The sequence below is a fragment of the Columba livia genome, chromosome 15 (genome assembly GCF_036013475.1).
Source record: "Columba livia isolate bColLiv1 breed racing homer chromosome 15, bColLiv1.pat.W.v2, whole genome shotgun sequence".
Taxonomy (NCBI): Eukaryota; Metazoa; Chordata; class Aves; order Columbiformes; family Columbidae; genus Columba; species Columba livia.
Genome location: NC_088616.1, coordinates 14,764,179 through 14,883,056, shown reverse-complemented (window position 1 = coordinate 14,883,056; position 118,878 = coordinate 14,764,179). Strand labels below are relative to the sequence as shown.

The 118,878-nt window shown below is 43.2% G+C and overlaps 4 protein-coding genes and 1 long non-coding RNA gene across 10 annotated transcripts; 2 read left to right on the top strand and 3 right to left on the bottom strand.

Moving 5' to 3' along the window:
* Positions 1-1,662: 1,662 nt before the first annotated feature.
* IQCE (IQ motif containing E) lies at positions 1,663-27,897 on the bottom strand. Of its 3 annotated transcripts, none has more exons than XM_065031458.1 (22): positions 27,660-27,887; positions 26,247-26,294; positions 25,552-25,594; positions 25,255-25,395; positions 24,834-24,965; positions 23,785-23,855; positions 22,971-23,084; positions 22,258-22,308; positions 21,655-21,725; positions 21,356-21,428; positions 20,894-20,943; positions 18,097-18,254; positions 17,540-17,595; positions 17,027-17,235; positions 16,223-16,327; positions 15,349-15,457; positions 13,027-13,122; positions 12,319-12,342; positions 11,134-11,229; positions 9,998-10,128; positions 9,179-9,297; positions 1,663-5,092 (listed from the first exon to the last, which is right to left on the bottom strand). In XM_065031458.1, exons 1-22 carry the CDS (start codon positions 27,699-27,701, stop codon positions 4,965-4,967), a joined length of 2,067 nt encoding a protein of 688 aa, XP_064887530.1. In that variant the 5' UTR covers positions 27,702-27,887; the 3' UTR covers positions 1,663-4,964. The 3 variants fall into 3 exon arrangements, with proteins under 3 accessions (XP_064887530.1, XP_064887532.1, XP_064887531.1); XM_065031460.1 differs by having other exon boundaries at positions 9,179-9,312; positions 27,660-27,816; XM_065031459.1 differs by lacking the exon at positions 16,223-16,327 and having other exon boundaries at positions 9,179-9,312; positions 27,660-27,897.
* Positions 27,898-28,102: 205 nt separating this feature from the next.
* BRAT1 (BRCA1 associated ATM activator 1) lies at positions 28,103-37,455 on the top strand. Its single transcript, XM_021290455.2, has 13 exons — positions 28,103-28,334; positions 29,068-29,222; positions 29,634-29,781; positions 30,692-31,064; positions 31,159-31,278; positions 32,415-32,506; positions 32,764-32,882; positions 33,378-33,564; positions 33,950-34,023; positions 34,586-34,688; positions 34,947-35,045; positions 36,096-36,274; positions 36,492-37,455. Exons 1-13 carry the CDS (start codon positions 28,157-28,159, stop codon positions 37,221-37,223), a joined length of 2,559 nt encoding a protein of 852 aa, XP_021146130.2. The 5' UTR covers positions 28,103-28,156; the 3' UTR covers positions 37,224-37,455.
* A 1,147-nt stretch (positions 37,456-38,602) lies between these two features.
* LOC110360222 (uncharacterized) lies at positions 38,603-40,456 on the bottom strand. Its single transcript, XR_010466398.1, has 3 exons — positions 40,377-40,456; positions 40,211-40,300; positions 38,603-38,718 (listed from the first exon to the last, which is right to left on the bottom strand). It is a non-coding gene; the product is annotated as an uncharacterized LOC110360222 (long non-coding RNA).
* Positions 40,457-49,352: 8,896 nt separating this feature from the next.
* AMZ1 (archaelysin family metallopeptidase 1) lies at positions 49,353-64,909 on the top strand. Of its 3 annotated transcripts, XM_065031454.1 has the most exons (8): positions 49,353-49,551; positions 53,542-54,497; positions 56,559-56,892; positions 57,521-57,688; positions 58,537-58,665; positions 59,008-59,171; positions 60,416-60,592; positions 64,181-64,909. In XM_065031454.1, exons 3-8 carry the CDS (start codon positions 56,589-56,591, stop codon positions 64,748-64,750), a joined length of 1,512 nt encoding a protein of 503 aa, XP_064887526.1. In that variant the 5' UTR covers positions 49,353-49,551; positions 53,542-54,497; positions 56,559-56,588; the 3' UTR covers positions 64,751-64,909. The 3 variants fall into 3 exon arrangements, with proteins under 3 accessions (XP_064887526.1, XP_064887527.1, XP_064887525.1); XM_065031455.1 differs by lacking the exons at positions 53,542-54,497; positions 64,181-64,909 and adding an exon at positions 61,671-62,293; XM_065031453.1 differs by lacking the exon at positions 53,542-54,497 and having other exon boundaries at positions 49,354-49,551.
* A 5,441-nt stretch (positions 64,910-70,350) lies between these two features.
* GNA12 (G protein subunit alpha 12) lies at positions 70,351-112,936 on the bottom strand. Of its 2 annotated transcripts, XM_005504510.4 has the most exons (4): positions 112,046-112,895; positions 100,087-100,302; positions 78,522-78,572; positions 70,351-77,575 (listed from the first exon to the last, which is right to left on the bottom strand). In XM_005504510.4, exons 1-4 carry the CDS (start codon positions 112,364-112,366, stop codon positions 77,006-77,008), a joined length of 1,158 nt encoding a protein of 385 aa, XP_005504567.3. In that variant the 5' UTR covers positions 112,367-112,895; the 3' UTR covers positions 70,351-77,005. The 2 variants fall into 2 exon arrangements, with proteins under 2 accessions (XP_005504567.3, XP_064887528.1); XM_065031456.1 differs by lacking the exon at positions 100,087-100,302 and having other exon boundaries at positions 112,046-112,936.
* Between the last annotated feature and the right edge of the window lie 5,942 nt (positions 112,937-118,878).

The window sequence follows — 118,878 nt, the reverse complement described above, 5'->3', positions numbered from 1 at the left end:
CAAGAGGAGCAGAGTACAACTTAATCAGTAGACTACAATTAGGTATAGTTAATAAGAACATAGCAACACTCGCTGGTCAAGGCTGTTCCTTTGAGCACAGCGAGGACAGAATCAGTGCTAAAGGCCACGTATAAGCAGGAGCTGATCTGCCTTACACACATCTGAAAACAGGGCAAACATTCAGAAACTGATGTCAGTGCTGTCTCTACCAGGCGAAGAACCACATCAGCAGATGTTTGAAGGAAATGCCACAGGAACTGATGCAGCACCAGCCTGCCCGCCACGCCTGAAAATCCTCCCTCAATAACCTAGAGTCCAACACAGATATTTTGCTCTTTGCAGGTCTTAATGATGCCCATAGAATGAATAAAACTTCTTTTTCCCTTAGAAGTTCAAGTGGGGAAGGCAATTAGTTAGCTGACAAACATGCCGTAAACAGATGCTGCAAATCTTGCGAGAGTCAAGGGCACTCTGACTTCAGATGAAGCCAAAGTATGGCTTAATACAACTAGTGTGAATGCTTAATTGCTTTCAACTGAATTCAAGACCAGTCTGCTCCAAGAAATCACATAAAACTTTTCCGTTCGAGCTGCATGGCTTACCTCCAGTGGAAGATTTCAAACTGAAGTTTCTGCAGAGAAATTCAGAGCAGATGTTAACGGAGCAGAGAAGAACAAAAAAGTGAAATTTAGATAATATATTCACCAAACACAGATTGTTTCACCTTGTACTCCTATAGTTGTTTTAGTCCTACAACAAGGACTCTGCTTGATAGAAAGATGGCTACGCGATTCCAACGTCTTCACAGCAGTTTGCGGGATCTTCTGTGTACATAAAGCAGCACAAGGCTTGTTCTTCCTGGGAGTCCCTAAGGGCTTTTTCAGTGGACCTGGAAAGCAATGCATACATACATCCCAGTTCCTTCCATCAGAGCCTCATCAACAGCGACAATAACCCAGGTAAGAGGTTACACTTTAACTGTAAGCAAACTGTAGACTCCCATTCTCCGCACAGGTGACAGCAGAGCAGTGTCACCCCATCCTTTACACATCTACAGCACCACCAAACCCCAGACAGGGAGAGCTCTGTGGCCTTAGCGAGTTCAAACACGGGTTATCTGTTCTGCAGCCCTCCTGCAACACGTTTCTGAGAAGCATCCATCGATCACATATTTAGGCAATGACTTCTTTTGAATCTTTTCTCTGAATTTCACTGGTTTGGTGACGGATCAGCACGACTGTTGCCACCAGCAAGCAAGAAGCACAACAATAGATGAAAAGGCATAAATGAAACTTGCTGTACTCAGCACAAAGCCAGACATGTCTGAGGCAGTGGCATGGCTTTTAGTTACAGAACCACTTGACAGGATTTCTCTTTTGAATACAATGAAGAAACGAAGACTGAAAGCTAAAGCCCATCACCTCTGTCAGTTCCACTAGGCTTGGCTCAAGAACACCGCAATCCTGATAGGACAATCTGGAATGTGTGCAGAAGAAGAAATTTCACACCCTACATTTTTAAGAGTTGTCTCCTCACTCTTGGCTCTGCAAAAGAGCCAGAGGCAAAAGGTCAATCTTGGTGCAAAGTAAAAACAAGAGAACACGCGGCAGAGGCCAGACGAGCAATGCGGATACAACAACAGCAGCAGAGATGCACAAACAATTAATTTACAACCTTGAACTTTATTTGAAAGTTCAACAATTAAGAGAAAACACATTGCAATTGTTTTAGCTTTTAGAAGACCCCAAAATAAATTACATAAAAGACATGCACAGTTCTAAATACTAAAAAGTTCATAGAAATTAATGGCTCTCTTATATGCCAAGATTAATGCTTTTCCATTTAGACTATATTTAAAGGGATTATTTTTACAGCTATGCAGAAGAAAATACAGTATTCAGGTCCTGATGCCTCAGTGAAGGTGTACAGGCATAGGCACTTACGGGCAAAAAGAGATCAAGAGAGATAACACCCCATGAAAGTCAGATCCCTGTGGTCACACACGATCTCTAACACTACTATAAATTGCAAAAGGTTTTAAGTAGGCAACATTATCCCATATCAGTAGAATGGAAAGTGTGCTGCTAGATTACACAGGTTACACTGGAGTTTAATTTTCATTCAAGACCTTGACGCCCCCACAAGGTTATCAGTGCTTTCTACAGAAGACGTGTTTCTCAGAAACTGACTATGTTTGTATTGGGCCACACCAATTTTTACCATCCTCAGATCCCTGTTAAGAAAAACACCATTTATTGGAAAAATTAACTTTTTCTTCCTTCATTGTTCCCCACTTCTTCCCTAATTTACAGGTGCTGGCATTCAGACAGATAACCACAGTATGAAACCTAATGTCAATTACTACTCCTTTCCACACATTCCATTACAGTATATAACAAAACAACATTAAAGGCTACTAATACAGTGGAGGTTTCTCTTTCTACTCTACCACGTCAAACTTTTGATGTGCAGTGACCACATAGTTATCTGCCAAACTAAGACAGGAGTTTGAAGGCCGACTCTAGTTCTCAGATTTTTCATGGCTATGAGATAGCAGACTCAAATTTAGGAAGCTCTAGACACATTTTCATTCATCCCAGAAAACATCTGCTCTTTTTCACCCTGATTTCTGTCTGTGCCTTTGGGTCACACCAAGATACCATCTCTGCTCTATCCCAGAACTTGTCTGCTGACAGCACTACTGCTCAGTTTATATGCAAGTCTTTCTACTCTGTATCTACTTCTTAATAATTTAATATTGGTTATTATAGCACAGTAAAGTAAAAGAATGTAATCTTCATTATATTTGCTACCCACATATTTCCCTATAGGGTAACAGCTAGGTAGGTATTTTCTATCAGCTCCAGTTACTCTCTGGAGGTATCGGTGACAGAGGCAAAGTTACAGACCTGAAACGTTATACATAAGCAACTCAATACAGTCCCACTCCTATTTAGCAAAATGACTCTTTTTCATAACATGACTTCCAGAAAAAGAGGGCAACAGGTCGCAGCTTCTGCCAAGAGGATTCTATCCTTTTTATTCATTTATATATATATATTTAAATATTTTCTGCAGATGACAGGCATGTGACTGAAGTAGAAGCAGGAAAAATTTGCCCACCAGGAGCATGCCATTCTTCAGACTGCTTTGGGTATGGAGAGCTCCCAAAACCGCCTTTGGAAATAGCACAGGCAGCATTTCTACTGATGGGATTAAGTGAAATCAGCTGCATTGTGCTGCACCCATCCAGTTTCCTCTTTGGCTGCAAGTACTGGCATGAACTGTGATAAGCCTCAGATAGTGTTTCATTGAAATCAAAGAACTGAGACAGCTCTGACTTATTAGTATTCTGCAAAACAGCGGTGACTGATTTTTAATTTAAAAAAGAAGAGGGAAAAGGAGATAAAAATCTTAACATTTAAAAGTGTGCTTTCTGTTTACAGGAGGCTTTATTACTCCTTGATGACAAAGACACCATTCGGGTCTCCACAAAAATTCCACTGTATGTTGTAAAATTAAATTCTCCTCCTAGTAAATCTCATATAATTTATCTAGTTCACCTTAAAAAAAACCAACAACCTACATGCACATTTTAATGCCTATGAAAGATACTGGCATGATAGTAGGAACTATAAGGTCCTGCTTCCAGTCAAGAAGTACAGTCTGCATAAAGGATCTGGAAAGTCCTATCTGACCATGTCCTCTGCAGCCCATAATGTCTTTGGTCCTTCCATGGACAATGATATTGTCAAACAGTGTTATTTCTAGACGCAGTCTAGAATCATAATCCAACTGACCACTTCTGTTCCTAAACCAAACTGCATGGGTTTGCATATTATGCTCATCCTGATGCGCACCCCTCAGAACAGAGTGTTTTCAGCAGCCAGCCTCGCAGCTTTACCCGATGGCAGAAGGTGATCCTTCTCCCAGCCTGTGACTGGACTCACTGAGCACTTGCAGTACAAACATATATATGTGTATATATATATATTTTCATAATGCACACATGCAAAGTAGTACCGAGAAGACAGATCAACAACAGCAAAGCAACATTGGACTCAAAACCCCTCAGTGCTCAGAGTATGAGCAATCTAGTTAGGTGAAAGTGTCAGTCAGTCAAGTGACATAAGCGAAAAACAGGACATAAAGCAACTCATCTCCTGCGTCAAATGTTTTCACGATTAGAGATGTCCTTGCATAATCCACTCAGTTGTGATAGGGAAGCAGAAAAAGGAGTCACAAGGGCATCCTTCACAGAACGCTCCTGCTATTACACACCTTCGCTGACAAATACAAAAATTTATGATATGATTGGACATTTCCAATACAAAATGGTACTACACAGACCATAGCAAGCACACTTGGAAAAAGCAATAAATAAGAAAACCCTGCTGATATAGTAGCCCTAGAATAGCCCTATGACAAGGAAATGGCTTTCTAAAAGCCTTTACAAGGTCTGCGCAGACTGTAAGTGTTCAGTATAAAAATAAACAAAGATATTAAAATATGATACAGTAAAATTTTTAAATAGAGAGGACCTGGTAAGAAACACAAGCTGTTCTCCTTCACGTAGACAGGCTGAAAATTGAAGCCATGTCATTAACAACTTTCCAATTAAATGAATTATTTTAGTCAACCTGAACCAAAACTTTGTTTGACAGGAAATAGCTTAAGGCTTTATTGCTTTCATTTAAATTTGGCAGTTGAATTTATAATCCTCATTGTGAGACCAAACACTCAAGTGTTCTGTTTTAGTTTTTAAATCCAAACTCTCTGCATACCAGGTTAACAGTCAGGCAGCGGCTTTTAGCCATGAAGTCCGATATATAGCTGAAATAATGACAACTGTCATTAAAAAGGGGCTGATATTCCCCCTTTGTTCATCTTTGATATGCTTTATCTTGCTACAAATAATTTTGTGAATCAAATAACTCAAGATCACCAGAGTCTGTTACCAAAACTTAAAAGTGGGCGTAGTTTTTCTTCATCTGCAACAACGGCGAGACAATAACAATATCATCTGAATCGTCTGAGTGAGCTTCGTCCGCAGACAGAGGAGGGGGCTGCGACCGCTGCTCAGAGGACCTGGCTGAAATAATTCCAAAGGAAACAAGGTCATCAATAAACAACATTGACAAAACAACAAGCCCTTGTGGGAAGTGTAATATTCTCTGAGCCATTAAGTTTCTAGAATTACCTACAGTTATGAATAACTCTGCTCTATCTTTTTCTGCATATGACTATTCCCATCCCTCTTTAATGAAAAAGCACACGTGGCAAGCATTAAGTTGACATACTGACCACGCATGATTTGGCTTATTGTCTTTAAATCTTTGCCAGTGGTTACACACCACAACGTAAAGCGATTCGATACTGAAGCCATCTCAGGTCATAAAAAGAAATATTTATTAGATGGCCAGAAAAGGAAAAATTGACTCAAGCAAGCTTAAGCTAAGCAGAAAGGTCATAATGAGAACTTCAGTCAGATATAAACAGAGAAAACGAAAATCAGTGAGGAAAGAAAAGGATAGACGCTCTCAGTGATTGTATTTCATCCTCTTATCTGTAAAATACTGAAAATATTATTCACATGCTGGACTACCTTATTTTATGACAAGAAAAATGATTCAGGTTTGTTGCAGTTGTTGTGCGGGGTTTTTTTGTGTCATGTTTTGTTTGTTTGTTGGGTTTTTTCTTTTGTTTTGTTTTCTTTTGCTTCTTGCCTGTTTTTCTGGATGCATCATTCGATGCAGCTCATTGATTCCACCATTTGAAGAAATGTTCAGGACACGAATGTATAGAACCCTAACAATTTCAGTAAATACTGGAAAATCAGAAAGCTAAAACCACTACATACAAGGCCCCTAACACCTGATGAGCAGAAGCACCCCCTCCTCTGCAAGAGATCTATGAACGAAATGATGACAGCTATTAATACCTCCTAGCCCAACATCCTCCCGCCAGCTCCACTTATTTTTCAGTTTAAACTATCAATTCCCTGAAAACACTGTCTGCCAGAGAAGAAAACAAATCAAGAAGACCCAGGGCCAAAAGAGGAAACAGACAAGTAAGAAGTCGTACACTGAGATTGACACTGCAATGGAAAGGAAAACAGACAGCACAATGAGAACATTACCTGGGGAGAAGAACATCCATGCCACAGGTCTCATAGGGAAATAAGAGGTTCCCGACTCAGAAAAAAACCTTGTGGTATGGAAGAGGAGGCACAGACAGCAGCTGGAATGTGGAATAAAGAAAGGGGGCCGCAGCCAGCCCAGAAATAGAAAAAGATTGACAGACAGACAGCCTGTGAATGGTAAAGAGGAATGCCGGGAAGCCATGACATTGACCTCGATCTACAGAGGCAAAGAAACATGACTTTCTAGTTAAGTGAAATTCTTCTCTGCATCAGTCACCAAATAACATAAAGAGTTTTTCAGGAAGATTTATGAGCCAGTAATAGTGGTGATAAGGATGAGCAAAGAGAACTTCCAGAGGCAGGCATGACAACCAGAAGATGCAACTCCAACTATAAATAGATACTGTATATGAAATAGCTTAATGTTGTCTAAGTCACTCTTGATTATATCCTGCTCTTGATGTTGGAGATTTTCTTGTCCTCATTTTCAGTTTAATATACTTCAATTTGTTCTTGTGAAGGGGCAAGTACTGATTAGAGGAATGGGTTGTATGTAAATTCATTATGATTTCAAAAAAGCCTCAAATGAAGTTAAGAGTTGTATCCAGAATGGCTAGTGATATGCAGGGAGAAATGCTGCCCTTATTCAATATTGCTTTGCATGTACAGAACATATTCTTCCTTCCTGCCACTCACCCGGCACAAAGAAACAAAATCCCAAGTTCCACAGACTGAATTGTTGTTATCTGTTCAATTTCATGGGAAGCAGCAGGAATGGCTTTACAAATCTCCGAGTACTGTCCACATTCTGAAGACAAGCAAAGCAGCATTGAATGCTGCACCACTTTAAAAAAACCCACAAACCACCACCACAACAAATAATAACAACAAAAACCAACCAAACAACCAACCCAAAACAAAACAACAACGAGACATCTAACCTGATGCAAAGAATGAATTAAAAGGCCACAATGCTAGACCAGCATGACATAAATTTACTCTGGCAGATATATAAGGTTCTTTGAGAAACAATTTAATCTTTCCCATTACTCTCAAAATAATGCTGAAAGGCTAGGGAAATCAAATGACTTATTGCAATATATACTTTCAGTGAAAGTTTAAGATCACTGCAAGATGGAAAGGTCATGAAATGCAAGTTTGGACTTGGGAGAAATGAAGCAAGAGCCTGTTCAACAGCTGGATGATTTAAAGCTAAAGGAATTTGATTGCTTTAAATCACTCAGCTGTTAAACAAGCTCCTTGTCTTGCCTTTCCTACTCAGTACTTGTCTCATGTACTTCCCAAGCTGCAGGATGACCAGTGAAATACATTACATCAAAAACCAATTTTGGTAGTGGATTTTTACATCAGCAAATCCAGTTTGTCTCTTCACAAGCTACTGAGATACATTCTACCCTCATCCCAGATTTTGAAGACGTCTCCCATAATCTTAAAATCAGCAGCAAATATAACCTGGTTGTAACCTCTGTTTTGATATTCACCAGAAGAGGACTGCAAGGAAGAAAGTTTGAATACTTATCGTGTCCTCTCTATCCTTTCCAATATAAATTCTTCCCAGAACTTCTTCACTCATCACTTTGTCATCATAATCTGCAACAAAATTTAGCTTTGGAGATTTCATAGCTAGACAGTGACTGTGCTCTATTAGTATTCATACTATTGTGTTTACCAGACCAGATTCATATTACATCCTTCTTTGGGTCTTAGAAGCACTTCAGAAGCACAAAGCATTCTCTTTTGAAGTGATTCTTTCTCTTTGGGTGGAATTTCACAATAGATTTTCTCTGGGTTTAGACTGACCATACCAACAATGACCACTGCAGTTGAGGCCAGGCAAAACAGGATGCTGCAGCACTTATTTTCCCCTGGATACTGTCACTAGACATAACTAAAAATCACTCAAAACAGTAACATCTTCAGAAGTGAGTGTCACCTACTTGTTCACAAAGTAGAATACACTCCTGAATATGGAATACGGCAAAGTTTCTTAAACACATTTTCCTTCTCTGAAGGGTAATTCTGTATTCACAACCCTTGCAAATCTGGCTTATTCCCCATCTTGTATCTTAGCGGAACAGCCTCAGCTGCTTACAGCGTGCTGTTTCTGAGCGACTCTGCAGAGACTGTCAGCTTTTCACTGACAAAAAAACAGTCAATGTTTCTCAGGTCACCCTCAAAGTTGCTCTTTTTTTTCTCCAGCTGGTCCGTCCATAAGAGCTTAAAAATCCCACTCCGGTTAGAATCAACCTTTTCCAGTTTGTTTTTTAACTCCTTTTAGGCTGCATGTCTAAGGCTGTCTCATCTGCATCATTGCTTTGCCTTTCCTACTCGGTACTTCTAACATCCTCTTAAAAGCCTCTTAGGCTTTCACTCCTCACAAGCAGCGATGAAGAATTCAAGGAGGAAACCAAACAGCCTAAGAGCCATAAAAAAAGAAAGACATTTTCCCAGTTTGTATTATAGTAGCACTAGTTGGCAAGGTTGTCTGGGACTTCATTTTTCCTCTTACTGCAGCAACTGAAGACTTCAGTAAAAAGGGGACTAAATGCATGTGGCTGACTAGGATGGTTCTTTTTATCAGATGTCTGTCCCTCTCAGGAACTGAGTCAGGATGGTGAAAACGCTCTTGGCTTGTCTATGGCTTTGGGCCCAAAACGTAGTGGAAAGTACCGTACTACAGCTACAGGGCCGGGGGATTGAAAAAGAGTAGAGAGGCAATACAGGAGAACACCGTGTCCCTTAAATAATTACCACTCGCACCAGAGAGAGACCTTCCAATACCACAGTTGTGACAGACAGGCAAAGCACTGTGGGGAGGCTGGTACTCATACTGTCAAAGATGTTACTTTATATTTAAGGGACTGCATTTGCCAGCATAAGCAACACAACATCAAATTAAAAGAACACACACAGAGTACTAGTATACATTTGCATGTGTGTGTGCATGTGCAGATGTTCTCTATAAAACTGTATGTGTACCCACACAAAACTGAACACAGAGGGAAATGAGATTACCAGGAAGAGATGACGTGAAGACTGAAGGAGGTCTCTGGAGTGCTGCTGAGACCGGTTTCTTCTCGGTAATGTAAACTGCACAATCTGCTTTCTCACTTGGTGCACTGGACACAGAAGGCCTGCAAAAAGACACACTGCAGAGCGTGAGGCACAGAACAGGAACTGCAGTCTGTCTTCAGAGGGCATGCAGAAAAGTTTCTTGTGTTGCTAGCCTCCACGAGGTAGAAGCTTATCACTGCAGAAGTGAACTGGAACGCTAAAGTGAGGTGACAGCTATGTAGGTCTCCTTGTAACTATGCCAGCCAATATTACAGACTTTGGAGCAGTAAACCCTGGAGAGAAAGGAAGTATTTTTCAAGACACAGCCACCAAAATCACTGCATTCCTCCTGAGCTAAGTCACTAGACTGTATACAGGACAGTATTCTACCCTTTCTCCGTTCTTCCTCCACGTGACCCTTCTCTTTTCCATGTCAGGGCTTCAGATTCACTAATATTAAGTGAGTGTACTAGCAATCAGTCCGATAGCAACATATTTTTTGGCAAATACTAACTATTTAACTTTACTTTTGCCTCATTGCTACAGAAGAGAACATGCAACAGGATATGGGAAGACTACTGCTGCAACAAGAAACCCTTTCAGTTGTGTACCCTTTGCATTTTCTCAAAAGCAAGCTCTCCCTTGTCTTTGCTGGAACAATGGCCTTGTTCTCCTTCCCTGCCAAGGAACCCACACTAAAATTCTATAAAATATTACCCCTCTCCTGAATAAAAACAAATTTGCTACTGCCTATTGTAGAAATATCTGTTCTTCACTTACCTCCCCTCAAGCAGCACTGTTCGTGCTAAGTGAGCCCTGAAAATGGACTGGATGAATGTCACAATCTCATCTTTCTCTTCACAATCAGAAGACAAGCTCAAGGAGCTCGCCACAGGAGACATGGAGGAGATCTGCAAAGCAATCAGATTAAAAAAAACATGACCTTTTAGAGATTGTACAGAAGCTTTCACAACTTTGTTCCTGATCGCAAAAGTGGTAGTAGAGCAAATATTCCCATCTTTTGGTCTGCCATCTTTAAGGTTCTATAAGACTAAATCAGCAGGAAATGCAAATCTGATCACCATACAAGCTCTGAAGCATCTGTACTCAATTCATGAAAGAGCAGACACCTGCAAGGGAAGTTCATTTATTTTCCAGGAAGGAAACCTTTTGAAGTCGAAGGAGGTAAGGCAGCCTTCATGATGGATGTATCTTCTGCTTGTATCAAGCAGAAGTATTCAGTCCTACTACAGTGGGCCAATTTACTGAAAGAGAAGTGCATGTAAAGGACAACCTGGGTGGAGAATTACAAATTAACTCCAGCTTGCTAAAGGTCCAAAGGATGTTCATATAAGTTGGCAAATGATTTACAGAAACTAAATGTATGTTTGGTAAGGGATTTTTTTCATATTCAGAACGGAGTAATCTGGAGTGAGTTTGACATGACAGGACACTAAGTCTTTGGTTGAGCATGTCACACACAAGACTCCTTCACTTTTCAATCCAATCGAAGCTGCCTTCCAAATGTTTATTTCTGAACTTCAGTGACAAAGGTTTGTCTATTACTACAGTGATTCAGTGAACACTTGAGAGCAAGTGATTTTCAATAGCATTCTGAATTAAAGAGTTAAAGGCTACATTATTAGCTGATGAGAGAACCAGAAAAAAAGAGGAGACCTAGTTACAGTCCATAATGTAGAGAAGTTACAGCTTTACTTCTGAGAAAAACTGTAAGCTAAAGATGGAAAGGGAGACCAGAGCACTAGTTCAGTATCTTTCTGCAATTACAGTGGTGCTGCCAACCAGTGCATTAAAACAACATCACTGGGTGATTTAGAGAATTAAACCTGGAATTACAGTACTTTACACAGTAAGCATCATGGCATTCCTGGATACCCATTTGCCCCAACAATTACCTTGTTGTGAGATTTTGAATCATGCATCCTGTTATTCAGTAGCAGTTTCTGTCGAGCTAAATGTCCTCTGAAAGCTGCCTGAAGCGTAACAACTGCCTAGCAGGGAAAGAAAGATGTTAGCTCCTTTGAAAGATGGCCGTTCTAAATTAAAACAGGACTCTAGAGGGAAGAGCCACATGGGGAAAAAGAACTTTTCCCTGTGCAATGGAAACCCTTTAACGTCTTGCCATTTTGTTATGTTTAAAGGATACACACACATCCCTGTTACTTCACCGGAACTGTGCTGCAATCCAGAGAATGCCCAGTCCACAACAACCAATAGACATACGCCTCTCCATGGTTTAAATTCAATTTGGGAGGTGTTCACAATGGATCCTATCAAATGCAGTTAAGTTCTAGCTGCCAACACTAGCCTGTATTTCACAAATAGAGCAACATGGTCCCATTCCCATACTAGATTCTGGCTACCCAGCAGACTCTGTGATGCTCTGGTACAATCAGAAATCAAGCCAAGTCCGGCAGACCATTGTGATTACACTGAACATAAGTCTTTCCTCTCTACTTGGAGATTTTCCTGGATCCTTCTCAACAAAAAGCACCTAGATGTAAAACACCATGTTTGCATTATAGAGTTTGAATTTGTTCTAATTTCTGAAAGTAGGATTGTTGATGTTCTGGAAGAAACAAATGTAAGATGCTACATTATGCTATTTGAAAAACAGTTTAATAATCTTTTGTGCAAAACATTTATTGAAAAGTGATAAGTTTGTCAATTTCTTGACAATACTCAGAGATGTTTTTCCCTAGCAAAGGCTTTGAATTCCTACTTCGAATCTTTCTGAACCCTCACCATAGTGAAAATGGAAGCATTATCAGAATCATCCAATATAGAAAAACCTTCCTGTCTGTAACAAATTTTATTCAAAATTTTCAAAAGGATTCATCTTGCAGAAGGTACCAAGTACAGAAAATCTGAGACCGAAAGAGGAACACTTGGACAAGATACATCCAACAAAATCAGGATGTCAGAAGGAAGATCATGAGGCAGCCTGGAGAACAAAGACGATCTTGGTACAACAGCTCATATTACAATAAAACCTCTTGAAAAAGACAAAGTTATTTGTTTGTGCTTTCATACAAAGTAAACGTTTTACTGTTTTATTGGGTGTCATAAAACATGCTCACCTCATCCAGAGCAATTTCTTCTTTCTGAAATGAAAAATGCCTAAGTTAATGCCACAAATATATACAAGTTTTATCTAATAAAGATTTTCCAAATTTTTCGCACCAATTAAAACACACAGAAAATACCTGTCCCACCTCCCCCTGAAAACTCAAACAACAAACTTAAGGAAAAAAAAGCTTTTCATCTTTGAAAGATGTGTGGATAGTTCTTTTTGTCTTTAGTTTTCCAAGAAGCAATTCCAAGGCCCACCTCACACTATATGTCCTATACATGGAAAAATGAGCTTTATGCTGTTGCATATAGAACAATATTTAAGGTTAACAGATTTTTTTCTAGATCATTTTATCCTAGCTGAGTGTAACTCAATACATGAAACTTCCTGCATTGTTTGAAGGATTTCTGCAAGAGGAATTTAATTTCTTGGTCATACTCCAAGGGGAAAAAGCAGCTGCTTCAAGCACCACAATGCTTCCTTGGTTTCTCTGCTCACCCAGACTCCCTCATTCAGAAACCGGCTTTCCTGTAGCAGAAACAACATGGTACTAAGCAGCAAAGGCAAAAAAAGCAGCAGAAGAGAAGATGGTGGTAAGGAATCATACTGGGAAGCACTGCTGCAGTTCCTGGAGCCCAGCAGCAGGTTACTGAGATGCTAGAACAGGAGCAGGATTCAGAGGATTCCTCACTGCTCCCTGACAGGAGAATCTCACCTTGTTTCGATACCTCTTCCACTGTCTCTGGATGATTTTGGCTGCTTGTTCCTTCCTGTGACCATCTTTGCCTTTAACCGTGCAGACTGGTAAAGACTGTAAAGGAAAAGCTTTAACTTAGCACACTAAGGACACAAGTTGGAATTCTATGAGGGAAACAGGTTACAAATGACTCAGAAAAATCAACACCAGAGTTGTTAAATGTTCGTCCTGCCTGCAGAGTGGAAGTTAAAGAGGAAACTTGGTTCTGAATACTGCTCATGGCCAAATTCATCATCTAGATGAGCATTAAAGTGAAACACAGTCCTGTTCCCATTTTAGCTGCTAGCTCAGCATGGGAATGGAAAGGTTTTCATTTACACATAATTCTCTTTTTCTGTGCACTGTAAGAGCAACAAGAGCTCCAAGAGTGGAACGCACTGCTTTGTTGATCACAAATGTTTTGTGTGTTATTGACAGACTGAGTACAAATGTCAGCGTAAATCATCCTGCAACTCTTCTCCAGGAAAGACTGGGGAGCTCTCTCACGTCTTTTCCTGGCAAATGTAGCCCCATAATCATCTGTTGAAGCTTACTGATCAGTTGGTCATCATATGACAACAAGACAGACAGCTTGTGTAAATTGGCACGACTCTACTCTTCCATCTTGAAGAAATTAATTAGAAGAAAAAGAAAGAAACCAAGAACAAAACAAGATTTTGTTCGAGTTGTTTCTTCTGAGGTATGGTTGCATATTCCACCCCTCACCATCTGATCCTTTTGATCTCTAATTACCCCTTACTAATTGTCATACCTCACTTGCCAAACAAAAGTTAACTGCAATTTTAAAAGACTAATTTAATTTGTTGGTGTAAAATTCTAAGTAGAGGAACAAGAGATTTGATAGACTCAGAAAAAACCCTCTTGATTCTGTGAAAAGGATTTATTTATAACCTAAAAACACTGAGTTACAGGCTTAAGTCTAGCAAACGGATCATGTTATGTTAAAAATGAAAACCTACCATTAAAATGAAAAATTGGTAGGAACTTAGTGATAATTAGAAAGAATTGGAACATCTCAATAAGTGGGTGGTTACTGGCCAAGAATATATATAGTCTGCAGAGAAAAAAAGGAGCAGTTTGCTGGCTGGTTTTAAAGACTCGAGTTATTTGGTATTCGAAACATCATCTAGCATCCATCAGCCTATAAGATACAATAAAGAATCTAAAGAATCACACAGTGTATTAAAAACCAGCACCCTCTTAAGCTAGTGGACATTTTTATTCATATTTTTTACTACCTGTATTTCATGGCCTATTTATTTTTAAGTACAAATGATCAAAATCCCCAGTAATAATTTTCAACTATTTTTTAGTGAAATGACATTAACACAACCACAGTGCACGTGAAAGCACGTCTGCCAGTGCCCATTCATCTCTACTGGGCAGTTACAACATTTGGCAGAGGGATGGAAGATGGCAAAGATACCAAATTCAGTCATATTTCATGAAAAACTGATTACAGATCCCATTTAAGACTGGCCAAGATTAACAGATGCACAAATATATTTATTGGCTATCGGAAAATCCAGAAAGAAGTAGTTATGAACACCTCAACTCTAGAAAAGCTTCAGTTCAAATGGGATAAAGGTTTATTTTATTGTATTGACACGTTAGATAGTTCTTTACTCGGATATTGTGTCCCATCAGCTGTGGAATAGTGCTCTACATCCTATAAACCTTCCCATGAAAAAGCACCCAGCTTCCATCCTCCAAACAGAAAGGCTAAGGAATATTTTCAGACCAGACAGCGCATGTGCCCTGATTACATGACCAGCACATAAACCATTGAGAAAGGCTTTTTGCCTTTTGCCAGTGAGCACACCTACCTGTGTCTCTACCCTTTATTTAACTGTCAACTCCTGCAACACCTCCCTAGCTGTGCAAAATTGGACTGAAATTAGCTAGTGGGTTCAGATGTTATAAGAAGGTATCTTTTTTTTTTTGCCTCTTAAAAAGGCAAAAAGCCCTAAGCGCTTAAAAGTGTAAGCTTTCTGCAATGGTCCACTTAATAAGAAAAGAAACAACGGTGGGGCAGATAATCACTAAGAGAACAGCTCCAAAAAATAACCCCGCGTTGCAGTGGTAATTATTGAAACAATTTATCAACTAACTGTCACTCAAAATCTCTATAACAAGATTTAGCACATCCCTGAAAAGGCAGAGCTAGGAGCTATTTAGACTATTAGCTCAATTTGCAATATATTAGTTAGATTAAAGGGGAAACAAAACAAAACAAAACACACCACAAGTTACCAACCAAACACAAACATACGTCTGTACCTTATTAAGCTTTTCCATTGCATCTTTGGCCATTTGTCTCTTCTCTTCCTCCAATTTTGACTCCAACTTCTCTACTTTTAGTGTCAGGTTCTGGATTTCTTCACTATGTCTGGAAAAGCAAACATGATTATAACTAGAAATTTTCTGTTGCTCCTGCTTTGAATGTACCAGAACTATGTGCTTTGTTTTTTTAAAGGCCAAAGCGGGAAGCTTCTCAGGATAACACGTTACATGTTCTCATAAGAACTGATGTTCCATGTCTGTTACTAAGTTGTAATAGCGCAGTTGTGTGTTACCATTTGGAGGGGGAAAGAAGCAAAAAGCGTCCAGGGTTACAATGGCACCCTTGATACTATTAAAAATGCACCTAGAGCTGATGACTGACAAATATGAAACTGTAGCAGAGTCCTTTCTGACAAAGCAATAAGTAAATAATTATATCACTTTTTTTCTTTTTGCCACCCTTGCACAGGATTATTATCAATCCTACAGAATACATGAAGTAAATAGACTGATATATTGGCAGTGGTCTAGAAGCACAGGCTAAGGTGAGGTAAAGATACTACAGTTTTTTCTTAGATGAAAAAAACGTCTCTGAGCGCAACATGGTAACTTTCTTTTTCCATTTCTTATTAATTTTTATTATAATCTATACTACTTAGTCTTCCACTTCCTCTAAAACCAGTCTATAGAATTCTTCTCTTCATAACTTACTCCATCCCTCCAAAACAGCTCTGCTTAAATGAATTACCAGTTTCCTGCTGCTCAGATGGGTTCCTATGGATTTTGAGCCACTTCAAAACAGAATTATACTTCAACAGGTTGGTGGGTTTTTTTTGGTTCTGAAAGGATCTTCTAATACAAAATCCGATACCTTAAAGTCTGCTCTTCTGTAGTCTTTTCTTCCCTCTTATTCTGCCACTTCTGCAGCTCCAGCTCCAACTCAGCCTTAGCCTGCAGTAACTGCTTGATATCTAATCTATATAGGTATAAGGAAATTAAGCAATACTTAAGACATGCATACTTCAAAGTTATTTTTTGTTTAAACTTCTACACAAAATAGGTTCTCAAATTTGTAAAGTAACCGAATGTTTACTTTTGCCTTTTAAACGAAGCAAAATGCAAGCAGACGTGGTTCAGAAGGAAAAGGCCTCTTCCTGTGCTCTCGCTATGCATTTGTGTTCAGAGGTGAGTTGAGGCAGGAGGCAGAGCGTCTTCTCAACAGCACATAGTGGTGTGTGCATCTCTGCTCATCATCAGATTAACCTGCTGGCCCTCGTGCACTGACACACCAAACAAGCCCAAGCAGCACAAATTGCAAATCAATTGCTTACTGGGGAGAAAAGAAGTCACAGTGCATCACACTTGCAACAAGTGCTGCGTAAAGTGACATATAACCCTTCAAAGGCTGTTCAGTGTGGTTGGCAAAAAATTACGCCTTGAAAAATGTGTTAAAAACAAGCAGAAATTCTCATTTTCCATCCTCTCACCAGCTTTTTTTCCTGCAATGTAGTTTTACAACACTAGGAGGACTGAACTGAAAGCTGAAAGGACCCTCAAAACTCATTTTCTTGCTGAAAGCGTGAAGGACTTATTACGTTGTTTCATAGTGGGATAGGAAACAATTAAATAATTCACCCCTGCAAAAGAACATCACCTTGGACAAAGTCGCACTTACTCTTTACTGAGCAGGAGATTTTGAAGCGTCTCCCTATCGCTCTTCAGTTTCTTCACCAGCCCTCGGAGGTGACGACATTCCTCGGCGTGGTCCACCTGTTGAGGGGCTGGATGATCCAGGTCTACAGAAGGTGAAGATGACGCAGCAAGCGACTGTGACGACCCACTATCTGCTGACGACACCCTGGTGTTCTCCATGGCACAGACTTTCTAAACAGGATAAATTGGCACCAAAAAAAAAAAGAAGAAAATTAAATTTAGCATAAAATGATTTTATTTAGGCCACAAGATAAGATCAAACGGAAGTTAATTCTAAAATGTGCATCTATATGTAACAAGTATGAGAAAATAAAGAAGGGAGGAAGGGCACACAGTACAGACATCAGTTTACATGTATGAGCCAGAATGCACAGGGCTGGTACCCTGACGGACTACAGGTCATGAGCACAAGCCAGTAGTTCTGCATTTGCTGCTCAAAGACAGGTAAGATGGCCACATAATTATAAATACTTACTTTTTCTAGTTCTGAGATCCGCCTCACCAGCCTCTGTTTGCTCCACTCGCTATAATCTAAATACAATAACAAAGCTTTAAACACGAAACTATATCAGTTAGTCAACATTGTTGTTGCTTTTTGAAACTTCTGTCCATATAGAAAGACCATCTAAAGACCTCTGAACCCCAACTTTAAATATGCAGAATGAGAATGGTTTTAAAATATCTGACTTCTACAGCAATTAGCACAGAAATCAATACAAACCATTCACATTCATCAGTTTTAAACAACTGAAAAGCAGTTTTCTTGTTTAACATTAAATCTTCAAGTGATTCCAGCGCAGAATTCTCAGGGATGATAATAATAAAGGAAATCCAGGTCTGACTGGAGCAGCATATCCCAAAGTCAGAGAGAGATGCCTGTAAGAAACTTCTCATTCCAACCTTTTACCCTCCTGAATCTTCACCTTTGCAATAACTCAGTTATTTCTACCATTGCAGGGCCCTCCTCTCAACCACATCTTTCAAATGTACTTAAATCCCTTGCCTCACGTTCACCAGCTTTTCAGCACATACTTTTTGTTTTATTGGAAGGAGGAGAACTGCTCAGTACATGATCTAGATCTTCTTTCAGCCTCCGATTCTCATTCTGCAACTCCGTGATGTTCCTGGATAACCTCAGGACAGCAGCATTCAGTGTCTTGAGTCGTTTTTGGGTATCTCTGCCCTCTGTACTTGGAAACAGGGTCAAAACCAGAAAGTTAACTTAAAAGCAGAGAACAAAGAAGCAACATTAAAAAGAGTGGAACAGCCTCCCTATTCAAATCAGCTGGCTAATTAACCGTCTCAGCTCACCACAGTAGCGTTTCTCAACATTTTTTACTTGAGGAGTTACCTATTCTTTTAGGAAAAAAATCATGCAAAGAGCATCATGCTCTACACTTTGACAATTCTTTTTAATTTGCACCAGAGAAAGAAGATACTTAGAAACGTTGAAAGTTCACTTATTACTTCTAATTCCTCCCCCGGTCTGTTGCATTAACACATAAACAAGGGTGCTTCTACGAGTTTTGACTTATTTGGTTTTCTATTTGTTTTGTTAACCAGCCTTATAATACTTTACCAGCGCTCTATGGACCACTAATTTAAAAACCTTTATCTTCAGTCAGTTGGGAGACTCCTCCAAAAAACTGTTTGGCACGGAAAGCTAACCTGCGTGTTCTGAATTGCCTTCTTTCACTTAACAAATAGATTGAAACTGAGAGAGAGAGGTGGCTATACATAGATGGAATAACTCTCAAACAAATCTAACACACAAGTGTATTTTCAGATAACTGTGAGTGCTGCTCTAATGTAAAAGAAACTATTCCTGTGAAAGTAAACCCCAGAGGAATTTCCTTCTTCATTTAAGATACATTTCAATCGATGAGAGATTTAAAACAGATTTGAACAATACAGTTAACGTTGATGTGATGGGAATAAAAGGCATCGGAAAAGGGAAAGCCTGCTATGTGTTAAAACTGTTTTAAGTATATTACAGTGATTCAGCCTTTTTAATTTTTCTAATAAAAGGGGGAAGAAAACTCAGCTTCTGGACACAGAAAGTTGTAAAGCCTGTTCATAAAATGGATTTCTAGTGAGACGAAATACCTGTTCTTTATTGCTGTGAGAAAATTCTTTAAAAGTTATTTTGGAAACAAAGGTCTGAAATAAGTGATGGAATGACTTTTGGACAAAGGCCACTGCCAATGACAATCAGAGAAGAGTTTGTGAAGGAATCTTACATCTCATCCACTGGAATAATTCCAAGGTACAGCGGAAGACAGTCTACAATTAGCCTATCAGAGCAAAAAATGAATCTAATCTACCTTTTGGAAATAAAAAGGAAATGATGCCATAAAGAAATACAAATAAGACTGTCCATATGTCATGGATAACTATTCATACAGCTGGCCCGGGCAGGAGGGGGAAAAAATAGTAAAAACAAAACCCAAACCACATCACCAAAACCAGGAAGTGACAGAAATGACAGAAATCATAACTTTATCACTGAGTGCCATTACTTTGGGCAGAAAGAATTGCAGACCATTTTGAGGACCTGAAACGCTGCCTAGTTTCACGTAAATAATCATATTTCAGCGTTAACATTGAAAAAGAGGAGCTAAATGCCATTCATTTCAGCCAGAAATAATGGAAACAAGCATCATGAAAGAAACAGTCTCCTACAACTCTTTCTATGTGCCAGAGTCGTGACCTTCAACATCATTTATTATTTCAGTGTTTGGCCTCTCAAGAAGAGACTGACAGTCACATAATGGAGAGAGACTGCCCTGACCACTCTTTTTTTGAAGCTATGAATAAATGAGGACAAGGAAGAGACCTGAAGGCTCGTTTTCACCTGTAAATAAATTGGGTGTGATGGCTTACAGCCTCAATAGGCTAGTTGCTGCCTGCATGAGCCAAAAGAGACTTTGTTTTTAAACAGTGACAAAACAAATTGCAGTTTTCAGTCCACAAGAGACAGGGAATTAGAGAAACACAAGTAGTACACATAATAACCCATAAAGAGTTCTCATGTGTTTCTATCAATCTAAATAATTACATCCAAAATTAAGATTTAACACTCGGAGGGTGAGTATATTTTAGAAGTGGTGTAGTAACAAATTTTCCTGTCCCACAAGACTATTATCCTCTTCTCAGCGCAACTAACACTCACTTGCAGAGATGTTTTTGCTTTGCTCTCTTACTGGAGCTTTATCTTTTGCCTTTGATTTTTATTTCCTCTATAGACCTTTTACCACCATCACCGGATATACACCCACACACTGGTGACAAGCACTGGTATGAGCTTCTCTGACAGTGTCTGACTAGTGCCGCTCACTGATAGCTCACAAAAGCTACCCTGAGCTGTGGATCTGTCTCTCTGTACCACAGGAAAATAATGTTTACTCCAAGATACCTTATTTTCCAGCATAAGCCCTAGAGCAAAGTGCAGAACTGACTTAAGAGTAATATGCCAAACATCTAGCGAGTTTATTTCAATCACCACTGATGTCAGAATAGGTGTGATTGATTATGGGGGAAGATGGGATTTTATTTAACAGAGATAAGTTTTCAGAGCTTTCCTGTACTTTTCAAAGAGCTCTAGCAATCTTCCACATCCACAAAATGATCTGTCTACAAGAAAAATAGACATGACTAAAACATATGCCAAGGCTGTGAAGCCAACCAAAGCAGTACCAAAAAAGCAAATCCAGCAATCCAAATGACAAAATAAACTGTTCCCATGTAGCTGTTTTACATCAATTACAGTATCTGAGGGATATATCTAGCACATATATGCAAACATTTGCCTCAAAAGAATTAAACATACTTTTTCCTCATAGTCTCGGATTTTGCCAGCAGGAGTTGGAGACGATGAACCTGTGAAATATGAAATATAGATTCCATTAAGGAGCTAGCTGTGGAAGCTGGCACTGCTAACGCAACACATTCATCCATTAGAACGAGACTCTCCAGGTAGTAGCAGAGGCAATGATGCCATCACTGAAAATCAGGCTACTGTTGTACTGGCTTTCATCTAGACACTACACTTACAGATGTAAATTAGTTTCTTTATTTCCTCTTTTTGGTTAACACACTCAACTTATTGAAGAAAAAGCATTTTTCAGTGTATATATAGTTGAAGCTATGAGAATATCTATGAAAATCTGATTGCAATGAGAGGTGCAGCTGAGCTGTAAGAAACCTATCCAAAACATTCCATTTATACTTTGACTCAACAACTAAACAACTTCCTCTCCTGTATGCACACCGAAGGACCTGTCAGACGTACCTCTTCATAGTAGGTTTCCATAGCTATCCTCACTTCTTCCAAATTAGTGGTCTTCATGTCTGCCTGGAATTTGCTGAAAATAGAATAATACAAAAAAATAAACCAGTCAGACCAGCAAAGACACTGCAATACCTGTTGGTTTATAGTTCCTGGGTGGTGGGGTTCTAATTGCTAACATGTTCTCAGAGTTCATTAAAACACCTTAAGGAACAGAAGAATACGGATGAAAAATAACATAGATTTCACATTCCCGTTATTATCTCATCCAATACAAGCTGCTACCCCTCCCAAAGTCATACTTAATAGTGTTGTCTTTCTCCTTGCACTGTTGTTCTAGCTTGAGAATCTTCTGCTTTAAGCCATTAACCACCTACAGAAAAGACAAAGAATTCATGAGCACTAGAATAACCCATCTCTTCACGGAAGTTATCTTTCTCCATCATCTTGCCTGGTCACCATAAATTGCACCTAATCAGATATACTTACTTCTACTTACTTTGGTACTTAGTAAAGGGTCTGCTACCCTGTGACAAACAGAACACTCACAAACCCAGATCCCTAACTTATGTCTGTAATAACTTAACTAGCTTAAGAATATTTATACACAATCATTAAATAAAAACAACTCTGTCCATTACCCTGCTAAATTCAAAGCAGCAAGTAACAGGGAGAATACTCCATGAACATGTTTGAGACAGTGACAAAGACAGCTAGCTTAAAATAATGTTCATTCCAGATCTTTGTTACTGGTTTCTTATCTGACTATAGAAATAACGGTTACATGATTCCCTAACTGCCTATTCTTTCTTACTTCATTTTATTTATATTAATCAGTAGTGTTTCAGCTCAGTAAGAGGAAAAAAAAAAAGAAGGATAGCAAAAGGTAATGAAGAAACTATTACCCATCCGTTATCAGTCCTCTTTTCTGACAAAGCTCGTGCCAGCTCAGAGCCCTGCAAGATAAAACAAAACAAGTGACCAATCTTGCCACTTACTTCTGCTGCTGGCTCTTTCCACAGAATTTTCTAATCTACTAATTCCACAGTCATGTCACAGTCCAACAGCCTAAGTTCTGAAGTCTCTATGTTCATTGGTTTATATTAGCACACTTCTCCCAAGATGTACATCCACACAGAGAAAACGACAGCCACCAGAAATTCAGTGACATTCAGGTCTTCTAACTACGACCCTAAATGCTTCTCAGCCTCGTGGGTTTGACAATAAGGCTCATCTTTTGCTTCCTAGTTCAGGACCACATGCATCAGGCATCATGCAAGAGGTTAACTAACTCCCTTCTGCTCTCAGGCAGCATATTCAGCAGGTGCACCGCTGAAGAGACAACAGTTTCATTTTGCCTTCAGAAATGAAAAGTATCTTTGCTAAATAAACTTATTTGTACGGCATGGCATGATCTTCCTTTGAACTCAGCTGGAATGTTGAGCTGAGATATGTAAAACAGAAATCCCCTCACACCAACCAACCACTTCTCGTATTCAAGCTCATCATTCCTAGTAGCCAACACACTACAGAGTCCTGAAATCTAGAGACAAGGAGAAAAGGATCACACTGCTCAGCACCCTCACCCTATTTTTATCCCCCCCCAAGAAATAGTCACCTTGGAAGGATCCAACAGTTGTTCAATCTGTTTATTCTTTCTATTATTCTCTTCTTCTAGTCGACGGAGCTTCGTTTTCATTCGATCTCCCTCGTTTTTCTGAGCTTGTATTGTCTAAAAGGGGGGAGAAAAATAATATGCACATTTCAGAAACAGAAACACACTGAGTTTTCACAGGGAAACGTTTTGATGTCAATAACCATCCAATTACAATGGTCAGGATGAAGCAAAAGAAATAAAATTAAAAAAAGAGACCATCACGCTGGACCAGGGCTGACAGATACTGACAGATAAGGGAGGTGACAGCGCAAAGATAAAACAAAGAGGTTTAACAGAAAGGTAACCTTGCACAAATGATCTACAACAGCCAAGATATCTGTCTGCAGGTATCCCTTACATTCAACACGCCCAGTCCTCATCTTTCATCCACTGCACTGTTAAATTGTTAAAATGTGATGGGTAACGACCAGGAAAGGAAAATAAAAATTAAAAAATAAAAAAAGGAGGTGGAAGGACAAAGAATCCAAACACAATGAACCTTTTCAGTGTCCAGCTAGGGCCAGGGCTGGGGTTCAGGACTGGGTATACTTCAAGGCTTCCACATCCAGTACTCAGAAGTATCTATCACACCGTAAGAACAATGAAATTGCCTTTAACAGACACAAGTTTAGTTTAGCCTTACGTTACAAATTCAAAAAAAAGGTGGATGTCGCAGTTGTAGAAACCAAAGTATTCTGAACCAATAAGGCCTGGACACCTACAGGTGGATGGAGTGACACTATAACTTTCTATGTGATTGTCAGAGAGACTGTACCTTCTTCAGTTCTATAATCTCATCATACATATCTTCTTTTTCTTTGTAGTCAGGAGTTCCAGGAACATAGCCTACAAAAAATTGTATGTAAAACAAGCAGATCTGAAGGAGGTATTTTTAACTAACCAGAAAACTTACAGTTAAAAGAACATATCTAGAACAGCACCAAACTGGAAAGTAGGCTTTCTCTTTTTCTTTTTAGAAGAAGAAAAAAAGTCAGCAAGGAAATTAATTTTAGAAATGGAGGTGAAATGGAAATGTCACTGTATGAAACTTCTGCCAGACTTCACAGCAAATTTCTCCTAATTACTCCTCTGGTGCTAGATTAAAATATCAGTCTCAAGAAATACACAATTCACAGAAGACTGTAATCTTCTCATCCCAACAAATCAATTATTTACAAAAGATTTCTAAAAAAAAAAAGTCCACAATACATTTTTCTGTTTACACCTAATGTGTAAAAATCCATCATCTTTTAAAGTTGCCAGAACCTGCATATTACCAGCAATAGGTGTAATTTTAAACGGAAGTGGTATTTTTAACTTTACAGTTCTGCTTTAACAAAAGCAGAATTAAAGTTTTAAATTTTGCTCTTCTCATGAAACTCAATTGATTTTAGTCTCACAACCACATGAAAAAAACACATTCTAGAGAAGTAAAAGGAATCAATTACACAGAATTTCAGGCAAGCAGATGGTTTCTATCAATGGTTCCTAAACTATGTTTTGCAAAGTCACAATAAATTGTCTACAGCTGGCCCATTGAACTGTATTATATCTGCAACGTTTTCAGCTGCAAATGCATGTCAATTTGCAAGAAGTTCTGAAAGCTAATAGTGATTCATTGCTCAAAAAAAATTGGAAACCCCTGTCTTATCCAATTTAGAAATCTCAAAATGTAGCTCAGATCATATTTTGACACATGTATTTTAATACAAGCTAAGCTGAAATGGTTCTAACTTTACTAAAGCTAAGCTCTTAAACAATGTGTGTTTTTACACAGAAAAAAATATCATTAACTTTGATCTGCCACACCATTACATAGTTTACCATTACTAGAAGAACGGGAATGTTTTGGCTTCTTCATTCCCAGAGCTTCCTTCAAATATTCCGGGGTGCTACTAGAAACGTTAGTTCGCATATGCCCCATGTCAACATCTGATTTTAGAGGATGGCTCATTCCTGCCAAAAAAATGGAACAAAAATGCAGAAATCAGGGATGATTGTGAATTAAATTTGTGGATTTATTCTGAGCAAATGCAACAAAGAAAGCTCCAGCTGCTGTTAATTACTTCCCTCTATAAATTCCAGTGCTCAAGATCAGATGATTCCAACCACCCAAATAAGAGTGAAATGACTTCCTATGTTGCCTATAATCAAATACAAATCTACTTTTTATGATTTTATATGTTAAGCTGTCCACAGCACTGAATTTTATCCACATATGCAGATGAAGTTTCCATACTAATACCTTGTTTCAGTGATCCCAGCCACATCTGCCTTGGGTTTTTTACAGCTGCACTCTCGAGACGTGCGCTGCCTGTTCCCTGCAGAGATCGCCAAAGTGCAGCTTTTTTAGGGTACAGTTGTGTGCTAGAGCTGTATGGGGACTCTGTAACAAAAGAAAATATCTCAGTGTTGCCTTAGCAAGCTCAAGGTCACAAAAATTCACAAAAACTCTTTTGGTCTCTTATCCAGGTTTTGTGTCCCACAAATCTATCTTGTTCTGCAATAACAGAAGCAGAAGAAAAAGCTTTGGAACACTTACTCGGTGATTTTGGAGGCTTGTGAAAAATTTTCTTCTTCAATTTCTGGAAGAAAAAAAGAATTGTTTTATGTATTTACAATATTCCACTCTTCAAAGATTTCAGCATATAATCTTAAAATTGGCTTCAAGCTACATTTTGTATGAGGATCGTGTCTTCTAATAACACAAAATCGTCTGTGTAGGAAAGAAAAATAATAGCATGACGTATATGCAGATTTGGCCAGAGCAGTGGTCACGAGAATTAAGTTGGTACCTATCAAAGTTTTACACTACAGACAAAAAGTAGTCTATTCATGCTCTGAACACCAAGATCTTCCCCATCAGGATTAAATATGAGTAGCAGCAAATTCAAGATCATCAGAGAGTAGAGGCTGATCTGTGCACCATTTAGCTAAAGGAAAGACTTACTCAATTGCATTAAAACTCTCTAAAATGATTACTTAGGTCAGTAACTTGATAGAAAAGCAAAATGAAGCCAAACATAATTTGCATCTCCCAGTGCTGAGAACTTGGAAGCCAGAATTACATCTGGAATTAGAGGAGGTTTTTAAATCAAACTATGTTCAAATAACATTGTTAGTTCTCTGAACGGTGTCTTGTTGATCAGGCAGCATCATGTGGATGTGCAAGAACACAGTGAGGGCCCTTTTATGGTATTCACCAGCACCATGCCATTAATCATTAATAAAACTCACCCTTTCTGTATCCGATTCACAGGTTATCACAGACAGGCTGTCATCTCCCTGGGAAACAGAGACATAAACTGTGACATTTGGTGTTAAGTAATTGGTTATAATACACGTCCAGAAAACTTCATATCCTGTTACTATCATAATAAAGTTTGAGCGCAATGTATTCAAGTGGTAAATGTGTCACCACTGTTGCAAAAACCACTATCATTTGTTCTAACACAAATGTTCTGTGTGACAGAGTGCAAGTCACTTCAGACTCAAGCCACAGAGACTTATATACTTTAGTGCATAACATGACAACAGCTGAACCTTCAGGTGCCCCATGTGCCACGGTGCTGGTTCTGCATGAATTCCTCCACCAGTAGGAGTCAGGCAGCAACTCATCTATCTGTCCCCTTCCTCACTCACTTGCTCCTACCCTTGCAATGCTATGGGAATGTTCAGTAAAATCGACTGGAAAAGTAATCAAGCTGAGAAAAAAACCCCAAACCAAGGAATCTAAATGTTAATTTTTTCCTCAGAATGAGTCGACAAGTTTCCCTGCTTCTCAAATGTGAGGATATCTACAGCAGAAGGAAAACTTCCATTCTCCTTTCAAATTATCTGAATGTATGCAGCTCTCTCAGGAAGAACATTTTCACTTGTTGCTGACTCCATGGTGCTAACAGCCACAGCACCATTCTTTGGAGAGATGCACCCCACCAGACAGGGTGGGGTGAAGCATTTTGAGGACCCTGGCTGACGGGAGCTGGAACTGACAACAACACAGCAAGTTAAACAGCTTTTTGCACTGGCTGAGAGCAAGAAGGTTTACACCTCACACACCATGCAATATAGTTTTTAATTTCCTGAGGTAATGTCCCTCGCAGCACACAGATTATTTTTTTGTTATTTAAGGCATTTTTATCACTCTGGGAGATCTCTGTACCTAACTGCAGCTATCGCACAGTAATCGGAGCACGGGGAAGGCGCCCAGCCCTGACTGGATATGGGAACGTCAAAACATTCACCAGCATATAAACATGCAACAAAAACACCCCAGTCCTGAGAAACCCTCAGAGTACCTTTGCTCATGCAAAACAGGCCCAACAAGAGCCACCTACAACAGACAAGAGAACATGGTGGCTCCCAGCAAAGGGCCTCAAAACTTTTATCTGGCTGCCCAGGGGAGGGAAGCGACTGCTCCCCCCGCCCCCCAGACACCCCGGTGCTACCGGCCAGGCAAGACACGGGCAGAACCCAGCGAGCTGGAGCCAGAGGGAAGCCATTCTCCTCCTCCCCTTCTCAGCCACCGCCTCGCCGACCTGGCGAGCCTGAGGGGGTCGAGGCTTTGCCCCGGCCCCGCGGGAGCGTTTCCCAGGCAGGCCCCGGGCCTCCTCCTCCTCCTCCTTCTCCTCCCCACCGCCCGCTCCTTACCAGATCCCCCTCCGCGGCCGCCTCGCCGGCCCCCCGGGCCATGGCGGGAGGGCGGCGGGGAGGCCCCAGTGAGCAGCGGGGCTGGGGAGCGGCCGCGGCGGCCTGGGCTGAGCACCGGCCTCCCCCCCGCGGCACTTCCGGGTTGCGGAAACCATGGCAACCAGGCGCGCGGCGGCGCGGGGCCCCGACCCTGCTGCGGGGCGCGAGCGCCACCAAGCGGCCCCGAGGGGCAGGAGACCCCGGCGGGCTGCGGAGCCGCCCTTGGCAGGAGCCGCCCGGGAGCGCGGGGACAAGCTCGGGCAGAGCACGGCCCGAAGAGCGGCCGCCGCAGACACCACAACCGGGGACACAGCGGCAGCGCCTCGCAGGTTGAACATCCTCCCGCCACACCGCCCGCCTGCCCTCTAAGCCACGCCCCCCGCCTTTTGACCGCGCCCCCACCTTCGCGACAGTCGCTTTGCGGCCGCGGCCGGTGACGGGGCCGGTCCCCGGTGGCCATGGCGCTCTCCAAGCCGTGGTTCGTCGAGCGGTCGCGCCGCCGCTTCGCCATGACCCGCGAGTGCGGGCTCCTGCTGCCGCGCGTCTGCGCCGCCCTCGCCGACCCACGGCGGCCCGGCTTCGACGACACCTGCCTGGAGAAGCTGCTCGACTGGTTCCGGCGCCTGACGGCGTTCGGTGAGTGCCCGCCGGCCGCGGGCCAACCCCCCGCCCCGGGGCTTCCGAGGGGAGGGCGGCCTGCAGGCCCGGGCCTCGGAGGTGCTGTTCCCCCGGTGAGACGCTGGTTTTAGGGTTTGAGGCCTGTAGAATCAGAATCGTTTCGGTTGGAAAAGACCCTTAAGATCATCGCGTCCAACCGTCAACCCAACCCCCGGCACTACCCCATGTCCCTGAGAACCTCTGGTGATTCCACCACTGCCCTGGGCAGCCTGTTCCAATGCCCCAGAGCCCTTTCAGGGAAGAAATTGTTCCCAAGATCCAATCTGAACCTTCACAGAATAACAGAATGGTTGTGGTTGGATTGGGTCTCGAGAGATCATCCAGTCCAATCCACCTGCTGAAGCAGGGTCACCAGAGCAGACCACACAGGGTCATGTCCAGGTGGGTTTGAATGTCTCCAGAGAAGGAGACTCCACAGCCTCTCTGGACAGCCTGTTCCGGGCTCTGGCACCTCAAAGAAGTTTCTCCTCATTCTCAGATGGAACCTCCTGTGCTTCAGCCTGTGCCTGTTGCCCCTCATCCTGTCACCGGGCACCACTCCTTGGCTTAATGTGGACACAGATTTGTCTGTAATGGTTGTGAGGGTTTACACTCAGCTCAGGCGAGCACCTTAGAGTTATAAGACAGGACAGAAATCCTGGCAGTGACCCTCTGTTTTCTGGCCTCTTTTCGGCTCACACCCGGTCGCTAGATCCTTCCGTGGAGCTGCTGCAGAACAACCCCTGTCTGACAGAGTTCATCACCTCCGTGCTGGCAATGCCAGAGCCCAATCCGAGCATCCTCTCCTTTACCCTGCGCTTAGCTGGGATACTTGCCGCTTCCGAAAGCCGCTTCCAACACTTGCAGGTGAGTTGGCTGCCCAGGTACCTGCTGCCACGTGTCTGTTTCCTCCTTCTATACAGACAACAGCTGAAAGTGTATGTATTCTACTTTAAAAATTTCTGGCATACATCGAACAACTCAGCAAACAGCGATATGATAATTACGGCTTACAATCATACCATTCCTTTTCAGTTCTCATCTAAAGCTGCTGTCTTCTTACTTCTGTCTTGCCACAGTAGTACTATGAAGGCTAATACGTAGTTGTCCCTAGCATCCTAAAACCAAGCAAATTTGGTTTTGAACGCCTCTATTGCTTAGTCTGGGAAAGAGACAGAGTTAAAGCGTAGAATTCTTAAAATTTGGATGACAGAGCAGCCTCTCCACTCCCACCCAGCCCCTCTGCTTACCGTTTACTGTATTCTCCTCTGGCCGCAGCAGGAGAAGCTGCTGGCCAGGCTCTTTGGCGCGGACGGGCCTCTCAACAGCACACTGTGGGAAGATGCGTCTGTGCGAAGCGGCTGGGTGAAGGGTGTGCACAGGATGGCGCAGCACCAGCCTGCCCTCCACTTCCTCTGCAATGGGGGTGAGTACCTCTAGCACTGGGAGCTCCCCAAGTCCTCTATGTCTCTTCCATCCCATGCTGTTGCTCAGATGTCAAATGAGAAGGAGTTTTCATTTATTTAAGATAAAAATAATCAGTTAGTCAAAAACACAGAAGTCTTTGAAAGATGGTGGGGGTTTTGTTAATTAGTTAGACATTTAATTTTTTTTAATTGTTCTTTTCCCCAAACGCTAAAGATTGTGCCCTTTTTAGAGAGAAAAGAGGCACATCTTATGAAACACATAATAAAACCAGCTTACTAAAAACCTTCTGTATTCTTATTTGTAGCTCTTACTAAAAGGTACGTTTCAGTATGATTTTAGAACGGAAAAACTAAGGAGGAGCTTATTTATCTCTTAACACTTGCACATTTGCAGCCCCATTGTTGTTATGCAGGTGTGTAAATTCTACTGTTAACACTGACTTTAGATCCTGCATACAGAGGGGCCTAAAGACCGGGTTGTTATTAACATGCAGCATGTGCTGCTGTCCTCATAATGGAAATGTAGTAATGTTGCTGTCACTCGTGTTTTACCTACTGTTTGTGTCCAGAGATGATACAGGCTCCCCCCGTAAACACAGTGGGTGTGCTGTCAACTCTTCTAATTTTACTAATGTTATATTGAAATCCTCTTCTGTTCCTCAGTTATTAAAACACCTGAGGATCTGAAAACAATTTTACTTTCTTCTTTTGTTTGCTTGTTGTGAAGGACTGGCTGACTTTGAAAGGCTGTAGAGACTACAGAATAAAGTATAAAAACCCCACCGACGCCATTTAAAGCTGTGTGATACTTGAATGAGAATGATACATGGTTGAAGTGCAACAAGGCTCCACCTCACAATAGGAAGGCTGTTGTTTTTCCCTCCAGTGACTTGTTTTGTTTTCACACAGGAGGCCTAGATGTTGTCTTCAGTCTGCAAGGGGATCCCAGCCTGTTCGTGGCTTCAGCTGCCAGTAAGCTTCTGGTGCACATGCTCACCTTCTCTGTGGAGTCTGAAACGACTAAACCTCTCACTACAATGGACTGTGACTGGCCAGCGTGTGCCCAAATGATTATAAAGCATATAGAAGATTCCCTTCGGTCCCGCTCTGCCTCTCACATTGAGCAGTCGTTAAAACTGTTAACTAGTGTGTTTGGCAGTTGTCGTGCTATGTGGACTGCAGTACTTTGGTCAGGTGTAGCAAAGCAAGTTGAATCCTTTTTGACAGAAGAGACCGTTCAAGTACAGCACATGCTGGCGAGTCTTTTGCTTAACGTGGCATGGTAAAGACCTTCTAGGACCTTGGATCCAGTGATGAAATATATCCTTTTTCCACCATCTGATATGACAAATTACTTATGCTTCTTTTCTTCTCAGGTCTCCCGTGTTTTGTGACACTGAAGGTAGCATTTGGCCATTAGTGACTTCTGCTCTGGAACACTTAACCCCAGTACAAGCGGGTCCTTTGGCAGCGGGACTTCTGAGGTTCTACAAATGGTAGGATGTACTGCAATGGAATTTTTGCAGTGTTTCTGTACTAATATCTCTGGTGTCTTTCCAAGAACTGCTTTTTTCTTCACTGCAATTTCCACCACATTCCGTAATATGTAAGACTGTTTGGCAAGAGCTGTACCAGTAGCTAACAAACTTGAGGCACTGATAGTAAGAATAATACAGTTTCAAAGAGAGAGAAATGAAAGGAGCCAGTATCTCATTTGTATGTGTATACTTGCATCTTACCTATAGCCAGCCTATTTCAGGAAGACATCGCAAACTCCTTTAACTTTATACTGCCAAGGTTGATTAAGATGGACACAATTTGACTACCTGTCCAATCCAGTAGCCTCTGTTCAGTTTTCACTTCCATGAAAACACTGGCTAGTGTAAGAGCTCCCACTGCTGTCCAGCAGAACTGTGCATCTGGAGACTCTGTCAACATTTGTAGAGTAACTTTGGTTAGAAGGAACCTGTAGAACTGATTGAATTAAGTCTCTTGCTCAGTGCAGGGCTGACTTCAAAGACAGGTCAGGTTGCTCAAGGCCTTCGCCATTCAAGTTTTAAATATCCCTGGGGATGAGGTTTCCACAGCTTTTCTGGGCAACCTGTTCCAGTGCTTAATTATTTTCTTTTCACTATGAAAAGTATTTTCTGTATACCCAGTTAGAATCTGCCCTGTTGCAATTTAAGATTCTCGTCTTGTGCACCTCTGAGAAATCTGCCTGTATCTTCTCTGTAGCTTCCCATTAGGTAGTAAAAAGCATCAAGAAATCATCAGATGTTAAATTAATACAGCTCATATGGATACTGATTTACAGGCTAAGTAACACTTGTGTCTTAAGATACAAGGACACCGTTTGAACCAGAAATACCTTTCTCTAAACCCCGTTCTTACACAAAATCCCACAATTTGCAGAGCTTGTTAGGGCTGCTTATAAATTCCAGAGCCATTTCTCCTCTACTTTCAGTTAGCCAGGGAAGCCTGGAAGAAGGCTTGAATTGTGATACTGCTTTGTCGTTGCTGGCTTGTTTAAAAGCCTGTATGAAAAACATTATTCTGCTCAGCATTTAGGGGCAGATGTTTGGGAAGGAATTGAAGTATTCTCGTTTTGGTAACTGCTGTTTCCTCCTTGAAGCCCACAAGATGTGAGGATTCAGGCACTGACTGTTCTACTTCAGCCAATGGACTGTATTTTGAGAGCAGCCTCCCAGCCTCTGGAACATGCAGGTACAGTTGTGATAGAAAAGTTAGAGTGCAGTCAGCTTGCCAGCATTTTAGGTGTCTGGTGCAGACAAAAATGGAGGATGAAGAGTAGAAGAAGTCAAGGACAGCGACAGTGTTTGTGGTGAAGTGCAGCCTCCTACTGACAATTGCATTTGAAGGAATATTCGAGCTACATCACCTGCATATCTTGATTAACTTTAGAAATCACAGTCCTTTGTATCCACTAAGAACATGAGCTCTTCCCTTCTCTGGTCCTCTAGGTTTGCTGGATGAGTCTGTTAGTGACCCCACCACTCTTGAAAGTCTTCTGTCCTCCAAGTCATCTTGTGTTAGTCTCCTGTGTCAGACCCTCGCTCGTCTGGAGGAGCTGCTGTCTCTGGTAACACTCAGAAGGAAAAAAGCCTGGGGGTCAAATTGGGCCTTGAAAGACGGTGTTAAGATTGGTTGCAAACTTTTGCAGTAGAGCTTAACAGGATGTGGAGAGGAGTAGAGAGTGAGGACTTCCATATGTTAAAGAAATCTAGCACAGTAGACTCCAAATAGGAAAATGGAGGAATACTGAGGCTTGTGAAGGGGAGCTGCGTTAGTTTTACATGTCCTCACAAGTTTTGTTACCAAATCTTACTTCTACTGCAATTATTGATCCAGTGAAAAAAAACATAAATTAAACTGCTTTCCCAAGCAGTGAGAAGATTCTTCTTCCATCTGTGTAATAATTCTTGAGAAAGAGGAAGATAATTTGTTGTTGTACCTTGAAAACACACTAGAAATTGCAATTTTTGCTGCCTCCTGAGCAAAAACTCCTGTTCTGTATGCATGCTTGAGATTTTTGCTGGAAATTGTTTTTCCTTTTTTCTTTCGCCCCTCCCGTTAGGCTCGTTCGCGAGTGGATTTACCCCACGCATCTTTGCTACGCGCTCTCATGACACTATTACAATTCTGTAATGGCTTCCTGAGTCCAGCTTCTCCTCTGGGCAGCACAATAAGCCGAATCTTGATCAATTGCTTCAGAGTACAGAGATCAGCTCTTGGTGTCCTAGCAGCACTCTCGGAGCGAAAGGGTGAGTTAATCTTTGCTTTTTTTTTTTTATTTTGGAAATACTTAACTCTTCTGTAGTTGCAGAATTTTTCATTCCCCTTCACTGATCTTTATGAATGAAGACTACCACTTCAGTTTCTGAAACTTGCTCTTTTTTTCCAATTCTTCCTACTGTCTTGGCTAACCTTACTTTCTATTGATGAGCCAGGGCAGGTAATGTTGTAATTAAAAAGTTTTTAGTGGCTGTGAGATATTGGGTGTTTCTCCTTTACTCTGAGGACTGTACTTGCTTTCTTTTCTGAAACAGTTTTATGATCCTGTGCCTTTCTGTATTTCAGCAGTTGAATTTTGATTCACCTGCTCCTTTTCTCAATACTGGTCCTTTAGTTTTGTTTTCTGTGCTTCAGGCTGTGACGCCCTCATAGAAAGTCTCTTTGAGGTCCTTCTGGCATACCTGGAGAGTCCGAACACCAGCCCTACTGTGAGTGCAGAGACATGCGTGTCTATTAGCTTGTCCCACTGGGACGTGATTCTGAGAAACTGGCTGACAGTAGTTTTTCTTAGCACAGTTTGTATTAGAATATGTAGGAGACTTGTCTTGGTTCTGAGTGGCTTGCAGGAAATAGCTCAAATTCTAATGAGCGAGTAAGCCACCAATACATTGAGTGTTCTTGAAAAGACAAGAGCCATCACATCTAAGAGTAGCGCAAACATACTCAACTTGACATGCCCCTTAAGTATTGAATTCTTTGCATTAAGGGGTTTTGTTTTCTTGCTTTGTTTTGTTTGAATGAGACTGATGACAACTGCAAATCAAAAGCTGGAAGTACTAGAACTTTACAATACTAAGCTGCATCTTCTAAGTGTTTGTTAGAAATGTTGTGTAAGCACTATTTACATATGACTTCTTAGTAAAGCAGCGCATGTACTTGTTTACTCTGAGAATTTCTCTGTAAGTTTGAGGCTAAAACAAGTTTTATCTAGCATAAAGACAACACTGTCTCCTCCTGTAGTAAAGTCTCCCCTGCTTTATATTTCTTTAGGTTCTGAAGAAAACGTTTCAAGCTACATCCAGGTGGTTGGTGCATTTGCAGGAGCCGTCCTGCTCCAACAGTCAGCAGCAACAAACTGAGAAGATTTTGAAAGGTAATGGAGCTGTCCAAGTGGGGACGAACAGCAGCTAGTGGCATATATGAAATCTGCTCTTGCTTGCCTTTCCAGCTCAAAGCACTTAGGATTCCTTTGTTCACAATTATGCTGAATTTATGTTTAGCTGCCCAAGAACTTTGAAGAACTCTGCTTTGAAGAACTCTGGGAGAAGCACACAGCAGCGGCAGAAGGGATTGCTTCAGTAAGACTCGTTGCGTTTCACATCCATTCAAGCTTGTCACTTGGCTTTTACAGATGTGTTTCTGGTGCTGCAGAAGCATTTGTGCAGTCCTTGCTGGGAAGTAAGAGATTCTTCTCTCGAGTTCCTTGCTGTCCTGATTGATCGCTTGAAAGGTAGGTGCAGAGGTTGAACAGTTCAGATTGGAGGAGTATTTCTTTTCATGTTATGAAAGTCAGTCAGGCTTGTGAAGCATCCTCTGACCTGTAACTGAAGGGGTAAGAAAAGAAAGAAGTGTCAAGATTTTTACTCTTAGATCATAATCAAAATCTGACAACTCAGATTTGAGTTGAACTCAGATTGCTGCGCCCTCCTTAGTGGCATTTTTTGTGCGTTAAACTGGAGGGTGCTGAGAGAGTCAGAGGTGTTGAGACGTATGTCAAGGCAGGTGACATTGCTTAATGGCAAATAATACTTGTCCTTTTTTCAGTTTGCAGTGGAGTCTGTTTGGTTTCACTCAGCAGGCTGGGGGCTGGGATTTAGCAGGCTAAAAGCCTAGATCTCTTTACATGCTTTGGATTAATTACTGATTTTCCATGTTATTGGTAGCTTCTTTACATGCTTTGGATTAATTACTGATATTCCACGTTAGCTCAGGCTTTGCAGCAGGTACCACTAAGGCAAGGTTAATTCTCCAGCAATAGTTCTGTCATGTTGGAAGAGAGGGGGATGTTGTCGACTACTGTTGTCCCCAGGTCACAAAGGAAGTATCCAGCACACTCAGCTACATTAGCAGTTTCCCCCGCAGCCCCTCTCAGTGCTGTGGTTGCATTCTTTTTCTTTGCCATATGCCTTGACAACAAGAAAGAAAGATTATTTTTATTTCTATTAAGCAAAGGCATAAGTTTGATGAGGCTGAAACCATGTCCCTGCTTGCCCGCAGAAGGTTTTTTCTTGCCTTTAGAACAACTGGAAATGGATTTTTCCAAGTGTCATGCAGGGCTTGACTGAGAGTCACCAAGCTGCTGGAAAAGGGGGAGCCTGACACAGAGCGTCTGTGCTCTTGTGAGCACCTGCCTGGGCTCTGCGGTGGCTCAGCTCACTGGCAGCTGTCCCTGAAGTCAGTGGGCATCCTTGTATGACGCAAAGAACTGTTTGCATTGGAAACAGCTTCATGCTCCGAGAGAATAAAGCCACACTTCTTTGGATTGCTGTCTTGTTTACAGACCGGGATGAGTTCAGGCAGTCTCTCCTGTCTTCAGCGGTGCCAAGGCTTACAGAAAATCTTCTCGAGGATCCAGAAAGCTACGTGCGAGCAAGTGCTGTGACTGCTGTGGGACACTTGGCCTTCATTACTCACTTTGCTCCGGAGTCACCTGTTGTAGGGAATCAATATAATAAAGAGGTATGATGACTTTGTGTAGCCCACTGCAGAATCAAGCAGAACTCCACATCAGTTTACTGCTGTACTGCTACTAACTTTATTCACAAGTTATCTGCAGTCTCGCGCAGGCAGGTTTCACAACCGGTAATTAAGAGGCTAGATTTTTTACTTCCACAGTTCTTGTTTCTTTGCATATTCCTCCCCTCATCGTGTTTTCTCTTTGTCTTTTTATGTTTAGAACACTGTAGCAAAGCTTCAAGAAATCTTGTCAACTGACACCGAGGGCTTTCCTAGGAGGGCAGTGATCAGCGTCTTCACCGAATGGCTGACACAAGGCTGCACAGCTCAGCTGGAAGACACGGAGCAGTTTGTCTCTAGAGTGATCCAAACTGTGGAGCAGGACTTAGACTGGGAAGTCAGACTTCGTGGTTTGGAACTGGTTAGCATTTTCTGTAGCCAGACAATTTCCCGGCTTGGCCGTCCTGAATGCCCATACGCTCCTGTCCCATCTAAAGTCACTAAATCCATTAATCCGATTGAGTTGCTGCAGATATTTTGCCGAGCAAAACTGTTTGGCTTTTTGTTTAGGTCTTTGTGTGACTGTGACAGACCTGTAGCTCAGAGAGCCTGTGATATACTGATTATCTTAGAAGGTCATTTCTATCCAATTAGGCACCTGAAGGAGTCACAAATGACTGCAAATCCAGCTGGAGGACAAGGCATTGCCTGGTTACAAAGGACACTAAGGCAGGGTTCTCTCGCCCAGAACTTCCCCACAGATGGTGATAATGGGGTGGATTTTCAAGATGCAGAGAGCATGATGCTAGCTTTGGGAACAATAGATTTCATAGAGATACATGATGAGGTAAATAAAAGCAGTGCCCATGTGGAGGAAAGCCCTCAGTCTCTCTTACAGGACATCCTTGCTACTGTGGGGACTGTAGAGGACAATGAAGTTGACTGTTACTGAAAACATCTTTTGCTGAGGCAGCAGTTCTTAAGCAGTTTTCTTCTGGAGGAGATATTTTGCTACCAGTCAGGAAGTCTTTCTTGAGAGAGGATAAAAAGAAGTGTTACGCTGAATGGAGAAGGGGATAGTTTCATTAGCTGTTATGGGTTAGAAAATCTTTGCTTTAATACTGATGGGGTTTTTTTGTTAAAAAGTGTAGTCTCCAATAAATGGATTTATTTTTCAAAGCAAACACATTAAGAAGTGCATTTGTTCTTTTTTAAGTCCTGTGTCTGTTAAGAAAGCACCAGACCATGCCTATGTAAGGAAACATTTTTAAAAAACAGTGACTGAAACAAGAAGTTGTTGCGTGCTCCTTTTAGAGCCGAAGTAGATAAAAGTGACAAAGACTGGTTTTAAGGGACACTTGTTTTGACCTTATCTGTATCCACAGAGTTCTCAAGTTCCCTGTTGCATTTTGAAGTCTAGAGCACAAGGTGGCATTTAAGGAGTCAAAAGCTGATCATCCTTAACATCAACTTTCTTCCGTAGGTAATATACTTGTTTGATCTCAGCAGTGACACTAAAAAGCTGACTTTGTTTTTAATTGAAGAATTCTTGTGATTTTAGGACTGTGCCATTTAGGAGACTCCAAGGAATTATTCAAATATCAGCAAATAGAAAAATGACTAGTTACAGAAGGGAGACTTCACTGCTTATTATCAAGGTCTCTTGACTCCCAGACCTATTAATTTTAATGGAGCTTTTTTTCTTTTTTATATCAGCTGGGGGGATGGTGACATTGTTAAGTTTATACCATTTGCCTAATTGCAGCCAAAAGTCTTGTTTATACACAGGAGATGGTATAACACTCCAATGTACAACAAACTGGAAGGGCTCCCTATCTTTAGAAGAGGAATTAAGGACTCCTTTCATCTTTCATTAAAAAAAGGCCTCCACCTCCAGCAATTAGGTGACTCAGGGCTGATTTTGTACTTCTCTCTCTTCTGAGCTCACTACATGGCCTTTGTTTTCTCTGCCGCTCTAGTTACTGTGGAGTCTTATTAACACAGATTCTTGAACTGACATCCTGCACCTGATAATTGGGAGAAACATGAAGGGTCATGAACATTGAGCAGTGCAAGGAACAAATGCCAGGAAATAGACAGTTCAAGAGAGATGAAAGCAGCATAAAACCCTCATGATTCTTTTTACGGAAGATGATAGCAACGAGATTTACAAGCTGAAAATTTAGCTACCAAATTTGTAAATGTGCACCGACAGCTACTAAAGTAAATCATCCATCATGCTGGGATACCCTCTAGGATGCCCCTCTTTGCACACTGTTAAGAACTCATGCAAACCCTCCCCACTTATTACTCATTTTCAACCCGCTCCTTACCTACCAAAGCTGCTTTTGTACCTCCACAAGGTCCTGATCCCAGCCGCTCAGCTTTGTACCAGATTTACACCATGTGGTGGTACATCTTGCCAAGGAACTGTGGTCGTGCTGACCCTAGGGAGAGGATTTAATTCTTAAAAAGCCAGTCCTGAGAAGCAGAGTTGTTACCCTCACATGCATATTGAGCATTCACTTCAAGTGCTATTGCTGCTTACCACTTCACAACATGACAACAGCTGTCCCTCCGTAACCTCTGCACACCCAGCTTGCTCCTGTCACACCCTGAGGACTCCAGTGACACAAATGTACAGTTCCTGCAGGAGGCAGGCACCACCGAGGGAGTTTTTCACACCCCCACAAATGCTACAGCTGATTTCAGCAAACGCTGTGGCCAGACAGACAGACAGACATTGGCCTCGTTCAGCGCAAGAGGCACCGAGGGTGAGAACTCATTTGCTCTGACACAGGCTGTGGGTAGCAGGCAGCAGCAATACAAGTGGCATCAACGCAGAACATCACAGACTAGAAAAATTTATGTCTCCAATGGCTGACACTATGAAAAAAGAAGATTACAAAGCTCATTTCAGCTCTTCATCCGCACAGGGAAAATGTAAGTTCTGTTGCCTGATCTGTACAGAGTTATGAAATTCCTAGACTTGCTTGTAACACATTTCAACGAAGTTCTGGAGAAAGAATTTATCCTTTAACTGCTCAGACTCAGGCACAGTACAGAATAAGCATCTTTTGCTCAGCCCTACACTGGTAACGACTTTATAAAAGCTGCCAAAAGAATGGCTGTTAATTTTCTGTTTTAATACACTGGACATTTAAAATTCAAATAATATTCTTTGAGTAATTATACTAATTGCACAACTTAGTAAAAAGTGGGCCATAAATATCTAAGGCTGTCGCTTTATCTTAGATATATGTGATGTGTGAGCAGGGAGCTTGAGCTGCTCTGCGTTGGGCATCAAGGCTTTGACTCAGCTGGTCCCCAGCATCCCCTGCACAGGGAGGTGACGGTTCAGCCACACTCGGAGCCTTGGCCTCTTAACCAGTTTCTGGGCTGTGACCAGCACGAAGGAGCTGCACAGCCTGCTCTAGCAGATGGCAAACCCAGGCTGTACTTCTTGAAATGCGACTTGGCCCAGCCAAGCCAGCTCGAAAATAAACCCTCATTAAGCTGTGTTATCCATCACACATGCAATTCCTCTGATTTAGGCCTTATATAGGCTGGGCAGGGGCACAGGTGAACCCTGGAGCTCATTGCTGACAAAAACAAACACCCTCCATGGGACTGGTCTCACCACTACAACTCTCATTACATGCCAAGAACAAAAAGCTGCAGTTAAAACACAAATGGCACCGGTTGCTAGGTGACAGCATCCATACAGGCTTGTCACAGCCGTGAGACAAACAGCTGTGGCTGCACAGCGATCCCATCTTGTGCATACTTGAGGATAAAAGTGCTGTTTTCATTACCATCTAGTAACCTTAACTTTGACCTGTCAGAATCTTTTATGCTTTAGGTTTTGACAAAGAGCCCCATGAAAAATGGGCTGAAGCCTACACTGAAACCAGTGGAAGTGAGTTTGATTCAAAATACCTTTAATATTGCACGCTTTTTCAACATTTTTTTTCCAGTGAGCTTGTACACAAGGCACCACCACAGCTTTCTTGGCTAAATGGTCCATTTCTGAAAAACAGAGAGCTACATGCCAGTATTTTCAATGAGGGTCATTTGAAAAAACAACAAACGACTCAACACCCACCTGTCAGCTTCTGAAGGAAACCTGTGTGCTCTGTTCAACTCTGACGGTTTCTGCAGTATCTGGAAAAGATGGCAACTTTTTCAGAGCTGAAAACAACATATGTCCTTATGAATAAAGTATCTAAACTGAAACTTTAAAATTACATAAAGTGATGGTTGAGTTGTTAAGGAATCTGGGGTTCAGCAGGGTATGAAGGGGTCACTTGCTCCAGTGCAACAGGGGTGGGAAGAAGCTGCAATACTTAAGCACCATTTTGCCAGCATGGAGTGTTGTAAATCCCTAAAGTAGAGACCCTATTTAGCCCAACTGGAAGCTCAATGCATTAAAGGAAGATGCATTTTTTAAAAAGGGGAAAAAATATAGTATTACACAAGGCTGTGTACAACAGCTTGCTCTACCCTACATACTCTTATACGCTGCAGAAAAACCTGTCTGAAGCTGTGTTGGCAGCTGAGACAAAGGATCTGTCAACGTGCTGTGAGCAGATCAGAAGTGACCAGGAAAAGCCACCACCCGGCTGCTAAACGGAGCGAGAAGCGCACAAGCAGGCGTGCACAGCTCAGCACGCCGGGCGGGACACAAATACGTGAGCTGCAAGGCACTCGGACACGAGGGATCATCTTCAGCTCCCGGTGCCGTGCATCTTGGTGTGAAACATCCTACCAGAGTGCGTGTGACCATTGACTCCAAGCAGCAGTTCTCAGCAAACACTGAAGCCAGTTATCCCCTCTCCTAACGAATTCTCTTCTGGCTCTATCCAAAGAAGCCTCAGTTTCCAGTGCCAGGAGCAACAGCCCTGATCCTGCCGACAGCTCTAACAACACATGAGTCACCGGTGCAGTCAAAGCTCATCCACGTGGATAAAGCCAACTTGACTGTTGCCTTTGGTCACTGTCTCTACGTCAGCATATTGAACACTTCTATTTTGCACATTGTGCCAGAGTAAAATATGTTTTGGGTTTTTTCCTCTGTATTTTATCCATAAATGCAGCCGTTTTCCTATTTGTTCTTATTCCTCAGATTGCTTCACCACAATCAAGAAAACGAGCGTGCATCATGCTGGTATTAAAACCCTGTGTTGCTGCTCTCTAAACCCCGCAGCGCAGGGTGAATATTGCTGCGCAGACAAAGGTCTGACTTTTCAGCAGCATTAAATTAGCCAGCTCAAAGGTGTAGCACGCCGGCTGGCTGGGTGAACGGCACGTCCTGCGCGTACGCCGCAGCGCTGGCGGGCAGACAGCTCAGCCTCGCCGCCGCTACAGACATGGCAGCACGGAGGAAAAAAGAGAGGCCTCCTGTCTCCCTAATTCCTGTTGAGGACTTCTGCCCCGTAGGGATCAGCCTTGCCATCTCCCTAGTTTGGGAGCATCTTCTCCGCCCTTAATGTATTACAACGAGATCAAAGACTCATCTCCATGGAAACGTCTGAGCTCAAAGAGTTTCTGCACTACGGCTTTACATTTCGCACGTAGGTTTTGGCACTGTTTTCTGAAACAGAAGCTTAGAGATGATCAGCATTCAGGTCTGCACAGAAATAGCTTGATTAGTAATAATCAATAACCTGAGCGGCATGCACATGCGTATAGATAACACGCACACTGCTGAGCAGAACTGAGGTTGCATTACAGCATCTGCAGTCCATGAAGCTGGACACAGAGACATCCCATGCCCTGGCTCCTATGACTTCCAAGCTGTTTCCATCCTGTCCAGAGTAGATGATGTGCACTGCCACACTTGTTCTTCAGTAGCTGGCACCCCAGCACTTTGTCCCCAGATCTAGAGACCGGAGCCACGTAGGCAGAGCTGCTGGAGCCCATACCACCCAATCTGTGCTGCAGCTCCAGCCTCAGAGGATGCAGCTGTGGAGCTGCTTGGACTTACCTGACACAGACAGCAAGTGACCCAACACCCAGCCCAGCAAAGACTTCGTTAATCCTGCTTTCAAACCGTCACCTGGCTGGGACACTGATGCTGGGTCATTCCCTTCCAGTAGTGCTGAGCTCCAGTTCATTCAGAACAGTGACTCCTACAACTGATTCCCAGGAGAGGGAAAATAAAGCAAAACAGAGGTGGTTTGTGATATTTTTGTTCCCTGCTCAGCTCACCACATGGCCACACAAACTGTTGAACTGTCGTACCGGGGGCAGGAGCGACCAACTGGGAGAAAAGCCATTCAAGCAGCCATTGCAGCTGCTGCCAACAGAAAGTGGAGCTGCGGCCTCACAGGAAACCCAGGATTTGGCTTAAACCTCTTATGAAGAAAAGCCAGGACAAAAAAGAGTGAAAACAACTCATATGCAAGACCCATTTTTTCATGGACGGGTCCCAAGAAGGGTGAGCAGGGAGTGGAGAGCACACTGGGCTGTGTCAGCATCAAAGCACCAACCTGGAGAGCACCTGGGGCAGGAGGAAACCTCATCTCACAGCACTGCTGGGGGAAAATCCCGCTCCCAAGGAATTCAGACCATGTGTCACTACTGCTTGTGGCAGTGGCAAGCCCCAAGTTGCCCATATGCACACAGAATGTGATTTTTATAATCATATTAAAAATCAGAATAGCAACTGTGCAGAGAACAATCCAGCTGCCAGCATTTAGCCTTATCCTAGGGCATGGGCAGAATTTGCCAGGCATGAATTAATACTGCATAAGATGCACCATGCTGAGTTTTATAGCTTAATTATAAAAGAGAAAGCAATAATCAAGGGATCTGTGAGGCTAATAAGGGTTCTGAGAACACCGAATGTGACACAAGAGCCACAGCTAGTGTGACAGGACATGAATGCATTTAAAAAGCACATTAATCACACACCCCCTATTAATTCGCAGCTGGTTTCCAATGACAGCACTTGGCTTTTAGCCACCTTCGTAGCATCACTGGGCACAAGCGGATCACCACCTAGCCCAGAGCAAAGTGGGCTGTAGTCTACCCACAAGGAAAAGTTATCTCAGCCGTGCATCAGCCCAATGAGACACAGATATTAGGTCTGGCTTAAAGCTCGGCAGCCCTGTGACTGCTTTATGCCTAAGCTCAGTTTAGAGCTCGCACCTGTATCGGCCTTTGGAGGTTTCTGGGTCAGCGGTGGTGTCCATCAGGCTGCACAGTGTGATTCACCTGGAGAAGGGCAGCGCAAGGAGCAAATCAGGCCCCTGGCAAATTCTCCCATCATCTCTGCAGTAAAATACTGGAAAGTCCTTCTTTTTCTCAGCACCTCCAAATATCTCTCTTGTCTATCTCATATTTCATCTCCCTGAAGCTTTTTAGTTAAGCAGACAGCTCATTGCAGGGCTTTGCTTCTCATTCCAGACTTCCATTCTTCTGTATGGAGCACGTGTTTCTACAGAGGGTGCTGTCTCCAATTAGGTTATTGCCCGTGTGAAGCTGATTCTCTATATGTCCCTGTCTCAGGGAAAACTCTGATAAAACTTAAAATGGAAACGCCATCAAAAAGAACCCCCCACATGACCTATCACACCGTGATCCCTGGATTTCTCTAGACCAAGAACATGACCCAGCTCTTTACCAGTTGCTGATATCAGTAAGATACTTCCTGGGTTGAAATGCTGCAGGACTGGGTGCCAGTGAGGGCTGCACATATAGAAACTTGAAACACTCCCAAACATCCACTTCTGCCCAATAATTTACTGCATCAGAGAAGTTTCCTTACTACAAATGCCTCATCCTCTGGCACTCTGCAAAGGGCAGCTCTTTGCAGTTCTCTGCCCAAAGAAAGTTCTGTTATCAAACCAAAGCATAAAAAAAAGCCCAAACCACACACAAAAACAGCTTTACCTTTCTTCCTTTACTAATAATCCCAAATTTAACTATGTCCTACTTAACACCTCCTCTGAAATGAGGAAGCAGATGCTATTTCTGTTGGCCTCAATAAATGGACTCTGCTGAACTCCAGAGAATGTGCAGACCAGGTACCAGACTGAGTTTACAGCCTGGGGTGGATTGTTCAGGCAGCAGCTTCCCTCATAATTCCTAAATCTTAGTCAATGGCCAGGAGGTAGAAACCATTAAAATTTTCAATAGGAAAATAAAAATAAAATTGAGAATCACTCTGTACCATCCCCAGATCTTCTATGCCAGGCCAACTCTGTACACTGAAGCTCATTCTCCTTGCTGTGAAAACATATCTCTGCCCCCTCCTCTGCCTCTGCAGCCATATGGGGACCTGAAATCACATTTCCTCATGGGAATGAATCATGGAGCTTCCACACTGACTTCCCACAGAGAAACTTCAGACACAGTGTCAGTGGTAAAAAGGGAAGATGACTCTGCATATAGGCATAATTTAGGACAAAATAAATCTTGGACCAGCTATTGCCTAGATCTGTTGGGCGACAGCCTCTTCTCTTTGGTCTCTAGCGCCAGTAAGAAGTCTAAACTCTGAATAAAGCCATGGTATTAGAAGCTGCCCGGGAAGTTTGATCTACTAACTTATTTGCAAATAAATGGTTTCCTTTCCCTCCCCCGCAGAACTTCTGCCCAGTGTTTTCATCTTCACTCCATAGCTGTTCTCTTTTTCTCTCTCTTTTGTTCCAGCATCAGTTTGTAACAGCAGATTGCACCCACTAATCGAGGAGAAGCTGGGATCTTTTTGTTTGTTTCTTAACAAATTAATGCTCATTAATGTTCCTCCCCAAGGCTGCCAATAGAGCCGGGACTGTGCCAGGACACAGCAGAGAGGGACAAGTTTGCTGGTCTGGTGTGTTTCCAGACCAAGGACGAGCATCGCCTTGGGGACACCAATGTCATCACTCCATCACCTACCAGAACGCGCCTGATGCTTTCTTCTCTTCTGCCACCTCCTGCTGAGGGAACCTGCTGGTCCAAGCTGTTTTGCTTGGATTTCTCAAGGGAATCACAGGAAAACCCAAGTACCACACGCACACACCTCCACAAGGGTCATCCATGGGGCTGTTTTGGGAAGGCTGATGGATGGGCTGCAAGACAGCATCTCAGAGCATGTTCTGGCACACAGGTGGGGCCACTTGGGTAACACCCAGGGCAGCAGTGGGGTCTTTGCACCATTCACTGTATTTTTAAGGGTATCGTGGGTGAATGGAAGAGATAAGGAAAATTTAATCTCACTTTCACACCCTCTGATGCGTACATAGAGACAAATCAATGGATTTCAGTGAGGGAGCACAAAGCTCCTGTGGCCTTGTTGGATGTGGTCCCTCAGACTCTCCTGTTCAAGTTGAACATCTGCTTTAATAATTCTATTTCAGACCCTCTGTCTACCATCAGACACACGACCAGATCTTCAGTTTGCGAAGGAAGTGAACCTGTCCCAGGAAGGGCAGTCCATGCCACATCCTACCAGTAACTCTTAGGAAGGTACATCTCAGTCTCCACCATAAACCAGTCAGTCTTGTTTCACCTCTTCCTTTCCATCACCATTAATATGTAGCAGATATTGGCTTTTGTGCCCCTCCCTGCTAGCAAATTTCACAGCCATCTCATTCTTTTGTAGAAACAGCAACATGAGACTAGGTTATTTTTGTGTGTGTATTCCTTCATTCTCCTCCTTGTGAGCTGCACAGTCCAAAGGTGGGATTGCTCCTTGCCCAGCTGTGGCTGCAATTGCATTAAGACCAACAGCAGAGTAGTTGCTGGTAGTTCTGCAGTGCTGCCCTATTGTAGGTCAGAGCTTTGGGGTTGACCAGCAGAGAAAACAACAGCTGAACCCACACTGCTTTCTCTAGAATGATACCAATAAACAAACTTTAAGCTTATGTGTATTTACACTTTGTGATGACAGCACAGACTGAAATTAAGAGGCATCCCAGCCCCTTCAAAACTGCCTCAAGATTAGAAAGATGCAGAATTAACACTCTGACTTTTGAATAGCCAGAACTCAATAACAAGAGAATAATCCACACCTGCAGCAAGCAGTATGCTTTCTGAAAAGTAACTGCACAGATATTCAGAGTGCAATCCCACCAGGAGACAGCCCCAGCAGAATCGCTGGGTCACACTGGAAGTGCAAGCAAGGCTGGAAAAGAAACCCGAAGCCAGAAAGGAAATTATTTGCCCCAGTCACACTGCAAGTCAGTGGCACAAACAAAAACGTCCCAATCGCCACCACAGAGCTCGCTCTTCATCAACTTGGGACAGCCAACTGATGCTGCCTGGGGGTCACCGACCTCCAGCTGGGCATCCAGCAGCCTCATGGCAACCAGGGGTGATAACACAGAAGGACTTGACAAAGGTTCGCACCACCAGTCACGTACACACCCACACCCAGCTCAGCTGGCAGGACAGGGCACAAAAACCCATCAGGCAGGCTGGGTCTGGGCGATCTCCTGGCTGCCTTTGCCCAGCTGCTTTTCAGAAGGGGACAACCCAGTGCAGCACCATCACAGCTCTCCAGGAGGGATTTAGAAATATGCACCAAGAGTCTTCAATTCACTTCCTAAAAGCCAGGTGGGACCGTGAGGTCACCACTTCACATAGATGGGAGGCCACTACATTTCATCCCATCGTTGCTCTGTTGAACCCGGGAACAAGTGCTTGGCTGAAGCCCATATTGTAGAAAGGCATCTTATCTTGATTGGAAAAACACTACCACATGGAAAGAGTTTCACTTTCCCCAGTAATTTGTTCCAGCAGCTAATCAACTTCATTCTTAAAAAATTAACACCTAATTTCTCATTTCAATTTGTCTGGCTTCAGCTTGCAGCTGTGGATTTGGGTCATGTCTCTTCTCTCTGGCTTTAACAGCTCTTGGGTACCTGCCTTTTCTCCTTGTGCAGCTATTTATGTATCCCTATACAATTTTCTTCAGCTCAGCAACTACAGATGCTTAAGTTGTAGGCATTGGTTTGGTCATTTTTTTCATTCCGTATTCCCCTGAGTATGTGCTGCTCCATGAAGTTTCCTACACTTACCTACCCAAGGCACGTGCCTCTGTATTTACATCCTTCTACGTGGAGGCAATGGATCGTGCCCTCTCTAGGAAACGCAACTAGGCATAAACAATTGAGTTTAGAAGCAGAATAACGATTGCTGCTGCTCACTGCAGATAAAGGCCACTTGTGGTGAGCATCACATCTCTACTGTGATCAGCTTTAATCACAGCTGAGCTAATGCTGAACACAACCATCCCGGCGCTCTTCCATTCCCTCCCCAGCCTCAAATCTCCATCCCTCCGATTTCACTGCACGTCTGCCCTCTCTAACTCCCGGCTGTCTTCTCCTCTGATTTTTGACCACCTCCTCCTCTCTTTTCCCTTTCCCATTGTACCAATCTTCTCTTAATAAAACCACTCGCCTCCTAAGAAGTCACAGAGTGAACGTGTGGCTGTTTCCCAACACTCGCTCTGTTCCTGCTCTCCATCTCCACCCCTGTAAGCTCTCCGGGGCACAGACTGCCCAGCTCCTCCCGTGTCTGCCCAGGATAAATGCATCTTTATGAACATTCAACAACACCACCAGTACCATTTACCTGCACTGATCAGTCAGCGGTCTGACAGCTAAGCCAAGTATTAATTATTACGTTTAAATGCAATAGGTTTCTCAGAGCACTCTGTATCATGACAGTGTTTTTGTGTGGTTCAGCTCATGGCTTCCTTGGAGCAGGACCTGGTTCTTTGGGGCCTGTATTGTTCTAAATACGTTGATGGTGCACTACAAGCAACTCACAAATAGGTGATTTCAGTTAATTAATACAAATAAACTCTAATTACGAGCAGCAACCAGTTAAAACAGCACAGAGGGCATGTCCTGTGTCTGGGGTAGCAGCCAAAGGGGAAGGTGATGCTATTGCAAGGCTTCAGGACTCCCTCCCACCCTCCCCGCTCTTTGAATCTCAGGCAGGTTTCCCACAAAGAGGCTTCACGAGCAGCTGTCGCTGCCAGGGGAAGCTGCCGCTTGGTTTCTTGGCCTGATTATGATAGCAGCAAATTAGGGCAATTTTTCACTGGTGATGCTGTCGGTGTCTTAAGAGCAATGCAGTCCCAGGGCCAGCAGGCTGCAGCACACAGTGCTGGTCTTGCTCTGGCACTTGCCAACCCCTCAGGATGGCACATGGTCATTTGTCCACTTCTGTGGCCACCTTGGCTCTGGTGGGGCATTTCTGCTGGCCCTTGCAAGGCCCTTGGTGTGCAGATGGGGCATTTGGGCAGCCAGGACCACTACAGCTGTAACACTTTTATTTTTCCCCTAAATTCAACTTATGTTACATAGGGACATGCCTGGGTCCCAGCCAGGGTATTACTTTTTCCTTCCATCTAGGGATGGCAGAAATGAGGGATCAAAGCACTGGAGGGATCAAAACATGAAAGCCAGAATAAATGAAGCCATGAAGAAATGGGAATGGAGATCTACTCCCCTAACATAATGAACCTTCCTGTTAAAGAAGAACAGATAATATTCCCAAATTAAAGGGCACCCTGGGATGCAGAAATGCATCCAGGTCATGTGGGCGACGTACTGAGCGAGGCAAATCAAGGCAAATAAATGCAAACAGAGTTCCCATGGAGGAGATGGCATCAGTTGCCAGCATAACCACATAACTACTGCTCTGGTCTCCAGACACCCACTCTTTCATCCATTTCTTATTAAGAGCAGAGATTAAAGGGCTTTCAGTCCTTGTAGCGCTGTCATGTTGCTCAGCCCCAGGCTCTTTTTTGGGAACATGTTTCCCAAAATCAGCTCTGACTTTGCTCTCGCTCCTCTCTCCCAGGCTCCAGCGAGCCGGGAGGGACCTGCCGCTGCCACCAGCCTGTGGGCACCCGGGGACACCTTCACCCCGCGCCCGTCCCAGGCTCATCCTTCTGCCTCCAGAGCACCCCAGTAACCTCCCCCCTCCCCACTCTGCATGGGGAGCCCCGCCAAGCGAGGTGCCGCTGTCCCCCGCCTTGTGCTGCAAACCCGCCCCCCCGCACCGGGACCTGCCCCCCCGGCAGCCCCGCCCCGAGGGCGCCCCCGGCGGTTGCCCCGCGCAGCGGCGGGAGGCGGCTCCGGGCGGCTCGGCGAATCCCGCGGGCTCTCGGCGGAGGGGCCGAGCTCCCCCTTTGCTCCCCCTTTTCTCTTCCTTCTCCTCCTCCTGCTCCTCCTGCCGCCGCCGCCGCTGCCGGGCTCCGCTCCGCCTCGCCAGCCCCGAGCCGGGTGCCCCGGCCCTACCGCACCTCCCCGGCCTCTGCAACCCCGGCCCGGCGGGCGGTGAGTCCTGCCCTCCCGGGCAGCTCGGGTGGGCACGGGGGGAGCGCGGGGTCGCCATCGTGGCGGGGACGGTACAGCCCGGCGCGGCCGGAGCGGGGTCCGGCTGGTCCCGGGGTGCGGGGGTGGGTCTCACAGGTTTCGGGGCACGTCCCCGGTTGATGGGCATCGCTCCCCGTGTGCTGGTGGCCGCGCTCGGCGCATCCTTCCCCGGTGATGGAGGATCCTGCTAAGGGCATCCCCTCCGCCGGGATGCAGCGGGCTGTGCTTGGGGCATCTCCCCTCCCGCGCCGGGGTGATGGGGGGTCCTGCTTGGGGCGTCCCCCGCCGGGGGCTGGGGCATCATCCCTCGGGGCGCTGGGGGTCCAGCTCCGGGCACTCTCCTGGAGTGCCGGGACCGTCCTTGGTGCATCCTCCCGGGGGCTTGGGGTGCCGGGGGCTGAGCTCGGGGCATCCGAGCGTCCCAGGGTGCTGGGGGACTTGGTCCTTCCCCACCAACCCACCCGTGCGATCCCCATCCCAAGGATCAGCCTCAACTGCCCCGCTGCCAAACCAGCAGGGCCGGGGGATCAGATGTCCCAGGAGCGGGACCTGCTTCTGCAGCGTTTCCAGAACATGTCCCTTACCCAGCAAACCTCTGGGCTGGCAGCTGGAGTAGAGCTGGCCACTAAGAAACCTTGGATTTGGGATGTGTCATTGTGCCCCCTCCTTCTCCTTTGCTGTAAAATGCACATAAACATCCCCTACCCGGCGGCACCACTTAAAAAGCACTTGATTTCTTGGGAGGAGGCACAGCATTACAGTGCATTTATACTGCATGATGAACCACTTTTATAATGCCTGTGCTCAAGGGACTATCTACCCATAGCCATACCTGTTTGGGCGTTCATCTGTGTGGAAAATGCAGCCTCTTTCCTGGCGAACACTGGGGTTGTCTTGCAGAAACCATTTAGTCTGTCTAGACAAGTATGATGAAGAGCAAAGTGTCTGGAGCTGTGAATTATTGGAGCTCGGGTATCTCCGCAGTGTTAGGGTTGTTGTACAGCACTGATGGGTGTTGCTCTCTGCTTTTGGGTGCTTTTGGGTCTTTGGTTAGCAGATACAGAGCAAACAGGCAGTGGATTGTAGAGGTTGTTTCATGTTAGGGCACAGGAAGAAGAACGCAGACTAGAATGACCAGAGAATTGAAAATGATGAATAAATGGGTGATGAGTGGGAGCAGAGTGAGAGGGATATACTGTCCACATACTTTCTGGAGGGTTGCACAGAGAAGCTCATGAGAAGGCACTTAGAGAGCCTCAAATAGCAGGCACCAAAAAATCAGTGTCAATATGCATGAGAATAAAACAAATAAAATCCTTAGGACAGAAGACTGAAACTAGAGATAATGTATGTCCTTAATACATATTCATATGAAGAAAAGCGCATTGAAGAAAGCAGGCTTTATCGTAAAACAAAATCAAGGCAAAAGCGGATCTGCAGGTGTTCTCAAAAATTTAGAACACTTAAACAAGAATACTTCAATAAGGACAGATGGAAGCATCTGTCTCCATCTTAGGTATTTAATGACATTTATAAATCTAGTCTTTAATCCTGCAAACCTTTCTGCATATGAGTTGTCCATCTGACTTGTCCAAGTAAATTAATGAGGAAGATTCATGTGAGGATAAACTTCCAGGACTGAGCCTTGCAGCAGTAACATATCGATCACAGATCCGATATGACAGGTAGATTCTCCTCCCAGTAAAAGCACATATGAATCCCTGAAGGTTTCCACAGCACCAGGAATGACTCATTTCCAGAAAGACCACACAAAGCATCAGTTTCTGTGTCACAAATGTATTCTAGAGACATTACACATAAATGTAATTGGGATCTGGCATTAGGCCAGAAGGTTTTATCTAACTTTACGATCTGGAACACACACAGGTCTGACTCAGTGTTTTGCTGCCATTTAATGCAAAGTGAACAGAAGATGCTGCAGTTTCATGTGGGTACATGTTTGGGGACCATCAGGTACAGAGTCTATTGTATCCATGAGCAGAGAAGATCAATTCTCATAAGTGCTGAGCATCTTGAAATTCCCCCCTTAGCCCTGGGAGCTGCCCCATTTCAGGCCTGAACCTGGCAAAACAGATTGGGTCTGACCCCAGCAGCTGAGCTTATTGAGCTCGCAAAGCCCGGCTCTGTGCACGGGGATGGGTTGAGATCCCCGAGGAAGGAGCTGGACTAGCAAGAACTGTGTTTGGACCAGAGTTAAATGCTCTCACACTCCGGTGTCCCCTCTCTGTCCCATCACGCTGGACTTTTTTACCCATTGACAGTCCAGCTTCTCAGCCAAGAAAAGTCTCTTTCTATACCTGTCAACAAATAAATTGAGAAAATGGCTTTCAGGCTGATCCTAGAGCAGCAGTAGCAAACACCAACTGCACATCTCAGGAAAAGAGCTATTAAGCAGCTAGGGCATGTGTTGATAATTAGTTAATGCTTGTTATGTTTGCTCTGGGCTTTTCATTTCTGTTGACTGGCTATGAATTTTCCGCGCTATCACTGCTTGTTTACAGTACAGCACCTAATTTAGGCAATTAATCAGTTTTAAGAGACTCTGGTAATGTCCCTCTGACATCCGAAGAGCCCGGTTAAGTGAGCCTCTCTCTAAATACTACAAAAGAGCTGAGAGGGGAAGGGAGCAGAATGAATCTCCTTCTGTGCATCTGCAGCATGTGTGAGGGAGTCAGCGTTAGAAATTACAAGCTGATTTATAAAATACACAACTTCAGAATAACCAGCTTAGAAACAAAAACAAAAATATGTATAAATGCAATGTGTAAAATGTTAGGGGCAAGTTCCATAAAACACCAAACAAATCTATTATGTACTGCGTGCTCTTCTCTAGACCTGTACACACCGATTTTCTGCCCACAAGACAATTTCTATCTTGTCAGAATATCCTGAACGAACTCACACCCTGTGATATTGCCTTGGCTTTTGAGAATTACACTGTTACTCTCAGCCCCAGGCATATCCATCCAAGGAAGCAATGTCAATATAATAAAGAATAAATGCCATCTCTGTGACTTTCAAAAAGAATAATTCATAGGTAATCTTCAATTACAGAGCATAATTTATAGGTGCCTGATTTGCAAAGAGAATAATTTATGAGTAACCTGAATTGCATATAAAGCATGTTTACAGGTTACTGTAAGAAAGGAGTATACTGATTGTCACGTGCTGACACTAGATTTTGGGGGCATTTCTTGTGAAAACACTCACTGTGAAAAACTCCGTCAAATTCTGTAGTAAAAAGATTTGTGTAATATTCCCAAATCTAATCTGAGATCTCTATATGTTACCGAAAGCCAGACATATGGCCCACAAGCAGAAGGACCACAACCAGATTCCTACAATGTCACCTTTGGAAAAGGCTGTTCCCAAAAGCAGACAAGGAGCCACGTGCCAAAACCCTTGGGTTATGTGTGTCTCCAGGGCCCTGCATGGGTGTGCTGATGAATAATATGAAGTAAATAAATAGGAGAAAAGAGGGGAGGTCTCCATAAACTGGATCGGGGTTCCCAGCATGGGCTGGCTCCTTCCCTGCCCTGTGGGTGCCAGGAGGGCACAGGCTCATTGTTTCCTGCTGCACACATGGGCATCGCTCCTTCCTGTGATCCAATACATGTGCTCCTTGTTTTGGAAAAAATACCAAGTAGCCGTAAGATGACAAAATTCAGGTTGGGAATAGGATGCTTTTCTCTACTGGTAGTAGAGAATGGCACACCAGGGGATGTGCTGAGTGTCTCCACTTGTAGCAGAGCTTTAAATTAATATTTTGCTTAAAGCATTTCCTCGAGCGCAACTATAAGTTACCGGCTTTTTAAATAGAGTTGTTCTACTTTCTCCTCCTTGGGACTTGCTAGTCAAGCACTATGGCTTGTCAGTAAACAAGAGGCCAAATTAGCTGCTTTTTAAAGATATGATGTCTCCTTCCTATAGACCTGAAGGGCATTTGGATGCATCAGTGCTTCCACTTCTGCATCACCACCTTGGCATCTTAAAAACTGATGGGAAAAAAAATATCCAAGCTAAAGTGCCATTCCCTACTGGAGGACTGCATCAGGAGTTACAGGAGGCACCCTCGACACAAGAACTAAAAATTGCAATGCCATTTTGCACTACTTCAGTGAATGAAACGCTATATTCATATATTAGACCAAGGACAGATAACATCTACAATAGTCAATGTTGTAAAACATTCAGTTTTTTAAACTGCTAAAGTTGTCCATAAACATTTTCTGAAGCTTTAATTCTCTCCAGTGAAGTATTTTAGAAGCGCTTGGTAAAGAGAAGCAATTATGTTGAATTTGGAGAGCGTAATGGGTTGCTGCTATTCTGCTGGAAGCAAAACCAGAGTCTCCAGGAGGAGACACACGTTGCTCCAGACTCTGCATTGCAAGTGAATTCCTGTGCTTGAGCTTTCAAACCACTAAAGCATAATTATGGACATCCTTGGGCATGGTGGGTACCACAAAACACCCATGGTCACAGCTGGGAATGTCTGGAGCTGGGTGAATGTCCCCTTTTACGAAGCCTTGGGAAACAATGTATATCCCGTAGCTTGGGGTACACACTATATTCCATGAGAGAGCCTGGGGGAACACACACTAAAAGACTGTGCACTCATTGTATCTGCTGTTGCATACATCCACTCTTTGCTGCTTCCCATTAGGAAAAGAAAAATCCATTCATTTGGTAACCAGCTCCTCCTCCTGCAGAGCCGCACTCCATTTATTGCCAGGAAGCACTAATGAAAGCGGCTCCTGCTTCTCAAAAACATTCTAGGACCAGATCATTCTCAACCTGGACCAAGCGCAAAGTCCGTCCTTGATGTTCCTGGGAGCAACAAGCGGTCACATCCTCAGCAATTTTAACATTGCTAATAGTGTCCAAGTGTAAGTTCTGCATATGACTGGAAAAATGATGCTCGTATTTAAAGTCTGGGCAGAACAAGTGAGATATTGGCACTGGACAAAGGCAAATGTTCTTGTTAGCCCAAGACAAAACTCCTGATGACCGTGGTGGGGTCAGACTTTCACTTTGTCCTCCCAAATCTGGAAGCAAGTCAGATATTTGGGTGACAAAGCACAGAACAATCTCACAGGAACGCTTGTTGCTACCTATAAAAACCAGCAGCAGCAATCTGGGCATCTTTTGGGCAATAAGAAGAGGTGGCTGAGAAAGCATCGTGGATTTGATTTCTAAACTTTGAGTGGATTAGGGCCCCTGTACCACTTCAGATCGCACCGTGCTGTCTGCCATCGGCCTTTAATGCCAGCGAAATACAAAGCTTGCAAAAATAAAAGAACACCGCTTACTCCCTCCCTCTCCCAGGCTATATCCCCTTAGCGCCAACAAAGATCATACAAAACGAGTCTTTTTTAAGGACTGCTTATACATACACGTGTTCCCAAGGGTTAGATGTAAAGAAATTCCTTGTTCATTTTAATGGGCTGCCACCTTTTTCTTACGGTGCAAACTACCTGAGCCTTCTCTGCATAACTTTGGCTCTTGTTGATATTATTTTTAAAACATTTAATTTTCTTGGTGTATTGCTGTCCTCAAGGTCCACTGAATGTCACTCACCTGACAGAGCTAGGCTGCAGACCTACTTAACATATAGACCTAACCGGTTCCTCCCAAAAATATTACACCTCTTTTTTTTCTGTGTAGTGGCGATGGTCAGCAGCTGGTACATTTGCTTATCCACCCAGAAAACATCTGGTTTCTTTTAATTTAGTATTAACTTGCCTAATAGAAGATACTACTTCCTAGAAGCCCTGTGCTTTTGTGTGTATATACCTGTGTATTTTTCATTCTGTTGTATACAGGTGGATAACTTACCTGCGGCAGGTGGCTTTGCCCAGAGTAATGCTCCAAAATACTCTAGTTCTGCTTGGCGTATTCTCCTTACAAAAAATGAAGGTCTTTGGAAAAATCCAGACATAGCGTAGCCATAGGGGTTATACTTTGTTTCCTCTTTTTCTTCCCTTTTGCCAAGACCTTTACTGGAACCTCCATAGGTACATAAACTGCAATGGGAAACAGGTGCCCGACTGCTGCAGCTTTGGAAAGCAGTGGCCTTAGGAAGGACGCTGGAGAGGATATTTCTGAGATGCTCAGACTTCCTTTATTTTATTTGCTCTTTGTTTATGACTTTACATCATTCCCAGTATTCTTGGTGATAACATGGTGTGACACGAAGTTATTAATGAAGTGGCGTGATGGCAACGGGCCCGTATGTGTCTTGCTAGAGAGGCAGCACCAGCAAACACAGGTCTCGCACAGCACGTCCCACCTGTGGATCAGGTTGGGCAAACCTTCCCACGTCTTGCAGCCTGACAACAGCACGGGGAGCCGGTCGATGCCACAGGTCAACACCTAAAAGTGAGGTTTTAAAGCTGTTAGAGGAGGTTGTCAACAGCAAACAGGTGTCCGGTAAGTCAGAAGTTTAGGCTTCTGGTGGATAAATAAAGATCTACCTTTTCTATCCTGCCATGGACCTATGCAGTTGAGAGGCTCAAGGAGTGGGGTTTAGCCCAAGCAAAAAGGAACACCACCCTTTGACAGCATGTGAGGGCCAGGGCAGGCAGTTGCACAACACACAGCGGTATTTCCCGTGTTACTGGGACTTTGGGATGGAGCACCCAAACAGACAAACAAAAAATCAAACTGATTTAATCCAGATATCTGATAGCAATAATAGGGCTAGCATTCTTGAGCACCATCTACTGGTACATTGTCCGTGAACCACTGACATATGCTCAGATGTGGAGCACCCTATAACAGCTGCTCTCACATACATGCATAGGAGGCCTGGCCAGCGCTGACCACAGCGTTTATAAGCTCCCAGTCAAACCTTACAGCAGGGATCTTGGGGCAAACTGCTCTGAGAGCAAAGCGTGAGAAGGTTTCCAGGTCCCTGGCGATGCTGATGGCCGTGTCCCCTCCCGCAGGCGGTGCCACGGCCGGTGGGGTTCTCCGCGATGCTGCAGTGCAAACACGCTCAGGAATTCAGCTTCGGGCCCCGAGCTCTGAAGGACGCACTGATCTCCACCAACCCAGCCCTGCAGGAGCTGTATGCCAAGGCTTTCTCCAGGGCAGAGAAGCTGTTCCTCTCCGAAGCCTACAACCCCCAGAGAACACTCTTCTGCACGCTGCTCATCCGGACGGCTTTCGACTGGCTCCTCAGCCACCCCGATGCCCCCGAGGACTTTGAGACGTTCTATCACGCCATGCTGAGGAGGAAGCAGAACTTCTATCGAAAGCACATTTACCTGCAACCTATAGGTAATGTGGGCATCTTCACTGAGCCGCCTGGAAAGATACGGGAGGGAGATGGGTGGTGCTGAACACTACTACTATCTTCTTCTAAGGACTAACCTGCAAAATGCAATTGCTGTAGCAAAAATGAGTCTGTAATACTGAAGGCTCTGACAGTCTGGAGCCACCAGCCATGATGACAACCATCAGCAGATCTCCCCTGTACATGCCATGTTTGCCCCTGGGTGAGACTTGCTAAGAATATATGTATGCATACATATGTATCTATATGTAAAACAATGCTGGATAAAACAGCATCTCTGGAACTCAACCCCTCACGGTCCATTAAAAGCAGCCACCTGTTCCCACATTAATCTTTCTGCACAACTTTAGGAGACAACCTTCCTAGCACATCTCTTCTGCTAATGAGAGCGTGTGCTAATTCCTCGAGCCACCTCTCAGAAAGAGCCCCCTCTTCTCCTCCGTATCTGTATAACCATCTAGAGATGCCCGCCACATCCCAGAGTAAGCAATTAACTTCAGAATGAATCAGCCTTCCTCTTCCCCAGCCACTGCGGCCAGCCCCACAAAACCCCTTCAGACCCTGTGGTTCATCCTGGCTTTAAGGAACTGATAATAGAGCTTTTCTTCTTAGACCTAACTGAAGGGCCTGCCGGGCTCTCGCTGCTGGATTCCCTCCAGAGCTGCGTCGAGTCTTTCTTCCTGGGTCTCCGTGTGAAGTGCCTTCCCTCCATCCCCATCTCCTCCATTCACTGCTGCTACCGCCACAGCCGGGACTCGGACAGGGTGCAGCTTCACGCAGGTGAGGACCTGGGAGCAGGGACCCTGTAGAGACATCAGTTTGGGACATGAGCACCAGCCCTCCCCTGGGAAAAGCCTGAAATAGCCCTTCATTGCCTGAGCAGGGAGGGGACAAGGAAGGGAGTGAAAAGAGAGAAATCCTGTTCCCATGGAAAACCCAGAACTTTGGGGCTGGAAACAGGAATGAAAAACAAAGCAACTTTCATCATATTTTCCTCTGCTGTTTGTATTTTTTTGGTGCTATTACATTTAAGTCCAGCTTTGCAAAGTGATGGGACCGGCTCTGCGGGAAGGCACTGTAGATTTGGTCCCATCTCTTGTCCAGAGCCAAAGTAAATCAGTGGCCTGGGTGGTGCAGGTGTGGCCTTTCATAATAGGAAATTTGGGTTCAAGTGTCACACAGCTCCACAGGGAAATGGGTTTGTCACCTGCCAGGCTCGCCCTGCACAAACATCCCTCTGGAACAAGCTGTTTGCAGGTACCGCGGACAGCACATGCTCAGCACAGACCCAGCGCTGCAGCGACGCGGCTGCTCCAGCCCAGGCCTGAAATACCTGTAGGGAAAGTCTTCTGCTTCCAAGTGCTTATTTCCATGGGTTAGTACTGAATTTACCTGCAACTCTTCCCTTTGCTTCGTTTTAACTCTGTGCTCAGCACCACTTCAAAAGTCAGCTCTGCTCACACTCCAATTTGAGGGGATGGTTCTCCACCCGCGGGGCTGAATCCGGCAGCTCTGCCTGTCTGTGCCTTGGATTATATCCTCCTACACATGAGCAGCAGAAATTCTGTCCCTTGCATGCCTTCCAGGGATGCTCCATTTTAACGAACATCTCCCTTGTATTTGTCCAGATGGGATCCTGAATTTCCTGAAGAACAACAAGCCCATGGATGCCCTGTGTGTCCTTGGGCTCACCCTGCTGGACCTTTACCCATGTGAGACCTGGAGCTTCACATTCAGCAAATTCCTGCCAGGACAAGGTGGGATTGGTGTCCCATGATCTCCTAGCGCAGCGTGCGAATAAGACAGCACTGCACCAAAAAGACTCCCCTCGGAGGCTGGAATAGCCACATCTCATCCTTGACATTTTATTCACTCCCTGATAAGAGGAACTAGGTTTTCCCAATTTAAAATTAGGGGAGTCAGGGCTCTTGACCCAGACAACGGTAACTGAGGTGCTACACACCTTTTGGGAAGTGCATCTCATCACACCCTGTGTTCTTAACTGAACTGTGCTACAGCAGCTCTCTTTTCATGCTGCCTAAGCTGAGAGACGGTCATAAGAGAGCGGATGCTTAACTTGTATGCGCTTTTCTTTACAGAAGTGGGAGTCTGCAGCTTTGCCAGATTTTCCGGGGATTTCCCTCAGGCTGGCTGCAGCAGCTTCAATCCAGTCACGCAGAAGGAGCCGTTACGCGAAGTCAGCAAAGAAAGCAGAGACAGGACATTGCCGTTCAGCGCCCAAGAAATGGTCCAGTGCTGTAAGGTAGGATGAGTATTTCTTGCCCCGGAGGGTTAAATATTCCAGGGCTGGACAGAATCCATCTGTTAGCCCAGTGAAACAGGCAATCTGTGCTTCCAGAAGACACAGGCAATCACAGCTAAGTCCACACACACATAGTCCTAAAGAGCTTATGTTTTGGTACACCACATACAAACCTTTTTCTCCCCTTACTACTGGAGCAAACTATAGTATCAGCTGTATAGTGATAATACAGATTTGCCTTACGTCACGCAGCAACACTGAGACAAAAATCCTGCCCAGCTCCCAGCTTCATGCTTGAGACATCCCAGTGTTTTGCTTGTCAGGCAAATCATGGGGTGTACGATCTATTAGCTGACATAGTATTGAGAGATTAATCAGAATATCCAGCGAAGCTGGGTGTTAACTAAAGCGCAGCTGGGAAGGCATGACTGTGCATTCCTCAGACATCGGTATCCATAAGGGGAGAGAACCGCTTGCCAGACCCACTCACATGGATGGATGAAAGAAGTACCTCAGACGAGTTTTCACACATATTTATATGCAGATGCCCTTAAACCCCATCCACGTCCAACACATCTGATTCACAAGTGCTGTCATCCCTCATCCCACCATCTCCCCTCATCCCAGCTCTGCTTCTAGCGTTCTTCCCACAGCTGGCCCACGCGGAGCCATTTCTGTCTGCCCGCCCTCCTATTTGCTCAGGATTGTCTAGTTTGAGGTCTCTTCATGTAGTAACTTCAAATTACGTTAGGTAGTGGTGGGAGGAGGAGAAATCCTCCATCCTCAGCCCCTCTGTGGTTGCCGGTTCCCAAGGCTGGTCCAGCTGACTCTGGCTTAATTTTGCTTTGACACAAATGTTTAGAGCGTCTGCAGCGGAAGGACCCAGATCTGTTATTGCCAATAGCTTCTTAGAGATTTCGCACATGGAGTGTGCTGCTCTTTTCAGATCCCTGTGGGACTGGTTTTCTCCTTAACACATAAAGCTGTCCTTGGGGGAGAGAGTGACAGCAGCACTGCCCTCCAGCTCTGAACGTGCTCTCTGCAGGGTGTCCCCATGTCCTCCACCACCCACACATGGATGTTGGGGTACCTGGGAAGAGGGTAGCCACGTTGTCATCTCAGAAAAACCCAGGCAGGAGGTTATGAGCTGGTTAAACTGTCGGAGAGAATGGAACAGCAGAGGAGGAAGGGGCAGCAGAAGCAGGAGTGACCGTGTGCTTTTGTGATATTTGCTTTCCTGCAAGGTGACCTGCCATGAGATCTGCCACCTGATGGGGCTGGGGACCTGCCGCTGGCTGCAGTGCATCATGCAGGGCGCGCTGAGCCTGGACGAAGCGCTCCTGCGGCCCCTGGAGCCGTGTCCCATCTGCCTGCGGAAGCTGCAGCACGTCGTGGGCTTCAAACTCGTGGAACGCTACCGGGTGAGAGACAGACCCACCGGCAAAGGGGACAGAGCGGGCAGGAGAGCGGCTCCCCACAAACCACGGAGCTAAATGTGCCGCAGCGGCGTGTTAAATGCAGACGGTCTCAGTGCAAAGTGCTACAAGAGAATATTTACACTTAAATAAGGTTGGGGCTGTACACACGGTCTGTGATGGTGTAGTGCTTTGCACAAGCTCTAGGGCTTTCGGATGTTCACAACAAGGCACAGTGCAGTCCAACTGCATTTGGCTACCCCCAAAATTGAGGTGGGGAGTGCAGGCAGAATTCGAGTCCCAGCAGCAGTGAGAGTGCAGTGATTCCCACATCTATCCCTTTATTATGTGCCACCGTGGTTTTCTGCCTCTCTGGGGCTGCTGGTAACAGAGAGAAAATATTAGGCAGGTGCTTTGCTGCAGTTCCTCTATTTAAAGATATGTGAAAGAATCCCAGATTATTACTCCCTAATAAGTGGAAGGTCCCAGACCCATCTTTTGCCTCTTCTCTCCCACCCATAGAACTGCTAACATCACATTTAGACATCGGGAATAGTGCTGAGACACCCTTAGGTCTAGAAAGGGTTTTCTACCTCTGCTGTCTAAAAAGCAGGATTCAGTAGCTGAAAGGCTGGTGGGATATAAATAATTTCACCATTTTCACTCAGCACCCTGGCTTCTCCCTGGTTATAATTCCTGTTTAACACACATTGTGTTCAGAGACAGGATTTTCCACAGCTGCCTATTTTAAAATCTGTGGGTTGTATTTGTAGCAAGACACATGCAGAATGAGAAGGGGGACGCCTCTAGTTTCATTCAGCTTGGAATGGCACACACGGAAGCACAGCAAAGCACGTGGGGGAAAATCACGCTCATACAGTTTTGCTGCTTGTCTGTGTCTGGGGTTGTGTTGGACCCATCACTAGTCCCTACTTTAGTGTGAGAGGTTCCTAAATTGCCCAGAGGAATACACTCTGGTTTATTCAGCACTTGACCCATCAGCATTCAGCTATTGCTTTCTAGGAGACAATTGCCATCCACATTAAGCTTTTCTAGAAACCTTTTTTTTCCTTTACACCTGCAGTAAATATGGCAGTTGTCTCAGCATCCCTGGCGGCAGCAAACACAGACCCAAAGAAAAGCTACACTTGCCAAATGTCACATCTGCTTCCTTGACAAGGAAAAGCTCAGCGAGATCTAGTACAAGCATGAGAGAGGTGTGATAATCTGTGCAAGAGGCTTCGCTATAGCATGGAGAGAGGAGATACAAATGCCAGACATGAATTAAATAGTTAAGGAAACTGACAGAAGAGAGCGCAAAGCATTTGGAGACAATATCAGATCAGAAAGCAAAACGACTTGCTAAACGTGTTTCGAGAGGCCGTGGCGGGCCAAGTGCAAGTCTGCAGTCACGTTTCCCTTCGGAAAACTCACACGCATCCCCACCTGCCACATCACAGCCCCAGACGCTCATAATAAACACAGGAAATGCCAGACACAAAGCTGTTCCCACAGGAGCAGGTAATGCTGAGGTCTGTGACTGAGACACGGTTACGGGCAGAAGAGCAAGTGGGACAGGAAACCAGTCCTTGTGCAGGAGGAAGAGCCCCTCAATTGACTCATCTGGGCCACGCTCAGAAACACGCTCCATTTTTTCCGTGACAGCTACTTACTTTAGCGTGACTCAACTTAAAAACCGAAAGCAAATCAATTGTCATGGTGTTTCCCTGCCACAACCAAAGCTTCCACCTGCTGCTGCTGCAGCACCCCGGGCTGTTCCGCACGTAGCACCGAGGTTAGTTTGCAATGGTCACGCTGCAGAAGAAAACAGTGCTCAAGCTGCTCTCCAAGGTCGGGTTAGTACACCCTCACCGTGGTGTCAATGTTAATACCTGCTCTGGGGCACGGGGGTGCTGCATGGCCACCAGCATCAAACCTGGAGCCCCTGGAGGTGCCAGACAACAGGTTTCATTCTTAGCGGCTTCCTTGGGTTGGGCATCCACGTCAAACGCTCCTGCCCGCAGGTGGGCTAGACCTGGGAAGAGGTTGTCCCTTCCCAGTTAAATATAAGAACACAAAAAGGGGCTGCAGCCCTACAAACCCTTCCTCAAATTTGAATCAATAAACCACCCAGAGGGTGAGAGACAGGAAAGATTTTGGGCTTTTGGTAGGAATCTCAAGTCAATCATCCCCTCCTTTAGCCTTAAATAATCCAGATACACTCTTTGAACACCCTGACGTCAGCAGCTTTTCCTCTTGGGAATTATGGTGACTGTTGGGATTCCTTCCCAGGTTCACTACTCTTGGGAATTTTAAGAGACATTATAGAATCATGGTTGCACCTTTCATTTGAAAGGCTTTGACAGCTTTGCTGTCCCCTTTCTTACTCTGGCTCCTATAGCAGCTTCTGGTGCCGCCTTTGTTTTTTAAACCCAGGGGGAGGGAAGGGCTATCGGAGGTGGGATGGGGCAGGAGAAAAGTTGTCCCTTTACATTTTTTCTTGCTCCAGAGGGAGGGGGCAGGGTGCATTAACTTAGCTGAAAGAGTCCATTTTATTCTTGTATTAAATTCTTCCCCGAGGCTTCATGCGCAGACTGAAATGGGAAACAGGGCTGATTTCTCCCACCCACTCAATTTGAGCTCTTTATCCTTTCTGTCACTTGCCTGAAGAGAGAGCAATAGAGGAGGGAAGGGGGAGAAGGGGGCTCTGCAGGGCTGGAAATCTCCTCCCTGTTTCTCAACCAGCACAGCTCGCCCTGAGCTGAGCACATATGGACCCAGCACAGTATTAACACAGGTTAATACTCCATCGCCTCTGTTTTTCCCAAAGAAATAGCGGGGCTTTGCAAAGGGATCACCCGGGAGCTGCAAAGGTGAGGGGAGAGGCCACAAAGGTGTGAAAAAGATGAAAAATACACAAAACCCACACACGGGCCAACAAGGCGGACAAGGAGATCACCTTTTGTCCAGCAACAGCTGGACTACTGCGATTCATTCCCAAAGCACAAGGAATAAATGTGCCAGAAGCAACTCATTATATGCCCCATTGTAGCTTTTAATATTTAAAAAGGAAATGGTCTCAGACATTTTCCTTTCATTAATTCTTTCCTTGAGCTGGGCCTTCCCACTTGTGCGTTTCAGCTCGAGAGGGGAAGAGCTATTCTTAGGAATAAAATGCACGTTACCACAGGAGTTAATGACACCATGAAACAAGATTCTTCACCACCGTCTCAGAAGTTTTATACCGACACAGCTTCCTCTAGAGAAGCACTGGTCTGGCTCTCGCAGAGATCGTATTCACACAGCGAGGAGTGAATTTGTGCCATTTTTCTCCTACTGTCTTCAATAATAAGGCAGAAACAGCCCACATAGGGCTGGGGCAGCTCTGCCACAGATGCTGACTTCAAGAAAATGAGGCAAGAGAAAGCCCCAGTTTTGTAGGGTAACCACAGTCTGAACCCATCTCTGGCAGAGAGGACCACGACACCCAAAGCTGAGCCACTCAAGATGAATAGGTTTGCCTGACAAACACTGGGAAACATGTACCTGCTTTATCTCATTCTCTAACACAAAGCTTTCCCCCTCTCACCACAGAAGCTCTACGCTTGGACGCAGACTGTGTTGTCCACATGGCCAAGGCAGGAGTCGGCAGACCTGTCCGCCTCCGAGGACGTCCTGCCATTCAGCTCGGACTCCGGCATGTGCTGCGAGAACGACTCGGAGGCCGTGACCTCCTTGTCGGAGCCGCTGACGCCGGACACATGCAGCCAGGCCCTCTCCATCGGCCAGGAGCTGGAGCAGGACGAGCGCTCGTGTTCGCTGGCCGAGCTGCACAACCAGCCCCCGCTCGCCGGGCCCACCAAGTCCACGGATACCATCAAAGATTATGAGCTGTGGCTGGAGACGTGTATCGCTGCCCTGGAGAGGAACGTCTCCGAGGAGGAACTGGCTCAAGTAGACAAGACAGTAGACGCCCTGGCTAAGTGGGAGATGTTTACAGGACAGCTGCCTGCTATGAAGAAGGACCTACCCTTTGCTAGGGACAACACCGGGCTACGGAAAGTTCTCGGAGACAAATTTTCCTCCTTGCGAAGGAAACTGAGTTCCAGAAAACTGTCCAAAGGGGAATCGTCCCCTCATCGTTGGCGATGGGAGGAAAACTAGGCTGGGTCTGCCTTGGGTTGCGCCAGCTTTGCTCCCACAGCATCGGTTACGTTACTGCCCTGCTTCTGACCTTTCTTACCGCAAGCTGTTGCTCTCCGAGAGAAACAGCAGCTCCCCACGGGAATAAAAGGTGTTTCTTTTTCTGAGATTGCTAAAATATTTCTGATGTGATCAGTTCTTCTCTAAGGGTTTTTCTTGTGCTGGTCTACACGACAGCACCACTCCAAACACATGTCAAGTCGTATGTAGTTGCTTGTATTTTCTTGCCATATTTCGTTTGGTCTGAAGTCAGCCAGGAAAAGGTCCATGATAAACACTAAACATGCTCACACAGAAGTTTGGTCCATCTGAACAAGCAAATTAAGCCAGGGCAGCTCTCCCATACACAGAGCTCTCCTCTGCTTAACATTTCAGGCTGAAGCACAGGTGATATTTCCCTCTCTCCATTTCCCCTTGTACCAAATGTTCATCTCTGCTCTGTCAGCTGGAGGTTGCACTGGGCACAGCCAGTGCTGATGGGCTACGGGTAGGAGAGGAGAGATGGAGAAGGATGGACACAAAGCAGAAAGGTCCATAAAGAACAGCCTCAGTGTGACCACTGGTTTTTGGCAGACACTCAAGGGGATCTCCAGAGCTGCTTCAGTTCAAACAAAACCAGGCTTGGAGCTGTGAGCTCTAACTACTCACATCCTCTGTAGACTGGCAAAGGAGAGAAAACCTTTGAAAACACTCATTCACTCATTGATTATTAACTAAAAGGGGGAACTACACATGCATTCCTCTCTTTCTGCCTTGGGAAATTAAAACCCTGGCCCTTTCCCTCTTCTCCACTCTGTAAGTCACCCATTGAACAGGAACGAGCGTTGTGCGGGCGCCAGGAGCTGCAGAGCCGGCCCTCGCCAGCCCTCTTGGCTATTTATAAATAGAGCTCGAGATGAGGGGGTTTTGAGCCCTGTAGCAGCAGCACCCTGGGGGAAGGCTGACCCGCTCCATCCCAGTTCTCAGACCTCCGCACTGATAACGCTCACGCTTCAGATTTCTCCTGTCTAAAAATACCAGCAAGTAGGACTGGGTCCCGTTCTGGGAGGAGAGGGAGGATGTTTCCTTCAGAGGAGCTGATAGCTTTGTCTTTTCTGGGCACTCACCCTGTGCACTTGGAGAGCATCGAACCAAGCAATAACCCTGCAAGGCATTTTTGGAATGGGAAGGGAGATAATCAGGGGGAGACATTTGAGAAAAGCTTGAGATTTACTTGTGCAGGTGAGTAGAAAAGATCATCTTGTAATAAATTCATTTGGATTCCGGAAACACAAGCAACTTCACATCTGCGTGATTCATACAGGGAGCAGAAGGGAGTTCTGGCTTCGGGACGGATGACGGCAGTTCCTGGAAAGGTTTGCTCCTGGACGCGGCGCAGGCGCGATGCTGCCGAGCCGCTGCTGCCGCCCTCTCCTGGCAACCCCAAAGGCGATGGGCTTCTCATCCAAGACATTCTTCCCAGCAGCAGCAACTTTCCATACAAATCCTGCTTGAATTACAAATCCATGCGCTGCCCCACACTCGCTCAGTTGTTGCCCTACCCGATTTACTGTTTTAAGCAAGAGATTACTTTTTGTTCAGCCTTGTTTGCTCTTACTCGATCCTGTACTAAATCATTAAGCTGAACTTCAGAAAGTTTCCAGAAATAGGCTATAAACTCAGGATGACAATGTTGCCTAAAGGAAAGAGGCGGCTTTCTATCATAGTAAAGTCCAAAGACAACACAGAAAAGGGGTGGCACAAAAAATCTGAACTGCTGGCAGAAGTCACAGGTGGGAAATTCCCTACATGACACTTACTTATAGGCTCATGTTAACTCTTGGGAAAGCGTGAAGTTCTGCTCAAGAGTTGTTGCTTACCGGTAACAGGTATTTTTGACACCGTCACTGACAAAAGTCACCGTTTACCAGCTCAGTTTGTGCAGAAATGCTCCAGTTAAAAAATAAGTGAGCAACTCAGAGCTTCATCTGCTTGCATGGGCAGCTCAGCAGGGTCCGTAGGCAGGATCCAACTTTGCAGCAAGAGGCAGAAAGTGGACGAATACACTTTTAAGTCCTTAGGCAGCCGCAGGAGAGGTCCGTGCAATGTTACACTGCAGGTTTTTGTTCATGCAAAGACATTCTTATGGAAGTGGCTACTGCACATCAGCAAAGGTTTCCAGTGCTGCTGTTGTACATTACAGCACAACATTTTGTTCCCAGGGCCTGGAAGGAGTACTTTGCACTTACACTACACACTCTACACCAGTGTGAGCAAGGACTGGAGGCAGCCTGGCTCAGAGAGGAATAAAATGACTGGCCCAGGTTATACAGAAAATCAAGGTTATAGCCAGGACTAAAGCACAAAGGTGCAATTCCTATTCTTTGCACATACCAGAGCTGTAGGGGCAGAAAACAGCCAATGGGTGAATTAGAAGTAAGATAAATTGTAGGTAAGCCCCTAAATAAGATTTCCTGAATTTTAAGCAGCAGTCCTACTCTCAAAGCAGGTTTCCAGGGAGCCACCTGCTTGCAAGGGTGTGGGAACAGCAGCACAACTTGGAGCTAATAATCTGCTGAGTAAGCTGTGGAATAGAAATACAGATGAGATGCTTAGGAGTCATTTTTAGAAGGTCAAGCTGCAGATCAACCATCAGCAAGAAGTAGTAGGATACTCTATATATAAATGCACACCCAGAGGTTACTTGCAACTCAGCAGCCAGGATGAGAGTTGGTTACAAATGGTCCAGGAGCAGAGCTTCACTGAGTAGTAGCCAGCAGACAGGAGAACCTGGTATTATTCGCTGTGCAGCACTTCAGAGACAGCCTGGTGAGCCTTCCATGGGACAGGAGGCAGAGGAAGGAACCGAGCACCCAGACGGGAGAGGAGACGGGTCCCAGCGGGCAGCACTCTCTTCTAACCTAAATTATTCTATGATTCTGTATAACATTCCTTACAGCAATGGTACGACATGGATTCACGTTAGAGAGTCACCTTGCTCTGAACATCTCCCAAACCACATCATCCTGTGGCTACCTACAGCATCCTCCGCCATCACAGAGTAAATCCATTCGTACCCATTCTGCCCCAAGCTCAAAGCTACTTGCTTTGAAGCAACTTCTAAAGCCTGCAATCCTAAACAGAGCAGAAATGAGTCTTTTAATAGCTTTACGAGCTCATAAAGACAAATATCTTTTCCCAAGAATAAACAGGCGGAACATTCCACTCCTACTCTTAAAACAAGACTTTGCTGTAATTGAAAGGAGTGGGGATGCAATGCAACTGTCCGTGGAAAATAAGAAATCCCCAGACACTTTGCTGGCTGTGGGTGAAATTACCTACAGCAGCTTGCAAAGGCAGAGAGGAGAAATCAGCATCTTCCACAGACATTTCACTCGCAGCATCTGGCACTTTCTGCTGTAACAGTGGATGTGACCACCTCCCTCCCCAGAGATGGTACTTTTAACTGAAGTGCATTTCTACTGGGCAAAAATTGAGGTTTTAAAGGAAAGCTACGTTTTGTAAAGATCCCCAAACACTTTTCCTAATAACTCTTCGTCCCTTAACACTGTGCAGCTTCCCAAGATGCTGATCAGTCTTGGGGAGCGTGGTGAGAAATTAGGTCATTTTTGTTAGTAACTGAACCAACTTCCTCCCAGGTCTGTGCAGGATAATGAGACACCAGAGCTGGAAACCACAGGGATTTCATTTCTCTTAATGAATACTTAAATATTATTATAACCACCCCAAACTTTACACCTTGTACACTTTATCACAAACGCAAGCTACAAAGTCCTGCCTACTTTGCATTTAGAGAAGCCTCTACCTGAGGAAAAAACCACATTCTTCCTTTTGTCTTTGGAGCGTTGGATTATTGAAATTGCTGGAGAGATACTCCGGTGACAGGCAGCCATGCTGACCCAGGGAAGAGAATTCCAAGCCTACATATTCAATTTAGGCTCCCTTGGCTATCGGCATTTATCGGCACCGAAGAGAAACTTACCTGCAGAACCGACTGTGCCAGCCTCTTTCCTTATGGGGGAGCATCGAAGCATCTATGGAGCTGAATTATGGAAGGGACATCTCTGCTGTATGAAGTGGGATAGTTTGAGGTGCAGAAATATTGGCAGGTATGGAAAAACGGTGTCACTAATACCACAATTCAAGCCTCCCATCATGTATTCCAAATAAATATTTAAATCCCACTGAAATCAGTGCTTTTTAGGCACCTGCTCACAACTTCTGACCGGAGAAGGATGAGCCCAGGTAGGCGTTCCAGTGACAATGTGTTTCTTCTTTTGGTTAAAGCTTTGGAGACTGAGCAGTTCAGACATCAGAGAAACGCCATCAAAACAAACCAACCAAAGCCCAACCAGCTTTGGAGCAGACAAAAGTGACAACCACCCCGTTCCCTGACACGTGTCTCAAAATCCTGGCACGGCCGCTGTCACAGCAGCTGGCGGCCCAGCAGATATTGCCAGAAAATGCCTTTTCTTGCTCCAGTGAGAAACCTGTTAAACTTTTTCTACATACTATCATGTAGGGCTGTAATACACAGTAATATTTTGGCTCAGAAAAAGGGGTAATTTGGTTTCACAGAGCTCACCTGGAGCTCCTGCTGTTGCCGAGGGCTTGTCAGATGAGAAAGTATGTGATCACACCTGGAAACCTGCTATGAGCACATGTTGAGTTTGCAGTTCATCTGCCCTCATTTTCAAAGATGCTGAACACTGTCAGTCCACGTTGTTACCCAAAAGTGCTCGGCCCCTCCAGGGGAAAAGAAGTCAACTATTCCCAAAAACTTAACGCAGCCAAGGACCTAACATTTTCAGTGACTAGTAACAAGGACAAACAACGCTGCACAAAGTGTTTCAAATGTGTACCTGCCAGTGTAACTGATGAGGCACCAACAGCTCACGCAAGAAACAACCACAACTTGCCACAAAAATCTGCCAGATGTGACCTTTCCAAGGGCAAGTGAGGAAAGGTTAACAACATTCCTAAGAACTGGAGCTCAAGTTCTGGCAGAATTGATGCCAGGCTTAATTATCTTCTTTTGCTAAGCTTAAAATACATATTAGGAAAAATTACTTCCCAGAAAGGGCTGTGGGGCACTGGAACAGGCTGCCCAGGGCAGTGGTGGAGTCACCATCCCTGGAGGGTTGGACGGATGGAGATGGGGACATGGGGAAGTGCCAGAGGTGGGTTAATGGTTGGACTTGATCTTGAGGGTCTTTTACAACCGAAATGATTCTATGAGCACACACTCCAGCTGTGTCACTTCCCATCAGTTCTAAAGCCCAAGTCGGCTACCGAAATGCTACAGATGAACGAGGTGGAAGTTTTATAGAGGTGAATGTTCCACCCACCTTCAGTTCCCGGGCACAGCAAGAATGATTCAGACCAGAACTGGAGAGGTGGGAGACACGTCAAGATTAGAGAATAAGGTTTCATTGCATGCCAGCTGTAGTTTCATGCAGTTCATGCTGTAATTTCTTCAAAAAGCAGCTCTCTTGCAGAAATGTTTTGAATAAAGCAAAGAAAGTAGCTCTAAACTTTGTCAAAAGATAAAACCCATAAAGAACAGTATAACAAGTCAAGTTTTAATAGACTTATAAAATTCATATATACAAAACAGTAAACTAAGTCACCAAAGCTATAAAATACACTTTTTACACATCACAATATAATTTTATCTAGTACACAGTTTTCATAAATTGAAACTATTACAGCGAGTAGCTGCTTCTATCGTGGATGCTGTTTTGGTGCTAGAAAGACACTTATGTGAGCAGTCTGGAACTGTGCTTTTACTTTATGCATTTTTCACCTTCTTTTAGTTTGTCACTGTTTTTAAAGTACTTTTCCTGTGAATTGTTAGAAAATTAAGGCTAAACTCAGGCCTTTCTTGCCCAATGCAGTGAACTGGTTTAAAAAAACAGAATGTTATTGCATAGTATGTGTGTTACAATGCATAGGCACCAGAGAGAATAAAAGATAACATTAATTGGCTTCCTAGCTACATGATTGTGTCAACGAGATAGCTTAGTGTTTTGCGGTTTGCTTCCATACATATTGATTCCATAAACAAGACAACTCATCACAAGAGCAATAAATACTAGCCATTTTGTTACATGGAGTCTCCAGAAATACTGTTTGACATGTACCAACAATTCAAGCTCATTACACATTCCAGATAACGAAACTTGTTCACTGGAAAAACGCTCATTATCCTAAAGACAGTTAATGGCTTCAATGCAAATGGGAGCTGGAGCACATTTTCAAACCTCAGTCCATCAACCACTCTTCCCAAGTCTCGTGAGCTACCAAAAGATCCTTTCTCTTCCACATCCCCTTCTCCCTGCTGTCTTCTCTCGGCTTTTGTGCCCGACCACCTGCACATAAGCTCAGCACAAGAGACTGACAGGAATACTAGCAGAGGAGTGCTATTCAAAATCTGTTGCTTCTCTCAAGATGCTCTTTCTTGGGTCCTACTTTTGCAAAAATTGTGCTCTCCGTCAGTACTAGGTTTGATTGAGATAATGGAAACAGCCTGTGAGCTGGCCATTCCCCTGAAATACTCACGCTCTGATATCTTCAAGAAAGTTTAAGCAGCTGTTCGAAAGCAGCAAGATGCACTGTCTGGTCAGAGATCTGCATTCCGCGTTCTAGTAGGAATTGAGTTTTAGCACCCGGGTAAGAACAGATGAAGAGAGACGTACAACAGAAGGCTGCGCGGCTGCTGCAGGGCCAGGGCTGCTGGTAATTCACAGCCACCAGCTCTCCAAGGTCACCCAAAGCTTTTGGGGTCAATGCAGATGGCATTTCACCTCAATACAGTCTTCGAGCATCATCAGCTTTTGGGATCTGTTTAGAAAATAGCTCCCCTCTCTTGCTCCCTCCAACATACTTTGGCTTTTTTAATTTTAACCAGCACACCCACCTTGGAAGTCAGTGCTGCTCTTTTCTTCTCTCCAACTGCGAATATTTTCACATTGGACAGAAGATACGACCTTTGGACATAAATCAAGAGCTAGGCTGTGATACATTTCATCACGCCAGGCAGAGAACCACCAGCACTGACAATCTAGTACCTCCATACTCCCCACCCAATAAGAAAACAAGCATATCAACACACAAACTTCAACACCGCTTTCCAAATGCCATTAGAAAGATAAAAACGTCAAGAATAGAGCTAAACTGTCCAACCACCAAGACAAGCAAAGAGACAGCATCACCTGGTTAGCAGAGCGGCAGTTTCAGTTCCAAATATCCTGGCTTTACTCATTTCCATCTACGTAAAAAAAGATTAGTGTTAAAGCGAAGAAGTGCCCACTTCACAGCACAAAGCAGAGCTCACCCCGGCTAATGACAAGCCAGGTAATATTAAAAAGCACTGGGTCTTGTATTGTCCTGCCCATCACTTCCTCACCAGGCTGGAGAGCCCCCAGCTACAGGTGTGTGAGTCAGTATTAACTCAGGCCAAGTCTGGCCCAGACCATGCCATTCTCCTGGCCCATAACGGATGCTCCTTAGAAATGTGTTAAAAGCTCATTTACAGAAGTAGGTGCAGATGTTTTGCAGGTGCTGCTGAAACACCCAGCCCACCACTTTGTGTTAAGGAATTAATAAAGAGTGCACTGAGGTAAAGAGTTGGCTGTGTTATATTAAAACCCCTGACTACACCATGCCATTTTATACTAGGAAAATGATACAGAAAAGAGGCTACTAGTAAACTTACAGGAATCAGTACAGTTCTCATCATGAGATGAGTGTTTGGCTTACATGACAAGCTGCACTGCACAGAGGTGTTACTGCATGTCAGGTATGTGTCTCCAGGTGGCGTATGTCAAACTGTCCATCAGCCCCATAAGTACTCCTGGAAACGTGGCGACACAAGCAAAGCTACGTCAGGTGTCAATACTCACTACTTGAAAATCAGAGGGGCTTTTTACAGAAATCTTGTTCCATGCAGCTGCTTTTTTTGTTTAATTCCAGGAGAACTGAAGAGGTACGTACATAGAAAAAAACCTCCAGAACATTAAGTTAATATCCACAAAACCACCCATCTAAAGGCAAAAGGCTTGTTTTCAAAAATTATACTCTGTGGAAGGCAGCAAGCTGTCGCTAAAGAAAGCTGCTCGTTTCTGCAGTGGTTCCATGTTGATTTTAATTTCTTTAGTTCTAGAACTCTTTGCAGATTACAGTAACCAGGACTGGTGGATACCCAGAGGGGATGGGGGGACGACACACAGACAGGATGGGACACGCGTTGTAAATGCCCTGTTTTTCATACCAAGAACTACAATAGCTTTCCTAGTGGAATTAGTTCTTCATCTGCAGTGCCACGTATAGATGAGGCCTCCCTACTCCTTTCCACCACAGTTCTTTTGCCGTTATTTTCTCTACTCTGCTTGGCTGAGGTTCAGGCTCTAGTTGGCTCAGAAAGCCTGGGAAGGGTCATCTTCAGGAGCATCTTCACTTGCAACGTGTTCTAGGCTTCACACAGCAATGTTTTAAAAAACTGAATATACTATCAAGTTAGTAAGTCAATCTATGCTGCCATATTGAATAAGATCAATTCTTTGCATCAAACTGGAAGCACCTTTGAGTTGTAAAGGTGAGTAGCTAGTAATTTCCATTCCATAACTGATATTAATTCATTTTTAACTTTAAGGACTAAATAATTCCTTCAAAGTGACAAGTGCCTATTAAATATGCCACTTACAGAAAACTATTCTTCCTTTTTAATTCCAATTCACCGTGTCACCTCATCCTGCCGTCTCCGAATTGTTCAGAGCTGACAGCACTGCAATCGGAAGGAATGGCACGGACGGACGCACTGTATTAGCTCAAAGCCTGTTTTGAGGACAACAAATACAAAGTAGTGCTTGATAAATTACTCCCATTTCGTTAGCATTTCTACTTAAACTGCAAGCCTACGTAAGTCTCTCCTGCAAGCACTTCCTCTCTTTGTCCTTGTGAGAGCCAACCCGTGTGCAACACCCTGGCACTGCTCACTGACCTGTGGGTGTCCGAGGAGGGACAGCAAAAGGCTGCCTTTTCTTTTTTTAAAAAAGCCGTTGTTCAAGGTCTCCGTGTGATTATCATCCTGCCTGTGACCCGTTTCCTGACGAGCCAGATGAACAATAAGCCTATAAAGTTAACAAAAAAAGATGTTCTCTCCAGCTGTGTTTACCTGCAAAGTTCTACAGGATGTCACTTAAAGGTTTTTTGTATTTGTTTCTTGTGAAAGGACCATGCAACTGACCAAGCCTGTTCTGAGACGTTTGTACAACCTAAGCTACCTACATTTCTGCTTTAGTAATTAACTGATTTACTATAATGTGATTTTTGGGCTTTATTATACTACAACTTACCTCGAAAAAAATCTGACCCCCCAAAAAACCTCAGTTGTGGCAAGAAGTGGAGTGTATTTTGCAGAGAAGGAAATCTACCTGCCACTTAAAAGTCCTTTTCCCTCCTGGGCCAGATCCTTTGCAAACATAAGAAGTGCTTGACTTTTGCAATAAGTTTCCTGATCTGGGTCCCTGGTGCGAATCATCACTATCAAAGCTGAACACAACACAGAGCGCAGCTACTGATTCTCATGCGCAGCCTCCAGCATCGTGTTAAGGCCCATTTTTTCAACAGAAAGATGAAAGGCAGTAACAGGCCTGAGGTGATCAAGCCGGTTCCCTAAAACTCTGATTTAGTGTGCAAAACGTCATATCATACAAAAAAATTATACTGAGCTCTCAAGCTTGCTAGTGAGATATATCATGCTGTTTCTTTTCCAGGTGCAGATTAATTTACTTTAAAATATATGTTACATTAATAGCTCTGTTCAGAGTTTTAAATCCTTAAGGTGACTAAGGGTACAAAACCATAGATGAGGATGAACAGAAAAACGGACCAGGAAATTCCATGCTACGCCTTCCAGGTAAAACTACAGTAGATTCAGACACAGAACTGAGGTAATTCTTGAGAAAAAAAATACAGTTGAAAGGGAATGCTTCACTCATTGGAGAAAACAAGCATAAATAATAACCCATCTAGAAAATGTACTGAAAGAGTAAAGCTCACAGCAAACTAGGAAATAAAGTCAAGTCAACCTAGAAGTCAGGTCAGCCCACGACTGTCTCCTCTTCCCCAGTGTCTTGTGTCAAGTGGAAACCACCACCAAGAACTCCAAGAATAACTGAAAGCTTCTAAAAGTCTTAATCTGCAGCCAAACAAATGGGCCAGCTCAGAGAAACGACCCTTATATGATGAGTAAACTTGCTTGCGTCACTCTGTGTTGAAACATTTCAAATGTAGTAATCTTAGGAGGCTTTTTTCCCCCCTATCTGAACATTAGAGTCACATAACATTTTTCCCCTTCAAGGTTAAAAATGAATAAATATTTAAAAGACACAGTTGGTCCTGGCAAAAATAAGACTTGTTACAAGGAAGCTAATTCCTGTTTAAGTTTGCTCAAATTTAAGTTAGATGTTCCCATCTGCAACTTCTCGTTTGCGTCTTACCTCGATATTGTACGCGTGACATAGCACTGAAATAGTCACATCTTTTCCACTCTGAAGCCTGCGCAAAGAAAGCCAAGAGACTGCTACGTTAGGAAACTACACAAAAATACCGATATGAACATCTGCAAGCTTCACAGGGGAAGAAAGATTCCAGATTTTATCCAAATTAACATGAAAGGACATCAGAACAGGACTTTTTTTGACCACATTTCCCATGGGATTGCCAGCTGAAGTGAAACATTGCTTGTTTTGACATGCCATTGCAGGCTCAAAAGGGATAAGAACTCCAGGGAATCTGCTGAATTTTTACGGGTACAAAGAGCCCTTTAGGTTTTATTCTTGGATAAAAACTATGACAAAAATTGCACAGTAAACTATGTTTGAAAATTACCTAAACGATAGCACTACACTGTTGATATAAAAGGCAGATCTTCAGTTTGTCTGTGTACCCCACTGTAGTAGAAAAGATCCGATATGTCTGTACACAAAAAAAGGCACCTGATAGTTAGTTACACAGATCGAGAGAGCTAGGAAATTAACAGTTCATATCAACATTATTCGTAGCCTCTTGCAATTTTTCACACAAAACATTGCCCAAAGTGGGCAACTCCAAACTTGACTGTACTCAGAATTATCACATGTGCATTACTATAGGCTAAAGATCCCATTAAGACACAGATTAAAGGCTAATTTTACAGCAAGGTCTTGCTGTGCAAATCTATCAGTGCAGCTGTAAAACTGGGATCTCTAGGGTGTTCAGTCTTCCTATACGGTCAGCTCTTGGGAACTAATCAAGCAGCTGTACTACCAAAACTTTTGCTTAAGAGTTTAACCAGCTTTCAAACTTTTGGAAGATGGATAAAGCCCTGTCATGTGAGATACTGAACCTTCACAACTACTGCCAGCTGCGGGTGTGAGAACAGCGCTGAATTTCCATGAAGTACATCTCACTCGAGCACCCGCTGTGCAGATCCACGGCCAGGTGCTCTAGCACAGGCTGCTTCACCGAGGAAATCAGCTTCCCCAGGACGTAACATCCCTTCCACATAGTGCAAAATAAACCCTTGTCCGTATCAGCGAGGCCTCAGCTTCCCAGCCAATTTACTCCTTATACAGTTCTAGACTTTTGCCTCAGGAGACTCATGCAAAACCTTCAGACAAGAGCTGTGCGTCCACCTTGGTCAGTGGATTCCAGACCCTTGGCAAAGCTGAAGAGGCACACGAGATCTGGTTATATTCCTAAGGGTTAAGAACGGAACTTCCATTAACATTCTCCAACACGGCTACCATTCTCATTACATTTAGATTAGTTTGATCGATTCAGCACCTCCAAACTACAAAAAAGGCAGCTTGTATGACTAGTGTCTCTGAAAAATGAGCATATTCATTTAAAACATGTCTTCCATACATGGTTTGTCAGAGATTTCTCTTCTCTAAGAAGGCAGAAGGTGGTTGCGTTATTCAGCATTCCAAACTAGGTACAGAACCTACAACAGCCATGTTTCAGTAGTGTTTCTAGTCCAAATGATTCAGTAGCTAACATCAACATTTGACTCCTTCGGCCTATAGCTCCTGTTTGGACTGGCTAGTTTACAGCATTCCTGAGCCGAGTAATTAGCATGGGTCCCACACCACATGCAAGGGCCATAAAGAAAGGATAAAAACTTCGATCTAACCCTCTGGCAAATTTTAACACACCACGGGCTGCTCTCCTTCACTGCAACATAATATCCTTCAGGTTCTCTTGAAGGATCGTGTCCTTCACAGCATGAAACACAAAGCGGATGTTTTCAGTGTCTATGGCGGTGGTGAAGTGATGGAAGAGCGGCTTGCTGCGGTTTCTCCTCTTTCTGTCAAAGCACTGCACCAGGTAACGCTGAACGTCTTCTAGCCTGTGAGGGTCACCTTTGAAGTCCGAGAAATACTTCTTAATGCTGACAGTCTTTACCTTCTCTACAAGAAGATCCATCTTGTTGAGGAATAGGATAATAGAAACGTTAAAGAAAAGCTTGTTATTTACTATTGTCTCAAAGATATTCATAGACTCCACAAGTCTATTTGTGCGCCTGTCTTCCATGAGAACCTGATCGTATTCACTGGAGGAGACCATAAACAAAATTGAAGTTATTCCATCAAAGCACTGGAACCACTTTTGACGCTGAGATCTCTGTCCACCTACATCCACCATCTTGAAAGGTATTTTTTTAATGATGAAATCATGCTCTACTATCCCCTTGGTGGCTTTTCTAGCCAGCAAAATATCTTGTTTGCTGGGGAAATAATTCTGTAAAATAAAGGAGAAAAAGAGTCAAAAAAGGTCCTTTGAAGTGCTGGCTAATGACAGAATATTGATGCAATGGGAATAAAAAACAAGAGTCATGATTTTTTAGTTATCGAGTAAAGAATACCGAACTTTAAAATAATGGACTTTTGACCATTTATTTCAACACAATGGTAAATAGCTACAGAAGATCCTGAGATACGAGAGAATAAAAATACAGAACCAATGCACTCGTTCACATTTCTATCCTCTCATTTTCAGGCTGAAGTCTATTTTATCATTATGGAATTCTTAGCCACAGTGTTACTGCCATTCAGATGTGTTCAGCAAAGCAGATCACCAAGCTGTCACTGAAAGGACTTTTTAAATCTATTTTTTTCACAGTTCATTACTCTTACAAAGAACATCTTGCAAGCTCTAGTGGAAGTAACTTCTTTCAGGTTCACAGTCCATGACCAGTGAGTACAGCAAGATGTTCTACCACAGGTTGTGGCCCAGCCCACTACTGTAGCAAAATTTGATGGTCAGAGGCTTATCACTGTTATTATTTAGGAGAATCGTCTCCCTTCTTTCTTCTCCAAGTTTCTTGACAGATGTTTTCATTGCTGATTTTGAATCCTACAAGTGCTAGCAATTTTTTATTTGGTAAGGTTTCATTCTGCTACCTCAAGTAGCCATCAGATCACCACGATAAGTGAGTGAGATCCACAGACTGAGTAGGACTGTTGAAAGAGAACAGAGGCATAAAGACAACTTCCATAAACAACACTTGTTGTCTGTCAAAAAAGATGAAGCAAATACTAAGCTTCAGTTTCATAAAGCTGGAATTTACTGTTTCTAAAGAACTTTGGTTTTATAATAATGCATTGAATAACTACAACCAACCAACCCAAAAGCTTCTAGTCTCTCTTTGAGCTCTTCTGGTTTACAAAGAGAAGGTATCTCTTACCAGCTGACCGATGCGATCCAGATTATCCAGGAAGTATTTCACCGATTCACCCTGTGGAAAAGGAAAGAGATGGCAGCTCAGCTTGTTTCTAGGACAGCAAGACCAACCGAGCGATAGCGTTCTCGCTTCCCAGCGGGCACCGAGTTCTAACACAGCAATATCACGTGTGGAAGCAATTCTCCAGCAATCACTTCTAGAAAAATCAAGGTTGAGTAGGGATCTAAATAAATGCTCAAATCTATCTAGTAAAACTTTAAAATGAAAAGGAAGTGTTATTAAAATCAGCCCTTCGGCTTAACTGGGTGGGAGTAAAAGTGAAATGTGTTTATTAGAAACCAAAGTATTTTGTTTACAATTCGTAACAGTGAACAAAAGCATATCCTAGACTGTCTGGCATATCTTTAGGAAAGTGAAAGATTTAATCCACCCACAATTTGTAATAATTTAAGCTAAAAAAAAGGAACATTCTGAAGAACTTCTACAAATAATTTCCCTTTTAGGCTCAAGGGTTTTAATAATGCATTTGTTGAACTTGAGGAAAATCCTTCAGCAGTTACATAGAGAACAGCAGTTACACTGAGAATAATATAAGAAATGTTTACAAAGAAAATCTGTTGTTGTTGTGTGAAAACGGGTAATAGTTTTGTTTTTTAACCAAGGTTGCCCATGTATCACACTCAAATCAAGTGCCACTTTGCATTAGTGCATAGAATAAGCCTTGCCCACGCTTTTTAGAAGTAATCAAATTGATTCCATACAAATGCAGACTTGACTTCTGGAGTGAAACTGTCTTTGGAAGAGCCTCATTCTCCTTGAAACGCTGCCCTTTCATTTCTGAAGATGATCTGTTCAGCAAGAAAGCATTCTGCATTGTTTAGGACATGTGTCTTGCAGTTGTAGCCATGTCATACGAACGATAAAATGGAAAATTCTGCTGCCTTTTTAGACAGCGAAACACATTATATCTGTCTACCCACCTACCTCTCACAGATCAGTAATGACCAAACAGCAGGTGCCCTCAACGAGTCAGTAATTTAAAATGAGAATCATTCTTGAAATATCATCTTGGATTCCAAACGCAATATGAATTCTTATACCATACATTCTCCTCCATATGATAGGTTTGAGACAGCAGAATAGAACTATTCCCCTTTAGTACCACTGTAAACAGAAGCCAGCACAACAGCTCATTTTGAAGAATCAGACTGGAGATGGGAGGATTCAACATACTGTACAAACACAGACTTTCAGCATAAGGTGTAGACAAAACGCAGCTGTAACTTCTTTCTTAACTTTTAAAACTGGAAGTGTCTTTTTATAAAGGAGAGAGAACATGCATTTTTGCATTAAGTTACCATGTATCATAACGGATTTACAGTGGTTCGCTGGCAGAAGAGGTGACTTTTTGGTTGGGGGGAAGTTTCCAAAGAACAATTGCTCTAAGAGCTTCCTTACAAACATGAATTTTCATAAGGTGAAAGTAATTTCCTGTATTTTTTGGCACTGTTGGACCAGAAGAGATATCACAGACCGCATGAATAAGAGAAAAGGCCTTCCTGTACAGCGTTAGTCATATTTAAGAGCTGGGAGAGCACAAAAAGAAAAGGTCACTGAAGCTACAAAAGAAACCTCCTCTCTCCACTGTGCTTTGTTCTACACAACGCTTTCTGGTGTGCAACACGGCTGCAAACAGGCCGGCTCCGATACAACTTGTTCCTATATTCTAGCGGGTTGCTGGAAGAGCCCTCGCCGATTCTGCGCCCTCCCACGCCGAGCAGGAAACAGCTGCCTGCACGTCAACCGCGGGGACACGCAGCGAGTTCACCTGATTTACGGCCTCCGCCTCCCCCATTTCCTGCCCCACGCATCAATCCATTTTACAACTTGTACATTTATAGTAAGGTAACAAAATAATCTGATTAATGAAAAAAACCAACATGTTCATTTCTGCAGTGGTTGAAGGAAATTAGGCTTCACTGGTTTCTTATAGAGCTCTTCCTAAAATTGTAATTAAGCCAAATAATTCATCCTGGGAAATTTTAAACAGTAATTGCAAAACACTTGGATGGCTGGGTAACCAAATGACGTTGCTGCAACAGGTGTGAACACCATATGCATGGTCTGACATATCTGAAGATGTCTGAATATTCTCTTCTAGCTTGGAATTCAAAGACACCCAGTACTTAACCAAAATATCTGTTTCCAGTCAAAACAACAAATCTCTCACAAGCTCTGGAGGGTTTGAAGTTAAGAAAAAGCTCAAAACATTAAAGCCCAAAAACCTGAAGGGAAGAGAAAACAAAAAGTTAAACCACCACAACAACCTTCCCACACACACTCTCAAACCCCACCACTTCAGAGATGATTAATTCCCTGATTAAGTCCTGTGTTCTGGCCCATGGAGTTGGGGATTCAGTTCCTGCCCCGCAGACTCGGCCAGTGACCTTGCTCTGCATCGCAGGCTGATTCACGGAAAAGTTGGTTCCTTCTGGGAAGCGCGTGGGATATCTCAGTTCACCCAGCACAGAACAACTGGAGAGAACCCCAACCCACTGGATGAATAACTTGTCGTGTATTTAAATCAGGAAAATATGGAAACTCCAGGTGTTACGACTGTTTTGTATTAGTGTTTTTCATCAGAATAATTGTATTAGCTGAACATCCGTTTAGCTTTTCATTTTTTCCTTGTCATCCAGGGAAAACAGGTAGCAATATTCATTAGATCTAGAAGTCAAATTTATTTTGTTTTGTATCAAGCTGCTCTTTCGGTTTTTATATCAAGATGCAATTTTGAATTCCATCAGTAAATTATTATTTATGCAAAGCTATTTCATGCTTTGGGTATTATACACACACACAAACACGTGTGTGTATATATACATACATACACAAAACATCACCTACACACATGATTTACTAATTGTTCATCAAGGCAAATTAGTATCACAATAAAAAACAGTATCAGCTGCCCCTCTGATGTTGAACTATTGTTTTCTCTTGAAGACACTGACCATAAATAAGCTGCTTTGGCTTTTTCAGTGCAAATTCTCAGAGTTTCTCCAAAGTCAACTGCATTCAAAAGCTGGCTTAGCACTTCAAACGCTCTCCTTTTCCAGTTATTTCTCCTTCACTAGCATGACTTCCTAGAGCAGAGGCAGCAAATATTTGCTATTGATTCAACAGAAAGTAAAAATATTTTTATGCAGATTGATGACTTCAATTGTACTACTTTAATGGTGCTACTGAAAAAAAAAATAGCTTTTTGGAACATTGCAATCCATTTTGAACTATGCTTGCAAGCAGCAAAATTGAAATGGAAGCCATCAAAGCTATTTAAACTAATTACACTATATTTAAATACTTAATCACATAATGGTGCGTTCACTTAAACAAACAAAAAAGGACCAGGACAAATGTGTCGATATTTTACAGGTTGGTGTGTCAAGAAAAACTGTGGCAGCTCAGGACACTTTCCCAGATCAACCACATTCATAGAACATCGCTGAGTTGTTCTTTTCAGACTTAAAAAAAAGACCCAAATCTTCTTGTATTTCCCTGTTAATACACTATTTCGTTTTTAAATATATTCTAACAATATACATAAATAAGCTTCTTGAAATCTGAAAGGCATGATTTCATCTCAGCCAGCACAGTACTTGGATACAAAGCATCATTCTGTCATAGTCACCCCAAAACGTGGCAGTGAGGCCCATATTGCACATTCCAAAGGTTACATCAACAAAGCCCAAGATGACCATCATCTATTTTGCTGTTGGTACAAACCAGCTAGCTATTTTATTTTTCCTCTAATTGATAATAAATTAAAATGTCAAAATGCTGTCTTCCATCCATGCCCTGTGTTCTCCATGACGATGGTGGCGGACAGAACACCACCCTCCGAGTTATGAATTTTATGGAATTCAGTTACCCCTTTTTAATGCACGAGAGCATAGTATAGAACACAAGTCTTCCTTAACATCTTGCTCACTGCAGAGGAGTTACCACAAAGGCTTGGATGATTCAATTCTCACTGCTAATCTCTTCTCCCTCTGCAATACACATCCTCTGAGTAACAGTTTTGCCAACTGGGACCAAGTGAAGGAATAAGAGCTGCTGTTCCCATTGTTCAGTGGGATGAGTCACGGCACATCTGGGAACCAAGAAACACAAACACGAGGGCCGAAAACGAGCCCACAAGTTCCACAAGGCAGCATCGCTATTGGATTATTTTTCTAAAAATTGCTATTATTTTCTTTTTTAAACTGCCCTATTTGCAGTATAAAGTTCGGTGGAATCAGAGAAAATAGTACAATTTGCTTAAAAACTGACTGGTGGAAGATAAAGGCAGGAGCAGTAAAATGTACACATATACTCTTTCTTCCTGAAATAGTGCTCTAAAGCTCTTTTATATCCTACATTATTTTGAACACAGCATTCTCAAGGGGCAAACCCCACAAAATTAAGAAGAGATATTTATTCCATACTATTCTATGTATTTTGTGCTCTATGAACGTTATCTTAACGTTAGCACCAAAATAGTTACCATGAAAATAACTAGCTGAATTTAATATCTCTGTCCCTTCAGCCTAGTTCATAGCACATAAATCTCCCTAAAGAAATATTATAACTAATCTGGCATCACTTCCTTTGCCAGTGATAGTCTCATTGCAAAAAGCAAGCAGAAAACACTTGGGCAGAGTTCCCAAGCAGTATTTATTTCACGAAAATAAACGCACAACAGATCATATGTAGATTGCTTTAAAATAACCAGGGAAACTCGGTAATAAGAAGAAATGTTCCACAACACTAGAATTTATCAACTTGTTGCTTTAATCCTCAGCCAGTTATTCAAAGTGATAGTTGGGTAGATCATAAATTCTAATGAAACATCCTATTGTCCCGTTCCCTAAAATACACGCTTATTTCAAACTTTTCCTCCTGAAAAGCAGCTCCTCTAAATTCTGCTCTGAACTAAGAGACTTGAAAGGGGACCCTCTGTTTCAAATTGGCTTTTTTCCTTTCCTTGTCCCAAGGCCCTTTTGACATAATATTAATTTAGCCCTTCCTGATCATTCTGTCCCTAGCTGCTAAATTTAGAGTGGACAATTTAAGGTAGACCTGTCAGTCTTGGCTTGTTTCAGATTACGAATTAAACCACACAGGAAGGAAATGTTAGATTTCAAGGAAGCATATAATACAGATCTAACAAGATTCCCACAAATACAGCAGAACACACACAGAAATGGGTACCGTAACTGTACAGACTGCAGCTGAATCTGCAAGGTGAAAGCAACAGTGATCGGAATGAAAAGAACAGTGGTGTTTGTGTCCCACTCTCCATCCAGGAGTTGTAAAACATTCAGCTGTAGTGCTGAAACACACAGGAGACACCAGAAACAAGTTCAGGAATCTCACAACCTTTACCTTCCAACATCCCAAATACACAAACGGGATGGACTTAAAGCACTGACACACAATTCCATCCAAAGTTCACCTTTACATATAATACTATTCCATTAAGGCTGTTAAAGACACATACCGACACAGGGCAATACTAGCGCTAACTTGTAAGAGGATAAAATAACCAGGAGACTAGCATTAGAAACTGTTGGAGACATTAGGTCAGCCACATTTTTGGGTTCTAATCTCAGTACCCAAAACCTCACCAGCAAAGAGACACACAGAAAACACTCTTGTGAGACCCACAGGACACAATGAGCAGGTGAAAACATCCTGCCACCAAAATCCATGTAACCTTGGGAAGTGAAACCACAGTCCTTTACAAACCCCCAAGATGCAGGGTTAAATATAAATATAAACTACACAACCATAACAAACAACCCCTCTCCCTGAACCTGCAGGCTCTTCCAACAGGTTACATCGAAATTTGCATTTCTATTCAGCCTCATTGGTAACAACACATTAACTGCAGCCAAAGTGTGTTCTCTTCCCTGTGACAGCTGATGAATTAGGTATTATTTTCCAAGGAGATAAGCAAGTCTGTGCTTGTTAAGAATTCACTCAGAAGGATGCTGAAGTAACCTAAATTGCCCTGAAATCCTCGTGCCCATTCTACACCGTAATTCTGCTCTACAGATATTCTACATCCCGTCTGGGTGCTGAAATCTATTGACACAAGATGAACATAAATTTTTTTCATTGAATCACCAGTTCCAAGGCAGAGATTGACCACTTCTCCTTATTTAAGCCACACAGAATTCTAACTATTGAACGTCTCTGTTATTTAACTTCCTCCTTAACAACAGACTGAGCTACTGGCTCCCGTCCAGCAGCTCCAGCGCTTATCCAAGTTGCTGCTATCTGTGCCCTACAAACATACCGACTACAAAAAAGTACCATTTGGTTCCAAGCTGCTTCTAAAAGCTACCTCTTCTTTCTACTGCCTACTCGTACAGTGTAGATGTCAGATGTTAAAGTTTGAAAAGATTTTAAAAATGAGTTGCTTGCCAGCTCACTACAAACAGGCAACGCAAAAATGTGTTTGTCTAAGTCAGGATGACTTTCTATAAGATCATCTTGCTCTGATACAAGACAGACTGGCCAAACTATATGCTTTATAGCTCATGGATTAAAAAGTAGGTGTTTTGTTTGTTTTTTTTTTGTTTTTTTTCCAAAAATCTGTGCTAATTTGAGCTCCGACATCAGTGATAAGAACTGCAGATCCCTATGACCCAGTGAAATTCTAAACCTACAGCTAAGAAACTCTCTTAATAGGAGCAGCGTTCTTGTGGCAAAGGGCAACTCCTACACGTGTTGGCTTTTCCCAGCAATTAAATACAGCAAGTCTTTCTGAAAGTGTTGCAAGGGAAAAGAAGTCACATTTCTCCCTGAAATTCTAGGTGTTTCTACATCAACAGGATGTAGATGACATCAATTACTCTTGATACTATGTTAACAATTCTGTCCATTTGTCTCAACTATTTTCTTGTAACAGACTAAGGCAGGCTCATCCTACACCACAAGCTTCAAGAAACATTAAAGCAAACACCTATTGTTTTGATTTTACTCCTACTTACTGTCCCTTCATTGCAAATCTGTGAAGCAGGAACAGCAGCAATGACTGGCAGAAAAGCAGGTGCAAACAGCAGAGAAAACAGAAAAATGGCCACCCACAAAACACAAAGAGGCAGTAACTTAACCTTTTTGTATTGCACTGTGCCTTTCTTTTAATTCTAGAGAAATCCTTGACCAGTCTTGCAGGTTAGTTACAGCGATTTAGCATTTCCTAGCCTTCAGTGACTAGTAGCTGGCAAGTTTAAGGAGCAGATCTAAGGACATATACACCCAATTAATGTGGAAGAAACAGTTATGTTTCAACAATAAAAGTTTGATCACTGTATCCAACATCAGCGGTGTGCCCAGCTCGCACACTCATCCTGGCACGGGTGGAGGACAGATCTAGTCAAAAGCATCCCATGAAAGGATTCCTTCCTGTTTCCCTGCCAACTGTCTGAGCGCCGGCATTGTCTGGAATCGCTGCCAGAAGCCTTTCATCTCCACCACCGGAGGTTCTCCGTGTAGTTGAACTTACGCACGCCAGCTCGACTTCTCATTCCAAGCACAGCCGGGTAAAACGCACGAGGCGGCAGCTGAAAGCAGCAATCTTGCCACAGTTAAAGTCCTGAGCTGGAAATGGAAGGTTCTGGCCAATCACTAGCAAATTATCCCATTTATTTTCAGTGGGCAGCTGCCATGCAAAAGAAAAAAAATCCAACTAACACATCAGTATTTAGAAACAACTGGATGTTTTTACGAATCACCAGGAACGATGCACAATCACATTATTATGTGACCCTGGTCTGACGCTTTGTTTTCAGCGGCTCAGTATGCAAACCTGAACCTTGCTTTGTTTCCAGAAGACATCTGCAGAACTAGAATAGACACTAACAACAACAAAAAATTACCTTATGATTTAATCTAGTCGGCAGTGCGGACTATCTGATCAAGACTAAATCACAAGTTTACCAGTGAGTTTCCCTTTCAAATCTTATCAGATCAAGGGATGGGAAATAAATATCTTAGATCTCGTGGGCTGAAAAAAACAGCTAACACCAGCCATGAGAGAATGTTGAGCTCGGACTTTTCCATGGCAGGTGGCCAGCTGGAAAGCTAAGCAACTCAAACGCATTTATAACAGGCAAAACCTTGAGTATCTCAAAGAATGATGCTTCCTACTCTGTTTCTACACCAAAGCATTTGTTGCAGAGTGCCCTAATGCACCACTTTCTGTGGAGATGTCAGCTCAGATGTGTTCTAGTGAAGTTTGTCTACATCTGCTGTTAAGGTGACTGTAAGCATTGGAAAAAGTCATTTATCCCGCACAATTTATTAAAAAAAAATATTTTCTCATTTTGTCTCTATACAACCATGACTTTATTAGATGCAAAAAAAAAGATACGGTCTGGCAAGACTCAGAAAGCTGCTGAGTATTAGAAAATTAGGCTTCAGGTGCGAAGCAGACCGAGGTAACATGCAAGTTAAGTCTTAGTTGCACTCAGATGTGCTATTTAACAGTTTGATTGCTATAAAACCAAGTTGAGAGCAGAAAACAAAACTTTCACCTTGCCTACATTGCTCTGAAGTTTTTCCCCATGCCCATTACCTCAGCACTCAGCTACACAGAACACGAGGCTTGCAAGCGTAAGGGACTCCTCAAGCCAGTTTCCATGTCTGACTTACAAAAATATTTGCCCTGGAAACAAAAAAACTTCTCCTTTTTCAATAACAGTTTGCGACTTGTTAATTCTAAGAGACTGACCAACTTTGAACTGTGAAGTGCCCCGTTTCTGCCAGCTGTTACTGTGTCTGCTTTCCCAGTGACCTCTCCAATCAGTCACATTTCACGACGTACACAAGCTTGCTCCGAGCAGCTACTCAACACCTCCCGTTTGCACTCAAACTGGCATTGCCTTCTACAAAGCCTGACCTCTGCACGCACCTGTAGATCTCCTATATCACTAGTGATCAAGTTGTCTCACGCCATATGCCGAGAACATTGATTTCATTAGCTCACAGCTGCACTTTGGGTTTCACTCGAGAAGTCGCTGCCCTCCCTATAACCTCAGCTCCCCGGCCGCAGTGCTGACGCTGCATGTTGAGTCCAGCAGACGGGCGACAGTGAACCTCAAACCACCCTTGGCGATCTGAAATAAATTTCAGTTTCCATTCACAATCATGTCAATTTTTCTCTGTGATCTGATTTGTAGTCATTAACTCAAAACACTTTTTATCCAGTCATGACATATCAATTATCCCAAATATTCTTTCCTCTACTGAAGGTTGTTTTGGCTTGAGAAGGGGAAGTTGTTCTAAATTTGCACTGAAACCATAGCACTATTGATACTTTAGTATGAAGATTTCAAGCAACATAAACTTATTTAATTCCAGAATTTGTTCTCTTTCAAAACATTCAGGATTGCTTTTCCTGCATTTTTCACTTCAGTGCATCCAACTCACATCATTGCTTACACTTATGAAACCAAAATTGGAATGGATTTACCCAAGCTGAAAATTAAAGCTGTTCAGGTACTGATTCACTAAAGGACCAAACATCCCTGAGTGAAGACTCACAAGGTGAGATGGTGCTGGTAACTGCATTAACAGCAGCTGTATTAATGTGCAACTCCATCCTATTTTCATGTACATCTACAGCCGCGTCCCTTGACGCCGTCATCAATCATTGTAAAGCTACTAACTTGAAGCTCAGGATTATTAGAAATGACTTACCATGCAGGAAAAGCCCACAAGTAACCTTGCAGTCTTGTATCAAATGGAAAGCTTTATTTTTTCCAACCTCATGTGCATATGATTTATACAAATTGAGAACTATAAGCATCTAAAAACAAATCTAAAGCTAAAAAAGGCTATTTGAAATAAGTGAGTTAGCTTCCATCCTTAAGGCCTCATCTACACATGTAAATTCATCAAGTCACAGTGGAAACTAAAGTGTGTTTAACAAACTTCTACAAGCTGCTGAGCAGACTAGCCTATTAAAAAAATAATCCTAATTAAAGCCCTGGTCACATCCTACTGAACAGCAGAGAGGGAAACAGTCCAGCCACGTGGATGGCCATCTGAACTCCTTGTAAGCTTGAATGAATGTGCTGGACCGGGAGACAGAGGACCGAAAAAGGATATAGAAGATGGTTCTTTCGCCTCCAACAGCATTACTGATTCAGTACTGTAGTCCGACCAGACTGCAACGAGATTGACCAAAGTCTTAAATACACAGAATTCAGAGATGGAATTAAATGGGAAAGGGTACCATCAATAAACCACCATTTTTTCAGTTTGAGATTTTAGAGAGTTTTCCAAAGTAGAATTAAGTGAATCTCAAGGAAAGTGAGTCAAATTAAGAGGCTTTGGGGGTGGGGTGGAGAACGGACCTTCTAAGGACAAACACCAACAGTTTGTTCAGGAGTAAAGCCAAGTGAAGCACAAGTCCGCCACAGTCTGAACTGCAGGAATCTGTGTTGTATACAGAGGAGACATTTGAAAGGTGTCAATAAATTACTTCTCAGAGAAACATGTTTTCCACTTTCTCAAACAGAAAATCTTGCATGATGTTTCCAAGAAGTTTTCCTCCCCTCTCCCAAATAATAAGTCAATAGTAGAGCAAAATAGGTTTACTCCACAGAACTGCTTTAGGTGTAGCTGCAAACTAATGAGAAGGTGGAGCCCATGCTGCCTTCTGCCTTTGTAAAAGAGAACCCTCCCAATTCATGCAGGTTCTGAAAAAGGAGAAACAGAGTATTGAGCTAAGCTCAGTCTTTTCCTTTGAGAACACAAGAGCTCTGCTCCTTCCTTTAATGTTCAATTATCAGCTGGTTGGTTTGTGGTAGTACGGAGCCTTCAGAGATTTTTCTGGAGCACGATCATGTTCAGATCCATCCCTAAATCATCCGATCTATGAAAACCTCCAATACTGCGTTTCTTTCCTCTCTCTGTTCACCTCCTCCTCTACGCTCAATGGCTGTGAAACAGCCTTAATTTTGAACAGTATGCAAACACGCCAGATACTCTAAAAACTCTGAGCACAAACATTTGAAAAACTAAACAGCATCCTTGAGGTACAGGCATCGTCTTTCATTATCAGGAAAGACTTACGAGGACAGGAACCATTGCTTGGATGAAGGATCAGTAAATAGAGACACTGCCATCATTCCTTGGCAACCTGTGGGTTGCGGTGACTTGTGGTCACTTGCCATGGTGGCCACTCGCTCCTTCACCAAGCCCACAGCATGTACAATCAGCCATAGGGGTGCATTCTGCCTCAGATAAGCTTCCCAATTTACAGCAGAGCTTCCAAAAAAACCAGCTGTGCCAACATAAGCAAGAGCATAGCACAAAGCAGAACTCCCTAAACCACCATTTCCTATTGTTCACCGTGATTCTCAGAGCTCCAGCCTGAATTAAGCTCTGTCCTTGCACGACGGACCGAGTACACCGATCGATGTTTGAAGGCAATGCAGGCATGTCAGGGAGACAGCAGGAGCAGGGGAAGATAACAGAAATAGGTTAAAGAAAATCTTTTCAAGAAGCCACTGCAAAAGCATCAAGATTTGGATGGCTAGCAAGAATGCAACATTGCCAACCATGAAAGTTATCGCTACCTACCATACCTGCATTTTCCTTCTCAGCTTTCTGACGGGTCCTCGTGAAAACACACCTAGTTTTTAATGTTTTGCTTATTTGCTCATCCACCCTTATTACTTGTTCTTGATCCTAGATAGCTTACTATAAACTAGGATATTCAGGAAGGCTTGAAAGCATTCATCACCCATTGTCCTATTAAATTCAGTGGCCTCTTTGAAAAATCCAAGCTGTAAACTCTGTTTTTCCCTCAAGGAAACATTTTAGAGAATTTGGAAAGCCACTGAGGTCACCCTTGCTTGCTGTCCCGATTCTAGACAGAGAGGACAAGGTCTGGTACGGATACGAAAGAAAGCTGAATTACTACAGAGAACATACAAATGAGGTGCAAAAGGCTGACCTGTAAAACTGGAACTTTCTGATGTGTATCGACAGCACCGCTCTAATGAACACAATGAGCCACGTCAGGGAGATGGGTTTAACAAAAGCACTCACCTCTTCTTCTGCAATGCCTTTTTATTTTTCTCCACCCAATTTCCTGAGACCAGCCATAGGGTCAGAAAGCTGCTAATATAGCGCATAGGAAGCAGCAGAAGCCCTCTCTTTTACACAGCTACACCAGTCCTTGTTGGATCTTGCAGTGAACACAGCTTTAACACATCAAAAACTTCAAGAACCTGTATCATGGGAATACAAATATATGTCTCCATTTCAGCTATATCTTTCGATTAAATGGTTGAAACCAGCCTGACAAGTGAAGCTCTTCAAAGAGAAACTACTTTCTCTGATAGTTTTTAGACTCCAGTGTAAACAGATAAATATTAACATATATGTCTCTGCATAATGCAGGTATTTTGTTGCAGCTAGAATGAAAATCGTCCTCGTGCCACCACACTTTTAACCTATGTGTATGCTCATTACTCAGTAAATGAGCGCTCTCCTGCTTCCACCAAATTTCAGTAGGAACTTGTTCTTAGTCTCCCTCAGTCACACAAAGAGCTTTGCATCTTTAAATGTACTTAACTTGCTCAGACTTCTGGAATACATTCTCATTACTGGCAATCTCTATAGAGCTACTAGTTGCCAATTTTGAAATATTGACATCGATTAGAAACTTGCCGAAAATGAAATTGAACAGCAAAATCAAAAGCTAAAGGCTGCTCACTGGGTTGGATTTGTCTCTGCCCAGGCCTTTCCTGCACACTAGGAAGGGATAAAGAGCACTCCAGTGGTTTTTAGCTGCAGTTGGGTACTGGCTCAGACAGCCTGAACTGAAAGTTTCCTTCCTTGTTTCTCACAGCATGTGCCAGCATTTCTTGATGGGAATGCAGAGATTAATTACAGCTGTACTTGCTCTGAACAAATCCTTATATTCAATACAGTCCTGCAAGATTTAGAGTAGTGCTAATTAGGGCTTAGAACAACAATTCTGTAAAGACAGGCATACTGAGTATTTTTTCTAATTATTTTATGCATAATAAAATTAAAGCTCCTTTCCAGAAGAAGGGTGGCATTTATTCTCAAGAGTTGGGAGCCAAAAGGACTTTTCCAGTCTAAGAACATTTGATTTTGTGTTTCAGTGCTATTGCTAAAGGTAAGACATCAAACTATAACCACTACCACACGCATACAGAGGCAAGGATGAGTACAGTATTTATTCAGTAAATCTTGTGGGGCACCCAGACATTTATCCAATGGGATCAACATCTAAGAGGTAAAGACCAAAAAAAAAAATTGTTCTTAATAAAATACATGAGTGGAAAGAAACATTTCTACCAAAAAAGTGGCAATCATAAGGCAATATGCAATTTCCCATAATTAATTTTCAACACGGGAGCTGCATCTATGAAGTTGTTTCTCTCACTCACCTTAACCACACCAAAAATATAGTCAAGATTTATTGGCATCCAAGGGCCAAAAGCAAAAACTCCTACAGGCAGCCTTACAGAGCACCATAAAAATGCTAGGCTTTTAAATCTACCTCCATGAGCCTGAAATTTAAAAAGCAGGACCACACAAAGTCTGAATTTCAACCTTTCGGTATCCATAGACAGCAGGGCATCAATCGTGTTAATACACTGCACATTTTACAGCCTTTAGATGTGATTTTGTCAGAAGTTTTTAATCTTTACATAGAAAAAAGAAAAAAAAAGGAAAAATTGTGGAGTGCTGGGAATTCACTAACAGAGCACTGGAAGAGCCAGTAGCACAGCTCTTTTGATTCAGCGTCCATCTCAGTTCCCATATGGTAGGCATATCAATTTCTTGTTATCCACTTATTTATTATGTATGATCTGCTCATTACTTTCCAACTTATCCTCCCAATTCCATGCAGGCTACATTTCATCCAGCTGTTGCATTTTGTCATAACCTAAGGCCAGGAGCAATTCATGGCAGGAATCCTTTTATTTTCCACAGAGCACTCAGCACAGAGGGCTTTAATCCCTGGTTGAGACTTCAGGTAGGTATTGTAACAAATCGCTATTCTCTAACACTTTTCCATTTGCGGTGTTTTGAAAATGTCATAATTCACGACCTTTCTGGTTCTTGTTATTTCCTTCCAATAGCAAGAAGTATTTAAGAACAGCTAATAACTGTTTTACCCATCACACAGCATTCTATAGACGTTTCTGCTTGAGAGAACGGCTTCTATCATTGAGAAAAGATATTGCACAAGTGGATTTTGCTAGAATTCAAAATGATTTGCAGTGAAAAACTGCAGCGCGTCATTGCGATGTAAAATTATTTATGACCTCTGATTCTCTAAATGGTTTCGTATCCAGCCTACTTTAAATCCAAGTTCTTCTCACCTCTGTCTCAGTGGCACTTAAAGTAAAATTGAGATTATCAAGAGAAGCATTCCTTGGCGTAGGTGACAGACAACGTGCTCTGAAGGCATCGGCAGCTCTGCCTCCTGCTCCAGCTGAGTCCTGAGTTCGCATCTCGGTGACTGCCAAGACACACTCGCGCTGGCACAGCCAAACGTCAGACTGCTCAAGTTGCTCTGCTGGTGGCAGCAGGCCCATTAACATATCTCATTTGAGCATTTATTTTTAGAATACTGCAAATATAATAGGAGACGGAGCATTTAACTTCAGCAGATGCAAACTGACAAGCTATACAGCACTAGCCAATATCCACAGAGTTTTGTGCAAAGGTTTCCAGCTGCTTTTTGCTTTATGTTACCTCGCAATTTTTAATAAAACCCAAACTATAACTCACTAACTCTCACCTCCTTCAACAAAATGCCACTTTTGTTTGAGAGGTCTTACTTGAGACTTTGATCTGAAGAAATTTTTCCTATTTGGTCTGAGAGTCAGGATTAGAAGCCAGGGACTCCAACTGCTAATCCACAATGCTTTGCACTATTATACTTCCACAAGCAATTACCTTCTTTTGCTGTACAAAGATGAGCCAAACTCCATAATCTGACCACAAACTTTTGAGGTCTTGGGATTAGAGGAGAGAACTTGAACTGAGAATTTAAGTCTGGACCTCTGGCATTTCATTGCCACAACACTGGCGTAAAACCTAGCCTAGATATTTAACTTAAGAGAAACATCTATGTAAGTCACCCTGCTATATGACTCCAGAAATGGATATTATTCAAACTGCATAGATAAAGCCTGCAAATTAACGATCTTTTAAATTAATATGACATCTTATGTCAGATTAAGCCACTGTTTTGGAATTATAAAAAAATCTGATTATAACAGATTATTACTGTTATTTTTATAACAACAAACGAGTGACAAATGTAAGGAAAGGCTTAGGTTATATAGCACTATCACTCCTTAAGTGTAACAGCTAATTCCAAACAGGCCTATTTACCATCCACAGCTTCATAATGAACTGTAAAAAAATAAAATCATATAACATTGTTAGACACAGATGTATTGACTTTCAGCACTAATACTACGTAAGTACAAAATATCAAGGCTCAGCAACAGCAAACAGGAGTTTCTGGTTTGTAGCACTAGTGTCAGACTGCTCTGTCCCATCCAGATCTAGAAAATTAATTTTAAAATCCACGTAACTTCTCCAGCAATAACTTATTTTCACATGAGTTCTGCAAACCAGGGATACCCAAGCAAAGCTCAAAAGCCATTTGGCAAAGAGTTGCCACCTAGTCCCAGTTATGTGCATTAAATGGTGACAAGATTTCCCATGCTGGCCCTTTGAACAGTGCGGCTATTTCCTTTGTACATCTCACCAGCATTGGTCAAGCCCCAATGGATTTCACAGATGAAATTTGAGAGTTTCACGGCTCTGGGAAAAAAAACAAACTCCTCCTTACAGAATATGCAATGTTCATAGTCTCCTGTGTAAGCTCATATTCAAACAGTAGTTTGCAAAAAGAAAAGCTCATTTCTGTGTTATGGGCAATTGTGTAAGCTGGAGTTGCTGTGACGCTCCGTATTTCCTCAGGAGGAAGCGCATTAGCAAGTGCATTCTATCGATACCAGGCACAATGGCATTTATGCTGGGAGAAGAGCAAAATACCCAAACACGCTCTTAAGGCTAAATCTACTCTTAAAGCATCTTAAAGACAAATTATCAGTGGAAACATTTTACTTAAGAATGCAAGAAATCTCTATTAAAGCGTACTGAAGAATTCTGATGAAAGGGACCCCACTGCTGTGGATTTCATCTAAAGACGCCACTTCCAAAGTCACACACTCCTCTCGTCAAGTCCCTACTCTGCTGCCCAGCCTCTCAATTCACAATTCACAATGCAGTGCCACATAGGCTCCATATGCAACAGCAGCTGGTGTATTGTAGGATGATCAGGAGTTAGACATTACTGCCATATCTAGTATTTCTCTACCAAAATAAAGACATTTAAGCAACAGAGTGTCCACTTTAAATCAAGAATTGATGCCAATGATTAGAGCTTCACCTCCACACTGCTCAAAACACACAGCTGCATAAGGAAAATGCAGGAACAAAGCCATAGTAACGCAAGGAGCAGGCTGTACACTACACAACATTTCCAGCACACTATCTGCTCTGGCAGGCCTAATTTAACCACTTCAATTTATTTCAAGGGTCTGCTTGGAAGAAAAAAAAGCCCACCACATAGTTAATTTATAGGGGAGCAACTCGTCCCTATTACAAATATCTCCAAAACCTCCATACCCCAAACACCCAGAGAACAGTGAAGCGATATAAAAGAAAGGGTCTTTACAACATTTTCCAGAGTCTTCCCACATCCAAGGTTTCAGAGGCTCTTAGTATCTGAAGTATTACTGGAAGTGTTCCATACAATTCCCTGTACACAGATCTAAAAATAACTCTGGACACAGTAGTAAGTTTTTGTCTATATTTGCAAGCTACTTACTTTCCTCTCAGGAACCACTACTCCCATTAATGCTGACACTTTTTTTTTGAAGGAGCTATTAAAACATTAGAAATCCAACAGTGCCATGAACAGCAATAATAATACATCAATAATGATGTATCATGAATATATTCTCTATATTAAGAATAATTGCATTAAAACAGCTGTCTTTTGCAGCCTCCTTGGCTGGTCATGCCCTTTTCTGTATGAAGAGGAGCTGCTATCTCTAAGCACAAGTCAGAAGCCACTGGCTGCATGTGAATAACTCAGCACAGACGCCTTAACTGCAAATAGGCTTTGGAGTTCAGAGTAAACAGCCCCATCAATCCTGGAGAGATGAGAATACGACTTGTACCACAGGAGAAGTTCAGGAGCTCTTGAAATACATAGTTACAGGCTGGAAAGACTTGGTATTTTGAAGGGAAGCAGTAGAATAATTCAAACAAGACTTAAAAACAAAAAAAAACATTGTGCACATTTAAAAAAACTGATGAAAAATGTCAATTCTGCTTTAAGAACTGATGAAGCCAGATGATGGCCTTTGCAGATCTGCTCCTTGTCATTAGTGCACAATATTTGTATGTTCTGACCACGACAAAAAGTATCAGTTTCTTGCCTGACAGGCCCTATTTGTCCCGTTCTTACCCACAATGACATGAAGCATCCCAAGTTGCAAGAAGTCAAAGCAGTAGTTAACCTTGCTTCAGGTTTTGTTTGTTCTGGACAGATTAAAACAAAAGTGAATTGTTTCTAACATTGTCCCAGTCAAGACCTGGGAGAAAACAACAACAACCCACAAACAAAACCAAACCAAAAAACTGAAACAAAAACCACCATAAACAACCCCCACCAAAACAGAAACCACCCGACCAAAGCAGTTCCTACACTGGCCTCAGTCTCAACGGTTTATGACATAAAAGCAAACATCATTTACGGGTGCAAAAAAGCTTGCAGATAAGTGCACCTCAACTCCCAAATATACCAAAATACTTGTTACTAGGCTCAAACTGGAGAAGCTTCCATCTTTGCAGCTAAATCCTAACTGAAGTCCCAAGGTCCCTTCTCCAAGGAAGCCAAAATAGAATTTGTCTCCACCTGCTGGCAAGGAAGAATTAACATCCAGTTGCCCAAACTACCACAGGCAACCTCAAAAGAACAAACGTTACAGGATGCTGAGACATTTGACAAATGTATTCCTTTCCAACATACAGACAGAAAACGGGGTAGGATAATGAGGGCAAAGGAGAAGAGAGAAGAATCACATCCTGATTACAAAGGAATTCCTATTCTAGTTGTTAAATAAAACGAGGACAGGGACATGACAATGTAACCAAACATACAATGAAGCTTTTGTCCCCAAACTACTTGGCTTGCGTACAAGGAACAGAGGAACTTGGGTCGGTGGGGACAGGCTGGGGCGGGGAAAGCGGGACGCTGATGTCTGTGAAAAGAAAGTTCAATTGGTTAGTCTGCTTTAAGAAAGACAGTGAAGAAAAAAAAGCACCCTGCCACTGCAGAATCCACCCACTCACTTCTGAAATGCTCTGAGAGCCAGACAGGGATCTACTGCCAGCGCTTCCAGGCACTGAATATGAAGCAGAAAACACTCAAATGCCCAGAGGCGGCTTCTGTGGTCCCAGAGAAGCAACTTTCAGATTGTCCAGGGCTCTGGTCAGAGCCATTTGCTTTCAACAAGTTTGCTACTGCCCAGGCAGTCAGTAAGCTCAGCATTACAGACCATAGCAAGCCACCTGTATATACTGCAATTTTCAGCTCTAGTTCGCAAACTAACATGTTTTACTTTTTATTTTTAAACAAAGTCAGACAGAACTACAGAGTTCAAAAGCAGACCAATAGAATCCTGAGGCTTAGAAGCTAAAATAATATTTAAAAAGCTAGTGTTCAGTTAACTGTAAGACCAGAGTGGAGAAGATGCAAGTGCTGAGAAAGGTTGCAATTTCAAACATCGTCCAGAACCATTCAGAAAGATCAAAGTAATGTAAAGCTTCACATTTTGGTGATGATTTTAACACTAGTATAAAGATAATAAATTCAGTTCAAACCAAATATATTTCATTTAATAGCTCTCTTACACTAAATAAGAAAGGGAGTGCCGATGCAGAGTTTTTCTTTAGCCTTAGTTAAAATCAGTTCAGAAAAGATTTATTTTCTCAGAGTCCACTATATCCGGCTTCTATTTATTTACACGAGTCTATATCCAGAAAGGGTTTAAACTAAACGAAGGTATGGGTTTACACACACCATAGGCAAGTTTAAATAAGGCACCTCCTTAAACCACCTGTTTTCTTTGAAAATTTATGCAGGTTTGGGGGTGTTTTTTGTTAGTTTGTTTAAAAAATATATATAAAAAATAAAAAAATTGTACTGCTGCTAATCCATGTATGATCTTGGAATCAGATTTCTGAACCTAGAAGCAAGGCTTGGAATCTTGTTCAAGTTATTAAGGTCTTAATTTATTCAGTGATCAATCCAGAAGCAGCATCTGTATCCTTAAGAACAATCTATTACATTTTAAGAAAGTGATGCAGGAAGTGCTTTTGATTTACAATTGAGACACTTTATAACCTCCTGGTGTTGCAGCCTGCACAGTAAAATAATGGCACCCAGGATTTTCAAGCTGGCAGTGCCACAGGTGCAGGCAGCAGGATCACACACACCATATCATTGCACTATTGACAAGATGCCTGCAGCAGCTCCAGTTGCCCCAGTAACATTAAACAGGTTATATGAACGCCATCCAAAAAGATGCATGATAGAACCATACTATGACATTGAAGATGACAGCATATTAAGTGATCACTTGCATGCCTGTATGCTTGGGTTTTGTGGGGCTCTTTTATGTTTTGGTATTTCCTGTTTAATCCTGCTCTCAAAGCCAGAGAATGCAGAGGTAGGCCTACTACTCTTGGAATGCTATTTATTCAACAAACTGGACTTATTTTTTTCAAGTTTGATGCAATTCTATTGCTAATCAGTACAGGAATGAACCTCCCACGTGATCCCAACCTGAATCTCCCCCTAAAAACAAAACCCATTCTTGATCAAAGCATTTCCCAGAGAAATAAAAAAATCAGAACAGGCTGCTGATGCAATTATTGCTTATTATACTGGATTCTCTTAGTAGTTGTCTCATGTTAAATTCAAGTTCCCTGTGGCACGAACCAGTTTTTTGTTCCACATTTGAACAATACTTAAAACAGCAAAGTCTTAGTCTGTGTCTACAGACACTACAAATTATGGAACAATTAATCTTCTTCCCTCCCCCAAACATCCTCCCCCATCCCCAACGCCGTAACATGGAAATTGTTCCATTTTTAGCCTAAGGAAATTAGGATTATACAATCATCCTGCGACAATTTAACCTAGTCATTTTATTTAGTTTTTAGCCATTTACCAGTCTCAAGATACTTCAGAGGTAAATTTCAAAAATATAAGACTCAAATAGGCATCTTATTAGTGGAGACGGATGAGTACCTAAGGGCTGCAACATGAGTTTACCTACACCATTCGACACTAGAGAACCCAGGCAGAGGAGCAGCACAAGGAAACAAACAACAAGAATTTCACTGCTGAATTTCTCTAGTTTTTCTATAGATATATCGAGATCCATTGTAAGAGTCTAAGGGAGACTATAAAAGCCATGTTTCTAACATCTACTTAATTCCACTAACTAAACACTGATAACATTTCCAGGCATGAAGAATTTCAGGTTTAACTGTCTTGTCTTTTAAAGAAAAGCTGAGTGAAATTTGAGGACAGAACACCCAAAACAAAGAATTCTACCTGTAGATTAAAGCATCATTAAGATGTTAAAGTCCTAAAGATACTTTTATTAGATATCATCCCATACCATCTTCCAAAAACTAGTAACAGTGGCATTAAGTTGCATGGATCAGTACAGCATTTCACTGAAGAAAGAAGAGAAAGAAAGAAAAAAGCATCTCCATTTTGTACATAGCAAGAAAAAGGGGTGGATTATGAACAGCTGTCAGAAACATATTCCATACCAGAAGTGCAGCTATTTTGGCACAAGAACATGAAAACCTAATAACAAGAAAGCAACGAAGATAGCACATTTTTAAGCTCACTGTCATCTTTCAGTTTCTTATCCAAGTTTCACTTGCAGACGTCAGGATGAAAAGAAACAGCCAAATAGCAGCAGCCGGAATGGGTGTTGCATTCACTTGAAGAGATCTGCATGCAGGAACAGTTTGCCAGTATCAATATAGTGCAAGCTGGCAGGACTGGAAAATTACAAATTAAGTGTGCCTTCATCAGAGACCCACTATGAACAGACCTACTGAGCTACTAAAATATTTTTAGTTCAACCAATTCCTGCCTTTTTTGGTTCCTCTTGCTCTTCCAGTTTATCCAGTCGCGCACTTTTCCACTCCCTCTTACTGCCATGTAGTTTTTCAAGTTTGGCTCCAATTACCACTTGTTTTTGCTGCTGAAGTGCTCCGATTTACAGTATTACTACAAACAGCTCATATGATGGTTAAATCCTGCACGTAGCAAGCAATCTTTCAACAGAGAGATTTAGGCAGCAGGGCAATGCTTTCCTCCCCCCGTGCAGATGGACGTACTCACCAGCTGATACTCGCTCCGGCGGCTGAAAGCTTCCTTGATTCCCGAATCTCTCCACAGCGCGCCCAGTGCAGGTACGTACAGCTGGAAGGTGGCAGGTTCCACAGGCATCCCAGCTTTGTTTTCAAAAGCCATCAAAAACATCCCATGCTTCTCGTTCTCTGTGTACTGCCAAGGGATCCCCAGTTTGTCCCGTGCATCAACCAGAACCCTGCAGCCCTAAAGAATGATTCAGATAAGAAAGTCAGTGATAAAAAGATTAAAGTGTAAAAGGAGAACTCAGAGGTACTCGAAGCTATTCTTTTTTTTTGACACTCTTCTGGTGAGACTGAACTCAGGAGAGAATCATAAACACTGTTTATTGCAACACTGCCAACACAAATAATATAGAGTTTGCTTGTGTAAGCAACTTAGCCACAATATACTTCTCCAGGTGGAAAAAAATACTGGCAGCAACAGCTAGTTGCAACAAGCAATACAACCAACAGATAAAAACAAACAGCAAATGCGTAAGAGAAGTGGGAAATAATGTATGGTCCTCATAGCTGTAGTTTTAAAAGTAACACTATGTCTGAAACTGTATTATTTTTCTTCGAACTTGGGTTTTTAGATATCAAAAAAGATATACTACTTTTCTCAAGCAATGGATCAGAAGAACATTAAAAAATATTGTTGAAAGAATATTTGGTATATTCTGGTGAAGCAACGTATATTGTACATCCAAAAATCGAGGACACTTGGTAACTTCCAGTGCTGTATGCATCCACTAACTAGTTAAACACAGGTAAAAAAGCAGCAGTAGCAATAGCAAACTAGCAATACCCAAAAAGCACGTAAAGCAATACCCAAAAAGCACAATTTTGATGTAATCTACTTGGATGCTACAAAACACAATACAGTGTAAGAAAACACAGCTATCCAGCCTTATAGACTTTTCAAAAATGTGCTGTAAACAAGCGTTTTCTGGTGAGACAATCATCCAAATGGCGAGCTCCAGCAGGAAAAGCCCAGCAGCAAGAGGACTGAAGACGTCACATAGATTTCAAGGAACTGGGCTCAGTAAAGCAGGCGCAGTTTTCCATCAGCAACAGCTCACTTTTTGAACTTGCCACACGTCTGCTAAGAAGTCATGACAGGTAAGTTTTGATACTCTAATTCTGGAAAAACTATCGGGAAGGAAATTGATCTTGTTCTCAAGTTGACCTCAGGATTACTGAGACCGCTTAATTTCACATTTTGCTATTTTTATGGAAACTCAATTTTATTTTCATGGCAACAAGCCAAACACATGAGGTTAAGTAACTTTGAAATGTCAGTCTTGAACCTAACAACACCTATACTAAATAGCTTCAGACAGCCAACAGTTATTTCTCAATAGTAGGCACCATTTTAATAATGGATAGATCTATTAATGGTGGCTTAGCATCTCAAATACCATCTAATTCACAAATAAAACCTCTGGCTTATATTAAACTACATTTCTTATTCTGTTGATCTTTCGGTTTTACAGTTAAAATAAATTTAAAAAAAAAGAACTTCTGTTGCCACAGTTATTCACATGAACCACCACATTATTGGACAGGTTTTTTTTTTAATATATTAAGCTATCAAGAATGCATGTATGTTTTCTTAGCACTTGAACCTTTCACCTCTCCAGTCCTTTAACAGCAGCACACAACAAGAACAGTAACTTTCCCAATGGAAATTAAGACTGGAGAGGGAAGTGAGAAGCAACTTAGCGTGAGTGTCACAGAACAGGATCTCAAAGCAAAGCACTGCAGTTGTCACTATGCAACTGTGTTCCTCAAGTGCAGTTTCCCCAAAATGTAAATATTTATGAGACTCCAGTGTTAGTTACTTTCTTTTTCTAATACAGAGACTATATCTCCACAATACCATGAGAAGACTAAAACTGAATATATTTACAAACTGCTGCTTTAAATGCCAGACAAAACTAATTAGTAACTCTGTCATACAGACCAAAAGCCGTCTCTCATTCCTGGTTACAGAGTTTACCCTTTTATTAACAGAAGCCTTTAGATCTGCTTTATTTGAATGGTGTTAACAAATGTATGCATGAGAAAAAGGAACACAAGGTTCTCTCTCTGAATTGCAGATGCCTGCACTATGCAGACACTTGCAAACCCATCACTTGCCCAGAACATCCCAGCTGCGATTCAAAGCCAGCGTCAGCTCCCCCTGCTCCTAGCTGAGAACTTGCTTTTTTTCCAAAGCATCATAACCGAGACTGGACACTACTGCTTCTAGGTATTTAAAGCCAGGCTTGTTTTTGTTCAGCGAGAAGAAGCGTTTATGAAAAGAAATGGTTAATCTGTGCTCCCAGCCCACACAGCCAGCTCTGACCTTTCACCTGCTTCGGCTCCAGCTCTGCAACCATCTCAGCTCCGGCTTTTCTATCTCACAGCTCTGGGGCTGGTTTAACCCTTGCGCATCTCACAGCTGCTGTGGTGTTCAGAGCAGCTCAAAGGAACAATTCCTGGTGGGATGAAGCAGCACCAGGCCCTCGGTCTGGGCGCATCTCCCCCGCTGTCGCTCTGCCTTTTCCTGCTCCCACTGGAGACACAGAGGATCTCAAGAGACTGTTGCTAAGGAAAGTTTCATCCTTTGTTTGGAGAAAACCACAGAACAGAGTTTCAATCAAGGGCACAGAGGCTGCTGCAGTCCAAGAATAGTCACTTATGTGCCGGCTGTTGCTCCTTGGAAATGCAGGTTTGAATCTCCTGGGGCAAAAGAGGGGACAGAATCGAGACCTCACAGACCCCGCGCGAGTGCATTAACTACCACGAGGTCACCCATGGGGATCGTGTAGCATCAGCACCTTCCTCCGACTGTTTTAGAGAGAGAAATGGTTGCCACCATAGCAGATACAGCGCCCCAACCAGGGCAAAGTGTCAGATTGAGATGTAGAGATATCAGCATTAGCACTGACAAAAAAAGACATACATAGGTCAATTTTAAACACTGAACGAGGAACATAAAAAATAGGAAATGGGTTAGCAGGAACGCTGTCGTATGCATATCTACTGGAACAGCACCTCTCAAAATCAGAACTTTTAGAACACACTGGCTTTGAGCTATACACCTAAAATACATCAGGAGTAAAAGCTTTACATAATGAATAAAATAGCGAATGTTTCTTCCCCTTAGTTCTCAGCAGTTAAAAGTATTTGTGACTCAGCAAGATCCACAGTGACGTGAATTTAAGCTTAATATTTCTCCATCTCCACAGAACAGTTCTATAAATGCTACAAGCAGATGTCAGAAAGATGAGGAAAACCAGGGGGAAAGAAAAATCTCCAAATTTAGATACCGTGTATTTCTATTCTCGCCTTTCAGAGTTACTGGTAACACTATTTATTTTCAGTCACAATGAGCATTTGATAGTTCTGATTTTCTTTGACTACAGAAAAATGTCAACCCACTCTTTCATTCAGACGATTGAATACTCTCTGCTACAATGTTGTTTTCAAATTTAGAATATGGAAAAAAATTGTAGCAATAACTTTTCATATTAAATAAACTTCTGCACAGTTCAACTGATCTAAAGCTTTTGTGCTGCAGTCAAAACAGGACACAGAATAAGCACAGGTGGAATGAACAAAAATTCACAGATAAGAATAGTGTCAAGTATTAGAAAATGGCAAAAAAGCAGCATACTGGAAGCATCAGTTGGGGATGTTCTGTTCCATTTCTTCCCTAATGGCTTTTAATATGTTCAAGTCACTGTATAAATCCCTGGCATGGAGATAGGGTAGAACCAGAAAAGGTGCAATAATGGTGTGACACATGATCTAATTCAAAGTATCCTATACAGAAGGGCACAAACGGATTTAGAAATCCACAGCTTTAAAAAAAAAAAAAAAAGGCAAGCAAGACATGATATATCAGAAATCAACAGAAATGACAAACTGCTTACAAAACAGGAAAAGATTATTCTTTCCCTGCCCCTAGCTAGACAAACAGTAGTGGTTCAGCGATACAGTTATTGAACAGAAGGTTAAGCTAAAAGAAGGGTTTTTCCTGTACAGCCCCCAGTAGGGCAAACTCATTTACACAGGATGCTGGCCAGAAGTATAAATGGGCTAAAAAAGTAATCAAGACAAATTGAAGGAAGAAAAGTCCAAAAAGGACTATTCGATTACATTCCAGATGCAACTCCTGGCTCGAGAAGTTTCCGAAACCAAAGGTTGCCAATAACTCTATACCAAAGTATCATATTGCCTGTTCCTGTACCCATTTTTTGGCTGTTTTTTTTTCATGTCAGAGACAAAGCACCAGATCCTTGGCCTGACAGAGCACAGCTGTTCGGCACTAAGCGGAATGTGTGCTACTCACCAGAAGTATGAAGGTTTCGTGAGCAAAAACACTCATCATTAGGACTGGCTCAAATATATTTTTTTCTCCTCTACTTTTGAAATTGTTCTAGCTCTGCAAAAAATCAGGTCATCTTGTATTTTAAAATAATAATTAATTAAATGATTTGGTGGGAATTATTAGAAAGGTTATTGCCAGCTATGTCACTTGAAGGCAGCAACGCTTGCCAATACATGAGAATAAGTGTCACGGTATTTAAAGAGGAGCTTGATTTAAGAGTATCTACACCAACAGTTCACAACATTCACGTTATAAATTATTAAGTACTTGTAGGGTTTCTTATCTTTAAAAATCTCCTATTTTTTTTGTCAGATGGACCAAAATAGAGGCTGAGCGAACACACCATAGTTAAGCATCAAACACAATGGAAACAACAGGTTTGGAGGGCACTTGCTCATACGCAGGGGCAGGTTCTTCCATGCCCAAAGCAACAGTCAAATAATCAAAAGATATTATTATTCTAGTCAAGTGTCTAGAGAAAACTTGCAAAACTACTTAAGAGTTTGTATACAAACAGAAAAGTCTGCTACACTGCATTTTATCAAAATAATTTTAAGGAACTACTACTGGGTATGAGATCACAGAGAACAGAGGCACTGTTATATGTGAAATACTGCAGCAGCTACTTTCTAAGCTTTTACCACTAATACACTGCTTAACCTCATACCAAAGCCCTAGATCACCAGCACCTACATCACTCATGAAAATTGTGACAGAAGTCCTGATCACTGCTGAATATTGGATCAGGGACTCTAAGTCACAGGTAAGAGGCAATACTGTCTTCTCCTCTGGCTGTAAACCAACATGAACGTCGGACACAACAGGGAGACACACACATGCTGCCTACTGTGTGTTTTTCCTCATTGTTGTTGACAAGGGACTGGCAAAGTCCGGGGATCACATTTCACACAGATCAATATAAATCTGAGCTAATGTCAAAGAGAGTGCTCCCACCTTGGTGAGGTATTTCTAATAGGCCCTTGTGCCAGTGGAACAGCACAAAGTGAAGCAGGTTTACGAATGCAGGTCCAGCCGGAGCAGCAATTCTAACTGTACCCAAAAAACTGCAACAGCTCCATGATCACTGGTGCCAATTCAAGAGAGAGAAAGCTGAATCACACAGCCATAGATGGGACTGGACTTTTCAGCGGCAATGCTCTTATTGGCAAGTAAAGTAAGATGATAAAATGTAACCTACGTGTATTTTTAGAAAATTTCTCTTAACCTTCTAAAAAAAGACATTTTCAAATACAATTTTTAAAAGTAAAGTTGGCAGTGTTTGCAAATATAGTCACGTGCACTTCTTTTAAATTGCTGTCTGAATACCAGGAAGAAGGTGACCTACCACGAGAAAAGTAGGAGCAAGACAATCAGATTTTCACAGCATGCTATCGTAAAAGCATTAACAGTGTTTTTATTTGATCTGTGTCCTTGGAATGTTACAGTCAAGGTCCCAATGTCATTAAGGATGAAGTTTCATATTACAGACCAATCAGTCTAACAACTGATTACCATCAAAAGGGGCATCTTTCCTGGCAGTGAAGTTCCACCCTCTCCTGTCTGATGGGTTTGTCATTTGTCTGACCCCACAAGCCAATCCAGTGAGCAAACACCACCAAAACCCAACTCATTTATATAGAAAGTGGCTTCCACTGCCTATATTAGTTTGCTGTGTGACAGACATGAGGGTAGGGGTGGGAACAGCACCAGTTAGCCCAGCTAGACAACAAAAAAGCTCAACAGCTCCGCATGTATTTTCACCATTCACATACTCCAGTACCACCCAGGTGAGAGCAAGGTAAACAGCAAAGATGACCTACCTTCCAGCCCAACACACAAATAAAAACCAGGAACAAAGGGGAAGTGTCATTTACCTAGTCCACAGGAACACAACATTAAGAAACATTTGGATTAGCCACTGAATCTCTGAATTGGGAGCAGCAGTCATGTCTGCTTGTCTGGAAACTCTGAAAAGAGTCCTTGTCTTTGACTGAATCCAGCAAAATTACAATAAATGCAGCAGCAGCAGAATATTCTCCCTGCAAGCTTTACTTGCAACTAGGCACAAAGCAGAGAGATGATGACCTCGGAGGTGACGACCGCCGCAGGACCTGAAAAAATGTTCCCAGTTGGTGCTTTCGGAACTACATAACTGGGTTTCTCCTTTTCCCAAGACCATCGTGCTAATATGTAGTTTGTAATTAGTTCACGCTTTCAATGGAGCAGAAGCAGCATCTGCAGTTCCAAAAGCATCCCAAAAGCCAGCTTTTGTAAGACCCCACGGTGCTGCCCTCAAACATACTGCTACGGTACCCAGCAGACATGCTAGACTGAAGGGAAGGGCCTTCAATGCTCAGATAAAACCAGTTCCTCACACCCACAAAGGTGAAAAAAAACCCAGGCAAGTGAAGGAAACTCATTTGGAAGCTCTACAGCCTCTGATTCCATCTAGACTTTTTTCTTGTTGTAATTCATATTGAACTTACTTTTTCAAACAATGTGTATTAGTTTGCCATCGCTCCAAAGTTTTCTTGTAAACACTTAGTAGCACAATTTGCTAATTTCTTTGTCAATACTGTTTCCAAGTGAATTATAAAAATATATGTATACTCAACTAACTGAATAAAATGTAAGCTCCCAAATTTAGTCACTCAAGTGACTAAACTTTAGTCTGGAAAACATCAAAGTATGTGTCTGCAGTCTCCAGGGACTAAGTCATGTTCTGCAATACTAATGACTGCATCACAAGAGCACTGTAAGCTCTATTTTGGAACAAAAATGAATATTTATCATTTACTATTGACCACTACTCGTCTTCCACTACACACCCTGATGAAGACAGATTGTTCTCTCTCAGCCCAACCAAGAGACACCCCAAACACAGAGAGACCACTAGAGGTGACAGAATTTATATTTAAGACAGAAAATACATCCACTGGTAGTTAATAAGATCTTCATTGATTAAATGAACCTGGAAAAGCAAGACCAACAAGACTTATATTTTTCTTAATTTTCCACATAATTTTGTGACTAATTTTCATTTTAAATGAACCACTAAACAGTAAAAGCACAAAGCAAAGATAATCAGATTTAAATATCAGTTCTATTGTGGAACTTTAGCACTCGTGTGTTAAATCTAATGGAAACGCTCCTAATTAGCCACAGTACCTACAGAGTATTCTCCTTATCATTCCTTTCAAAAGAAGCTGTCCCAGTGGGAACAAGACTGACACTGGCCTGCAACAAATTACTCAAGTACAGCAAGATCCCAACTTGGGAAAAACATCCTGGCTGTCACTAGCATCACCTCCTAACAGGTTAGCAAATTGATTTGCATGTAAACCCAAGTAATGTGTCAATTTAAAGAGTAACTAGAGTTCATACAATAGAATGATTTATTACCTCTGCCCTTCTAGGCTATTAGAAGAAATAGGTTTGCATTATAAATGACCAAGCAATTTGGTCATTTAAAGAGTGTCGCCCAACCAAACTGAGGAATATTCTTCCCATTTCCCAGAGTTTGTATCTGTACCAGACTGAAATTTCCAAGTTGCAAGTGAGTGTTCTTGTTTTGGTTTTCAATGACAACTACACAACTACCTTATAGTCAGAGACCATAACAAAAATCATAAGCCCATTCAAGGTATACGGAGTACATGCAACAACAAAGCAGAAGCAGGCTAGGTTTAGTATTGGTTGCAGAAGTCCAAAGTTCTTCTTAAAACGGACTTCAGCACAGGCTACTCATTCTGTACACTTCACTGTCACTCATAGTCAAGCTGTTGAGGAGAAATGTTCTCGGGTATGCCCACCTGTATTGCAACTGCTCCCAGAAGTCCTAAAGATATATCCTCAGGGTGTTTTCATGCTCAAAATCTTCGGTTGTTTTCTCCCCACTCAGAGACAGAAATGAAGTTACACATCATTTCCTGAGTAGTTCCTTCTGTCATAATTCCAGGCTTTTCAATTTTGTAGTCAATCATCATAATTCAGGCCACGGACAACCAAACCACACTCATGGATGTACTGAAACCTTGAACTGGCTTTTTCATTTTCAATACGGAAACTAACATTACAAAAAAAAAAAATAAAAAACTCAACAGACTATACTTCAGGCTTTTAAAAGTTGAACTTTTTTCTCTCTTCAGATTGAAATCTCCCAAACAAGCTGGTGCAAGTACCACTCCAGTGTTTGTAGATTAATCATTTTCCATGCAGCTAAACAAGGTTTTTTTTCAAGCAGCACAATATTCTCATACTTGAAAGAAACAAACAAGCATTTACACAAGGAACATCAGAGCCATGATTCATTGACTGTTATCAAAGCAAGGGTGTAGAGTAGCAAGGCCAACCCATGTGTTTTGGAAGGTATCAAAAGATCACTCCAGCTGCAGTTGGAAGGCACCAAACATCCATGTAACACTAGCAGCTACTTCTTAGATTTGCAACTTAAGATACTGAAAAAGTTTCCCAGATTACTGTGTATATCCAAGAGTTGCCTTAAAATTCAGGCTGCAGCAGCTGGCCCTGTCCTCTCCGCTTTCCTTTTTCAGGTGGGTGTGCTGAAGTCCTGAAGCCTGTGTACTCATCCCAGAACATTAACACTGCTGCTTTTCACTTCAATCATCAAAAAGTTCCAGAAAGTTACTTTGAAACTTAGCCTCGATTAACAAGCAAAACCCTAGTTAACCGATGACTATTTACCTAAAACCAAAGCAAAACTAATGTATTTGAAGACCATCCCACAAATGCCAGAAAAAGCTAGCAAGGCTCTGAGCCATCACCTGTACTAAATGGAAAAGTAAATTCTGTATCATAGATTTATTTCATTTCAGCATTTTGTTTCTAACTAGGGTTTCCCAAAGTGGGGGATGAGAAACAGAACAGGATAAGGAAAGAACTCAGCAATAAGAAGATATCAGAAAAGCAAGAAGCTGAAAACTCAAAATAAAGCGGAAGCTGACACTAATGTCAAGTCATACTTAGCACCGTTATTTTCGAAGAGGTTTCAGGTTCTGCCCGCTGAATCAGTTCCTTCATTCTTTGTACGCTGTACAGACTCCCTAAATACTACTGCAATAAGCACTTTAGAATTATCAAGTACTATTGAGAGACTAGTAACACTCCTCCTTCAGTGAGAAGTTTAGTCATGGTTGGAAAATGAAAATTGACCATTTAATCCCAGAGATTTACACTGCATTTCTAACTCAGATCTCAGTGCTATACGAGCTTAACAGAACCATTGTTTGACCATGCCAAGAACAGTGTGGAAAAAGGGGCTAAGGTTGCTGCAGCTGTACTTCATAACGTCAAACAGATTTATATGCTATTTTATAGGATCATTTTCATTTTGCAATGTACATGTATTATAAAAATTCGTCTTATATCCTTTCTTGTAAGTTAGATACATGGTGATCTCTGCTCCATTTAGTCTTAATGGCTGATCATTCTAGCCTGAACTTCCTGAAGAAGTGAGAACAACATGTAGTCTAAACACTTTATTATAGAAAGAAGGGCAATCAGGTTCACTTGACAATTTACATTGTCAAAGCAGCAAAACAAGTTTACTTGAAACACTTTAGAGTTTTCTGCAGAACCAAGTTTACTACAAGGAAATACAACACAATTACCCTAAAATAAATGCACCGGCAACACTACTCTGTTTTGAAAGCCATGTAATTCTGTCTTGATATTTGATTTCTTCCTGACGATTATGGTAGAACATCAAGGTGCTATCAGGTTTCCTTCAGATGAGCAAAAAGAACATCTACGGCTTTCTCCCCACACTCCAGTCTCAGACCTCCTTCCCACCAGAAAACTCATTTAGTTTCCTTTGTTTGCTCTTCCTCCTTCTGCATACTCTTTCCATAGCGACCAGTCCCAGGCCATTCCCAAAAACCTACGGATGAAGAGGAAACTCTATTCTTATATGCAAGAGCCATCTCTGTCATCCAGAGAAATAAGATAAGCAAGAGCCTGACAGATGCTGGCCATGCACCTAGAAGGGCAGCCTAACCTTACGCTCCAAAATCACAAACTGCAAGGCCAAAAGGTTCACTTTAAAAATACTTTCAAATTTTAATTTGATGATTGGGAAGCTTAAAAAGGAGTTCAGCTGACAACAGTCCAAGGAGTGTTGTCAACTACCACTCTCAAAATCAGTACACCTGACTGCTACCTTGGGGATCCGGATTCTACTCTAAGTTCTGCAAATTTGCCCAAAGCCATCCAGCAGACAAATGTTTCAAGTGCATAACTCAGTCTCCACTACTACAAGATGGAGACACTTTCCAAATCATCCTAAATTCTACTGCTAAAAGCTCTATACCTTCTGCATATATAAAATATTACAATATTTTACCCTAACTAGTCATGGAGTAGCAGCATTCTTTAAAAAAAGTCATTGCATGCATGTACTTAAGTGCATATTAAGCTTCTATTTCAAACAAATCTGAAAATTCAGAAGTAACTCTTGTTATCTTTAACTTGCACAGTTCCCTTTTGCTTTTATTTTCTATGAAATCTCACAGAGCCTCAAAAATCCATGCCCACATAAGAATGGAGACAGCCTAACAGCAAAACACAGGCAGGAAAGTAGCAGTTCTTTTACAGAGAGATTATGATGATGAAGAGAGATACATTCTCACATGTGCTTTTTATGCATCTTCAGGGATTTTCTGAAATACAATCACTCCTACCTGCACAGAGCATCAAAGCTTGTTTCCCAGAAAGAAACAGTATTTGTCAAGGCTGATTTTCCTTACCTCTCTGTAGACCAAATGCTCTACCTATAGACTTTTTCAGTAGCCGCTATATTCTCCAGCCAACAGAGAAATATACTACCAACACTACGAAGCCTGGACATGCATTAAACAAAAACTTTTGTGCAAAGGTACCAAAACAAAGTTTTGCTTCGTAACATCCCACCCTATCCAACTCTAAGGGCCCAGACTCCTGTGTTTCTAAAGATGTACCAAGTAACTACCCCTCACAGCCACAGCACCTATGCAGGGACCCATTTCTTGTCCCATCTCGGGATACACAGACTCAGGGCACTTAGTAGAGGCACAGAAATTCCTCCTCATTTCTTCAAATTTGGAAGTTTCTCCAATTCTGACTTAGAAGATGCTCTCACAATGTTTTTTCCAGAGCACAAGCCACACCTATATCCTCTTTCTCCTGCGTTTCCACAAAGCTTTTCTCAATCCCCTTTGCAGGGAAGTTTCCTTTGGGCCTTTTTCATCGAGGCCTTCTGGAGGATGACGCTGGAAACCCAGAGCCTCGCCTCCCACAGCCCGCCAGGCAGCGGCACAAAAGGTACACGCCTTCACAAACACCTGCACCGCAGAAACCCCCTTCCCCGCACAGAGGGCGCATCCCAGAGCCGCGGCGGGGAGCCCGGGGGGAGCAGCCGCCGCCCCGACCGAGCTCACGTCCTTTTCCGACAGCAATGCTGGGCACGGCCCAAACTCCCAAAACTGTGTCGGCGACGGCCTTCACCCCCGGCTGCTCCAGGCGAAGGCGGCTGGAGCCGCCGTTCCCCCCGCCCCGGCCCAGGCCCTCTCACCTTGAGGATGTTCTCGTAGATGGTGGCCCGGAACTCCAGCAGCGCCTTCTGGTCAAACTCGCGGCCGTGGATGATCCGCATTTGCTTGAGGAAGGTGGACTTGCCGCTCTCGCCGGCGCCCAGCAGCAGGATCTTGACCAGGCGGCGCACGGCCCGTCTCTCCCGGGCCAGCATCGCGTCGATCTCCCGGCTCCGCCGCCGCGCCTCCCGCTCCGCATCGCGGCTCCGCTCCTTGCCCTCCCGCCGCGACTGCTCCCCTGCGCGGCCCGTGGCTTCGGCCGGCAGCAGGCAGCGGCTCAGGGTGCGTACCACGCCGGACATGGCGGCTGCGGGACGGCAGGAGCGCTCACAACGCCGCCGAGACCCCAGCCAGCTCCGCCAGCATCGGGCGGAGGCCACCGAGACGCTGGGACCCGGGAGGAGGAGCAGTAGCCGCAGCCGGGGGCTAAGAGCCGGGACCGCCCATTCCCCTTCTCCCGGCTCGGCTGGACGACGCTGCGGAGGGAGGGGAGGCGGGTGCGGCCCGGGGAGGCCGGCCGGCGGGAGGGGTGGCGGCGGCGGGGCGCGGCCCGCAGGCCCTGCCCGGGGAAGGGGGCACCGCTGCCCCGCTTCTCTCCGAGCGGTGAGGGGGCGCCGCAGGACCGTGGAGCGGCGGAAAGACGCCCCCAAGCCCCTCGGCTCGGGTTCAGCCAGCGGCCGCCTCCGGTCCCGCTGAGGCGCGGCGGGGCGGGGGACGGCGGAGCCCCCGGCCCCTTCAGTCAGGGAGCGCCGCCGCCGCCTGCGGAGGGAGGTGCCCGCCTAGTCCCCCGTCCCGCTGGCGCTGAGCCTGATTGGGCGGCAGGAGTGCCGGTCTCGCCTCCCTCTCCCAATTGGAGAAGCCGACATATGGGGTGGGCTAGGCGGACGACAGGGCTCAAGGCAAGGCAGGGCGGGTTGCGCCGGGAGGGACAGAGCGGGGGCGGGGACGTGGGCGGAGCTTCCCTGCGGGAGGCGGAGCACGAACCAATCAGAGGCGAGAGGGCGGGCCCCTGAGCGACATGATCTCGTAGAGGGCGTGACGTCAGGTCCCGTCCCGGGCCGCCGGCGGGAGGGGGCGCTGGGGCTTTCCGCGGTACCGGAGCTACCGGCGGGTCGGTGTTAGTGACGTGCCGGGGAAACTCGAACAGCGGGGGGGCAGCTCGCACTGGAGCGATTCAGCGGCGTCATGCAGTGACGTATAGAAACGCGTCATGGCTGACGCCATCAGAGTACCTGCAGTCAGGGCGCTTCAGCATCCCCTGTGTCTTCTTCAGCCTGCTTTAGAGACTTGTCTCTGCTGCCCCGGGGACTCGCTCCCGAGCGGTTTGGGGACAGGGGCCATGGCCGGTGCTGGAGCTCACTGCTGCGTGCAGCGGTTTTCTGCATGGAATTTGATTTCTTGATTGACGTCAGGTGTAATTCCTTGCAAAGCATATTGAAGCAATCTAGTGCTGGGCCGATGATGAGGCGGGGATTAAAGTATCAAAGTACACAGCTGAAAGAAAATCCCCTTGGTCTCCTGATTAGGTACTGGAGGAAAAAAAAGAACACAAACAGATTTTGGGAAGCAGCTGGTATGTGATCACCTAGGAGTGGCTGGGATCCCAGACCTTCTGTCTGCAAAGTGAAATCATAAAAGACATATGTCCTCAGTTCTACAAGATTATGTGGTCTTTTCTGTATTGCTTCTTTTGTCTGTGCCTCTAGTTATTTATGCCATAAACATCTAATCCAGTTTAAGCTTCAGATAGCTTATCCCATCCCAGGCCTGTACCAAACACCAGGGTGAGTGACACAAATAGCTGGGGGAAACCACTAAAAATGATTGGTACATCATAGAAAGTTAAGGGTGTTCAGAAACTGTTAGATGTCCCTAAGGATCGAGGAGGCCCAGATTTAGGACAAAACCAAAACCTTTCATGGAAGAGAATCCCGTGTGAGCGTTAATTGCACTGAGATGCTGTTGTCAATGGGTCCCCAGATAGCAAATATTTTTTCTCCTTAGCATGAAGAGACTCCCACAAACACCTTTAGGTACTGCACAAGTCAGGAGGAGAACAGCACAACACTTGGTCATGAACCACTCACTACAGCACAGACCCCTACTTGAGAAAGTTATTTTCTTTTCCAGGATCTTATTTGATTGTAGTTTAAGATTCAGCAGCTCATTCCTCATCTAAATATTGCTGTAATTCAGCAGTTTCCCCACCTGATGTCATCGTTGCCCCATAAGAAGCCAGTCAGACCAGTAGGATGAAGACAGACAACAACCCTGAGCCCTCCATGCTCTGTGGGCCTGATTTTCAGAGCAGCTGAGCACTCAGGACTCCCGCTGGAATCCACAGATGCTAAACTGCCTGCAAATCAGACCCAATGTAACTGTGAAGTGCCCAGATTGGTATTTTCTGATTAGCTCAGTTATCCTGCCTCACTAGCCCTGTCTGCGCCCTACTTGAGGTCCTCTTCAGACTTCTGAGGTTCTAAGGGGTTTTGGCAGAGAATTCGAACAACGACGAAGCTCAACTCCTGCAGTAGGGCCGCTTCGTCTGTGAGAGTGAAATTATGGTATACAATCAACTAATCAAACAAATCAGTTGCCAGACATCCTTAGTTCTCTATGCATTCATCCATGAAAGCAGCTTTCAACAGCTCACATCTAATTGTCAAAAGGAAAAGGTCCACCCCTCCCTCTTTCCCCCGCAGCACTGTTGTTCCTCATCTAATCATTCAGAAGCTGTTCTAAAAACAGGACAAAACAGAATTGTGTTTATTACCACAAATCTGCAGCGCTAAGCCTTCTGTTACTTTGCTGAGGGACTGGGCAGAACCTCACAAATCCACGTAATGATCCCTATTGATGTTTCTGCAGATGTTTTGTTATGAGTGTAAGCAATACGTGTAAACACCCCAGTAACAGCTTATCAGAGAGAGGCTTGTACTCAGCCTCAATGCCTTCCCTTTCTCCATTTTCTTATTATCTGCCCAGTTCCATGTTTCAAGATTTCCAGTTCATCTCCCTTCTTTGGGCTTAGACTGAAATTAAAACAATTTATTTTGATACAAAATAAAGTAATATGAATTACTTCATTTTTCTGTTCCTGCTTTTACTTCCTCAGTTTTCCAGCTTTACCTTTTTTTTTTTCTATTTCTACTCCATTTTCCTTTTCCCCATCTCTGTTTCTTCCTATAACTCATGTCCTTTTTCTACTGAGATGAAGAACTACTTGTACAGCTGCTTGTATTTCTTTTCCTTCATAAATGTATAGAGAAGGAGAAGAAGACTGAAAGATGGTGAAAATGGAGGACTAGAGGACAGAAAGCAAGCAGCAATGAGGGCAACACTTCCATTTCCCTTGTTGGCTACAAACCAACTGAATTATGAGCAGAAAGATGTGGAGCCCCTGAGGGAAGGGCTGGAGCATGAACTTCTGAGGCCCTGTCCCCGAAGAAGACAGCAGAAGCAGTACAGTAGTTGGAGAAGTTAGCGGACTGCTGGTACACAAAGACGTTATTGCAGATGGGAGTGACATCTGGGCAGCCCCGGTAAATGAAATTGTGGGAAAAGCACTGATGTTGAGCTCCAGTCAGTAAGTCACATTTTCTGCTTAGAGAAAGGCCAGAAGAGGACATGGCCTCACTGAGGAATGCTGGCACTAAGTGTGTGAAACGAGGAGCGCTGAGATGCTTGACTTCGGTTCTTTCTAACTAAGTCCCACTAGTTTCTACCCAGGTCAAACACGGCGAGGATATATAGATTTAGCTCTTGAAGGATGCAGAGCTACCATGTCATTGTCTTGAAGCTTGTGGCTGGCTAATCCCAAAGTCTTCCCCAAGTCCCCACTTGCATGATGGCCCATTCCTTACCCAGCCCATTGTGACCCGCAGTTTAAACCCTGTGTTCTCTGGCATTGTATTATCAGCATTAGTGGAGGAGGCACAGGGGGAAGGAGGTGCCACCACTTCAGCTGAGAAAACAGTTAACAGACCCCGTAAGTATTACAAAACGGAATGTTTGCCCGTACCTGGGACCTGGCCGTTGTTTTCCTGAGCGCTACCAGCCACTGTCACTGCCAGGATGAATATTTTACTCAGTGAAACCAGGAAGCAAATGAACAACAAGTAGGATAAGCCTACCATGCAGTACAGCGCCATGCAGCAATATCAGAGCTAGCGCTAATGTAATTTAAACTTCAGAGTTTAGGCAACAGCCTGGCAATCTTAACAGCAAGAAAAAGTATGTGCTAATGGAACCACCTGAGTTGATAAATCATCCACCTTGTCCTTTCTGACCACTGTGCTACATGAGCAAGCGGAGTCAAAATATCGAACTGTTGTTACCACAGGGCAGAAGCACTCCTGGCTTAGCCTCACTTATTTAAAGATGTTGGGGCCCTTGAATTGCTCGCTGTGCATTCAGATAGCAAAGCTTGTAGATCTGAAGAAGATTTATGATCTAAACTCCTTTTGCTTTTTCTCTGTTGTTGAGACTGTGACTCTCTTTGCCCGAGGAGATGCTGGAGTTTATACGCACTTCAAGCTCTTACCTAAGCTGGTAGTTTTGTCATGTTAAAAGTGCCGTATTCTGCTTATTGCATTCTCAGAGGTTTTATATGGCTTTTTCAATGGCCTCTCTGCACGCTCCCCATGGCAGAATGAGAAAGCGGAGAGAGACAAAGTGAATAATGTTCTGTGAAGGAATGAAACAAGAATAGTTCAAATAGATCAACTATTTTCTGTTAACGTCATTAAGTATATGGGAACCTTCCAGTACTAATATATTAGGTTTTTGCTATAGGCATTGAGACCTTGGCTGGATGTCTTCTGCAAGGCTTTATGATCACTATGGTAATATGCTCTTTCTCAGAGATCCCGATTCTTTGAAGTGATTGCAGTCTTAACTCCTGCGAAGCCACAGAAAACTGAAGTATTTAGGCATCTTTCAAGAAAAAATACACTTACTAGTGAATTCGTATCTCAGTTTTTGCCTTGTCCCTTTTAACATTGCTTTAATATACCGTTGTTTGGGATACACACCCATTTTTTGATCCAGATTTACCTAAACTTGTTGAGCTTCTAACTGTTGACCTCAAGATGTTCAAAACTAGGTCCAGATGGAGAACTAAAGGACCATGAGCAGCATTGTAGTGGTGAGACTGGAAGAGAAATAGATAACCAAACAGTCCTTCCAAATTATAACGGTTTTATTACAGTGTATTCTGTTTGTTAACTATATTTACTTGCCCCTTCGCTAGCTCTGTGAGTACAGAGGCTGCAGAATGCTTGTTTCGTGGTGTTTGTGAGTTCAAAAATATGCATTCTCTTGCAATGGTCCATCCCAGCTGCCACTAAGCAGTAAAAATGGCTAATTATGTCAAAGCAAAGTATGCCCGCTTCTTTTATTAAATTGTGGCCACCATATTTTATTTTCCATGTTATATTTTCATCTTCTGTCCCACAAGGGATACTTTACTCATATACATAAAATACGTGAGTCGTGACACTTCATGTAGTTAATTTTTACTGTTTTCAGACTGCTTGACAGTAGCCTGTTCTACTTCATTACACACCAGCCAACGAGTGGATTAGTTTACTTTCAAAACACAAAACCTCACATTAATCCCCAAACAATTAATTACTGAGAGAAGACAAGCATATTTTTAACCCAGCCTGTGACTTTTCTACTTATTTCATGCAACGAGACGTGATCTGTGTAATTCCAGGCATGTCCTGCCAAGTGTCCTGCGGGCTCTACGTTCTTAGCGTGAAGTTACTGTGGTTACACGCAGGGCTGGTGTGCCTTGGTTCTGAGAGTACAGAAAGACCAGAAAGTGAGGTTTTGCTCCAAAGTGTTTCCCCAGAGGACACGTAACTTGGGCCGGTGGGATCTGGTGGGGCTGCGTCTCAACAGCCCTTGCTTTTGGGTTCTAAATTTGGAGACGTAATCCTAGAGCACAAAGGGGCAGAACAGGCACGTGGTGGCTCCAGCCTGTGTCCTCAGTCTATACGAAAAGATGTCTCAGAGACAATTTTAACCCAGACTTTAAGTCCTAAAATTGTTTGGACCTCTGATTTTGAGTGCAAAAAACTCAAGCAGAAAGTAGTTTTGTCAATGCAGGCACATGTTTAGTTGTCTATGTCATAAAAAGTCATCAGAAAACAAGATGAGTGACATTAAGAGCGGGGAGAAAAGGCGCCAATGTCAAAAGTGCAAAATCAAATCCAAAGGAAATGGAGCTCCTCGAGAACAGAACTGAACACGTTTGCTATCAAGCTCTGCCCATTTCTTCTACGTTGCTTTTAATCTGACTTTTCATCTGGTGATGTAGAGCCAAATATCTCCACGGGTAACATGTAGGTCCCCAAACTCATAGGAAATTAGCATGCCTTAATAAAATTTATGCATGGCTTGCTAATGCAGTTCCACATCTAAAGGGAAAACAGATGTTCTCTTTAGTTATTCTCTTCATGTGCAAAGGAAAGCTGTTGGTTACAGTTTCTTTGGTGCTGGAAAGGTTACAAATGATGCAATTTTTACAATCCAACTCCAAGGCGCTCTGCTAACCTGAACTGCTGAGGTGACGCTTGCAGATGCCTGTCACCCACTTACCAGCCTCATATTTCTCAACACCTACACTTGAGGATGAATAAATAGAACCGAGTCCACAGTATTTGCCTGAGACCATTAATGGGCTGGCAGACCAGGCTCCCCAGCCCTCTGGCTGAATTCACTGCGGAGTTTCTCAGCCCAGGTTTGTTTCAAAGGAGAGGGAGAATGGATGCGTATCCAAAAAGCTGCTATTAGAGATGTCACTAAA

Coding starts and splice junctions, on each gene's coding strand:
- BRAT1 (XM_021290455.2), top strand. CDS start 28,157: ATGGCGCTCTCCAAGCCGTGGTTCGTCGAGCGGTCGCGCCGCCGCTTC. Junction 29,223..29,633: donor GCCGCTTCCAACACTTGCAG/GTGAGTTGGCTG, acceptor CTCTGGCCGCAG/CAGGAGAAGCTGCTGGCCAG. Junction 36,275..36,491: donor GGAATCAATATAATAAAGAG/GTATGATGACTT, acceptor TTTTATGTTTAG/AACACTGTAGCAAAGCTTCA.
- GNA12 (XM_005504510.4), bottom strand. CDS start 112,366: ATGTCCGGCGTGGTACGCACCCTGAGCCGCTGCCTGCTGCCGGCCGAA. Junction 78,573..100,086: donor GCCGGAGCGAGTATCAGCTG/GTGAGTACGTCC, acceptor CCTTTTCCACAG/GGTGAATCGGTGAAATACTT. Junction 77,576..78,521: donor TGGATCGCATCGGTCAGCTG/GTAAGAGATACC, acceptor TTTATTTTACAG/AATTATTTCCCCAGCAAACA.
- IQCE (XM_065031460.1), bottom strand. CDS start 27,701: ATGGCCCGGGGGGCCGGCGAGGCGGCCGCGGAGGGGGATCTG. Junction 25,595..26,246: donor GTGAATCGGATACAGAAAGG/GTGAGTTTTATT, acceptor TTTTTCTTCCAG/AAATTGAAGAAGAAAATTTT. Junction 23,856..24,833: donor TTCCCGTTCTTCTAGTAATG/GTAAACTATGTA, acceptor AATTTTTTGTAG/GCTATGTTCCTGGAACTCCT.
- AMZ1 (XM_065031454.1), top strand. CDS start 56,589: ATGCTGCAGTGCAAACACGCTCAGGAATTCAGCTTCGGGCCCCGAGCT. Junction 57,689..58,536: donor CAGGGTGCAGCTTCACGCAG/GTGAGGACCTGG, acceptor GTATTTGTCCAG/ATGGGATCCTGAATTTCCTG. Junction 58,666..59,007: donor CAAATTCCTGCCAGGACAAG/GTGGGATTGGTG, acceptor TTTTCTTTACAG/AAGTGGGAGTCTGCAGCTTT.